Source organism: Mytilus californianus, unplaced genomic scaffold (genome assembly GCF_021869535.1).
Source record: "Mytilus californianus isolate M0D057914Y unplaced genomic scaffold, xbMytCali1.0.p SCAF_2, whole genome shotgun sequence".
Classification (NCBI taxonomy): domain Eukaryota; kingdom Metazoa; phylum Mollusca; class Bivalvia; order Mytilida; family Mytilidae; genus Mytilus; species Mytilus californianus.
The window spans coordinates 19153407-19283817 of record NW_026262668.1 but is presented as its reverse complement, the minus strand read 5'-3'; the positions used below and the strand labels follow the sequence as shown (position 1 = coordinate 19283817).

General features: G+C 33.0%; 1 long non-coding RNA gene across 1 annotated transcript; it reads right to left on the bottom strand.

Moving 5' to 3' along the window:
- Positions 1-52617: 52617 nt before the first annotated feature.
- LOC127729419 (uncharacterized) lies at positions 52618-112106 on the bottom strand. Its single transcript, XR_007994613.1, has 3 exons — positions 111774-112106; positions 101985-102107; positions 52618-53008 (listed from the first exon to the last, which is right to left on the bottom strand). It is a non-coding gene; the product is annotated as an uncharacterized LOC127729419 (long non-coding RNA).
- Positions 112107-130411: the final 18305 nt, after the last annotated feature.

Below are 130411 nucleotides of genomic sequence, written 5' to 3'. Positions count from 1 at the left end.
TAAATATGTACATTATTTACAGTTGTACATTTAAACTTTATAAAATATCAATACCTGTATAGTAACACCCTAAACCAAGAAACTCCTACTTTCACTTGATAGACTGATATATTTCATATAGATAAATTTAGCTCTTGTTCAGCAGGGTTGTCCGTTTTGTATGTAGACCATAGCATAATGTTCGTGTGATATTCTCAATGTCTCTGATATTTTGATGTTTGATGTTAACTACTTGCTTGATCTTTTCAGATGATGAGTCCATAATAAACTGCACTATGAGTCCTTCATCCACAATTTTATCAAATATCTCGTTGCCTATGTTGTTGATCACGTATGATTTTAGTGTTGTTAAATGTTTATCTCTTTCGGTTTTCAGTGCATTGCATTCTAGCATAAAGTGTTCTGTATCTTCCGTAGCTGAATTGCACAATAGGCACATATCCTGCTCCACATTTCTGCTAAACTTGGCATGGTCTATTTGAAGTGTATAAGTCCTAGTTATGAGCTTTGCTTTTATTTCTGCTTTTTTTTACTTCTAAAGTATTATTTGAGGTGAATTTCCATATTTGGTGAGGATTTCCAATTGGCCTTATTTAAATATTAATGTATTTCATTGTAGATTTTTCAGATTTTTCTATCTCCCATTTCTCTGCCCAATATTGCTGAATGGCACTCTTGACAGTTGTTTATAAGTTGCCTTTCTATAATTCTGTATTCTATAGTGGTGTTGTCTTGATGAGTAGCAGTCGGTCCACAGTTGACTGTATTGCTTCTATACCTAGTAAACTATAGTTGGCAGCACTAGCAACTCTTTTTGGTAGTCCTTGTATCTGTCTGCATATTTGTAGTTGGAGTCTCTCCAATTTTGTGATGTCAGATTTTGTGTAGTTTAGGACCTCAATGCTATACAGACTCCTTGGCAAGGCATAAGTTTGCCAGAGTTTTGCTGAGACAATTGGCGACATTCCCTTTCTGGCACTCAGTCCAGGACCAAGCATAGCATATATAGTACGTCGGGCAACTTTTAACCGGTCTTCTATATTTACTTTATTCTTTATAGTTCTTATAAGACCAAGATGTTTAACCTCTCTCTTTTCGTCAATTTTATTGTTTCCTAGATAAACATTTAGTTCTTGTTGAACTTTTGTTAACGGCACAATTTCAGATTTTGTAGGATTGATTGACACAAAGTCTTTGTTTGTCATATCATGGACTATATCTAGTAGAGCCTGAACCTAATGCTCCTTGCTGGCCAGTATGGCAATGTCATCCGCACGTTGGAGCGACAACATTAATGTTGCCTATTCGTGCACCTATGTTTGACCTTTCTAATGCCTCTAAGATGTTGTTGTTATAGCGTTTATATAGAACAGTTGATAACTTTGCACCTTGTCTAACACCTATTTCTTGTGTAAATTTATCTGAAATGCTATTGTTCCACTTAACTTTAACTGTTACATTCCTGTACATATTTCTTAGCAATAACCACATATTTCCCACAATTCCATCATGGTACATTTTGTATAAGAGGATTTCGTGATGTAGTTTATCGAAAGCCTTTTGAGCATCTAATATAATTAATATGAGTTCTTCTAGGATCTCTTTGTAAAAATCTGCAGCAGCAGTTACAATAAAGGCAGTATTTAATGACGATGTTTTTTCAGTGAAGCCTCTTTGTAGCTTACATTGAATTTTCAGTAGTTTGGGTTCTAACCTGTCTTTTAAAATACCTTCTATTAGGGTAGAAAAGGTATTGGTTACTGTAATACCTGTATAATTCTCTGGATGTAATTTATCTTTCCCACTCTTGTGTACCGGAGAAACTACTCCTTCTTTTGTTTCTTGTGGCAGATCTTTATCCTTAAATATAAGGTTCACTATATGCACTATGTACGTTAAAAGTTCTTCCGGCATTAGTTTGAAATGCTCTGCTGATAGTCCATCAGGACCAGGACTTTTTTCCAGTTTTAAGTGCCTTAACCACTTCCTGCACTTCTAAGACATTAGTATTGTCAATTTCTATATTTCTTTCTGTTTCCAGTTCTTTTATTATTTTGTTTTGTACCTCTATCACTCTAAGTTTTTCTGTACTAAAGTTTTGATGACTGTTTAGATTGTCAAGTTTGTATAGATTTTCGAAATAGTCTAACTCTTTCCATCCACTCATCATTAGCTCTGGATCTGATTCCTCAATACCATTAAAAACCATAGTATCAGTTAAAATGTTGTTACATTTTCTTTGGCCCTTTACAAGTTTGTGGAACAGCTTAGAGTCATTTTGAGATGCCTGCATAATTTTCTCAGTTAGCGTATTTCTTTTCGAAGCATGTGCACGCCTTTGTGCACTTCTCAGTACTTTACGTGCCTTATTCATTCCTTTGCACTTGCTATCATCCAACTTATCATTTTTCCATTAAAAAAAAGCCAACTTTGACAGTTTTGATGCATTGCTTATTTCTTTATTCCAGATCCCCCTTCCAACTGTCTTTACTGTGATTGTTTCCCTGTAGTTATAAGGTATATATTTTCTACCAGCACTATGAAGTAAGTCTACTAGTTTTGAGATTTCACTTGACGCATTATCTAGCTATAGGTTGACAGTGTCTATATTTGTCACAGATTCTCTGATTGCTTCCTGATATTTCTCCTTATCACATCTTGCCCAGTTTGGCCTTTTAATAATTTGTTTTTTACCAAGACTACTCTGCGAGCCCTTTATTATTCCAGGTATTATTGCTATTAGAAGCGTACGATCTGACACATTCAGAGGATTTCTATCTTCTTTCTTAACCGTATATATAAAGTTGACATCACAATCTTTGTGTATTATATAATCGATCTGTGAAGACATCACTCCATTATGATGAAAACATGTTGGTGCCTTTGGATAATTATCTGTTAAACACAAGCCATTGTTTTCAATAAAGCATTTAAAGCGTTTATCTCTTGGTCTATCATCCCTAAATAGAGAAGCATTCATGTCTCCACATAACATAACTTGGTACCCAATATGATGGTACTTTTCTATTATCTCTTCTATTTGTGAGAGAATGTCAATATAAAGTTCATCTCCATGTTTATTATGAGACGGCATGTAAACACCAATTAGACATACTGGGTTATTTGAAATGTTAAAAGTTAAAACAACTATACGGTAATTACCATCAGATGTAAATCTCACAATTCTATCAATATCTTTTCTCCAAAAGACAGCAGTGCCACCAAATCCTCTATTTCTTACAAATATCTCTGTATCTAAATCTTCATCTATGGATTTAGCTTCACATATATGTGTATCATTTACTCCTTGTAGTTTATGTTTATCACATGAATATAGCCAATGTTCTTGTACAAATAGTATGTCACATTTTTTTAACACATTTACAAGGTAGAGTTGATTTGATAGAGCATTCTGCTCATTAAGAGTTCTGATGATAAACAGGTGGTGCTGTTGTTAACGGCTGATGATAATCAGGTGTTTTCGATGTATTTGATTGTTGTTGTGGTACAAATGATACTGTGCTGATTCCCTGTTGTGTCATGCGATCCAACTTTGCCTTCAGTTCACCTACTTCTAGGTGATGTTTCATATTTAGTTCGTGGATAGTGAGTTTATGTTGCATTTCTATCTTCAGTATGTCAGGTTGGGATTTGATTGTAGCTTCAAATTGTCTCAGTCTGTTATTCAGAGTATTTGTTAGTTCGTTCTGTTCATACCCTTTACTCTCACTGGCAGTGTTGTTACTATTGAGTTTTCTTTGGAGTAGTGTGATCGTATTTTCATAATCTCGGTTTTGCTCCTCCAGCATAATGGGCTGATAACTGCTCATCTGTTTCAGTATAAACAATCTTCTTATTTCTCTTTGTTTTTGCTTTTGATAAGTTTTGGTCATAGCTTTGATTTACCTCTGAGGCACTTGATTCTTTTTTGTCTCTAGTGAATATTATTTTTTCCAGTGTTTCTTCACTGTGTGATATTTCTTGGCTAGCTAGATTTTTCGAGCCTGTAGTAATTTTCCCCGTTTTGCTCGGATATTTTGTCCTATTCGCAGACTGTTCGTTAATCCTTTCTTGTGAAGACGGAGGTAAGCAGATTCCTTGTATGTCATTGACTTCTATAGTTGAAGATGTCCTTGAGGTGTATCTGTTTCTATCAGCCTCGCTTATATTTTCAGTGGGGTCTTCAAGTATATCATTTCTTATCGGCTGTGTTATAGATGGTGTCATGACACCTTCTCTGTCTGTTTCAAGATCAAAATATACCAAACTTCTATGACATTCATCTTATATTGCAATTGCACAGTCATCTTGATCAAGTAGGGTACAGAGATGGCATGTGTAAAGCATATCAATATCATTAGTATGTAAATCAAAAAGCTCATCAGATAAGACAGTACAGTATTTGTGTAGACACATGTCGCATGCGTTACATTCTATTGAATCGCTATCAGCTACTTCAAGTTCACAAATGGGACAAATATCATGATCTACACTGTCCTTTTTATTTCTAAATTCATTAGGATAAGCAATAGTTTTTGGTGGATTTTCAATTGACTTCAAGATGTTCCTTGGAGACATGTACATGTTTGAATGTTTATCTATAGTCTCGGGACTGTTTGTACACTTGTGTATTTCATCACTCTGATTTTTATTTGAATTATATTTTACCATGTTAGAGGTTTGGGTTGTTGATTTAGGCTGATTTGCTAGAACTGTCAGACAGATTTCTAATATTTTTTCATTCACCAATTTCACCTCCTTTTGATTCACAGTTTCCAAAATTTCTGGAAGATCATAACATATAAAGTTTTGATATAACCAGCCGTTAACGCCCATTTTACTTGTTGTGTTGAACATATTAATTCTAAAATGTTGACGCTTGTCACTATTAGCATTTCCTTTCTCTTTGATGGCAATAGCCTTTTCTACTAATTTGTTATTAGTTTTGCTAGTCTTAAAAGTTTTACTATATGTTTTTGTTGCTGTTATCATAGAATTTATAGATGGCCTGCTTGTATAGCTCATAAGCCCCTGGTGTGAAAGTCATAACTAACGTACCTCTTTTCAGTTGAATATCCACATTGTGTTCTCTTTCAGCAGCTTCGATCTTTTTTTACCAAAGCATTTTTCTCATTTAGTTTATATTTCATTTGAATTTCAGATTTGCTAGGAGTATAAAGCTCTCTCGGAGTTATTTTTCTACTTGGCCTTGATTGAACTATGGAGGTCGCCATCTTGAATAGATCACTTCCGGTAAAAGTTCAAACTAAATGATAACACTTTTAAAAGTTTCTAAAACACTAAAATCAGGTTTTCTATATTACGTCTATGTAGGAGGATCTTTCGGTATTTAATGTTAATAAAATACGCTAAAAAACCAATAACTTTAAAAGTCCAATGTCTATGTGCTGCTATATACATGTGCTGTAAAAATCACTCATGCCCGGCGGAATAAAAACTGACTCAAGTTCATCTTAAAATGTTTGTTTAAGAATAAAAAGTCTGTAAAACACTAATCTTGGTAAAAATGGTGCCACTATACAGTAAACTACCTAAATAAAACGTGATTTTTGGTGCTAAAACTTAAAAATATTGGGAGTGCTCTGTGCCTTGCTTGCTTCAGTCCGCCATCTTGAATCCAGGTCGATCCTTATTACAGGACCTAACCATTGTATGTATTGTTTTCGTCGTAAACTTGCCCAAAATAATTGCCACTGTACGTACAGCAAACAACAATTAATCAATCTATCATCCTGGCATATGAATAAAAGGAGAACATTCACACAGCAACAAGACAACAACGTAATCACAAAAACAATTAAATTATCGAAACAAAGAATTAAAATTAGGCATGTATCATCTACTTATTAGGCACATAATTTGTTGTAATATTAGCTTTTGAAATTTTGCCATTACAGCAGAGCCATGCACAACATTATAGCTGTATAGCTGTCACAACTAACATTTATGAAGCTTTGTCTTTCTTTAAATGTGCAACTTAATCATTGAAAGATCGTCATCATTACATTAAAAAAAATCATCTATGGTTAATGATATTTGAATATTATATATCTCATCAATTCTGTTTTGATCATTAAATAAAACAAAGCAACCCGAAACTGTAAATTGAAAGATTCAAACATTTATTTTATAGTGTTACTAACTTGCTGATTCTGTATTGGCCCATGTATTGATTCAAGGTCTGCTGTATTGGTCCCGAGGGCCGAGGGCCAATACAGCCGTGACCGAGAATCAATACAGGGCCAATACAGAATCAGCAAGTTCGTAACACTTTTATTAAATAATCAAGACAGTCCATATGGCCAGTCCGTATGACAGAAAGTAGCTACAGCTGGTGCGTATGGCCAGTCCGTATGACAAGTCCGTATGACAGAAAGTAGCTACAGCTAGTGCGTATGACCAGTCCGTATGCCAGGAAGTAGATACAGCTGGTCCGTATGACCAGTCCGTATGGCAGGAAGTTAGTAGATACAGCTGGTCTGTATGACAGGAAGTAGATACAGCTGGTCCGTATGGCCAGTCCCTGTGACAGGAAGTAGATACAGCTGGTCCGTATGGCCAGTCCCTGTGACAGGAAGTAGATACAGCTAGTCCGTATGGCAAAACTTACTAACCATGCCAAAAAGATGTATTAAACTTATGGTTAATATGAGTTGATCTTTTGAACTCCATATTAGTCATGCTGATTTTAGCATGTTAGGGCCATTAAAAACATATTATTTAATGATTTGAAATAATAATAATTAATACATGCATCAAGGACATATAACTAACACACTATTATACGGCATCCTTGTAATATGCGTCCTTGATGCAATGTTCTCATTCGATATCCAACATTTTGAATTATCTAAAATCTTGTCCATATTAATTTTTTGTTCAAAGAAAGGTATCCGAATTAAAACCATAATTACAAAATTTCCCAATGAAAAAACGTGAGGATGGACACGAAAAAAAGAAGCACGTACATCTTAGTATACCAACACATACTTTATTTGCCAATCACGGCGCCCAGAATGCACAGATTAATTACAATAATACTTTTCAGTTTATCTCTTATTTCGAACAACAACATATACCACTCAACATTCAAAATTCACAAAACAATTAATTTATCTTACCGGGACTTTAATGCGCATAGTATTAAAATACAGTAAGCAAATATTACAATTAAATGATTTCTTTAAAAATGAAATAAGTCAGTAGTGAAATATTTACTTAAAAAAATAGTATAACTGTCAATATAATATTCCCAGAATAAACCATAAAAATAAATCTTAAATAAAAATTTATATATACATTAATTTTGTATGTGTACAGCATTAAAAATAAACGTAATAAGGTTATTTTAATAGTTCACATAGTGTAACATAGTTCTTTAAAAAAAATTGAACAACTTGGGACAAATCGGAGTTGGAACGAATCATCCAGATATAGTTGAGACGCATATTTATCGTATCGGTCAACCAATTCGTGATGGTGACTGTAAAAGAGAGGCAAAAGATGCCAAAGGGACATTCAAACTAATATAACCAGGATGATTTCGACAATTGGGAATTAGAAATAAAGCAAATTCAGACAATATATTTTAAGTGCTATAGTGACAATTTGTTAATCCGTTTATCTAACCTTTTACATTTCTTTGTGTTTCATTAATTCTATTGTTAAAAAGATGTTTGTCGTAATGGAAACCACCTTGACGATAAGAAGTTAATCCTTTGGAAACTAATCCTTTTCTATAGATACTGTTTTTTATATATACTAGCTTTTGTATGTTATTTTGAAGGCAGTTTATGTCTTAGACCTGGTACTGTTCGCACCTTGCTAATAAAGTTTAGAGTATTGGTATTCCGTCTTTGAGTTAATTATAACCGGAAAACCCCCGGTTATATATTGGTCGAGGTTACCCGCGGCACGACCCTGAGCTAGTTCCCCCAAACTGGCATATGAATACCTTCAGAAGCAACAAAATGGAAGGACCTTGGAATTATCAGCCTTGCAGAAATGGACATCCGTTTCCGATGAGAAAAGCAGATACCTGTTTGGACTTTCTATGCAAATACTGCGGTAAGACATTGAATATTTTCACATACCATCGGTGTAATGCATTAAACGCTTATTGTTACAAGTGCAGACATCATGGACATTTTGCTCGCATGTGTAATTTTCACGTAAAGTCATGTGATAACCCAAGACAAAAGAAGAAGTCAAAATCCAAAATTCAGAGAGACAACGACAGAATGAGAAAGTTCATAGAGAAGAAACAAATGTCTCAATTCCCGTTTCAAGGACTTGAGGACAATGAACTTTCCACGTTAACGTGCTCCACACAGAGCGATTCAAAACAGCAACTTAACAAGTTAAAAGCGTCTATCAGAAACTTCCTCAAAGAAATCGCTGTTCTAAAATGTGAAAATTCAAGATTACATACCGTTATTAGGGACAATGTTATTTTAAGGAACAATTTGGACAAATTAAATTTGGAACGTTTGCAACATGGTCGGATAATCCAAAAGATCGAACATGAGTTAGCTGAGCATACAAGTAGAACTGAAAATTTTGAAAAAGAAATAGTGCAGTTGAGAGAGGAAAACCTTAATTTAACGAACACCAGATACCGTTTAACAGTGGATTTGAAAAATGCTGAGATCATTTTATTAAACAACTTAAAGACGAAATTCAGAAACTCAAAGTAGAAAATTCTAATTGTAAACATAAAATTCAAAATTTGCTAAGTGAACTTTCAATCGTCGAAAATCAAGGGGTGCGTACAAACTATTCACACAATTCGCATCAACGTCAACGTCAACGACGAGGAGGATACCCGAGAAGATAACCGATGTGAAATTGTTTCAATTCAACAAACTCGGAGACCGAGTTTAGGTGGAGTAGTGGCGAATATAACCAGGATGATTAGGACAATTAAAGACAATCAACAGAGTGCAAAACACAATATAGAAAACTAAAGATTGAGCAACACGAACCCAACCAAAAACCGGGGGTAAAATCAGTTGCTTCGGAAGGGTAAGGAGATCCTGTTCCACATGTAGCACCCGTCGTGTGGCTCATGTAAGTACAGACCAGGTGATAAGTCTAACACGGTAGGTCATATTCGGGAAATAGGGAACAAGATTGTGGTTACAAAAATTGGAACCTATAAGAACCCATAACTAACACCAGAGACAAGAAAAGAAAAGAAAGCATTATCTCATTAAGAAAAAAATATCACACCTAATTAAATGGGCATTTAAAAAGTCAGAATGCGAATTTATATGCTCAAACTTTAGGTCATTTTTTAGTAACAATAAACAAAAGAACTATGTCAACTGGATCTGCTCTGATTCGATAACTGCACTTGAATTTTTACTAAATAACATTTTTGTTCGATATGGAGATTCTGTAAATCGTCAAGTTATCGGAATTCCAATGGGGACTAACTGTGCACCACTAACTGCAGACCTATTTATGTATTGTTAAGAGTTACAATTTATGACAAAAATCAGCAAAGAAACTTCGAAACAACATCTGATACAAAAATTTAATAACACTTTTAGATATTTGGATGACATATTGGCTCTCAATAATTACGGACTTCAGTATGTACACTTAAGAGATTTATCCTGCTGAACTGACTTTAAATAAAGGTAATACTAACAAGGAACACTGCTTTTCCTGGATCTTGATATCTATATCTTTAACGGGAAGTTTAATACCAAAATTTACGAAAAAATAGATGATTTTTTATTTCCTATTTTTAGATGGCGACGTTCAATTGTCACCATCTTATGGTGTTTATATAGTTCAACTTGTTCGATTCGCTCGTGTATGTAACAACGTATTTGATTTTAACAAAAGTAATCTCTGTATTACTGAAAAATTATTACACCAGGGTATTCGATATCACAAACTAGACAAAACATTTACTAAATTTTATCATCGGTACAAGGACATCATTCGTAAACATAAATCAACATGCAGATATCTTATACGTTCACTACAGGTATTTCACATCCAATCTTTCATGTAATATTCTATACAAAGCACACAAATGTCGTCATTTCACCTCAAAAGCTAACCAAACCTTTACACAAACTTAGTCAGAAAGGATATAGTTACCATTCTGTTGTCAGATCGTTAAAGATGGCATTTATGTATGTGAAGTTAGCAGCCGGTTCGTTATTCGTTATTCGATATTCAATATCCAACCGGCTGCTATATATAGCAGTCGGTTCGATATTCAAATGTTCTAAGTTGAATATAATAAAAGATTAAACATTCGATAACATTCAAAGCATGATAGTTATTAGTTAATAGTTGTAAAAATTAAGAGATATATATATATAGGAAATCTTTTTTGTGACCAATTCAAGTTATCGTAAATTCTCGTTGTCCAAATATAAACCCTTATGTAAACCGAATATTTCTCTTTATGACCTACAGATGTTTATCAATATAATATGATCAAGAATGAACATTTAAAAGATGATATATCAAGGAACAAAAAGAAACGGCCTCTCTATTTAAATCTAAAATAGAAATAGAAACAACTATGGAAAGCCAAAAAAAAAAAAGATATTTTCGATTGACTAAATATTCGGCTATATATCCAGGAACGACGACCACGGGGTTGGCTAGATCTTCCTGATCTCTCAATCTTCATAATATTATGCGAAAAGTTAGTTAATATATATATATAAATGACATCAAAAGGAATTTGGGTAAACTTTTCGTCTTCTAAGTTTACGGAGGGCTCAAAGTGCCAGTTCGATATTCATAATTTATAGTGAAACCTACCGGAGACCGCTGAAAAAACAGTGACCCCTGGTCTTTCAATATCCACAAAATTGAATACTATTGTAGACTTTGTATATATACAGATGCTGTTTAAAGGATTTCCCAGAAAAATGTCATCTTGGATATGTACGGAGGGTTTAAAGTGTTACTTTTCAAATAAAAATCGTCAAAAATTCAGATGAAAGGGCACAGGGCGTTGGTTAGATCTTTCTAATCTCTGAATCTTCATAATATTATGCATATAGTTAGTTAATATATATATATCAATAACAGCAAAATAAAATTTGGTAAACTTTTCGTCTTCTAAGTTTATGGAGGGCTCAAAGTGCCAGTTTCATATTCAAAATTTATAGTGAAAACCTATAGGAGACCGCTGAAAAAACAGTGAGACCCCCCTGGTCTTTCAATATCCACAAAATTGAATACTATTGTAGACTTTGTATATATACAGATGCTGTTAAAAGGATATCCCAGAAAAAGGTCACCTTCGATATGTACGGTGGGCTTAAAGTGTCACTTTTCAAATAAAAATCGACAAAAATTCAGATGAAAGGGCACAGGGCGTTGGCTAGATCTTCCTGATCTCTCAATCTTCATAATATTATGCATATAGTTAGTTAATATATAGATATAAATGACATCAAACAAAAATTGGGCAAACTTTTCATCTTATAAGTTTATGGAGGGCTCAAAGTGCCAGTTTGATATTCAAAATTTATGGTGAAAACCTACCGGAGACCGCTGAAAAAACAGTGAGACCCCCCTGGTCTTTCAATATCCAGAAAATTGAATACTATTGTAGACCTTGTATATATACAGATGCGGTTAAAATGATTTCTCAGAAAATGTCATCTTCGATATGTATGGAAGGCTTACAGTAGTTTGCTGTTCGGTGTGAGCCAAGGCTCCGTGTTGAAGGGTGTACTTTGACAGATAATGGTTTACTTTTACAAATTATGACTTGGATGGAGAGTTGTCTCGTTGGCACTCATACCACATCTTCTTATATCTAATTAAAGTGTCACTTTTCAAATAAAAATCGTCAAAAATTTAGGTGAAAGGGCACAGGGCGTTGGTTAGATCTTCCTGATCTCTCAATCTATCTTCATAATATTATGCAGATAGTAAGTTAATATATAGATATAAATGACATCAAAAGGAATTTGGGTAAACTTTTCGTCTTCTAAGTTTATGGAGAGTTCAAAGTGCCAGTTTGATATTCAAAATTTATAGTGAAAACTTACCGAAGACCGCTGAAAAAACAGTGAACCCCCTGGTCTTTCAATATCCACAAAATTGAATACTATTGTAGACTTTGTATATATACAGATGCTGTTAATAGGATTTCCCCGAAAAAAAAGTCACCTTCGAAATGTACGGTAGGCTTAAAGTGTCACTTTTCAAATAAAAATCGTCAAAAATTCAGATGAAAGGGCACAGGGCGTTGGTAAGATCTTCCTGATCTCTCAATCTTCATAATATTATGCATATAGTTAGTTAATATATAGATATAAATAACATCAAAAGGAATTTGGGTAAACTTTTCGTCTTCTAAGTTTATGGAGGACTCAAAGTGCCAGTTTGATATTCAAAATTTACAGTGAAAACCTACCGGAGACCGCTGAAAAAAACAGTGAGACCCCCCTGGTCTTTCAATATCCACAAAATTCAATACTATTGTAGACTTTGTATATATAAAGATGTTGTAAAAAGGATTTCCCAGCAAAAATTTCATTTTCGATATGTACGGAGGGCTAAAAGTGTCACTTTACAAATAAAAATCGTCAAAAATTCAGATGAAAGGGCACACGGCGTTGGCTAGATCTTTCTGATCTCTCAGTTTTTATAATATTATGCATATAGTTAGTTAATATATAGATATAAATGACTCCAAAATGAATTTGGGTAAACTTTTCGTCTTCTAAGTTTATGGAGGGCTCAAAGTGCCAGTTTAATATTCAAAATTTATAGTGAAAACCTACAGGAGACCGATGAAAAAATAGTGAGACCCCCCTGGTCTTTCAATATCCACAAAATCATTACCTTTGTAGACTTTGTATATATACAGATGCTGTTAAAAGGATTTCCCAGAAAAATGTCATCTTCGATATGTACGGAGGGCTTGAAGTGTCACTTTTCAAATAAAAATCGTCAAAAATTCAGTTCAAAGGGCACAGGGCGTTGGCTAGATCTTCCTGATCTCTCAATCTTCATAATATTATGCATATAGTTAGTTAATACATAGATGAATTTGGTTAAACTTTTCGTCTTCTAAGTTTATGGAGAGCTCAAAGTGCCATTTTGATATTCAAAATTTATAGTGAAAACATACCGGAGACCGCTGAAAAAACAGTGAGACCCCCCTGGTCTTTCAATATCCACAAAATTAAATAGTATTGTAGACTTTGTATATATACAGATGTTGTAAAAAGAATTTCCCAGAAAAATGTCATCTTCGATATGTACGGAGGACTAAAAGTGTCACTTTACAAATAAAAATCGTCAAAAATTCAGATCAAAGGGCACAGGGCGTTGGTTAGATCTTCCTGATCTCTCAATCTTTATAATATTATGCATAAAGTTAGTTAATATATAGATATAAATGACTCCAAAAGGAATTTGGGTAAACTTTTCGTCTTCTAAGTTTATGGAGGGCTCAAAGTGCCAGTTTAATATTCAAAATTTATAGTGAAAACCTACCGGAGACCGCTGAAAAAAACAGTGAGACCCCCCCTGGTCTTTCAATATTCACAAAATTGAATACTATTGTAGACTTTGTATATATAAAGATGTTGTAAAAAGGATTTCCCAGCAAAAATTTCATCTTCGATATGTACGGAGGGCTATAAGTGTCACTTTACAAATAAAAATCGTCAAAAATTCAGATGAAAGGGCACACGGCGTTGGCTAGATCTTCCTGATCTCTCAGTTTTTATAATATTATGCATATAGTTAGTTAATATATAGATATAAATGACTCCAAAAGGAATTTGGGTAAACTTTTCGTCTTCTAAGTTTATGGAGGGCTCAAAGTGCCAGTTTAATATTCAAAATTTATAGTGAAAACCTACAGGAGACCGATGAAAAAATAGTGAGACCCCCCTGGTCTTTCAATATCCACAAAATCATTACCTTTGTAGACTTTGTATATATACAGATACTGTTAAAAGGATTTCCCAGAAAAATGTCATCTTCGATATGTACGGAGGGCTTGAAGTGTCACTTTTCAAATAAAAATCGTCAAAAATTCAGTTCAAAGGGCACAGGGCGTTGGCTAGATCTTCCTGATCTCTCAATCTTCATAATATTATGCATATAGTTAGTTAATACATAGATGAATTTGGTTAAACTTTTCGTCTTCTAAGTTTATGGAGAGCTCAAAGTGCCATTTTGATATTCAAAATTTATAGTGAAAACATACCGGAGACCGCTGAAAAAACAGTGAGACCCCCCTGGTCTTTCAATATCCACAAAATTGAATAGTATTGTAGACTTTGTATATATACAGATGTTGTAAAAAGAATTTCCCAGAAAAATGTCATCTTCGATATGTACGGAGGACTAAAAGTGTCACTTTACAAATAAAAATCGTCAAAAATTCAGATCAAAGGGCACAGGGCGTTGGTTAGATCTTCCTGATCTCTCAATCTTTATAATATTATGCATAAAGTTAGTTAATATATAGATATAAATGACTCCAAAAGGAATTTGGGTAAACTTTTCGTCTTCTAAGTTTATGGAGGGCTCAAAGTGCCAGTTTAATATTCAAAATTTATAGTGAAAACCTACCGGAGACCGCTGAAAAAAACAGTGAGACCCCCCTGGTCTTTCAATATTCACAAAATTGAATACTATTGTAGACTTTGTATATATAAAGATGTTGTAAAAAGGATTTCCCAGCAAAAATTTCATCTTCGATATGTACGGAGGGCTATAAGTGTCACTTTACAAATAAAAATCGTCAAAAATTCAGATGAAAGGGCACACGGCGTTGGCTAGATCTTCCTGATCTCTCAGTTTTTATAATATTATGCATATAGTTAGTTAATATATAGATATAAATGACTCCAAAAGGAATTTGGGTAAACTTTTCGTCTTCTAAGTTTATGGAGGGCTCAAAGTGCCAGTTTAATATTCAAAATTTATAGTGAAAACCTACAGGAGACCGCTGAAAAAATAATGAGACCCCCCTGGTCTTTCAATATCCACAAAATCATTACCTTTGTAGACTTTGTATATATACAGATGCTGTTAAAAGGATTTCCCAGAAAAATGTCATCTTCGATATGTACGGAGGGCATGAAGTGTCACTTTTCAAATAAAAATCGTCAAAAATTCAGATCAAAGGGCACAGGGCATTGGCTAGATCTTCCTGATCTCTCAATCTTCATAATATTATGCATATAGTTAGTTAATACATAGATGAATTTGGTTAAACTTTTTGTCTTCTAAGTTTATGGAGAGCTCAAAGTGGCATTTTGATATTCAAAATTTATAGTGAAAACCTACCGGAGACCGCTGAAAAAACAGTGAGACCCCCCTGGTCTTTCAATATCCACAAAATTGAATAATATTGTAAAGTTTGTATATATACAGATGTTGTAAAAAGAATTTCCCAGAAAAATGTCATCTTCGATATGTACGGAGGGCTAAAAGTGTCACTTTACAAATAAAAATCGTCAAAAATTCAGATCAAAGGGCACAGGGCGTTGGCTAGATCTTCCTGATCTCTCAATCTTTATAATATTATGCATATAGTTAGTTAATATATAGATATAAATGACTTCAAAAGGAATTTGGGTAAACTTTTCGTCTTCTAAGTTTATGGAGGGCTCAAAGTGCCAGTTTAATATTCAAAATTTAAAGTGAAAACCTACCGGAGACCGCTGAAAAAACAGTGAACCCCCTGGTCTTTCAATATCCACAAAATTGAATACTATTGTAGACTTTGTATATATACAGATGCTGTTAATAGGATTTCCCAGAAAATAAAAGTCACCTTCGAAATGTACGGTAGGCTTAAAGTGTCACTTTTCAAATAAAAATCGTCAAAAATTCAGATCAAAGGGCACAGGGCGTTGGTTAGATCTTCCTGATCTCTCAATCTTCATAATATTATGCATATAGTTAGTAAATATATAGATATAAATAACATCAAAAGGAATTTGGGTAAACTTTTCGTCTTCTAAGTTTATGGAGGACTCAAAGTGCCAGTTTGATATTCTAAATTTACAGTGAAAACCTACCGGAGACCGCTGAAAAAAACAGTGAGACCCCCCTGGTCTTTCAATATCCACAAAATTCAATACTATTGTAGACTTTGTATATATAAAGATGTTGTAAAAAGGATTTCCCAGCAAAAATTTCATCTTCGATATGTACGGAGGGCTAAAAGTGTCACTTTACAAATAAAAATCGTCAAAAATTCAGATGAAAGGGCACACGGCGTTGGCTAGATCTTCCTGATCTCTCAATTTTTATAATATTATACATATAGTTAGTTAATATATAGATATAAATGACTCCAAAAGGAATTTGGGTAAACTTTTCGTCTTCTAAGTTTATGGAGGGCTCAAAGTGCCAGTTTAATATTCAAAATTTATAGTGAAAACCTACAGGAGACCGCTGAAAAAATAGTGAGACCCCCCTGGTCTTTCAATATCCACAAAATCATTAACTTTGTAGACTTTGTATATATACAGATGCTGTTAAAAGGATTTCCCAGAAAAATGTCATCTTCGATATGTACGGAGGGCTTGAAGTGTCACTTTTCAAATAAAAATCGTCAAAAATTCAGATGAAAGGGCACACGGCGTTGGCTAGATCTTCCTGATCTCTCAGTTTTTATAATATTATGCATATAGTTAGTTAATATATAGATATAAATGACATCAAAAGGAATTTGGGTAAACTTTTCGTCTTCTAAGTTTATGGAGAGCTCAAAATGCCAGTTTGATATTCAAAATTTATAGTGAAAACTTACCGGAGACCGCTGAAAAAACAGTGAACCCCCTGGTCTTTCAAAATCCACAAAATCATTATCTTTGTAGACTTTGTATATATACAGATGCTGTTAAAAGGATTTCCCAGAAAAATGTCACCTTCGATATGTACGGAGGGCTTGAAGTGTCACTTTACAAATAAAAATCGTCAAAAATTCAGTTCAAAGGGCACAGGGCGTTGGCTAGATCTTCCTGATCTCTCAATCTTCAAAATATTATGCATATAGTTAGTTAATACATAGATGAATTTGGTTAAACTTTTCGTCTTCGTAGTTTATGGAGAGCTCTAAGTGCCAGTTTGATATTCAAAATTTATAGTGAAAACCTACCGGAGACCGCTGAAAAAACAGTGAGACCCCCCCCCCCCCCCCCTGGTCTTTCAATATCCACAAAATTGAATAGTATTGTAGACTTTGTATATATACAGATGTTGTAAAAAGAATTTCCCAGAAAAATGTCATCTTCGATATGTACGGAGGACTAAAAGTGTCACTTTACAAATAAAAATCGTCAAAAATTCAGATCAAAGGGCACAGGGCGTTGGCTAGATGTTCCTGATCTCTCAATCTTTATAATATTATGCATATAGTTAGTTAATATATAGATATAAATGACTCCAAAAGGAATTTGGGTAAACTTTCCGTCTTCTAAGTTTATGGAGGGCTCAAAGTGCCAGTTTAATATTCAAAATTTATAGTGAAAACCTACCGGAGACCGCTGAAAAAACAGTGAGACCCCCCTGGTCTTTCAATATTCACAAAATTCAATACTATTGTAGACTTTGTATATATAAAGATGTTATAAAAAGGATTTCCCAGCAAAAATTTCATCTTCGATATGTACGGAGGGCTATAAGTGTCACTTTACAAATAAAAATCGTCAAAAATTCAGATGAAAGGGCACACGGCGTTGGCCAAATCTTCCTGATCTCTCAGTTTTTATAATATTATGCATATAGTTAGTTAATATATAGATATAAATGACTCCAAAAGGAATTTGGGTAAACTTTTCGTCTTCTAAGTTTATGGAGGGCTCAAAGTGCCAGTTTAATATTCAAAATTTATAGTGAAAACCTACAGGAGACCGATGAAAAAACAGTGAGACCCCCCTGGTCTTTCAATATCCACAAAATTGAATACTATTGTAGACTTTGTATATATACAGATGCTGTTAAAAGGATATCCCAGAAAAAGGTCACCTTCGATATGTACGGTGGGCTTAAAGTGTCACTTTTCAAATAAAAATCGACAAAAATTCAGATGAAAGGGCACAGGGCGTTGGCTAGATCTTCCTGATCTCTCAATCTTCATAATATTATGCATATAGTTAGTTAATATATAGATATAAATGACATCAAACAAAAATTGGGCAAACTTTTCATCTTATAAGTTTATGGAGGGCTCAAAGTGCCAGTTTGATATTCAAAATTTATGGTGAAAACCTACCGGAGACCGCTGAAAAAACAGTGAGACCCCCCTGGTCTTTCAATATCCAGAAAATTGAATACTATTGTAGACCTTGTATATATACAGATGCGGTTAAAATGATTTCTCAGAAAATGTCATCTTCGATATGTATGGAAGGCTTACAGTAGTTTGCTGTTCGGTGTGAGCCAAGGCTCCGTGTTGAAGGGTGTACTTTGACAGATAATGGTTTACTTTTACAAATTATGACTTGGATGGAGAGTTGTCTCGTTGGCACTCATACCACATCTTCTTATATCTAATTAAAGTGTCACTTTTCAAATAAAAATCGTCAAAAATTTAGGTGAAAGGGCACAGGGCGTTGGTTAGATCTTCCTGATCTCTCAATCTATCTTCATAATATTATGCAGATAGTAAGTTAATATATAGATATAAATGACATCAAAAGGAATTTGGGTAAACTTTTCGTCTTCTAAGTTTATGGAGAGTTCAAAGTGCCAGTTTGATATTCAAAATTTATAGTGAAAACTTACCGAAGACCGCTGAAAAAACAGTGAACCCCCTGGTCTTTCAATATCCACAAAATTGAATACTATTGTAGACTTTGTATATATACAGATGCTGTTAATAGGATTTCCCCGAAAAAAAAGTCACCTTCGAAATGTACGGTAGGCTTAAAGTGTCACTTTTCAAATAAAAATCGTCAAAAATTCAGATGAAAGGGCACAGGGCGTTGGTAAGATCTTCCTGATCTCTCAATCTTCATAATATTATGCATATAGTTAGTTAATATATAGATATAAATAACATCAAAAGGAATTTGGGTAAACTTTTCGTCTTCTAAGTTTATGGAGGACTCAAAGTGCCAGTTTGATATTCAAAATTTACAGTGAAAACCTACCGGAGACCGCTGAAAAAAACAGTGAGACCCCCCTGGTCTTTCAATATCCACAAAATTCAATACTATTGTAGACTTTGTATATATAAAGATGTTGTAAAAAGGATTTCCCAGCAAAAATTTCATTTTCGATATGTACGGAGGGCTAAAAGTGTCACTTTACAAATAAAAATCGTCAAAAATTCAGATGAAAGGGCACACGGCGTTGGCTAGATCTTTCTGATCTCTCAGTTTTTATAATATTATGCATATAGTTAGTTAATATATAGATATAAATGACTCCAAAATGAATTTGGGTAAACTTTTCGTCTTCTAAGTTTATGGAGGGCTCAAAGTGCCAGTTTAATATTCAAAATTTATAGTGAAAACCTACAGGAGACCGATGAAAAAATAGTGAGACCCCCCTGGTCTTTCAATATCCACAAAATCATTACCTTTGTAGACTTTGTATATATACAGATGCTGTTAAAAGGATTTCCCAGAAAAATGTCATCTTCGATATGTACGGAGGGCTTGAAGTGTCACTTTTCAAATAAAAATCGTCAAAAATTCAGTTCAAAGGGCACAGGGCGTTGGCTAGATCTTCCTGATCTCTCAATCTTCATAATATTATGCATATAGTTAGTTAATACATAGATGAATTTGGTTAAACTTTTCGTCTTCTAAGTTTATGGAGAGCTCAAAGTGCCATTTTGATATTCAAAATTTATAGTGAAAACATACCGGAGACCGCTGAAAAAACAGTGAGACCCCCCTGGTCTTTCAATATCCACAAAATTGAATAGTATTGTAGACTTTGTATATATACAGATGTTGTAAAAAGAATTTCCCAGAAAAATGTCATCTTCGATATGTACGGAGGACTAAAAGTGTCACTTTACAAATAAAAATCGTCAAAAATTCAGATCAAAGGGCACAGGGCGTTGGTTAGATCTTCCTGATCTCTCAATCTTTATAATATTATGCATAAAGTTAGTTAATATATAGATATAAATGACTCCAAAAGGAATTTGGGTAAACTTTTCGTCTTCTAAGTTTATGGAGGGCTCAAAGTGCCAGTTTAATATTCAAAATTTATAGTGAAAACCTACCGGAGACCGCTGAAAAAAACAGTGAGACCCCCCCTGGTCTTTCAATATTCACAAAATTGAATACTATTGTAGACTTTGTATATATAAAGATGTTGTAAAAAGGATTTCCCAGCAAAAATTTCATCTTCGATATGTACGGAGGGCTATAAGTGTCACTTTACAAATAAAAATCGTCAAAAATTCAGATGAAAGGGCACACGGCGTTGGCTAGATCTTCCTGATCTCTCAGTTTTTATAATATTATGCATATAGTTAGTTAATATATAGATATAAATGACTCCAAAAGGAATTTGGGTAAACTTTTCGTCTTCTAAGTTTATGGAGGGCTCAAAGTGCCAGTTTAATATTCAAAATTTATAGTGAAAACCTACAGGAGACCGATGAAAAAATAGTGAGACCCCCCTGGTCTTTCAATATCCACAAAATCATTACCTTTGTAGACTTTGTATATATACAGATACTGTTAAAAGGATTTCCCAGAAAAATGTCATCTTCGATATGTACGGAGGGCTTGAAGTGTCACTTTTCAAATAAAAATCGTCAAAAATTCAGTTCAAAGGGCACAGGGCGTTGGCTAGATCTTCCTGATCTCTCAATCTTCATAATATTATGCATATAGTTAGTTAATACATAGATGAATTTGGTTAAACTTTTCGTCTTCTAAGTTTATGGAGAGCTCAAAGTGCCATTTTGATATTCAAAATTTATAGTGAAAACATACCGGAGACCGCTGAAAAAACAGTGAGACCCCCCTGGTCTTTCAATATCCACAAAATTGAATAGTATTGTAGACTTTGTATATATACAGATGTTGTAAAAAGAATTTCCCAGAAAAATGTCATCTTCGATATGTACGGAGGACTAAAAGTGTCACTTTACAAATAAAAATCGTCAAAAATTCAGATCAAAGGGCACAGGGCGTTGGTTAGATCTTCCTGATCTCTCAATCTTTATAATATTATGCATAAAGTTAGTTAATATATAGATATAAATGACTCCAAAAGGAATTTGGGTAAACTTTTCGTCTTCTAAGTTTATGGAGGGCTCAAAGTGCCAGTTTAATATTCAAAATTTATAGTGAAAACCTACCGGAGACCGCTGAAAAAAACAGTGAGACCCCCCTGGTCTTTCAATATTCACAAAATTGAATACTATTGTAGACTTTGTATATATAAAGATGTTGTAAAAAGGATTTCCCAGCAAAAATTTCATCTTCGATATGTACGGAGGGCTATAAGTGTCACTTTACAAATAAAAATCGTCAAAAATTCAGATGAAAGGGCACACGGCGTTGGCTAGATCTTCCTGATCTCTCAGTTTTTATAATATTATGCATATAGTTAGTTAATATATAGATATAAATGACTCCAAAAGGAATTTGGGTAAACTTTTCGTCTTCTAAGTTTATGGAGGGCTCAAAGTGCCAGTTTAATATTCAAAATTTATAGTGAAAACCTACAGGAGACCGCTGAAAAAATAATGAGACCCCCCTGGTCTTTCAATATCCACAAAATCATTACCTTTGTAGACTTTGTATATATACAGATGCTGTTAAAAGGATTTCCCAGAAAAATGTCATCTTCGATATGTACGGAGGGCATGAAGTGTCACTTTTCAAATAAAAATCGTCAAAAATTCAGATCAAAGGGCACAGGGCATTGGCTAGATCTTCCTGATCTCTCAATCTTCATAATATTATGCATATAGTTAGTTAATACATAGATGAATTTGGTTAAACTTTTTGTCTTCTAAGTTTATGGAGAGCTCAAAGTGGCATTTTGATATTCAAAATTTATAGTGAAAACCTACCGGAGACCGCTGAAAAAACAGTGAGACCCCCCTGGTCTTTCAATATCCACAAAATTGAATAATATTGTAAAGTTTGTATATATACAGATGTTGTAAAAAGAATTTCCCAGAAAAATGTCATCTTCGATATGTACGGAGGGCTAAAAGTGTCACTTTACAAATAAAAATCGTCAAAAATTCAGATCAAAGGGCACAGGGCGTTGGCTAGATCTTCCTGATCTCTCAATCTTTATAATATTATGCATATAGTTAGTTAATATATAGATATAAATGACTTCAAAAGGAATTTGGGTAAACTTTTCGTCTTCTAAGTTTATGGAGGGCTCAAAGTGCCAGTTTAATATTCAAAATTTAAAGTGAAAACCTACCGGAGACCGCTGAAAAAACAGTGAACCCCCTGGTCTTTCAATATCCACAAAATTGAATACTATTGTAGACTTTGTATATATACAGATGCTGTTAATAGGATTTCCCAGAAAATAAAAGTCACCTTCGAAATGTACGGTAGGCTTAAAGTGTCACTTTTCAAATAAAAATCGTCAAAAATTCAGATCAAAGGGCACAGGGCGTTGGTTAGATCTTCCTGATCTCTCAATCTTCATAATATTATGCATATAGTTAGTAAATATATAGATATAAATAACATCAAAAGGAATTTGGGTAAACTTTTCGTCTTCTAAGTTTATGGAGGACTCAAAGTGCCAGTTTGATATTCTAAATTTACAGTGAAAACCTACCGGAGACCGCTGAAAAAAACAGTGAGACCCCCCTGGTCTTTCAATATCCACAAAATTCAATACTATTGTAGACTTTGTATATATAAAGATGTTGTAAAAAGGATTTCCCAGCAAAAATTTCATCTTCGATATGTACGGAGGGCTAAAAGTGTCACTTTACAAATAAAAATCGTCAAAAATTCAGATGAAAGGGCACACGGCGTTGGCTAGATCTTCCTGATCTCTCAATTTTTATAATATTATACATATAGTTAGTTAATATATAGATATAAATGACTCCAAAAGGAATTTGGGTAAACTTTTCGTCTTCTAAGTTTATGGAGGGCTCAAAGTGCCAGTTTAATATTCAAAATTTATAGTGAAAACCTACAGGAGACCGCTGAAAAAATAGTGAGACCCCCCTGGTCTTTCAATATCCACAAAATCATTAACTTTGTAGACTTTGTATATATACAGATGCTGTTAAAAGGATTTCCCAGAAAAATGTCATCTTCGATATGTACGGAGGGCTTGAAGTGTCACTTTTCAAATAAAAATCGTCAAAAATTCAGATGAAAGGGCACACGGCGTTGGCTAGATCTTCCTGATCTCTCAGTTTTTATAATATTATGCATATAGTTAGTTAATATATAGATATAAATGACATCAAAAGGAATTTGGGTAAACTTTTCGTCTTCTAAGTTTATGGAGAGCTCAAAATGCCAGTTTGATATTCAAAATTTATAGTGAAAACTTACCGGAGACCGCTGAAAAAACAGTGAACCCCCTGGTCTTTCAAAATCCACAAAATCATTATCTTTGTAGACTTTGTATATATACAGATGCTGTTAAAAGGATTTCCCAGAAAAATGTCACCTTCGATATGTACGGAGGGCTTGAAGTGTCACTTTACAAATAAAAATCGTCAAAAATTCAGTTCAAAGGGCACAGGGCGTTGGCTAGATCTTCCTGATCTCTCAATCTTCAAAATATTATGCATATAGTTAGTTAATACATAGATGAATTTGGTTAAACTTTTCGTCTTCGTAGTTTATGGAGAGCTCTAAGTGCCAGTTTGATATTCAAAATTTATAGTGAAAACCTACCGGAGACCGCTGAAAAAACAGTGAGACCCCCCCCCCCCCCCCCCCTGGTCTTTCAATATCCACAAAATTGAATAGTATTGTAGACTTTGTATATATACAGATGTTGTAAAAAGAATTTCCCAGAAAAATGTCATCTTCGATATGTACGGAGGACTAAAAGTGTCACTTTACAAATAAAAATCGTCAAAAATTCAGATCAAAGGGCACAGGGCGTTGGCTAGATGTTCCTGATCTCTCAATCTTTATAATATTATGCATATAGTTAGTTAATATATAGATATAAATGACTCCAAAAGGAATTTGGGTAAACTTTCCGTCTTCTAAGTTTATGGAGGGCTCAAAGTGCCAGTTTAATATTCAAAATTTATAGTGAAAACCTACCGGAGACCGCTGAAAAAACAGTGAGACCCCCCTGGTCTTTCAATATTCACAAAATTCAATACTATTGTAGACTTTGTATATATAAAGATGTTATAAAAAGGATTTCCCAGCAAAAATTTCATCTTCGATATGTACGGAGGGCTATAAGTGTCACTTTACAAATAAAAATCGTCAAAAATTCAGATGAAAGGGCACACGGCGTTGGCCAAATCTTCCTGATCTCTCAGTTTTTATAATATTATGCATATAGTTAGTTAATATATAGATATAAATGACTCCAAAAGGAATTTGGGTAAACTTTTCGTCTTCTAAGTTTATGGAGGGCTCAAAGTGCCAGTTTAATATTCAAAATTTATAGTGAAAACCTACAGGAGACCGATGAAAAAATAGTGAGATCCCCCTGGTCTTTCAATATCCACAAAATCATTACCTTTGGAGACTTTGTATATATACAGATGCTGTTAAAAGGATTTCCCAGAAAATTGTCATCTTCGATATGTACGGAGGGCTTGAAGTGTCACTTTTCAAATAAAAATCGTCAAAAATTCAGATCAAAGGGCACAGGGCGTTGGCTAGATCTTCCTGATCTCTCAATCTTCATAATATTATGCATATAGTTAGTTAATACATAGATGAATTTGGCTAAACTTTTCGTCTTCTAAGTTTATGGAGAGCTGAAAGTGGCATTTTGATATTCAAAATTTATAGTGAAAACCTATAGGAGACCGCTGAAAAAACAGTGAGACCCCCTTGGTCTTTCAATATCCACAAAATTGAATAGTATTGTAAAGTTTGTATATATACAGATGTTGTAAAAAGAATTTCCCAGAAAAATGTCATCTTCGATATGTAAGGAGGGCTAAAAGTGTCACTTTACAAATAAAAATCGTCAAAAATTCAGATCAAAGGGCACAGGGCGTTGGCTAGATCTTCCTGATCTCTCAATCTTTATAATATTATGCATATAGTTAGTTAATATATAGATATAAATGACTTCAAAAGGAATTTGGGTAAACTTTTCGTCTTCTAAGTTGATGGAGGGCTCAAAGTGCCAGTTTAATATTCAAAATTTATAGTGAAAACCTACCGGAGACCGCTGAAAAAACAGTGAACCCCCCCTGGTCTTTCAATATCCACAAAATTGAATACTATTGTAGACTTTGTATATATACAGATGCTGTTAATAGGATTTCCCAGAAAATAAAAGTCACCTTCGAAATGTACGGTAGGCTTAAAGTGTCACTTTTCAAATAAAAATCGTCAAAAATTCAGATCAAAGGGCACAGGGCGTTGGTTAGATCTTCCTGATCTCTCAATCTTCATAATATTATGCATATAGTTAGTTAATATATAGATATAAATAACATCAAAAGGAATTTGGGTAAACTTTTCGTCTTCTAAGTTTATGGAGGACTCAAAGTGCCAGTTTGATATTCTAAATTTACAGTGAAAACCTACCGGAGACCGCTGAAAAAACAGTGAGACCCCCTTGGTCTTTCAATATTCACAAAATTCAATACTATTGTAGACTTTGTATATATAAAGATGTTGTAAAAAGGATTTCTCAGCAAAAATTTCATCTTCGATATGTACGGAGGGCTAAAAGTGTCACTTTACAAATAAAAATCGTCAAAAATTCAGATGAAAGGGCACACGGCGTTGGCTAGATCTTCCTGATCTCTCAGTTTTTATAATATTATGCATATAGTTAGTTAATATATAGATATAAATGACTCCAAAAGGAATTTGGGTAAACTTTTCGTCTTCTAAGTTTATAGAGGGCTCAAAGTGCCAGTTTAATATTCAAAATTTATAGTGAAAAACTACAGGAGACCGCTGAAAAATAGTGAGACCCCCCTGGTCTTTCAATATCCACAAAATCTTTATCTTTGTAGACTTTGTATATATACAGATGCTGTTTAAAGGATTTCCCAGAAAAATGTCATCTTCGATATGTACGGAGGGCTTCAAGTGTCACTTTTCAAATAAAAATCGTCAAAAATTCAGATCAAAGGGCACAGGGCGTTGGCTAGATCTTCCTGATCTCTCAATCTTTATAATATTATGCATATAGTTAGTTAATATATAGATATAAATGACTTCAAAAGGAATTTGGGTAAACTTTTCGTCTTCTAAGTTGATGGAGGGCTCAAAGTGCCAGTTTAATATTCAAAATTTATAGTGAAAACCTACCGGAGACCGCTGAAAAAACAGTGAACCCCCCCTGGTCTTTCAATATCCACAAAATTGAATACTATTGTAGACTTTGTATATATACAGATGCTGTTAATAGGATTTCCCAGAAAATAAAAGTCACCTTCGAAATGTACGGTAGGCTTAAAGTGTCAATTTTCAAATAAAAATCGTCAAAAATTCAGATCAAAGGGCACAGGGCGTTGGTTAGATCTTCCTGATCTCTCAATCTTCATAATATTATGCATATAGTTAGTTAATATATAGATATAAATAACATCAAAAGGAATTTGGGTAAACTTTTCGTCTTCTAAGTTTATGGAGGACTCAAAGTGCCAGTTTGATATTCTAAATTTACAGTGAAAACCTACCGGAGACCGCTGAAAAAACAGTGAGACCCCCCTGGTCTTTCAATATTCACAAAATTCATTACTTTTGTAGACTTTGTATATATAAAGATGTTGTAAAAAGGATTTCTCAGCAAAAATTTCATCTTCGATATGTACGGAGGGCTAAAAGTGTCACTTTACAAATAAAAATCGTCAAAAATTCAGATGAAAGGGCACACGGCGTTGGCTAGATCTTCCTGATCTCTCAGTTTTTATAATATTATGCATATAGTTAGTTAATATATAGATATAAATGACTCCAAAAGGAATTTGGGTAAACTTTTCGTCTTCTAAGTTTATAGAGGGCTCAAAGTGCCAGTTTAATATTCAAAATTTATAGTGAAAAACTACAGGAGACCGCTGAAAAATAGTGAGACCCCCCTGGTCTTTCAATATCCACAAAATCTTTATCTTTGTAGACTTTGTATATATACAGATGCTGTTTAAAGGATTTCCCAGAAAAATGTCATCTTCGATATGTACGGAGGGCTTCAAGTGTCACTTTTCAAATAAAAATCGTCAAAAATTCAGATCAAAGGGCACAGGGCGTTGGCTAGATCTTCCTGATCTCTCAATCTTCATAATATTATGCATATAGTTAGTTAATACATAGATGAATTTGGTTAAACTTTTCGTCTTCTTAGTTTATGGAGAGCTCAAAGTGCCAGTTTGATATTCAAAATTTATAGTGAAAACCTACCGGAGACCGTTGAAAAAACAGTGAGACCCCCCTGGTCTTTCAATATCCACAAAATTCAATACTATTGTAGACTTTGTATATATAAAGATGTTGTAAAAAGGATTTCCCAGCAAAAATTTCATCTTCGATATGTACGGAGGGCTAAAAGTGTCACTTTACAAATAAAAATCGTCAAAAATTAAGATGAAAGGGCACACGGCGTTGGCTAGATCTTCCTGATCTCTCAATTTTTATAATATTATGCATATAGTTAGTTAATATATAGATATAAATGACTTCAAAAGGAATTTGGGTAAACTTTTCGTCTTCTAAGTTTATGGAGGGCTCAAAGTGCCAGTTTAATATTCAAAATTTATAGTGAAAACCTACCGGAGACCGCTGAAAAAACAGTAAACCCCCTGGTCTTTCAATATCCACAAAATTGAATACTATTGTAGACTTTGTATATATACAGATGCTGTTAATAGGATTTCCCAGAAAATAAAAGTCACCTTCGAAATGTACGGTAGGCTTAAAGTGTCAATTTTCAAATAAAAATCGTCAAAAATTCAGATCAAAGGGCACAGGGCGTTGGTTAGATCTTCCTGATCTCTCAATCTTCATAATATTATGCATATAGTTAGTTAATACATAGATGAATTTGGTTAAACTTTTCGTCTTCTTAGTTTATGGAGAGCTCAAAGTGCCAGTTTGATATTCAAAATTTATAGTGAAAACCTACCGGAGACCGTTGAAAAAACAGTGAGACCCCCCTGGTCTTTCAATATCCACAAAATTCAATACTATTGTAGACTTTGTATATATAAAGATGTTGTAAAAAGGATTTCCCAGCAAAAATTTCATCTTCGATATGTACGGAGGGCTAAAAGTGTCACTTTACAAATAAAAATCGTCAAAAATTAAGATGAAAGGGCACACGGCGTTGGCTAGATCTTCCTGATCTCTCAATTTTTATAATATTATGCATATAGTTAGTTAATATATAGATATAAATGACTTCAAAAGGAATTTGGGTAAACTTTTCGTCTTCTAAGTTTATGGAGGGCTCAAAGTGCCAGTTTAATATTCAAAATTTATAGTGAAAACCTACCGGAGACCGCTGAAAAAACAGTAAACCCCCTGGTCTTTCAATATCCACAAAATTGAATACTATTGTAGACTTTGTATATATACAGATGCTGTTAATAGGATTTCCCAGAAAATAAAAGTCACCTTCGAAATGTACGGTAGGCTTAAAGTGTCAATTTTCAAATAAAAATCGTCAAAAATTCAGATCAAAGGGCACAGGGCGTTGGTTAGATCTTCCTGATCTCTCAATCTTCATAATATTATGCATATAGTTAGTTAATATATAGATATAAATAACATCAAAAGGAATTTGGGTAAACTTTTCGTCTTCTAAGTTTATGGAGGACTCAAAGTGCCAGTTTGATATTCTAAATTTACAGTGAAAACCTACCGGAGACCGCTGAAAAAACAGTGAGACCCCCCTGGTCTTTCAATATTCACAAAATTCAATACTATTGTAGACTTTGTATATATAAAGATGTTGTAAAAAGGATTTCTCAGCAAAAATTTCATCTTCGATATGTACGGAGGGCTAAAAGTGTCACTTTACAAATAAAAATCGTCAAAAATTCAGATGAAAGGGCACACGGCGTTGGCTAGATTTTCCTGATCTCTCAGTTTTTATAATATTATGCATATAGTTAGTTAATATATAGATATAAATGACTCCAAAAGGAATTTGGGTAAACTTTTCGTCTTCTAAGTATATAGAGGGCTCAAAGTGTCAGTTTAATATTCAAAATTTATAGTGAAAAACTACAGGAGACCGCTGAAAAAATAGTGTGACCCCCCTGGTCTTTCAATATCCACAAAAGCTTTATCTTTGTAGACTTTGTATATATACAGATGCTGTTTAAAGGATTTCCCAGAAAAATGTCATCTTCGATATGTACGGAGGGCTTCAAATGTCACTTTTCAAATAAAAATCGTCAAAAATTCAGATCAAAGGGCACAGGGCGTTGGCTAGATCTTCCTGATCTCTCAATCTTCATAATATTATGCATATAGTTAGTTAATACATAGATGAATTTGGTTAAACTTTTCGTCTTCTAAGTTTATGGAGAGCTCAAAGTGCCAGTTTGATATTCAAAATTTATAGTGAAAACCTACCGGAGACCGCTGAAAAAACAGTGAGACCCCCTGGTCTTTCAATATCCACAAAATTGAATATTATTGTAGACTTTGAACATATACAGATGTTGTAAAAAGAATTTCCCAGAAAAATGTCAACTTCGGTATGTACGGAGGGCTAAAAGTGTCACTTTACAAATAAAAATCGTCAAAAATTTAGATGAAAGGGCACAGGGCGTTGGCTAGATCTTTTAGATCTCTCAATCTTTATAATATTATGCATATAGTTAGTTAATATATAGATATTAATGACTCCAAAAGGAATTTGGGTAAAGTTTTCGTCTTCTAAGTTTATGGAGATCTCAAAGTGCCAGTTCAATATTCAAAATTTATAGTGAAAACCTACAGGAGACCGCTAAAAAAACAATGAGACCCCCCTGGTCTTTCAATATCCACAAAATTAAAAACTGTTGTAGACTTTGTATATATACAAATGCTGTTTAAAGGATTTCCCAGAAAAATGTCATCTTCGATATGTACGGAGGGGTTGAAGTGACACTTTTCAAATAAAAATCGTCAAAAATTCAGATGAAAGGGCACAGGGCGTTGGTTAGATCTTCCTGATCTCTCAATTATCATAATATTATGCATACAGTTAGTTAATATATAGATATAAATAGCAACAAAAGGAATTTGGGTAAACTTTTCGTCTTCTAAGTATATAGAGGGCTCAAAGTGTCAGTTTAATATTCAAAATTTACAGTGAAAACCTACCGGAGACCGCTGAAAAAACAGTGAGACCCCCCTGGTCTTTCAATATTCACAAAATTCATTACTTTTGTAGACTTTGTATATATAAAGATGTTGTAAAAAGGATTTCTCAGCAAAAATTTCATCTTCGATATGTACGGAGGGCTAAAAGTGTCACTTTACAAATAAAAATCGTCAAAAATTCAGATGAAAGGGCACACGGCGTTGGCTAGATCTTCCTGATCTCTCAGTTTTTATAATATTATGCATATAGTTAGTTAATATATAGATATAAATGACTCCAAAAGGAATTTGGGTAAACTTTTCGTCTTCTAAGTTTATAGAGGGCTCAAAGTGCCAGTTTAATATTCAAAATTTATAGTGAAAAACTACAGGAGACCGCTGAAAAATAGTGAGACCCCCCTGGTCTTTCAATATCCACAAAATCTTTATCTTTGTAGACTTTGTATATATACAGATGCTGTTTAAAGGATTTCCCAGAAAAATGTCATCTTCGATATGTACGGAGGGCTTCAAGTGTCACTTTTCAAATAAAAATCGTCAAAAATTCAGATCAAAGGGCACAGGGCGTTGGCTAGATCTTCCTGATCTCTCAATCTTCATAATATTATGCATATAGTTAGTTAATACATAGATGAATTTGGTTAAACTTTTCGTCTTCTTAGTTTATGGAGAGCTCAAAGTGCCAGTTTGATATTCAAAATTTATAGTGAAAACCTACCGGAGACCGTTGAAAAAACAGTGAGACCCCCCTGGTCTTTCAATATCCACAAAATTCAATACTATTGTAGACTTTGTATATATAAAGATGTTGTAAAAAGGATTTCCCAGCAAAAATTTCATCTTCGATATGTACGGAGGGCTAAAAGTGTCACTTTACAAATAAAAATCGTCAAAAATTAAGATGAAAGGGCACACGGCGTTGGCTAGATCTTCCTGATCTCTCAATTTTTATAATATTATGCATATAGTTAGTTAATATATAGATATAAATGACTTCAAAAGGAATTTGGGTAAACTTTTCGTCTTCTAAGTTTATGGAGGGCTCAAAGTGCCAGTTTAATATTCAAAATTTATAGTGAAAACCTACCGGAGACCGCTGAAAAAACAGTAAACCCCCTGGTCTTTCAATATCCACAAAATTGAATACTATTGTAGACTTTGTATATATACAGATGCTGTTAATAGGATTTCCCAGAAAATAAAAGTCACCTTCGAAATGTACGGTAGGCTTAAAGTGTCAATTTTCAAATAAAAATCGTCAAAAATTCAGATCAAAGGGCACAGGGCGTTGGTTAGATCTTCCTGATCTCTCAATCTTCATAATATTATGCATATAGTTAGTTAATACATAGATGAATTTGGTTAAACTTTTCGTCTTCTTAGTTTATGGAGAGCTCAAAGTGCCAGTTTGATATTCAAAATTTATAGTGAAAACCTACCGGAGACCGTTGAAAAAACAGTGAGACCCCCCTGGTCTTTCAATATCCACAAAATTCAATACTATTGTAGACTTTGTATATATAAAGATGTTGTAAAAAGGATTTCCCAGCAAAAATTTCATCTTCGATATGTACGGAGGGCTAAAAGTGTCACTTTACAAATAAAAATCGTCAAAAATTAAGATGAAAGGGCACACGGCGTTGGCTAGATCTTCCTGATCTCTCAATTTTTATAATATTATGCATATAGTTAGTTAATATATAGATATAAATGACTTCAAAAGGAATTTGGGTAAACTTTTCGTCTTCTAAGTTTATGGAGGGCTCAAAGTGCCAGTTTAATATTCAAAATTTATAGTGAAAACCTACCGGAGACCGCTGAAAAAACAGTAAACCCCCTGGTCTTTCAATATCCACAAAATTGAATACTATTGTAGACTTTGTATATATACAGATGCTGTTAATAGGATTTCCCAGAAAATAAAAGTCACCTTCGAAATGTACGGTAGGCTTAAAGTGTCAATTTTCAAATAAAAATCGTCAAAAATTCAGATCAAAGGGCACAGGGCGTTGGTTAGATCTTCCTGATCTCTCAATCTTCATAATATTATGCATATAGTTAGTTAATATATAGATATAAATAACATCAAAAGGAATTTGGGTAAACTTTTCGTCTTCTAAGTTTATGGAGGACTCAAAGTGCCAGTTTGATATTCTAAATTTACAGTGAAAACCTACCGGAGACCGCTGAAAAAACAGTGAGACCCCCCTGGTCTTTCAATATTCACAAAATTCAATACTATTGTAGACTTTGTATATATAAAGATGTTGTAAAAAGGATTTCTCAGCAAAAATTTCATCTTCGATATGTACGGAGGGCTAAAAGTGTCACTTTACAAATAAAAATCGTCAAAAATTCAGATGAAAGGGCACACGGCGTTGGCTAGATTTTCCTGATCTCTCAGTTTTTATAATATTATGCATATAGTTAGTTAATATATAGATATAAATGACTCCAAAAGGAATTTGGGTAAACTTTTCGTCTTCTAAGTATATAGAGGGCTCAAAGTGTCAGTTTAATATTCAAAATTTATAGTGAAAAACTACAGGAGACCGCTGAAAAAATAGTGTGACCCCCCTGGTCTTTCAATATCCACAAAAGCTTTATCTTTGTAGACTTTGTATATATACAGATGCTGTTTAAAGGATTTCCCAGAAAAATGTCATCTTCGATATGTACGGAGGGCTTCAAATGTCACTTTTCAAATAAAAATCGTCAAAAATTCAGATCAAAGGGCACAGGGCGTTGGCTAGATCTTCCTGATCTCTCAATCTTCATAATATTATGCATATAGTTAGTTAATACATAGATGAATTTGGTTAAACTTTTCGTCTTCTAAGTTTATGGAGAGCTCAAAGTGCCAGTTTGATATTCAAAATTTATAGTGAAAACCTACCGGAGACCGCTGAAAAAACAGTGAGACCCCCTGGTCTTTCAATATCCACAAAATTGAATATTATTGTAGACTTTGAACATATACAGATGTTGTAAAAAGAATTTCCCAGAAAAATGTCAACTTCGGTATGTACGGAGGGCTAAAAGTGTCACTTTACAAATAAAAATCGTCAAAAATTTAGATGAAAGGGCACAGGGCGTTGGCTAGATCTTTTAGATCTCTCAATCTTTATAATATTATGCATATAGTTAGTTAATATATAGATATTAATGACTCCAAAAGGAATTTGGGTAAAGTTTTCGTCTTCTAAGTTTATGGAGATCTCAAAGTGCCAGTTCAATATTCAAAATTTATAGTGAAAACCTACAGGAGACCGCTAAAAAAACAATGAGACCCCCCTGGTCTTTCAATATCCACAAAATTAAAAACTGTTGTAGACTTTGTATATATACAAATGCTGTTTAAAGGATTTCCCAGAAAAATGTCATCTTCGATATGTACGGAGGGGTTGAAGTGACACTTTTCAAATAAAAATCGTCAAAAATTCAGATGAAAGGGCACAGGGCGTTGGTTAGATCTTCCTGATCTCTCAATTATCATAATATTATGCATACAGTTAGTTAATATATAGATATAAATAGCAACAAAAGGAATTTGGGTAAACTTTTCGTCTTCAAAGTTTATGGAGAGCTCAAAATGCCAGTTTTATATTCATAATTTATACTAAAAACTTACCGGAGACCGCTGAAAAAATAGTGAGACCCCCCTGGTCTTTCAATATCCACAACATTGAATACTACTGTAGATTTTGTATATATAAAGATGCTGTTAAAAGGATTTCTAGAAAAAGGTCACCTTCGATATGTACGGTGGGATTAAAGTGTCACTTTTCAAATAAAAATCGTCAAAAATTCAGATAAAAGGGCACAGGGCGTCGGATAGAACTTCCTGATCTCTCAATCTTCATAATATTATGCATATAGTTAATAGTTAATATATAGATATAAATGACATCAAACAAAAAATGGGTAAACTTTTCGTCTTCTAAGTTTATGGAGGGCTCAAAGCGCCAGTTTGATATTCAAAATTTATAGTGAAAACCTACCGGAGACCGCTGAAAAAACAGTGAGACCCCCTGGTCTTTCAATATCCACAAAATTGAATACTGCTGTAGACCTTGTATATATACAGATGCTGTTAAAAGGATTTCCTAGGAAAATGTCATCTTCGATATGTATGGAAGGCTAACAGTAGTTTGCCGTTCGGTGTGAGCCAAAGCTCCGTGTTTGAGGGTGTACTTTGACAGATAATGGTTTACTTTTTACAAATTATGACTTGGATGGAGAGTTGTCGCATTGACACTCATACCACATCTTCTTATATCTAATTAAAGTGTCACTTTTCAAATAAAAATTGTCAAAAATTCAGGTGAAAGAGCACAGGGCGTTGGTTAGATCTTCCTGATCTCTCAATCTTCATAATATTATGCATATAGTTAGTTAATATATAGATATAAATAACATCAAAAGTAATTTGGGTAAAATTTTCGTCTTCTAAGTTTATGGAGAGCTCAAAGTGTCAGTTTGATATTCAAATTTGTAGTGAAAACCTACCGGAGACCGCTGAAAAAACAGTGAGACCCCCTGGTCTTTCAATATCCACAAAATTGAATACTATTGTAGACCTTGTATATATACAGATGCTGTTTAAAGGATTTCCCAGAAAAATGTCATCTTCGATATGTATGGAAGGCTTACAGTAGTTTGCTGTTCGGTGTGAGCCAAGGCTCCGTGTTGAAGGGTGTACTTTGACAGATAATGGTTTACTTTTTACAAATTATGACTTGGATGGAGAGTTGTCTCATTGGCACTCATACCACATCTTCTTATATCTAATTAAAGTGTCACTTTTCAAAAAAAAATCGTCAAAAATTCAGGTGAAAGAGCACATGGCGTTGGTTAGATCTTCCTGATCTCTCAATCTTCATAATATTATGCATATAGTTAGTTTATATATAGATATAAATAACATCAAAAGTAATTTGGGTAAACTTTTCGTCTTCTAAGTTTATGGAGAGCTCAAAGTGCCAGTTTGATATTCAAAATTTATAGTGAAAACCTACCGGACACCGCTGAAAAAACAGTGATCCCCCTGGTCTTTCAATATCCACAAAATTGAATACTATTGTAGACCTTGTATATATACAGATGCTGTTAAAAGGATTTCCCAGAAAAATGTCATGTTCGATATGTATAGAAGGCTTACAGTAGTTTGCTGTTCGGTGTGAGCCAAGGCTCCGTTTTGAAGGGTGTACTTTGAAGGATAATGGTTTACTTTTTACAAATTATGACTTGGATGTAGAGTTGTCTCATTGGCACTCATACCACATCTTCTTATATCTAATTAAAGTCACTTTTGAAATAAAAATCGTCAAAAATTCAGGTGAAAGGGCAAAGGGCGTTGGTTAGATCTTCCCGATCTTTCAATCTTCATAGTATTATGCATATAGTTAGTTAATATATAGATATAAATGACATCAAAAGGAATTTGGGTAAACTTTTCGTCTTTTAAGTTTATGGAGAGCTCAAAGTGCCAGTTTGATATTCAAAATTTATAGTGAAAACTTACCTAAGACCTCTGAAAAAACAGTGAGACCCCCTGGTATTTCAATATCCACAAAATTGAATACTATTGTAGACTTTGTACATATACAGATGTTGTAAAAAGAATTTTCCAGAAAAATGTCAACTTCGGTATGTACGGAGGGCTAAAAGTGTCACTTTACAAATAAAAATCGTCAAAAATTCATATGAAAGGGCACAGGTCGTTGGCTAGATCTTCCAGATCTCTCAATCTTCATAATATTATGCATATAGTTAGTTAATATATAGATATAAATAACATCAAAAGTAATTTGGGTAAACTTTTCGTCTTCTTAGTTTATGGAGAGCTCAAAGTGCCAGTTTGATATTCAAAATTTACAGTGAAAACCTACTAGAGACCGCTGAAAAAACAGTGAGACCCCCTGGTCTTTCAATATCCACAAAATTGAATACTATTGTAGACCTTGTATATATACAGATGCTGTTAAAAGGATTTCCCAGAAAAATGTCATCTTCGATATGTATGTTTGCTGTTCGCTGTGAGCCAAGGCTCCGTGTTGAAGGGTGTACTTTGACAGATAATGGTTTTCTTTTTACAAATTATGACTTGGATGGAGAGTTGTCTCATTGGCACTCATACCACATCTTCTTATATCTAATTAAAGTCACTTTTGAAATAAAAATCGTCAAAAAATTCAGGTGAAAGGGCAAAGGGCGTTGGTTAGATCTTCCCGATCTTTCAATCTTCATAGTATTATGCATATAGTTAGTTAATATATAGATATAAATGACATCAAAAGGAATTTGGGTAAACTTTTCGTCTTTTAAGTTTATGGAGAGCTCAAAGTGCCAGTTTGATATTCAAAATTTATAGTGAAAACTTACCTAAGACCTCTGAAAAAACAGTGAGACCCCCTGGTATTTCAATATCCACAAAATTGAATACTATTGTAGACTTTGTACATATACAGATGTTGTAAAAAGAATTTTCCAGAAAAATGTCAACTTCGGTATGTACGGAGGGCTAAAAGTGTCACTTTACAAATAAAAATCGTCAAAAATTCATATGAAAGGGCACAGGTCGTTGGCTAGATCTTCCAGATCTCTCAATCTTCATAATATTATGCATATAGTTAGTTAATATATAGATATAAATAACATCAAAAGTAATTTGGGTAAACTTTTCGTCTTCTTAGTTTATGGAGAGCTCAAAGTGCCAGTTTGATATTCAAAATTTACAGTGAAAACCTACTAGAGACCGCTGAAAAAACAGTGAGACCCCCTGGTCTTTCAATATCCACAAAATTGAATACTATTGTAGACCTTGTATATATACAGATGCTGTTAAAAGGATTTCCCAGAAAAATGTCATCTTCGATATGTATGTTTGCTGTTCGCTGTGAGCCAAGGCTCCGTGTTGAAGGGTGTACTTTGACAGATAATGGTTTTCTTTTTACAAATTATGACTTGGATGGAGAGTTGTCTCATTGGCACTCATACCACATCTTCTTATATCTAATTAAAGTCACTTTTGAAATAAAAATCGTCAAAAAATTCAGGTGAAAGGGCAAAGGGCGTTGGTTAGATTTTCCCGATCTCTCAATCTTCATAATATTATGCATATAGTTAGTTAATATATAGATATAAATGACATCAAAAGGAATTTGGGTAAACTTTTCGTCTTTTAAGTTTATGGAGAGCTCAAAGTGCCAGTTTGATATTCCAAATTTATAGTGAAAACTTACCGAAGACCGCTGAAAAAACAGTGAGACCCCCGGGTATTTCAATATCCACAAAATTGAATACTATTGTAGACTTTGTACATATACAGATGTTGTAAAAAGAATTTCCAGAAAAATGTCAACTTCGGTATGTACGGAGGGCTAAAAGTGTCACTTTACAAATAAAAATCGTCAAAAATTCAGATCAAAGGGCACAGGGCGTTGGCTAGATCTTCCTGATCTCTTAATCTTCATAATATTATGCATATCGTTAGTTAATATATAGATATAAATGACTCCAAAAGGAATTTGGGTAAACTTTTCGTCTTCTAAGTTTATGGAGATCTCAAAGTGCCAGTTCAATGTTCCAAATTTATAGTGAAAACCTACAGGAGACCGCTAAAAAAACAGTGAGACCACCCTGATCTTTCAATATCCGCAAAATTGAAAACTATTGTAGATTTTGTATATATACAGCTGCTGTTTAAAGGATTTCCCAGAAAAATGTCATCTTCGATATGTACGGAGGGCTTGAAGTGCCACTTTTCAAATAAAAATCGTCAAAAATTCAGATGAAAGGGCACAGGGCGTTGGTTAGATCTTCCTGATCTCTCAATCATCATAATATTATGCAAATAGTTAGTTAATATATAGATATAAATAACAACAAAAGGAATTTGGGTAAACTTTTCGTCTTCTAAATTTATGGAGAGCTCAAAGTGCCAGTTTGATATTCAAAATTTATAGTGAAACCCTACCGAAGATCGCTGAAAAAACAGTGACACCCCTGGTGTTTCAATATCCACAAAATTGAATACTTTTGTAGACTATTTATATATACAGATGCTGTTAAAAGGATTTCCCGATATGTACGGAGTGCTTAAAGTGTCACTTTTCAAATAAAAATCGTCAAAAATTCAGGTGAAAGGGCACAGGTCGTTGGCTAGATCTTCCTGATCTATCAGTCTTCATAATATTATGCATATAGTTAGTTTATACATTGTAATAACTGGAACAAATAACATTTAATAATTTTTACAACCTGAAATTTACCATGTTAACAGAAGAAAGAAATCAACTACATATGGATATAAACTTTATTTGGTGATAACCTGCAACAGAAAATATTATTGACTTTATGAACATTAATTTGAACTGCACATATTGTAACATTTGTATCTTTTGACTTTATCCATTTTGTTTTGCAAGTGCCCCCTTCCACTTGTTTACCAAACTCGATTTACTTGATAACATATTTTTCAGAAATTGTAAGGTGTCTAGCACAAATATGCATATACCTGAAATTATACTTCAACCCATTATAAGTCCTGAAAGTGTCTAAGTAAGGAAATATTTAAGTTTTTACTATCGGTCAAAACCATGTTTGTCGTTTCTCTGTGAAGAGCCATTTTACTGATCATGTGACCGCAGTAAGAAATATTTTGTCGTTGTCATTATATACCTAAAATCTCTAAAGTAGTCTTTAAGAGTAAGAAATAAGTCATTGTATTAATGATTTTGTTAATGCTTCATTGTTTAGACCTGTAAAAGAATAGTTTATAGGAATTATATTGTTAACCAGTTTAACGCTGGAATTTAATATAAGTACTCCCGGCGTCTGCTAGTACTACGCACTGCTAGAACTTGGAAACAAGTCTAGTTACGAAGATTTAAGCTTCTATCTATAAAGTTTAATTAATGAAAAGTTAGGACTATGGCCCTTTCATATAATAATTAAAGAACAGGCATTTTCCTGTCCATTTTATATTTGATTTCTTAATGTGCAGGTTTTCCTGTCAAGCTCCTAATTTGTCGGACATTTTCCTGTCAGTCCTGACAGGGTTCTCATTGGCCCTCAGGGATCCTTGGCTAGATCCCTTATTTTCGATTGGCTTTCAGGGATCTCCAAAGAGTATAAATAAGGCTCTGCTCAGTGAAATGGCGGATAACTTGTTTGTTCAAGCCTAACTAGTAAGCTTAACCATATTCTTGAAAGTTTATCATTACCAGACCAATTCCAAACTGAAAAGCAAAGCAGGTTAATATACTTAAATTTATTATGATAAGATGAAGTATTTTTAAGGAAAAGTAAATGTAGCGGCAGTTATCCCCCACCACACTGAGTGACCTAAATGTCCCGAAAATGATTACTAACTAAGACGTGTGCATTTGTGTATATATATATGAAAATAAATATAATATACGTTAGAACTTGTATTTTACAACTCAACTATAGTGTATAATGAGTCCATTGCCTGGCATCCATTCGTCTTCGGAGGTAGAAAATCCAAGATGCAGTATATTCCTGACGAGAGCATAATGGGCCATAAAATTGTCAACAGACCCTTCCACAATTACTCAGCCTGTGGCGGCGGTTTGTTAATATATAGATATAAATGACTCCAAAAGGAATTTGGGTAAACTTTTCGTCTTCTAAATTTATGGAGGGCTCAAAGTGCTAGTTTGATATTCAAAATTTATAGTGAAAACCTACCGGAGACCGCTGAAAAAACAGTTAGACCCCCCCCCCCCCCCCCCCGCTGCTCTTTCAATATCCACAAAATTGAAAACTATTGTAGACTGTATATATACAGATGCTTTTAAAAGGATTTCCCAGAAAAATGTCATCTTCGATATGTACAGAGGGCTTGAAGTGTCACTTTTCAAATTGAAATCGTCAAAAATTCAGGTCAAAGACCACAGGGCGTTGGCTAGATCTTCCTGATCTCTCAATCTTCATAATATTATACATATATTTAGTTCAAATATAGATATAAATGACATCAAAAGAAATTTGGGTAAACATTTCGTCTTCTAAGGTTATGGAGGGCTCAAAGTGCCAGTTTGATATTCAAAATTTATAGTGAAAACCTACCGGAGACCGCTGAAAAAACAGTGAGACCCCCCTGGTCTTTCAATATCCACAAAATTGAATACTATTGTAGACTTTGTATATACAGATGCAGTTAAAAGGATTACCCAGGAAAATTTCATCTTCGATATGTACGGAAGGCTTAAAGTAGCTTGCTGTTCGGTGTGAGCCAAGGCTCCGTGTTGAAGGCCGTACGTACTTTGACCTATAATTGTTTACTTTTACAAATTATGACTTGGATGGAGAGTTGTCTCAATGGCACTCATACCACATCTTCTTATATCTAATTCAAGTGTCATTTTTCAAATGAAAATCGTCAAAAATTCAGGTGAAAGGGCACAGGGCGTTGGTTAGATCTTCCTGATCTCTCAATCTTCATAATATTATGCATATAGTTAGTTGATATATAGATATAAATGTCATCAAAAGAAATTTGGGCAAACTTTTCGTCTTCTAAGTTTATGGAGGGCTCAAAGTGCCAGTTTGATATTCAAAATTTATACTGAAAACCTATCGGAGACCGCTGAAAAAACAGTGAGACCCCCTGGTCTTTCAATATCCACAAAATTAAATACTATTGTAGACTTTGTATATATACAGATGCTGGTAAAAGGATTTCCCAAAAAATGCCACCTTCGATATGTACGGAGGGCTTAAAGTGTCACTTTTCAAATAAGAATCATCAAAAATTCAGGTGAAAGGGCACAGGGCGTTGGCTAGATCTTTCTGATCCATCAATCTTCATAATATTATGCATACAGTTAGTTCATATATAGATATAAATGACATCAAAAGGAATTGGGTAAACTTTTCGTCTTCTAAGTTTATGGAGGGCTCAAAGTGTCAGTTTGATATTCAAATTTTATAGTGAAAACCTACCGTAGACCGCTGAAAAAACAGTGAGACCCCCTGGTCTTTCAATATCAACAAAATTGGAAACTATTGTAGACTTTGTATATATACAGATGCTGTTAAAAGGATTTCCCAGAAAAATGTCATCTTCGATATGTACGGAGGGCTTAAAGTGTCACTTTTCAAATAAAAATCGTAAAAAATTCAGGTGAAAGGCACAGGGTGTTGACTAGATCTTCCTAATCTCTCAATCTTCATAATATTATGCATATTGTTAATCAATATATAGATATAAATGACATCAAATGGAATTTGGGCAAACTTTTCGTCTTTTAAGTTTATTGAGGGCTCAAAGTGATATTCAAAATTTATAGTGAAAACCTACCGGAGACCGCTGAAAAAACAGTAATATCCCCTGGTCTTTCAATATCCACAAAATTGAGTCCTATTGTAGACTTTGTATATATACAGATGCTGTTAAAAGGATTTCCCAGAAAAATGTCATCTTCGATATGTACGGAGGGCTAAAAGTGGCACTTTACAAATAAAAATCGTCAAAAATTCAGATGATGAAAGGGCACAGGGCGTTGGCTAGATCTTCCTGATCTCTCAATCTTCATAATATTATGCATATAGTTAGTTAATAAACAGATCAAACTGAAATCAAAAGGAATTTGGGTAAACTTTTCGTCTTCTAAGTTTATGGAGGGCTCAAAGTGCCAGTTTGATATTCAAAATTTATAGTGAAAACCTACCGGAGACCGCTGAAAAAAAACAGTGAGACCCCCTGCTCTTTCAATATCCACAAAATTGAATACTATTGTATAATTTATATATATACAGATGCTGGTAAAAGGATTTCACAGAAAAAATGTCATCTTCGATATGTACGGTGGGCTTAAAGTGTCACTTTTCAAATAAAAATCGTCAAAAATACAGGTGAAAGGGCACAGGGCGTTGGCTACATCTTCCTGATCTCTCAATCTTCATAATATTATGCATATAGTCAGTTAATATATAAATATAAATGACGTCAAAAGGAATTTGGTAAACCTTTCGTCTTCTAAGTTTATGGAGGGCTCAAAGTGCCAGTTTGATATTTAAAATTTATAGTGAAAACCTACCGGAGACAACTGAAAAAATAGTGAGACCCCCTGGTCTTTCAATATCCACTAAATTAAACACTGTTGTAGACTTTGTATATATATATATATATATATATATATATATATATACAGAAGCTGTTAAAAGGATTTCCCAGGAAAATGTCATCTTCGATATGTACGGAGGGCTTAAAGTGTCACTTTTCAAATACAAATCGTCAAAAATTCAGGTGAAAGGGCACAGGGTGTTGGCTAGATCTTCCTGATCTCTCAACCTTCATAATATTGTGCATATAGTTAGTTAATATATAGATATAAATGACATCAAAAGAAATTTGGGCAAACTTTTCGTCTTCTAAGTTTATGGAGGGCTCAAAGTGCCAGTTTGATATTCAAAATTTATACTGAAAACCTATCGGAGACCGCTGAAAAAACAGTGAGACCCCCTGGTCTTTCAATATCCACAAAATTAAATATTATTGTAGACTTTGTATATATACAGATGCTGGTAAAAGGATTTCCCAAAAAATGCCACCTTCGATATGTACGGAGGGCTTAAAGTGTCACTTTTCAAATAAAAATCGTCAAAAATTCAGGTGAAAGGGCACAGGGCGTTGGCTAGATCTTTCTGATCCTTCAATCTTCATAATATTATGCATACAGTTAGTTCATATATAGATATAAATGACATCAAAAGGAATTGGGTAAACTTTTCGTCTTCTAAGTTTATGGAGGGCTCAAAGTGTCAGTTTGATATTCAAAATTTATAGTGAAAACCTACCGTAGACCGCTGAAAAAACAGTGAGACCCCCTGGTCTTTCAATATCCACAAAATTGTATAGTAGTGTAGACTTTGTATATATACAGATGCTGTTAAAAGGATTTCCCAGAAAAATGTCATCTCCGATATGTACGGAGGGCTTAAAGTGTCACTTTTCAAATAAAAATCGTCAAAAATTCAGGTGAAAGGGCACAGGGTGTTGACTAGATCTTCCTCATCTCTCAATCTTCATAATAATATGCATATTGTTAATTAATATATAGATATAAATGACATCAAATGGAATTTGGGCAAACTTTTCGTCTTTTAAGTTTATGGAGGGCTCAAAGTGATATTCAAAATTTATAGTGAAAACCTACCGGAGACCGCTGAAAAAACAGTAATATCCCCTGGTCTTTCAATATCCACAAAATTGAGTCCTATTGTAGACTTTGTATATATACAGATGCTGGTAAAAGGATTCACAGAAAAAATGTCATCTTCGATATGTACGATGGGCTTAAAGTGTCACTTTTCAAATACAAATCGTCAAAAATACAGGTGAAAGGGCACAGGGCGTTGGCTAGATCTTCCTGATCTCTCAATCTTCATAATATTATGCATATAGTCAGTTAATATATAAATATAAATGACATCAAAAGGAATTTGGTAAACTTTTCGTCTTCTAAGTTTATGGAGGGCTCAAAGTGCCAGTTTGATATTCAAAATTTATACTGAAAACCTATCGGAGACCGCTGAAAAAACAGTGAGACCCCCTGGTCTTTCAATATCCACAAAATTAAATACTATTGTAGACTTTGTATATATACAGATGCTGGTAAAAGGATTTCCCAAAAAATGCCACCTTCGATATGTACGGAGGGCTTAAAGTGTCACTTTTCAAATAAGAATCGTCAAAAATTCAGGTGAAAGGGCACAGGGCGTTGGCTAGATCTTTCTGATCCATCAATCTTCATAATATTATGCATACAGTTAGTTCATTTATAGATATAAATGACATCAAAAGGAATTGGGTAAACTTTTCGTCTTCTAAGTTTATGGAGGGCTCAAAGTGTCAGTTTGATATTCAAAATTTATAGTGAAAACCTACCGTAGACCGCTGAAAAAACAGTGAGACCCCCTGGTCTTTCAATATCAACAAAATTAGAAACTATTGTAGACTTTGTATATATACAGATGCTGTTAAAAGGATTTCCCAGAAAAATGTCATCTTCGATATGTACGGAGGGCTTAAAGTGTCACTTTTCAAATAAAAATCGTAAAAAATTCAGGTGAAAGGCACAGGGTGTTGACTAGATCTTCCTAATCTCTCAATCTTCATAATATTATGCATATTGTTAATCAATATATAGATATAAATGACATCAAATGGAATTTGGGCAAACTTTTCGTCTTTTAAGTTTATGGAGGGCTCAAAGTGATATTCAAAATTTATAGTGAAAACCTACCGGAGACCGCTGAAAAAACAGTAATATCCCCTGGTCTTTCAATATCCACAAAATTGAGTCCTATTGTAGACTTTGTATATATACAGATGCTGTTAAAAGGATTTCCCAGAAAAATGTCATCTTCGATATGTACGGAGGGCTAAAAGTGGCACTTTACAAATAAAAATCGTCAAAAATTCAGATGATGAAAGGGCACAGGGCGTTGGCTAGATCTTCCTGATCTCTCAATCTTCATAATATTATGCATATAGTTAGTTAATAAACAGATCAAACTGAAATCAAAAGGAATTTGGGTAAACTTTTCGTCTTCTAAGTTTATGGAGGGCTCAAAGTGCCAGTTTGATATTCAAAATGTATAGTGAAAACCTACCGGAGACCGCTGAAAAAAAACAGTCAGACCCCATGCTCTTTCAATATCCACAAAATTGAATACTATTGTATAATTTATATATATACAGATGCTGGTAAAAGGATTTCACAGAAAAAATGTCATCTTCGATATGTACGATGGGCTTAAAGTGTCACTTTTCAAATACAAATCGTCAAAAATACAGGTGAAAGGGCACAGGGCGTTGGCTAGATCTTCCTGATCTCTCCATCTTCATAATATTATGCATATAGTCAGTTAATATATAAATATAAATGACATCAAAAGGAATTTGGTAAACTTTTCGTCTTCTAAGTTTATGGAGGGCTCAAAGTGCCAGTTTGATATTTAAAATTTATAGTGAAAACCTACCGGAGACAACTGAAAAAATAGTGAGCCCCCCAGGTCTTTCAATATCCACTAAATTAAACACTGTTGTAGACTTTGTATATATATATATATATATATATACAGAAGCTGTTAAAAGGATTTCCCAGGAAAATGTCATCTTCGATATGTACGGAGGGCTTAAAGTGTCACTTTTCAAATACAAATCGTCAAAAATTCAGGTGAAAGGGCACAGGGTGTTGGCTAGATCTTCCTGATCTCTCAACCTTCATAATATTGTGCATATAGTTAGTTAATATATAGATATAAATGACATCAAAAGAAATTTGGGTAAACTTTTCGTCTTCTAAGTTTATGGAGGGCTCAAAGTGCCAGTTTGATATTCAAAATTTATAGTGAAAACCTACCGGAGACCGCTGAAGAATCAGTGAGACTCCCCTGGTCTTTCAATATCCACAAAATTGTATACTAGTGTAGACTTTGTATATATACAGATGCTGTTAAAAGGATTTTCCAGAAAAATGTCATTTTCGATATGTACGGAGGGCTTAAAGTAGCTTGCTATTCGGAGTGTGCCAAAGCTCCGTGTTGAAGGCCGTACTTTGACCTATAATGGTTCACTATTACAAATTGTGACTTGGATGGAGAGTTGTCTCATTTGCACTCATACCACATCTTCTTATATCTAATTAAAGTGTCAATTTTCAAATAAAAATCGTCAAAAATTCAGGTTAAAGGGCACAGGGCGTTGGCTAGTTCTTCCTGATCTCTCAATCTTCATAATATTATGCATATAGTTAGTTTATATAGATATAAATGACATCAAAACGAATTTGGGTAAACTTTTCGTCTTCCAAGTTTATGGAGGGCGCAAAGTGCCAGTTTGATATTCAAAATTTATAGTGAAAACCTACTGGAGACCACTGAAAAAACATATATAATAGGCAACACAAAACAAATTAGGCCAACTAAAGAAATATAATAGTTACAATATCGTAACAACCCCCTCCTTAAAAAAAGGATTATGATCAGTATAAACAAGAATAGGATGCACAGTGGGATTTAAATATACATCAAAATGTTGAACTGAGACAACAGTGCAAAACACTCTTTTTCAATAGTCGAATAATTTTTCTGATGTTTATCTAATTTCTTAGAATAATATGATATAGGTTTCTCAACATTATAATCTGTCTATTGATTAAAACAGCTCCAATTCCTACATCGCTTGCACCAACGGCAAGTTTAAATTGTTTTTTCAAAGTCTGTAGTGATCAGAACTGGACTATTAATTAAAAGTGATCAAATGTATCAAATGAATGCGTCAGATATCTTTTTGTAAAGATAGTACTTTTTTCTGGCAAAGTTTGAAAAATAAATGTGTTTGCTGAACTTGATAGAATTTTTGACGTTATTCAATAATTATAAACCATTTATTTACATTCAGGCTACACATATTACTATGAAATTTTTGATCTTCTTTAAAATATGTTTCTACTACACATTTTTACAGTTATGGATGATGAGAACATGTGCAAAAACACACAATAATATATGCCTACTAGTGTTTTCAGCCGGGTTTTTTTAGTGTACCCCCAAATTGGTCATATTTAATATACCCTAAATACAAGATATAAGATACAAGATACAAGATATTTTATTGTGCCAATCTCGACGCCGTTTACTGAGCAGAATAATCATCGTAATTACAAAACAATATACAATACAATATAATATTTGAACTAGATAAAATAACAAAATGATTGGCTATTTATGATTAGTATGATTGTTATGAAATAAGGTTTAATACAAATTGAATGTAGAAAAAATAAAATATAATAATGTAATGATAAAATTTTGTAAGGAACACACCGCAACCTTCACCAAATTAGTCATTAATCCATGTGTTATTATTATTATTATTATTATTATTATTATTATTATTATTATTATTATTATTATACACCCATACCATGAATCGTTTTTTTTTTTTAACAATGCCGTATTTTTTGATGAATCATATATGAATAGAGTCAATTGGATTTATATTTTTAACCATGTGACACCAATATTTAACAAGATTTAATAATACTGAATAAATAATAGGGAAACTGACAAGTTCTCCTCTGCATGCGTCATTTGAAGATTTATCGCTGACTCCTAGAATATATTTACAAAATCTAGTATGAAGTTTATCTAAAACTAAGTTTTTAATTTCTTTATCAACATAATTTTCTATATTTTTTTGTGTTTACTAGGAGAAAAAATAACCCATATTTCAGATCCATATAGTACGACAGATCTAATGGTATGACTGAAAATATATATGTAATAATGTTTTTGCATTAGGAGAGGCATGTGTAAAAATGTTTCTCAACTTAAAAATAAGCTTTCCTTTCTTTGTTTAGTAACTCTTGTTTTGCTGCAGAAAAGTTACCAGAAGCTGTAAATATTACACCTAAATATTTGTACTGTTGTACATTTTCAATATATTCATTTTCATTTTTTATTTTAACATCCTTTTTTCTACCAGATTTGTTAATAAACTGTTGAGACGCAGAGATATATCTTGCCTATCGGTATGAAATTCAGAAAAAGACAATCTGATGGACAGCAAAACTGTTTATTTATTCAGTCATTGGACCATGATCTAGTCGGCAGGGCCTGAAAATGGTCGACAAATTGAGATGTACAGACAGTAATGAAACTTTATAGAAATATTGTTGTTTATTGTAAGTAGTTCCTATCAATATAACTTAAGCATAAAAACTTAACATTGAACATTGCTAATTAATTCAAAGTCATTGGACCATGTCCTTGGGGTAAGGGCCTCAAAATAATCGTCAAACTGATATGTACTGATAGTAATGCAACTTCATACAAAGTCGCCGGAAAAGCAATCCTTATGTATCGCTTTCCGCGACTTTCGCCGCAGGCGAGACAAAAACTAAATCTTTCATTTTCTTTAAATTAACTGTCATTTTCCATTTATTTGAAAAGGCAGCCAACTATTTACACAGTTTTGCAGTCCTTGCTCTGATGTGGACAGTAGTAATACATCATCTGCATATAACATTGTACTTTATTGATTTAGATATTAGTTCGACCGGATCACAGGACTGATCAAAATAGGTAGGGAGATCATTTACAAAAATATTAAATTGGGGCTTAGGTTATCTCCCTGTCTTACACCCAAGCCACATCTAAAAAAAATGTTCTTAATTTATCTACTTTAACACAGAAATATGAAGTCATGCTTTTGATTATACCGTAAAATTATACTGAAAACTTACTCAAATAAGTTTTAGCTTATAAAACATATGTAAATGAGATACAGAATCAAAAGCTCGCTTAAAATCAACAAAGTAGACATATCGTGATTAAGAATTTTTTTCACATATTTTATAAAATGCAACGGTGAATTTCAACAAGATTGTGGCAGATGACATCAAGGGAAATATGTAAGATAAAATTCAAAAATATAAATACTGATGTTTGAAAGACTAATGCATAATGACCATACGCATTCCGACGACTACAGTGAGAAGAACTATGTATGCAAATGTTCAAAAAGAAAATGCCTACAAAATGGTTAAACATAATATTATAATAATATAACGTATACTATTGTATGTTTTTGATTTCCGTGGGTGAAGTTGAATTGAAAGATAAGATATGATAAGATATTTTTTTTACAAATCATGGTGCCAAATATGAGCAGTTATTACACGAAAAAGCAAAGTAAATGATTGGAATGATTAGAGTGATTGAAATACAATAGAAAAATGTTAACAAATTTAAACAAAGTAACATATTAACAATGTCATTGACAAAACATTAAGTCTTTTGGAAGACACTGTGACCTAGAGAAAACACTTTTTCTTATTCAATTTATAGACCTAGGCCTATTTTTTTCAAACTTCATTGATATTTTCTAGAAGATGATTCTTTCGTTCTTCAAATAGGAAGTGCAATAATTAAGATAAGTTTGATAGTTTTTTTTTACTTTTAATATATGGTTTTGTTAAAAAAAAAAACACTTTACAATAGATAGTCTAAATCCAGGAATCTAGATATATGTCTAATGATTCCTATCCAAGATTCCTGGTTAGATTGGTTCATAGACTGAAAAATTTATTGCCTCCCATAAGATAATACTTGAAGGTTCAATTTCTTTTGTAAGATGTGCCATATTTTATCATATTCATTATTACACTAAAAAAGTGTCGGCAGCGAAATTGGTTCCCCTCTACATGCCATATTTGATGTTTTGTGTACTCAAAGTGAAAATTTACATAGTTTATAATGGATTTTCTATAGTACAAGATAATCAGTTTCTTTTGAAATAAAGTTATTCACATGTTGTTGTTTCTTATAAGGTATTTAATCCAAATTTAAGACCCATACAACAATATGGGTCGGAATGCATTGTTATAAACATGTAATAAAGTACTAGGTTTTAGGCTTTCTAGCGAAAAGGTCTTCCTTAATTTGAAAAAAGCTTTCATTCCTTTATTATACAGTTTTTTTTTCCTTTTGGAAGCTCCCAGATAATGAAAAATTTATTCCTAAGTATAAGTTACTCTGTACACATTATAAAGTCTGGTTTCCTATGGATATTTTAATATTTTTATGCCTAGTTTTACTGTGCGTATTGCTGTGTGTTTGTTAATTTCACATTAGCTAGAGGTATAGGAGGAGGGTTTAGATCTCACAAAACATGTTTAATCCAGAAACATGTTTGTGCCTGTCCCAAGTCAGGAGCCTCTGGCCTTTGGTAGTCTTGTATGTTTTTTTTTAAATTTTGGTTCAATTATATGTTTCAGAGTTTAGTGTGACGTCCATTATCGCTGAACAAGTATACATTTATATAGTTTAGGGGCCAGCTGAAGCCCGCCTCCGGTTGTGGGATTTTCTCGCTGTGTTGAAGACCCATTGGTGGCGATGGGCTGTTTTCTGCTTTTTGGTTGGGTTGTTGTCTCTATGACACATTCCCCGTTACCATTCTCAATTTTATCCAACAACTTGTTAAATCCCTTACCGATATAGCCATTGATATTCCACGTTGAAATTTTCTAATTTTTTTTGTATAAATCATTTGTGCTTACAATGAATAATAAAATGTAACTAACAATTTTGAAAAAATAGTTTGTCGATATCTTATACGGTTTCTGATGAGACCCTATTATAAGTCAAAATCAAAGATCAAAACATGACCTTGACCTTATTTTCTTTTTGCTGGACCCTGGACATGGAAAAGTATTCGGTTAAGCGGTGTCAGTTTCAAAAGCGTATAAACTGTTCGATATCATATACCAAATATCTAAGCGACATCTTGCGAAACAATCAAACAGCAGAGGAAAAAAATTAGGCAAAAGAAAAAAAAATAATTAAAAACCAATTGTTCAGAGAACAATTGAAGGTCTTTCCACCCCTAACGATATATTTGGATATGAAAATATTAAAATTCGGTTTAGAATGGCAGTTATACTGTCAAAGGATAGCTCATTGTTTGCTGATTCCAAAAATATATGGTTTCTATACAATTTTATTTGAAATAAGGGAGATAAATTGCTACTTCCGGTCTGAAAAATGGCATTTCCGATATTATTTAATAGTTAATTTGACACTGCTTTCAAAAATATATTATTCTATACACTCTTACATGACATAAGTACAAAAAAAGCCTCTTCCGGTTAACACAAGGTCACTTCCGGTTTGATTTTTCAAGGTTATATGGCTTGTAACCTAATGCTCAAAGTCCTATGGCTTATGATGTATAAACATGAATTTAAAGCAAAGGTCAAAATCTAGGATGTCAAATTTACCTATGGCCTTGACCTCAATTTCAAGGTCATAAACCAAGGACATCAAATCAGAAGATCCTAGGTCTTTATTATATATGGTTAATGAGTTATATTACTATACGCATAATTCTATATATAAGAGGGGCTAAAACTCCCATATAATGTCTACGCACCCTTTCAACCAAAATTTATGTGTTACGACATGTCGCTACTAACAATTTAGTTAAAATTATTTGTCGATATCTTATACGCTTTTTGAAAAGTAGTGAAAATAAGCCAAAATCAAAAATTTAGAATATGACCTTGACCTTTGACCTTGACCTTATTTTCTTTTCTTTTTTTTGGACCAAGGACCTCAAATCAAGGTCATAAAGTAAACACCTCAAATCAAAAGACCCTAGGTCTGTAAAATATATGGTTAATGAGTTATATCACCATACAACTAGTTTAAAATATGAGAGGGGAGAAAATCACATTTAATGTCAACGTACCCGTTCAACCAAAATTTTTGTGTTATGACATGTAGCATATAACAATTTAGTAAATATAAATGGTCGATATCTTATACGGCTATTGATAAAAAGTAATAACAAACCAAAGTCAAAAATTTTGAACATGTCCTTGACCTTTGACCTTGACCTCATTTTTCTTTAGTGGACCAAGGACCTCACATCAAAACACCTTATAAACACGCTTAAAGTTTACCAGTTACAAACACATAACACTTATTTCAAAATCATAAGGGGGGAATAACTCGCATATGAAGTCATCTTGCGCTTCGATCAAAATTAAACGTAACATTTTGAAGATATAACGAGCAATTTGGAAAACTAGATTTGTCGCTTTCTCTTACAATTGCGAACAAGAAAAACAGTGTTTGGGGAGATAACTCTTACAAAGAAAAGTGTTTCGTTAAACAGGGTCAGTTTCAAAAGCGTATTCGATATCATATACCAAACATCTTTTGAAACAAAATATAGAGCAAGAAAAAAATTAGGCGGAAGAATAAAAAAAATAATAATCAGAACAAAAACAAAAGGTCTTGCCACGGTTACGTAGAAAGACCTAATAATAATCAGAACAAAATCAATAGATCATTCCACGGAAAAGTGGAAAGACCTAATAAGCATACACTGGAACCAGTAAATATAAATTTTAGAATTATTAGTTGCATGTAACTGTGTGCCATAGTAAACCATGATGCATGACATCAACTACATATTATACATTTGTTAATGTTCATAAAATTATAAACTTTGTTTGGAAATCTATATAAATGTATATGATTTTATGCCTATATTTCTTATCATTTATAGATTAAAACAACACTATGTGTTTAGATATTATGAACTCCAAAAAACTGGTACTTCTGACATTTTTTTATTTTTTTTTTTCTAAATTTAGCTCTCAGTCATGTACCTTTAAACATGTTTAACAGATGATTAAAAGCTGTGTCAATGTGGTCTTTTAACTATCTTTCTCTGTCCTGATTTAAAATAATTTAAACTTTTGTAATGCAACATATTATTTGCACCAGTGTTTTGAGGCTCAATTTCACATAAAATAGAAAATATTGATCAATATACAGATCATACAAACAGTGAAAGTGGTACTAAAACTCTTAACTAGAGAAGTACGTGCATGTACATGTAGGAAACTACTAGTATATGTACTAGTAAGTTGTCTCGCAACTCTATGATGGACACTTACTACATACAGTTTACTCTTCATAAGCTAGATTTTTGAATCCGCAATTTTCCTCCGTCTTTTTCTCTGGAAAGTATAAAAAAGTAAATTAATTTTACATTCAAATACCAGATCAGCACAGGTGCTCATATAATCAACTCAATGTGTCCGTCTAATGTCGTGTTAACCGTGAGCTAAAACACTGCAAATTGAACAAAGGAACTATTGAAGTGGGCGGTACAGCCAGCTATAAAACAAGGGTTAACCCACTAATATTTTCTGAAGAAAATACCAGGGGCCTCGGTGGCCAAGTGGTCTAAGTAGTCGAACAAGCCAGTCAACACTGAGGTTGTGAGGTTGCGACTCAAATCTTAATTGACTAGGATTGTCAGTTTTCCTACCGAAAGTCGGTGTTTCTCTCCGGGCACTCCAGCTTCCTCCATAAAAAAAAACTGACCGCGGCACGAAATAGCAAAAAAAGTGCTGAAAGTGGCGTGAAACGCCAATCAATAAATTAATCAGAATATGTCTGTACAAAGTCAGGAATGTGACAGCTGTTTTTCACTCGTTGGTTGGTTACGTTTGATTTTGTCAGTTTTTATGGACTTCCCCTTTATTGAATTAGTCTTGGAGTTCGGTATTTTTTTTAATCTTTTTTTTCAGACAAGTTGTTCATATACAGGATAACATCACGTGTTTAAGGCTAAATGTTTCAGATTACGAACTTTCGACAAAGTTTAATTATTGTATATCAACAAGGAATTGTATATTTAAATTTGAATATAAAATTCCGTGATATCAAGTACACGAACATTGTTTTTATCTTCTTCGTATAATTAGTAGTAAATCAATGAGTATAATTGCTTTCGCCTTGTACATTTAGTTATAAACAAAAAATTAGAAAATTATACCTTTTATTGTTAATTGACAAACAAAAGAAATTTTAATGTATTTAAATAATTTTTAACCACTTGGTAGTGATTCCTGTCTTTAAAACCAATTATTGTGACCAAATGAAATTTCACGTTCTGGCATATTGAACATCAGGAATTTTTTAACAGGTGAACTGTTAAAGGCGAAGCCATGATAACCTCATCTGATCGATGCTTCAGTGGTGTTTTCAACCGATGCCAACATTTGAAAAAATTATATTAAACCTATGCCAATTATCTGTTAGTCAATTATACTTAGTCATGTTCATAAAACATGATGACCAAATATTGTCTGACCAAGAAAGAACATATCCACACCTTCGAGTGACACTACAAATTTATCCTTTCCCATTGTTATTAATCTTACAATCCTTAAAACTTTAAAAACTTTACAGTGTTAATATAGTGATACACACAATACATATTATATATTAAATAATATGTATATAAGCAGATATACGAAAGTTATACGAAAGCAAGTCAGACCACCCATTCAAAATCCCTATCTATTCAACTTGGCCTTTTTTTTCAATTTCCAAAGCTTTCTAAATATTTTACCGTAAGGTTAACTTGAAAGAAACCAGGTATATCCTGAATGGTACATCATGTATTACCTTTCTGCATGCCAATTTTCAATTTGAAATGAAACACGAAAGTTCGGAAGGCAACTACTACTAAAAATAACCCTGGTTTTCTGGAATTCTTAAATAAGTATACTATGGATAGATATAGGAAGATGTGGTATGAGTGCCAATGAGACAACTCTCCATCCAAGTAACAACTTATAAAAGTAAACCATTATAGGTCAAGGTACGGCCTTCAACACGGAGCATTGGCTCACACCGAACAGCAAGCTATAAAGGGCCCCAAAAATTAGTAGTGTAAAACCATTCAAACGGAAAAACCAACGGTCTAATCTATATAAAAACGAGAAACGAGAAACACGTATGAACTACATAAACAGACGACAACTACTGTACATCAGATTCCTGACTTAGGACAGGTGCAAACATTTGCAGCGGGATTAAACGTTTTAATGGTATCAAACCTTCTCCCTTTTTCTGAAACAATAGTATAACATCACAACATAGAAAGACACACTATAAAATATCAATTGGAAGGCTTAACTCAATCAAAAAACGTATATTAACACACAATGAACGAATAAATTTGATCTGTGATACCTGAATGCAAATACATAGTTAATAAAAATTATAAGGGATAAATAATTAAGGTCAAAAGTAAATAAACAGGTTGAAACAAAGTTAAAGTATGATACCACTGTGAAATGTTAAACAATATTTAGAAAAATCATCACTTTTGAAAAAACCTGCGTCATATTATACACAGGTAAATGAAATTAATTTTGTATGGAGCCCATTAATCCTAAATTTTTAATGAAAAACTATCGGATAAGTAAATTTGAGCTCAAATGGTCTCAATATATTTTTCTTTCACCAAAAGTTTCATGTCTGTAAATTTGTTGGTTAGTTTATCTAATCAATGACACCAAAAGCACTATTTATTTGTCAGTGAAGAGCTACATTTAAATTGGAGTTGGTGAATTGGTGATCTGACACCTAAAGAGGAAAATTAGTGTACTATTAATCATGTGATTAGTCAAGTTTCTTAACGGTATTTATATATATCGTTTCTTTTTGAGTTTCTTCATGTTATATCCAGAGCTCGTTCTTTATTACGTTTTTATGATATTTGTACATGTATTTTCTTATGTATGAACTATACGCTGTTTGGTGATTGTACTGATGCACATAATACAGGGTTTATCACGTTTCCCTTTTATCAGATTTTTTCATTTATCATATCTCAAAGTATACTACCCAAAGTATGACTCTAGAGACGGTCTTTCGAGCATAGGGTTTTGGATACAGGGTTTCGACATTTTGTAGGTTTTTCCTGGCCGTTGGGATTGTCAATGAAGGAAAAATTTTGGTATTTTATTATAATAACATTTACGGTATCAATTTTTCTGCACCAGATGCGCATTTCGACAATAAATGTATAACTTACACTACAGTTACTTGGTTTAGATGTTTATATCACACATACTATCTTGTTTTTGTTTCCTTATTCGTGATAAATACGGTGTCCCCTGGTTTAGGTTGGGCAATCGGCAAATTTATATTTGTTTATTATATTATTCATTTTATTGAGATGTATATATGGGATAAATGGCAATGAGGTTATATTATGCCACAGAGGGTGGCTTCCCGGGCGCATTACATTTGCGCCAATTTTTACAAAATTCAATCTTTCATTTGCGCCACAAGGTTATATTTAAATTGCGCCAAAAAATAAAAACTACATTTGCGCCATTTTACAGGTAACATATAACGGAACAGTTTAAAATATTCATTGCTACATCGTGAATGACATTTTTTTAGAGTATATTCACCCTGGGTAACTAAGTAAGTTCATACTCATTTCTAATATAAAACTGAGAGTCACTTAGGTTTTAAACTACATAGTGTTCACATGTATGAGGTGTCAAGATGGACATTGTCAGTTCTGAGACAAACAGGCCGTTAGTTTTCTCAATTGGATTGTTTCACATTTTTCATGTCGGGGTTGTTTATAGCCGACTATACGGTATGGGGTTTTCTCATTTTTGAAGACCGTACAGTTGCCTATAATTGCTTTCATCTACTTCATTTGAACTTTGGTGGATAGCTGTTTCATTTGCAATCATACCACATCTTCTTATCTTTATATGGAGGAAACAAGTCTGTATTTTTTTTTATAACCACACATATAGGTTATCCAGTGTACATGAGTACATCCGAGTCGTTGCTTAAAAGTCTTGTGTCAAAACAAACGTTTGGTTTTATTCCAGTGTATAGTGCTTTCTTTTAGGTTTCATGATCTCGTTGATTTATAACAGAACTGTGTTTTAACATTATTATGAAAAGTCTCTTATTAAGAACTATCAGTGTATAGTGCTTTCATTATGGTTACGATGACTGATATCGGAGGAATATGTTTTATTATGCAATCAAAAACTGCGTTTTATAGTTATTATTAAAAGTCTCTTTTGAATAAAACTATTTTTTTTATACTATTTACCTGTATTTAACAAATGAAATGTTCTATGGCGCAAATGAAAGATTATTTTGGTGCAAATGAAATGCCAATTGGCGCAAAAGCAAAGCACCGGTCTTCCCAATTGTACCACTTTTGAAATTACAGGTAAAAAAGAAATGAAATTTTGTGGGACAATCTGGAAGATGATTGTGGGACAATCCCATAGTACATGAATTACCCCGGAGAGCCAACATGCATATTGATTAGTCTTGTAAATTTACACAAGTTGTTAAAGGGAAATTAGCTGTCAAAATCATGTTCACCGATTTGACTCAAATTCTCACAATTGACTTATAACATACTAAAACGTATATCCAAATCATAAAAAGTCTAAAATAAATAAAACAATTCATGACGCATGAACACGATAATATGTTTCCGCATTTCGTGTGTATTTTAGTCTAGACGTCATCTAATTAAACCATCGAGGTGACATCCGAAGACTGCCGACGGTCATACATAGATATAAGAAGATGTGGTATGAGTGCCAATGAGACAACTCTCCATCCAAGTCACAATTTATAAAAGTAAACCATTATAGGTCAAAGTACGGTCTTCAACACGGAGCCTTGGCTCACACCGCACAGCAAGCTATAAAGGGCCCCAAAAATAACTAGTGTAAAACCATTCAAACGGGAAAACCAACGGTCTAATCTATATAAAAAACGAGAAACGAGAAACACGTATGAACCACATCAACAAACAACAACTACTGAACATCAGATTCCTGATCCAACCCGTTATAAACATAAGCATAGATATAAATAGATAGCGACCTCGTGCAATTGGATTTTTCCAGGTCTGTTTGATTTCATATTATAGGTTAAATAAATATGTTAATCATCGTTTTTACCTGTATAAGAACGAGTTTTTGTGGATCGAATCAGTCAACCAAATGGTTTACCCTTGTTTCACTTCCAATGTTGACATTCTTTTCCTTTTGATAGCTGAACACGTCTAGATCATGCGTAACCCATCTCTAGCTAAGGTGTTAAATTGAAGGTCACATAAATACGAATTCAATGAGGTAGAATTATTCACTTGCAAGTGAATAATCTATCAGTTATGTTTCTTTGCTTATTTTAACAAAATTGAACCAAACTGGCTTCTAAAAGTGAATTATTATTTTACTAGTTCACTTTCATTAATGATTAAACAAAAAAAAAGTCATATTTTTTTTATATTTCGGAGCTAATGCCCTTTTAAGAGTCGGAATAGTCAGCCGACTGAATATCTAAATGTTTTTAAATAACGTATGTTCTGTCATTTTTAGACTGTTTTTTTTCATTAAGTTTATGAAACAAGTAAACATATAGGGGAATTAGTTTAGAGCGATTCATTTTATGGATTCTATAAAGTTTAAAGTCACAATTAACTAGCGGTGTTCCGTGTTCAATTGTTCGCAAAAATCTTATTTGTTCATAAAACTCTTTTATCTAAATCGGTCCTTCCCTTATTTGAACATTAGCACGGTTAAAGGAATCATTCCCAGAGGTATTGTGAGGTGACACGTCCAGGTATTCAAGCGATTTTTTTTGTCTTGAGTCCGCCAGTGATATATAAACTTGTTAAACGCAACACACATTTTAGTGATTTGTTTTACATAACCATGATTAATCTTTATATAATTGCTATGCATGCGTACCATACTTCTTTCTGTTTAGAAAAAAAATCACTTATTGACGTCGAACGAATTCCGATAAATGCTAGATTTGAAACACATGCATGATTTTTGTTAAGGTTTTTTCCTTTGTGAATCATTTCCTTGAATCCATAATCACACTTAAATCAGTTAAAAAATATTGCATTTCCATTTTGCCGAGAAACAGCAATGAAAATCTAAATCATGCCATTAGAATGTTGCGGGCAGGAATATGTCAACTTGCTGTTGCTAGACAATCTCACGTCAGAAACTCCTCTTTCAGTCCTTACTACAACGGGACAGACAGACAGAAAGATTTTTGCATTGAATTTTAAGAAATTTAGTTGATTTGTATATTTTTCCCAATATCTGTTTACGATCATATTTATTATAGATTATAACATGCCCTTTTCCATATTAGCCCTGGTATCATCCCGAGATTCCCATATTATTAAAACATGTCCTTTTCCATATTGGCCCTGGTATCATCCCGAGAATCCCATATCAGCCCGATGCTTTTGCGGTTATTACATATGCAAAACCCAATGTTTTCGTAACAATTCTGTTTACGATCATATTTATTATAGATTATAACATGCCCTTTTCCATATTATCCCTGGTATCATCCCGAGATTCCCATATTATTAAAACATGTCCTTTTCCATATTGGCCCTGGTATCATCCCGAGAATCCCATATCAGCCCGATGCTTTAGCCGAGGGCCGATATGGGTCGAGGGATGATACCAGGGCCAATATGGAAAAGACATGTTATAATCAATTTATCACATATTTCAGTTCTGCAGAAAAGAGAAAAACGTTCAATTATAACTATTAAATTAACCACAACTGGTAAAATCTAAAAAGATTTATCACATTTTTCATTAATTTTTATCTATCATTTACTGCATACAAATTTATTGTAACATTTCCCCTTATTTTTGAACATGGCAATACACAAAAGCGAGAATTTGGCATAACTGGGGCTGAATCGATAATAGTTGGTTGGACATTGTTACTAGTGGCCATTGTAGCAGAATTCTCATTATTTTCAAATAACCAATAACTACTTTTTTGCCCCGGACAGCAATATGAGTAAGACAATTTTGCGGTTATTACATATGCAAAACCCAATGTTTTCGTAACAAATATGTGATTTGCGTAAAGTAATAACATTTCTTTCATCTTGCATGATTTGGCATTCAACAGAAAGATTGTGCAATCTTCATTTTCTATAACTTCGTGCATAGCACATATTGCTTTGTTTGCTTGTGCTTTTAAGACTTTGAAATTCTACCTGTTCTACTGAACAAGACACCTAGATATTTAACTCGTTAACAATTTCTAGTACAATAACGTTATAATCAATCGCAGTCTACCTTAATAGAAAATTACAATTTTACTTTTTTGTACATTCACTTTCAATTTCGACAATTCACAGTATTCAGCTAAAGTATCCGGTTACTTTTATGAGTCAGCTTGCGAATCTAATAACAAAACTGTATCATCTGCATACAATATTACAAAAAGTTTAAGATAATAATCAAGGTCAGTTTCTCATTCATCTGATTAAGTTTGCAAGCCATCTATGTTTTTGTCTCTTAGAAAATCTTCTAAATAATTTATTACTATATATATAATAAAATATTAATTTTCGCGAACCATTTAGGTCACAGAAATTCCAAAAAATGGCATCAGTAAGGAGAGTTGTACAAATGATGTGAATACACAGAACCCGGATCCAAATTATCTTTTACTAAAAGTATTCATCATTTTCTGTTTTGCATGTACTAACAACATTTCATTTTTCTACAATTTCGATTAAAATATTATAAAACCTGCAGTTCAATAGGTCACATGCCCATAATAAACATTCCCCGATTGGTCGAACTACTGTGGCCTCGGTGTAAAGCAACGCAAGCCTCGATGTAAAGATCACGCTTCCAAAAATAGAGGTATGTCCCAACTTAACATTCCCCGATTGGTTGAATTGCTGCTCGATGTAAAGCAACGGAAGCCTTGATGCAATGAAGAAAAGGGGTTAACAGGATAAACGTAATCGTTATAAATTTTAACTTCATGGTTCTTATGCAAGCAAATTTAATAAACAATGATTTTATACAGTTGTGTTATTGTTTTCACCTTACATAGGGCTTTATTTCTGATCTTATTTCTGTGTACACAATTCTGAATCTACATATTTCACCTATATCAATATTAGGTAATCCGTTTGGACGATTCCATATACTATTATGTTTTAGGGTTTTATAGCTTTAGTGTCGAGTTGGTGTATAGTATTGAGGGCTATCTGCGAGAAATAAATCCTTTTTTCTGATAGATTAACTAAATTCAAAACCAATATAAAAATAGTTAACACATATATTTTATTTAACTGAGTAAATTTATCGGAATGTGAATGATACATAAACCTAAAATTCGTTTTGGTCTATCCCAGTGATGACATTTGCGCGGGAATTTAGTCCATTGACATCGTAATATACATGTACTTTGGATTGTAATTATCTTTAGATGTAATGTTACAGGATTTAATGTGAAATTATTTGTCTCTTCTTTTATAGTACACGAGTTTGACGTCAGGTTTGTACACATGAAGTCTCTAGTCTAAAAAAAGCCAGTGACAGAACGATAAACAGATAAGCAACTGTCTAGGGCCAAGTAAGGGAGGTGAAAAAGCCAGTATTACGCAGAACGATAAACAGTTACATAGACGGATCCAGGGGGTGTGGAAAATTTGGTTGATTTTATAGGGAAGCAGGGGCGGATCCAGCCATTTTATAAAAGGGGGGTTCCCAACTCGGGACAAAGGGTTGGGGGGGGGGGGGGGGGGGGGGGGGGTGTTCCAACTATGTGTCCCCATTCAAATGCATTGATCGTCCAAAAAAAAGGGGGGGGTTCCAACCCTCGGAACCGTCCCCCCGGATCCGCCACTGGGGAAGCATGACGGGAGTGGGCAACCCTTAGGTCAGTCAGCGGCCACCCCCCTTTTATGAAAAGTTGTGGATCCGCCACTAAGATTTATATAAGCAGGTTTTCTTTGTGTATATACCTTTAAATATCACCAACTGTGACTGAGTACACAATTTGATTCATTTTAGCTCATTAGCTGGGCTCACTCGCTAAAAAGGTTCATTGCGGGCCTGCTCACTGGCTAACATTTTACGATATTCATGACTCGTGTAGAAAAGCCGATAATCTATACATGTGTGTGAGGAGTAGTTATCAAGCTTGCTTTCGTCTGTAAAAACTGTCTTAGGCCAAGTTAGGGAGGTGAAAAAGCCAGTAATAGAACGATAAACAGATGATCAGGTTTTCTTCATATAGATCCCTTAAAATATCCCCCACTGAGGACACAATTTGATTCATTTTAGCTCATTAGCTGCGCTCACTCGCCATAATAGGTTCATTGCGGCTTACTGGCTAATATGTGTAGAAAAGCTGATAACCTATACATATATGTACATGTATATGGTCAGATCATATGTTTTCGTTCGTCATATGAATTTGTACTATGCATGCCTTTTCAATGGAAATTGTGACGACAGTATGCATTCTTAATAGCACGAAAAACGATGAGAAGAGGATACATATGTCAACCAAAATTTTTCAGCAACGTCAAAATATGTGAGGACACACTATCAAGATCTATTAAGCTTGCGTTCATGTTGCGTTAAAACTGTTTCAGGAAGGTGAAAAATACCAACAATATAACAATAAATAGATAATCGATATTGTAAAATATCAATGTGTTGAAAAGCCAATGGTCTACATATATACTTAAATATGTCAACCATAAAATAAAACTGATTTAATTTACACCACAACTGTTGAAAAAACCTTTATGTTTATATAACTTATCTCATTCTAGTCCATTCAACTGACAGAATCAGTGTACATTTCATGAACTCTTTAATAACAATAATCATCATGGACTATTCTTTATAGCAATATCTGTTAGCCATTTAGGGGTCTTTTGCATTCAAAGTTTAGTTTTAGTGGGTTTATTTTGCGAAAAAGAACTCAATTTCCAGATCAAAGTTAACATTTTCTATATATTTTGTTGTGTCAAAATGACCTAATGAATATAAAGGACAGTACCCATATAGACCCAAAAATGGTATATCACATTCTACACATGACATTTTAGCAGGAAAGACTGCCATTGGAGTATATAACTTTTAACCTGTGTATGTATAATTAAAATATGATAATAAAATTCATATCTTTTTCAGGACTTCTGATCGAACCATGTACATGTAGTATGGCATGTTTGTGAGATATGGTTTTGGTGGATAGGATGTTCATGAAGGACCTGTAGTACAAAGTATATCACTGGATTGAGCTCTTTGTCTAAGTGTATTATTAAAGTGCTTTGCTTTGAGCTCAGTTCATTGTTATGCAATTCATTCTTTGTGAAATAAAGATTTGACAGACAACTCTCATGTACAAGGATTTGTCAGGGTAGTATTAATTCTATGTACAATGTAAGTAATAAGGAGATAAAAGCATTTTATTATGATTTGAACCAAACATTTTTTGTCCTTTAACCAAATTTTAAAAAAAGAACAAATTTACCCGACAATGCTACACTCGCTACTAGCAATATGATGCTAGGTTGTTTTAATACATCTGTACTGCCTACTGATGACTCGGTCCTGAGTGTAAATGGTCATTCAGTATGTTAAAAAAAAAAAAAAAAATTTATAAGGCCGATCTGGCCTAATTGATTTCTAAAACTAAATTTCATTGTACATGTTGAACATTTTTCATTCATTTGTTTATTTCTTAATTTGTGTGAATTAACATTGTTACAGTAAATGTTAATTACTACACTTTCATACCACAACAAATACTGTATTGGTATCACTTATATTTGTATCCATATAACAAAAAAAAATTGAAAAGAGAATAATTTTGCAATACCTTTTTCATATTGAATACTATAACTTTTTTGATATTTAGACATATTATGTAGATTTTCATAATACCCACTTGACATGCTTGAAATTCTATCAGATTACTTTTGGATCAGTTATGAGTCTTTGAAGCATGCTCACAAAGGTTTTTTTGTTGATATCGTTTTCATATTGGTCAAAACTTTTTTTTGCTTCGGCCAGCTTTGGAGGAGATGTTATCAAAGAATTGATAAAAAACAACACAGAAGTTTACTTTCTAGCTCATCTAGCCTCAAGCATCATGTCAGGCATTTTCATTACTAAAAACCAATAAATGTCTTCTAATCTGAGAAACAATTTCGACATTTTAACAAAATATTTTACTAATGATACTGACAATCCACCACAAAGTAATATAAATAGAACCATACAAATAGTGAGCAAATACATATAAAAAAGATGTGGTATGATTGCCAATGAGACAATTCTCCACGACAGACCAAAATGACACAGAAATTAACAACTACGGGTCACCGTACAGCCTTCAACACTGAGCAAAGCCCATAACGCATAGTCATTTATGTTATTTATGTACACAAAATAAACGAAAAACAAATATTATGTAACACATAGACAAACGACAACCACTGAATTACAGCCTCCTGATATCATGTTCTCAGATATCATCTCCCATTTAAAAAAAAATCACATGAAAAAATGAACCTATTATGTGTTGCTCTCCTAGCTACAAAATTTATCCAAAATCAAAGATGTGGAAAATATTCTATCATAATCATTTGGTCATTAATGCAATTAGTGTCTCTTCCATGCCCTCTTGAACATAAAATCTAAATATTAAATAAACAACACTCCTCATGCTGAGGTTGGTTGTCATCGTGCAACACAGTTAATAACACCATATAGGAAAAACATAGAACTTCTTTTGTCATATAAAACACCAGGGGCGTAGCTGCCGTTAGGCACTTTAGGCACGTGCCTACACATAACTTTTTCACAAATATTTTTTTCTAATTAAAATTAAAAAAACAATATACAATGTTATCTGTAGATGCACGTGAACTCGTCAAAACTCTGTATCTAATTATCAAATGTAATTTGTAAACTAGTCTATCACCCTTAGTGAATGGAGTATTGGATATTATTGAATATAGGTATAAGAAGATGTGGTAGGAGTGTCAATGAGTCAACTCTCAATCCAAGTCAAAATTTGTTAAAAGTGAACCATTATTGTCGAAGTATGGCCTTTCCACCATAAGCCTTGGCTCACACCGAACAACAGTATGTCAATATATTCCACCTTATACAGAAACTAAAAACAAGAAATTTGGTTCAGATTATTTCACTTCTATCAACAAATACTTGAATGAACCTCAACATGCTCAAAACCCTAACATTTTATTCTTAGATACACGATTTTTTTTTATTAATTAGTTATTTTTCAACTAGCCTTCCATGTTGTCTTCATCCGACCCTTGCCTAATTTGGGCGTCTGGATGTATAAATATGCAGTCACGTCTGTCAGATGCCTAGTGTAGAGAGAATTCCACGCTCTCTACACGTTAAGAAACTTGCAACAACTCTTTGAGGAATTCGTATAGGTGGTCTACTAGAATTTCTGTTCCTATCCTTTAACCCTCATTTTCCAATGCATGGCATTTCGAAATTTCAAGACCTTCATCCTGGACGACCCTGGCTTTAATTACAGGACTTAGGTACCTGTTGTATTTATTGTAAATTTGTTTTTTTTTCTTTAGCATGTATGAACTATTTGTCACTGGAAGTTTAGCAATCACTCAATCAACTAGCTTTCAGTAACTTCGAGTACTCTCAGATCTACGTGTAATGACTATTATTATTCTAATCCCTAAGCAGGCAGAGATTTTACAGTACACGGTATATATCAGAAAATATAAATCTATTGAATTTTCTAAGATTGTATGAACAGAACAGAACTTCTGCATGAGGCATGATGCCATTGAGTTTGAGTTGGTATGTGTTTATGTGGCTGGGGGATGGTGAAGATTTAAGTATCAAAAGATGAATGGTCGATGCGTAGTCCAAAGGATAGTATGATCATATAGTAGTCTCAGCCTATTTTTTTAATGTAGGATCGTCAATATGTACTATCAATTGATGTATGATATCAATTATCCTCAATCAGAGGGGAATAGATATGAAACTATTTATTATAAACAGGGTTTCGGCTTAATAATAAAGGGCTACGCTGATTCACGCTGGACAATGCATATTCCAAATATTGTTTTTATATTTCCGATTGTGCTACCGGTTAATTCATCAGTCAGACAGTTTATTGTAAAATTGTGTATATTATGCAATTTTTTTCATGTTTATTATATATCATGATACAATTTCCAGTAAATTTTATGTGTTTTTTGTACACAAAATTTTGCAACTAAAATGCTGAAAACCGTTTTCCGTCGGGGGGCTTTGCCCCCCTGAACCCCCTACCAGGGCTCTGCCCTGGACCTGCTGGGTGCCTTAAGCGCCCCCCCCCCAGACCCCTGCCGATTTGTGCCTACAGTTTATTTGATACCTAGCTACGCCCCTGAACACTGTCAAACATCCAAACATACTATCCACATTCATCTGTGTCCACACTTGTATATAACAAAAAAGTATAGGAGATAAATTTTCCCCATGTCTAACACCAACATAACGTGGGAAAAATCTGAAAATTCATTACTTTAAAACATTCTAGATTTTATACTACTTTATTTTTTAATTATAGTATTATACATTTTACCATTCTCCGAGTATCTCATCATTTTTGACCAAAGTCCTGCATGCCAAACAGTGCCAAAGGCCTTTGTTAAATCAATACAGGCAAAGTATAGTTTTTAATTTTTATTTTTCAACAGTTCAAATAATATATGAATTACAAAAATGCTATCAGTAGTAGAACATCTTTTATTCAATTCTAATTGGTTTTCTTTCAACAATAGAAACTTCTCTGAAAATGCACTTACTCAAAGATTGAGCACAGTAGTAAAAAGTTTAAAATAGTATTAAAATGTATAATATTTCCAACAAGCTACGATTCTGGCACACTTCCTGAAATACATACAATATTAAAAAGTTTCAAAAGATGAAATGAAAAAGCACTGAGATAGTTTTGTTCTGACAAAAAGGATAAATTGTTTAAAAGTGAGTTTTAAGCTTCTATCTATAAAGTTTAATAAAGGAAAAGTTAAGACTATATCCCATCTACTTGATAACTAATGGACAGGCATTTTGATGGCCATTTTATATTTAATTTCTAAATGTGCCGTTTTTTCTGTCAGGTTCCTATTTTGTCGGACATTTTTCCTGTCAGTCCTGATAGGGTTCTAATTGGCCCTCAATGATCCCAGGCTAGCTCCCTTATTTTTGATTGGATTTCAGGAATCTCCAAATAGTATAAATGAGGCTCTGCTCATTGAATGACGGATAACTTGTCGGCTCAAGTCAAACTGCTGACTAGTAAACTTAACCACATTGGCCGTATTGTATTATAGTATTTTCATTTCCAGACCAATTCAAGAAGAGAATAGCCAAGCAGGCTAATATAATTAAATTTATGATAAGATGAAGTATTTTAAGGAAAAGTAAATGAAGTGGCAGTTATTCCCCACCACACTGAGTGACATAAAATGTCCCGAATATGATGTTTACAACGACGTCTGCATTTTGGTTTATTTATTTATCTTACCTTCTATACATTTCTAGGAATATGATTGGTTAAAAACAACCGTGTGGCGACCGTGTATATTTCTTATTAGGTTAGTAGGTGGGGCTTAATTCAATATACAGTTAGTAGTGGTGTTACGTCCCTTTATAAAAACAACACGGTGTTGATGAAAAATCTGAAAGGTTTCCACAGACGTAGAAATTGATGATGAACGATTGAAATAAATTCATAAAATACATTTAAAGCTAACAAGTTGTATAGACAAATGGAAGTTTGTTCTTAATACTAAGTATTGAAGACTTAATCACTTTGATAGGCCACTAGTCTAAATACCACATGTTAAGATAGTCGGTAAGATAAATTGGTTACACAGTGTGCTAGTGACATAATACGATATATATATACGATATACATGGGGTCAGTAAATTCCATATATTAGGTCACTAGCATACTATTTAACTAATAATATGTAAATAATTATTATATACGTTAGAACTTGTATTTTACAACTCAACTATCATGGATTACAATGAGTGCATTTCCTGGCATCCATTCGTCTTCGGAGTTAGAAAACCCAAAATGCAGCATATCCCTGACGCGAGTACAATGGGCCCTAAGATTGTCAACAGACAATCCCACAATTACTCGGCCTGTGACGGCGGTTTGTTACAATATCAACAATCACTTTTTCTTAAAACAATAGATTTTAACATTAATCCTAAGGTCTGATATAATAATAGGATCAAATATCATTTTTTTTGTTTCTCCCTTCCATAAATGTACCGTCATATAACGTTTCTAATATTCCAACGCAACTTTAATTGTTTTTATAATTCTTTTCTCTTGTATTTCACTTATTATGATTAGACAAACAACAATTCTCATAATTTTTGTTTCTTTTGCTCTTTTTAAAGGAAATTGCCTCAGGGGATTGTATACTTTGTATATGTTAAAATACATTAGTAATCACTTCATGATTAAGTACGAGCCTAAGCGAGTACTCATCGTGAGGAGAAGGATTCTCATTCTCTTACAAATTCAGAATATTGTAAAGTATTCAAGTCAGTGAAATGTTTATAATTTTGCATGATATTTCATTTATGGATTAGTTTTAGTGATGCAAGGACTTCTTATATTTTGGAAATTATAATGAATTGTGTTTTAAACAATTATAGATGAAACTACAGTACGATGAAATGGTAGGAATTGTACAAGTTTCCTAAATATGAGTGTACAAATCTAAATCATGTAATACTTTAGTGAGCAATTATCTATTTGTTTATTTACAGTTCAAATCGATATATTCAACATTTGAGTTACAACTAAAGTCTTTTTCACCGCCTCTATTGTAGTCCAGCTCTTTACATCAAATACTACGTCACTATGTGAGGTAATTAACTAAAACTGAATTTTCAAACAAAATGCCTTTTTTTTTTCGAGAGTTAAATAAAATTTCTACATTTTTCTTAATTTTATCGGAATATTGAAAATTACAGTTCTAACCAACAGCGGATCCAGAAATCTGAGTTTTGTTAAAAAAATGGATAGATAAATAATCAGAGAAGTCTTTATTCGTTTATATAAACACTGAAAAGCACTACATGCATGTCAAAAAATAGTCTTGAATAAAACAAAGTGTGTTTATCTCGAAAAGCAGAGGTGGGTCCAGGTGAGGGCGTAATGGGCGTACACCTCCCCCCTTTTCAAAAAAAATAAAATAAATAAAAACTATCGTAATCTGCTAATATTGTATTGAATATGGCAATTTCATGTTTTTCAGCAAAAAAAAGTCCAAAAAAAGATTTGATTCTACGCCCCCTCTTTCAAATATCCTAGAAACGCCCCTGAAAAGGAACATTCTTAATATTTAAAACACAGTACATGTATGTTGTTAATAGAAAGTCAGGCCGTTCTTGGTTCTTGTACCCAAGCAATTTAAGATAACGTTGGCATAAAAGATGTATGAATACGCAGAATTGGTGTAGAGAGTGGCTTGCTCACTGCACGTTCAGAACCCCTAGCATCAATTACACAGGTGTCATTCGGTATATCGAGAAAAATGATCGTGAAAGAATAACTTACGGTGGTCAAGCATTGCGATCGGATCGTGAAAGATCTGGTATCAGAACGTTAATGCAATTAAGTTAAATTCTACTTCAAAATCTGTGAAAAATTTATTGTATTTTCAAAGGTGAAACAAATCAGAAAAAAAAAGTTATGTCTGTCAAAATGATTCAATTTCCTTAATAATACTGTTGGCTTAGTTAATAAAAAAAAGTGCAGTACTTTTTAAGAAAACACATTAGGCGACACACAATCCTATAAGAATCATTACGAAAAAAATCACGTTTTGTATCTATAATGGTCACATTCTAATAAATCATGACATATTTGAAACTTAATCTTTATTGTGTTAGATAGTCCAGTAAAGTAAAAGCATGTTATTACCTAAAAAAGTTCGTATTATGTTTGAAAAAAGTATAATTTTATTGATTTTAATTAAATTGATCGTAAAAGATCATTCAACGCATTATTTTGATCGTGAAAGACAAGGCGTTACCAGACTTAATGATTAGAAAACAACATTTCTTTTACCAATTGAGATACTTGTAATCGGTTAAAACGTGTAATTACTTATTAAGAACGTGAATTCATGCTTTCATTTTTCTTTTAGTAATATATATATATATATATATACCCATATTTAGACATGTTTTGATTAAAGAGGCAATGCTACATGTAACTTGGCATCCAAGATATGAAGACCTCTAGGAGCGTTAATTGTCTAAATGTAAACATTTTTGTGTATAAAATGCCTAATGCATCCACGAATGAGTGAAGCGAGAGGGGGTCTCGTGGTCTTTACTGGAAATATCTTAATGTGTACGTTTTTGCTTTCGTAAGTGTTAGATCAAAGAAGCTTTATCATTTAATTTTACATATGTATTGAAGATATCCTTTTCATTAACAATACAAACTTTTCTGATTGGGTCCCATTAATAGTCATGAACTAGAGATTATAGAAAAAACATATACAGCTTCCTTGGCCTCATTTTGAGATATATACCCCGAGTTTGACTACAGCGGTCATCTCAATACCAGAGTCTTTGACAAACGAGATAATTTTAATTCTGCTACTCTGAGCTTGTAAGACGTTATCAGTGCCTGAGCAAAACATAAAGGAGTCAGGGTTTTAAGAAAGAACGTCTCGTCCTTTTTCTCAAAACGTTAATTCGAAAGTACCAAGACCTAATAGATAAATATTCAGTGTCTAATTAACAAATAATACGTGATGGTCTTGAGTTATAGATTGTAAGTATAAATAATAAGAGTGTTACCAAAGATTCTAGCAAGAAGTCTAATTCTAGGCACATCACGATTTTCTCGCATAGGGTTTAGCGAATAAACATGTGTAAAGATATGTGTAAAACAGATGAAATCATACTATATTCATAATACAAAAATGAACAAATTGAATGTAATGTTTTTCGTTTCAAATATGTGAAATAGCTAATAATCATCCAAAAATAAACGGGAAACCCCGCTTTTATTACAAAAATATCCACTATAACATACAAAATAAGAAAAACGGAAAAACTAAAGAATAGGGACAACAAAGAGAATACAGGAATTTGAACATAAACCGACAAGTCTCTACCTTTAACTTGACTCTTTAACTCATTGATCTTAACCATATTAACCTCGCGGCTACCAACTTATACTTTTCCATTTATAGATATATATATATATATAAAGGTACAAGCCCTGTGTGTCCGTTGTACCGATGTGTATCACATGTTCATTTATATATATATAATAGACTTCGAAATTGTATCCCATTGGTAGCCGAGAGGTTTCGGCGGTGTGTTGATGTCAGTCAAACATAACAGATTCCCAGTGAAGGCATATAAGGATTACAAAAATTAAAGGTAAATTTTTAAATTAATTCCATTAGTGAACATAAATCAGTAAATTAGCCAATTCTGCTCTTTGGTCGGGTTGTTGTCTCTTTGACACATTCCCCATTTCCATTCTCAATTTTATTAATGGAATTAGGCACACAAACGAAACAATTGAATATAATTTGATGAGTCCATTTCATTGACAGATTTAGGAAGCGTTGATTCTGTAATAGTTATCCCATGAGGACGCGGTGTGTCAGTGTAAGATCACCCCGATGGACGGAGGCCAGAGGGTTATCTTATACTGACACACCAAGTCCGAGTGGGATAAGTAATAGTTATACACTGAGGGATAGGTGTGTCTGGATAAGAAACCCCGACGGCCGTAGGACGGAGGGGTTTCTTATCCAGACACGCCGTATCCCGAAGTGTATTGTAACGTGTAACGGGCGATCAATGGATCCGTATCTGAATAAATCAGGATTTCAAGTGTTAAACACAAATTTGCACCACAGCCAGTTGTCCTATTCAAAACAATTAACACATCCTTAAATGGATTCACAACGCAAAATATACACACAGCACAATGTACATAAATCAAAATGCAAGGTGAAGTACCTCATTCACAATGCATAAACACAATGTTTCATAACTGAATAAATATACACAATGTCACTATGCAATCACTATGCAACATGTATAAGACCGATTTATTCACAATGTCACTAACAGATCACTATGCAACATGCAAAACAGGCCCTTTATTACACAATGTCACCAACAGATTACTATGCAACATGCATCAGGTAAGTATTACACAAAACATATGAACACAAAACAAACATATATATATATATATATATAATTTCTATTTACAACGTCCACCAATATGTAGTATCACCTTGTGAGTATGCAACTAACCACAACAACACAATGACACATTTACACTTGCACAAATCCTTCCATGCACAAGGAATATATATATAAACACAGCTGAACTCGCGCACTAACTATCCCTATGAGTTCCCGCACAATGAATATTATCCAAACTGGTAAGGTTAAACGAAGTGCACTTTCACTTATACACTTCCACAATATAACAACTTGCAACACCAGCAAGTATACACCATGTATTCTCACTAATATACATCTATGAAGTATTCACACTTCCACAATAGTACAACTTGCATTCTCACTAATACAATAACTTATTATATAAGTTTCACTTTATATCACAATCACTATTGCAATATCCACATATAAATCCGAACACTATTTATATATCCTTTGGAATCACTAAATTCACTCTACTTACCAGTTGGAATATAATCCGTGATGTTATCACTTCAACGGTCCACATAAAACTGACAGAGTTTCTCTGTCTTGGGCTGGTTTATATACTACCATCTGGATCAGTCCATTATACTTGAAGGGGTGAAAATCAAGACTATACCAACTTATGGGGTGTTTTAATTAATAGATGGTGCTCCAACTATGGAGAAACTTATATACATATAGAAACACAATAGATAGGAAAAGACAACTGGTATTTCACATCAAAATAAATGAACTATGACCTATTTCCGTTACAGTATAACTAACTTATACCCGATGCTAAACCCTATTTTTGTTTACATTGAATATTAAATGAAAAAGAACGGAAAGCAATTTTATTGACAATATCAAACCATGATTAATAAGAATTACAAACCTGTTCTTGCATTTTTCATTGTTATTCAATGCAAAATAATTATCTAAGATACCTGGGACGATCTCATTTCATAAAGAATCTTTTTTGTTTACTTATTTTACCTAACTAACTGGAAGTGTTTAACGACCTTGACTGGATGTACATCCCTCGCACGGTCGGTCTACGTATTTTACCTCAAACTTATTAACCCGGTGTAGGTATTTAAGTTGAGGTTCAATTTACTAAAAGTTAATCGGGCATGACTAATTAGACACGCCCTCTTAGAATCAGGGGGTCCAAAATAGGATCGGGAAAAACAGCCAGCGAAATACCATAATTTACAATAATTTACAATTTCAGAGAATCCAAGTGCTTTTGGTTGATTATCTCCGATCAATAACCAGACAGTATTTGAGTGGAAATACAAAAGTTTATTTATTTATTTAATTTTCTATATCAAATTATTGTTTATTTTACTTTTTATTCATGCTATGTTTTTTTGGTTTTTTTTGTCACTCAATCAGATCAATTGCCTTAAGGTAAAAATAAATTATTAAATGCCCAAAAAGGCGCAAGCCAGGGCCGATCGTGCAAGACCCTTATGGGTAGTCAAGGTCGTTAAAAACCACCCTCATCATCATCTTATAGTGGCCGTTATTGATTGAAAATTATGTCGATTTGTTTTGGCATTCGTCTAACGTGGAGAAAAAAGAGGGGGTGGGGGTAGGGGGGGAGGAGTAGGAGCTTAACTTACGATTTTGATCATTGTTAATTTTTATTCTAGTACGTTTTACCTCTAGCCAACGCTCAATCTTATTAAAGTGTCGCTCTTAAATTGTTATCATTTGCTTCAGGTCGATCCTCTTTGCATCTCGTCGTGAACATGCATGATATATTTTCCACTGGACATTAAGGTAGCAAACAATTAATCAGCTTCATTTAGTAATGTATAATCATTATTTTTAAGTTGATAATTGTCTCGAATTGTTTTCCAATTTTTATATATTTGATTTTTATATATTTTTGAATTCAAGTGTAAATTTTATCATTTCTCTCCTCATTTTTCTCTTTGCTTTTTTTTTTCTAACTTAAATAACATAATTGATAATGTCCACATCAGGGGTTACATTGTATCCTATCCAGCCAAACTATGAGGAAAGGAGTAGAACAGAAACAAGAGGCTCTCAAGAGCCTGAATCGCTCATCTGTAATTTTTTGCTTAAATCTTTCATCAATGATTATTTTTGCTTTTCAATATATATTAATGAGTGGCTTAAAAATGCCGTTTAAATGTTCTTTGTATCTGTCATATTTTTTCAAAAGCAAAAAAATGCATTTTACCCCTATGTTCCATTTTAGCCATAGTGGCTATGTTTCTTGACATACAAGGAAATAAAATACAAAATTTATACAAGATACTCTGGAACTCATTCAGCCCAAGTTTGGCTGAAATTGATTCAGCAGTTTCAAAGGAGAATATTTTTTAAAGTAAGCAAACTAGATTAGATGAACAAATTGTGAAAAATTGTCTTTAAAGGACAATAACTCCTTAAGGGGTCAATTGACAAATTTGGTCATATAAAAACTTATTTCTAGATCTTACTTTGCTGAACATTTTTGCTGTTTACAGTTTATCTTTATCTATAATGATATTCAAGATAATAACCGAAAACTGCAAAATTTCCTTAAAATCATCAATTCAGGGGCAATAATCTAAAAATCAGATACCCGATTTGGCTGATAGTTTCAGGGCAGGTAGACCTTGACCTAATGAATACTTTAACTTCTTGTTTGATTTGCTCTAAATGCTTTAGTTTTTGAGATATAAGTCAAAAACTGCATTTTACCCATGTTCTATTTTTAGCCATGGTGGCCATGTTTTCTGAGGAAACAGAAAATAAAACACAAACTTTATTCTAGATACCCTAAGATTCATTCAGCTTAAGTTTGGTTTAATTTAGTTCAGTAGTTTCAGAGGAGAAGATTTTTTAAAGTTAGAAAACATGATAAACAAATTGTGTAAAATTGTCCTTAAAGGGCAATAACTCCTTAAGGGGTCAATTGACAATTTTGGTCATAGAAAACTTATTTGTAGATCTTACTTTGCTGAACATTTTTGCTGTTTACAGTTTATCTTTTTCTATAATAATATTCAAGATAATAACCAAAAACTGCAAAATTTCCTTAAAATTACCAATTTAGTGGCAGCAACCCAATAATGGGTTGTTAGATTCATCTGAAAATTTCAGGGCTGATAGAACTTGACATAATGAACACTTTTACCCCATGTCAGATTTGCTCTAAATGCTTTAGTTTTTGAGATATAAGCCAAAAACTGCATTTTACCCCTATGTTCTATTTTTAGCCATGGCAGGCATGTTTTTTGACGAAACAAAAAATAAAAAATAATCTTTATTCTAGATACCCTAAGGATCATTCAGCTTAAGTTTGGTTTGAATTGGTTTTGTAGTATAAGAGGAGAATATTTTTTAAAGTTAGAAATCATGATAAACAAATTGTGTAAAATTGTCCTTAAAGGGCAATAACTCCTTAAGGGGTCAATTGACAATTTTGGTCATTAAACTTATTTGTAGATCTTACTTTGCTGAACATTTTTGCTGTTTACAGTTTATCTTTATCTATAATAATATTCAAGATAATAACCAAAAATTGCAAAATTTCCTTATAATTACCAATTTAGTGGCAGCAACCCAACAATGGGTTGTTAGATTCATCTGAAAATTTCAGAGCTGATAGAACTTGACCTAATGAATATTTTAACTACTTGTTTGATTTGCTCTAAATGCTTTGGTTTTTGAGATATAAGCCAAAAACTGCATTTTACCCCTATGTTCTATTTTTAGCCATGGCGGCCATGTTTTTTGACGAAACAGAAAATAAAACACAATCTTTATTCTAGATACCCCAAGTATCATTCAGCTTAAGTTTGGTTTGAATTGGTTTAGTAGTATAAGAGGAGAAGATTTTTTAAAGTTAGAAATCATGATAAACAGATTGTGTAAAATTGTCCTTAAAGGGCAATAACTCCTTAAGGGGTCATTTGACAATTTTGGTCATAGAAAACTTATTTGTAGATCTTACTTTGCTGAACATTTTTGATGTTTACAGTTTATCTTTTTCTATAATAATATTCAAGACAATAACCAAAAACTGCAAAATTTCCTTAAAATTACCAATTTAGTGGCAGCAACCCAACAATGGGTTGTTAGATTCATCTGAAAATTTCAGGGCTGATAGAACTTGACATAATGAACACTTTTACACTTTTTTAGTGTCAGGTCAGAAATATTGATACCATACCATGAATAAGTGGGTTTATGGTCTTTTTATAAAACAAAGCAATAAAAAGTACGTAGTGTAAGGTCAGAAATATTGATACCATACCATGAATAAGTGGGTTTATGGTCTTTTTATAAAACAAAAAATCTTTAATTTATCGCTATATCATGTCAAACCTCACAAGGTAGCATGGAAACTAACTACAAATTAATATGATTGTCAATGAACTATGGAAGTTATACTATTATACTAGCAAACAACCTTATGTCATCAATATATCATATTCCTTAACATACATGAAATATTTGCCACTGGATGCTAAGCAACCAAAAATCGTTAATTTATCGCTGTATCATGTCAAACCTTAGAAGGTAGCATGGAAACTAACTACAACTAATATGATTGTCAACGAACTATGGAAGTTATACTATTATACTAGCAAACAACCTTATGTCATCACTATATCACAGTCCTAAACATACATGAAATATTGGCAACAGGACGTTAAGCAACTAATATCGATAATAATTACTATGTCAAGCCGTTGAAGGTTACATGGAAACTAATAACAAATAAATATGATTGTCAATGAACAACGAAAGTAATACTATTATACTAGCAACAGATCGTTGGCGTTTCAATGGGCAGAGTTGCCTCCCTGGAAATATCTGATATTGCTATATTTAACCATAATTATAGACATAAAACAGAGAAATACCCTACGAAAATAATATTAAATTCCACTAAAGAATGAGAATTGATGGATTTAATATATTTAATGAAGAAGGTGAACAAAGTGAACAACTATTTGAAATAGTACATTGTTTTCATTCCTTCTGAAGGTACGAGAATTCTTAGAATCAATAGCAACATGTACTTATAAGATAAACGTATAAATACGGTCTAAAGTGTAAATGTCTTGCGGATTCCTCCCTAACAAATACAGTTAGGCTGAGTTAGCATAGAAGCAGACAGCAACTTCGAAAGAAACCAAATATTAGAAAACAAGTGACAGAAATATCTTGAATATCTTAACACGGTAATAACAAAATTTGGTATATAATTCGGAAAGATCCGATTGCCAAAAAAAAACCAACAAAAAACAAAAAAACTAAAAAAAAAAAAAAAACAAACTATCTAAATCCAAACAAGATATTGGTTTAAAAAACAATAAGAATATTGGCAACATGATAATTAATCATTAAGCCGAAGACATTGATTCACAATACCCCACCACGGGAGGCTTTAGTATACAATCATTATACTGTGAAACAGATGTAAAAAGACGTGATGCCGATTTATTTCAAGAGATCACGTACAAGGGAAAACAGAATGGTTCCTGTTATATTCATGCATAGACCCGACATGGTATCTACACAAACCTCTTCAATTGTTAAACATGGAGACATTGGTATATTATCAAATAGGTGTTAAAACATACACGGCAGTCTAGTGTGAATTCAACAGTATAGCACTGATAACTACTAACTATTAGATATCGTGTAGATTTATGATAGATTAGATTACGAGAATAAAGACAATAAGTCTTTTCATTATATATATGAATAATTAACCAAAGGTGCTGATCTACTTGGTCAGTTTCTTTAGTCTGTAAAAAGACTAGCTACAACGTAGACCTATATGCACGTGAAGTTAATAAATTAAATAAAAAAAAAAACTGTTATGAAACAGACACACATCTATCTATGATACTAGATACGAAATATATAGCTAAAGGTCGGCCTCTGATGAGGGTTTACCTGGGAATACTCCCGAAAGAACCCGAAACATTGCATATTAAATTCTAAAGAATTAAGCAATAAAAAGTACGTAGTGTCAGGTCAGAAATATTGATACCATACCATGAATAAGTGGGTTTATGGTCTTTTTATAAAACAGTCAGATTTGCTCTAAATGCTTTAGTTTTTGAGATATAAGCCAAAAACTGCATTTTACCCCTATGTTCTATTTTTAGCCATGGCGGCCATGTTTTTTGACGAAACAGAAAATAAAACACAATCTTTATTCTAGATACCCTAAGGATCATTCAGCTTAAGTTTGGTCTGAATTGGTTTAGTAGTATAAGAGGAGAAAATGTTTTAAAGTTAGAAATCATGATAAACAAATTGTGTAAAATTGTCCTTAAAGGGCAATAATTCCTTAAGGGGTCAATTGACAATTTTGGTCATATAAAACTTATTTGTAGATCTTACTTTGCTGAACATTTTTGCTGTTTACAGTTTATCTTTATCTATAATAATATTCAAGATAATAACCAAAAAATGCAAAATTTCCTTATAATTACCAATTTAGTGGCAGCAACCCAACAATGGGTTGTTAGATTCATCTGCAAATTTCAGAGCTGATAGAACTTGACCTAATGAATATTTTTACCCTGTCAGATTTGCTCTAAATGCTTTGATTTTTGAGATATAAGCCAAAAACTGTATTTTACCCCTATGTTCTATTTTTAGCCAGGGCGCCCATGTTTTTTGACGAAACAGAAAATAAAACACAATCTTTATGCTAGATACCCCAAGTATCATTCAGCTTAAGTTTGGTTTGAATTGGTTTAGTAGTATAAGAGGAGAAGATTTTTTAAAGTTAGAAATCATGATAAACAAATTGTGTAAAATTGTCCTTAAAGGGCAATAACTCCTTAAGGGGTCATTTGACAATTTTGGTCATAGAAAACTTATTTGTAGATCTTACTTTGCTGAACATTTTTGCTGTTTACAGTTTATCTGTATCTATAATAATATTCAAGATAATAACCAAAAACTGAAAAATTTCCTTATAATTACCAATTTAGTGGCAGCAACCCAACAATGGGTTGTTAGATTCATCTGAAAATTTAAGGGCTGATAGAACTTGACATAATGAACACTTTTACCCAAGTCAGATTTGCTCTAAATGCTTTAGTTTTTGAGATTTAAGCCAAAAACTGCATTTTACCCCTATGTTCTATTTTTAGCCATGGCGGCCATGTTTTTTGACGAAACAAGAGTAAAACACAATCTTAATTCTAGATACCCTAAGGATCATTCAGCTTAAGTTTGGTTTGAATTGGTTTAGTAGTATAAGAGGAGAAGATTTTTTAATGTTAGAAATCATGATAAACAAATTATGTAAAATTGTCCTTAAAGGGCAATAACTCCTTAAGGGGTCAATTGACAATTTTGGTCATATAAAACTAATTTGTAGATCTTACTTTGCTGAACATTTTTGCTGTTTACAGTTTATTTTTATCTATAATAATATTCAAGATAATAACCAAAAAATGCAAAATTTCCTTAAAATTACCAATTTAGTGGCAGCAACCCAACAATGGGTTGTTAGATTCATCTGCAAATTTCAGAGCTGATAGAACTTGACCTAATGAATATTTTTACCCTGTCAGATTTGCTCTAAATGCTTTGATTTTTGAGATATAAGCCAAAAACTGCATTTTACCCCTATGTTCTATTTTTAGCCATGGCGGCCATGTTTTTTGACGAAACAGAAAATAAAACGTATTCTTTATTCTAGATACCCTAAGGACTATTCAGCTTAAGTTTGGTTTGAATTGGTTTAGTAGTATAAGAGGAGAAGATTTTTTAAAGTTAGAAATCATGATAAACAAATTGTGTAAAATTGTCCTTAAAGGGCAACAATTCCTTAAGGGGTCAATTGACAATTTTGGTCATATAAAACTTATTTGTAGATCTTACTTTGCTGAACATTTTTGCTGTTTACAGTTTATCTTTATCTATTATCATATTCAAGATAATAACCAAAAAATGCAAAATTTCCTTATAATTACCAACTTAGTGGCAGCAACCCAACAATGGGTTGTTAGATTCATCTGCAAATTTCAGAGCTGATAGAACTTGACCTAATGAATATTTTTACCCTGTCAGATTTGCTCTAAATGCTTTGATTTTTGAGATATAAGCCAAAAACTGCATTTTACCCCTATGTTCTATTTTTAGCCAGGGCGGCCATGTTTTTTGACGAAACAGAAAATAAAACACAATCTTTATTCTAGATACCCCAAGTATCATTCAGCTTAAGTTTGGTTTGAATTGGTTTAGTAGTATAAGAGGAGAAGATTTTTTAAAGTTAGAAATCATGATAAACAAATTGTGTAAAATTGTCCTTAAAGGGCAATAACTCCTTAAGGGGTCATTTGACAATTTTGGTCATAGAAAACTTATTTGTAGATCTTATTTTGCTGAACATTTTTGCTGTTTACAGTTTATCTGTATCTATAATAATATTCAAGATAATAACCAAAAACTGAAAAATTTCCTTATAATTACCAATTTAGTGGCAGCAACCCAACAATGGGTTGTTAGATTCATCTGAAAATTTCAGGGCTGATAGAACTTAACATAATGAACACTTTTACCCAATTCAGATTTGCTCTAAATGCTTTAGTTTTTGAGATATAAGCCAAAAACTGCATTTTACCCCTATGTTCTATTTTTAGCCATGGCGGCCATGTTTTTTGACGAAACAGAAAATAAAACACAATCTTTATTCTAGATACCCTAAGGATCATTCAGCTTAAGTTTGGTTTGAATTGGTTTAGTAGTATAAGAGGAGAAGATTTTTTAATGTTAGAAATCATGATAAACAAATTGTGTAAAATTGTCCTTAAAGGGCAATAACTCCTTAAGGGGTCAATTGACAATTTTGGTCATATAAAAACTAATTTGTAGATCTTACTTTGCTGAACATTTTTGCTGTTTACAGTTTATTTTTATCTATAATAATATTCAAGATAATAACCAAAAAATGCAAAATTTCCTTATAATTACCAATTTAGTGGCAGCAACCCAACAATGGGTTGTTAGATTCATCATCAAATTTCAGAGCTGATAGAACTTGACCTAATGAATATTTTTACCCTGTCAGATTTGCTCTAAATGATTTGGTTTTTGAGATATAAGCCAAAAACTGCATTTTACCCCTATGTTCTATTTTTAGCCATGGCGGCCATGTTTTTTGACGAAACAGAAAATAAAACATATTCTTTATTTTAGATACCCTAAGGTTTATACAGCTTAAGTTTGGTTTGAATTGGTTTAGTAGTATAAGAGGAGAAGATTTTTTAATGTTAGAAATCATGATAAACAAATTGTGTAAAATTGTCCTTAAAGGGCAATAACTCCTTAAGGGGTCAATTGACAATTTTGGTCATATAAAACTAATTTGTAGATCTTACTTTGCTGAACATTTTTGCTGTTTACAGTTTATCTTTATCTATAATAATATTCAAGATAACAAAAAAATGCAAAATTTCCTTATAATTACCAATTTAGTGGCAGCAACCCAACAATGGGTTGTTAGATTCATCTGCAAATTTCACAGCTGATAGAACTTGACCTAATGAATATTTGTATCCTGTCAGATTTGCTCTAAATGCTTTGATTTTTTTAGATATAAGCCAAAAACTGCATTTTACCCCTATGTTCTATTTTTAGCCAGGGCGGCCATGTTTTTTGACGAAACAGAAAATGAAACACAATCTTTATTCAAGATACCCTAAGAATCATTCAGCGTAAGTTTGGTCTGAATTGGTTTAGTAGTATAAGAGGAGAAGATTTTTTAAAGTTAGAAATCATGATAAACAAATTGTGTAAAATTGTCCTTAAAGGGCAATAACTCCTTAAGGGGTCAATTGACAATTTTGGTCATATAAACTTATTTGTAGATCTTACTTTGCTGAACATTTTTGCTGTTTACAGTTTATCTTTATCTATAATAATATTCAAGATAACAAAAAAATGCAAAATTTTCTTATAATTATCAATTTAGTGGCAGTAACCCAACAATGAGTTGTTAGATTCATCTGAAAATTTCAGGGCTGGTAGAACTTGACCTAATGAACACTTTAACCCCATGTCAGATTTGCTCTAAATGCTTTAGTTTTTGAGATATAAGCCAAAAACTGCATTTTACCCTATGTTCTATTTTTAGCCATGGCGGCCATGTTTTTTGACGAAACAGAAAATAAAACACATTCTTTATTCTAGATACCCTAAGGATCATTCAGCTTAAGTTTGGTCTGAATTGGTTTAGTAGTATAAGAGGAGAAGATTTTTTAAAGTTAGAAATCATGATAAACAAATTGTGTAAAATTGTCCTTAAAGGGCAATAACTCCTTAAGGGGTCAATTGACAATTTTGGTCATATTAAACTTATTTGTAGATCTTACTTTGCTGAACGTTTTTGCTGTTTACAGTTTATCTCTATCTATAATAATATTCAAGATAACCAAAAAATGCAAAATTTCCTTATAATTACCAATTTAGTGGCAGTAACCCAACAATGGGTTGTTAGATTCAACTGAAAATTTCAGGGCTGGTAGAACTTGACCTAAAGAACACTTTAACCTCATGTCAGATTTGCTCTAAATGCTTTAGTTTTTGAGATAAAAGCCAAAAAATGCATTTTACCCCTATGTTTTATTTTTAGCCATGGCGGCCATATTTTTTGACGAAACAGAAAATAAAACACATTCTTTATTCTAGATTCCCTAAGGATCATTCAGCTCATGTTTGGTTTGAATTGGTTTAGTAGTATAAGAGGAGAAGATTTTTCAAAGTTAGAAATCATGATAAACAAATTGTGTAAAATTGTCCTTAAAGGGCAATAACTCCTTAAGGGGTCAATTGACAATTTTGGTCATTAAACTTATTTGTAGATCTTACTTTGCTGAACATTTTTGCTGTTTACAGTTTATCTTTATCTATAATAATATTCAAGATAATAACCAAAAATTGCAAAACTTCCTTATAATTACCAATTTAGTGGCAGCAACCCAACAATGGGTTGTTAGATTCATCATCAAATTTCAGAGCTGATAGAACTTGACCTAATGAATATTTTTACCCTGTCAGATTTGCTCTAAATGCTCTGGTTTTTTTTAGATATAAACCAAAAACTGCATTTTACCCCTATGTTCTATTTTTAGCCATGGCGGCCATGTTTTTTGACGAAACAGAAAATAAAGCACAAACTTTATTCTAGATACCCTAAGGATCATTCAGCCTAATTTTGGTTGGAATTGGTTCAGTAGCTTCAGAGGAGAAGATGTTTGAAATAGTTTAAACCGGACGGACGACGCCGGACGACGACAGACGACGACGGACTCCAAGTGATGGCAAAAGCTCACAGTTCCTTGAAGAGTCGACGGCAGTCTCGTCTAGGTGACAAAATTTGCTGTGTCGAGTTTTTTTTATATCTGGTATAATTGTCATAAAAGCAAAAATGGATAAATAAATGTTGGCAACAATTCATAGAAGGATTCAACTTATTATTTTGGCCGTTTTATTTATTTTTAGATATGTCTAACTGGTCGGTTTTGTTATTTTTAAGTTTTTTCATCTACAATTGTCCTTGCAAAAGGCGCAAACAATGTGTTAAATTCAGCCATGCGAATTATTTGAAGATTTAGCTGACCTTTGTTGTTGTTTACATATTTCAATCATATAACTTGTACGTAGATCGTATTTCCCCCTCAAAGAGTTATTAAAATGGTTCTTTAACGTATAGATAGCGTGAAACTCTCATTCCGACCGGACAAAGCTGCGTATGTATACATCCGAACAGCCAAACGGACGCACCCCTGTAGCAAGGGTGAATATTTCTATACCCAAGTCAATCCTTTGGTTTTGAATAAAAGGAGATAAAGGTATACATTAATGCGACAGCAACCCAACGAAACAGACAAATCAAAATATTAAGAGTCAATATACAGTCTTTTGTAATAGAAAGATGCCTATACAGAATAATAAGCCCAAAACCTCCCCATGACTAGAAAATACGGAGTTAATTTAATAATATTTACCGTCAAAGATATCCCAACAGACACAAGTGTTTGGTTGAAAAATATCACCTGCCCTTTTTTAATTTCGATCGGTTGAAATTAAAGAAGGTGTAATATAAACCAGTAGAAGAAAAACATGTCACTGTTTAGTAACGGTAAAATAAATGATGATAATAGATGACGTCCAGCGGCAAATCAAATGCATATTCAGGACGAAAACATGTAAATGTAATATAATTATTAATCATGCTTTGTACAAGACGACACGCTGAGCCGGACTTTTAACGTGTAAGTTCATAAGCTAACAGTTCACAGGAAGAAAAGTCACCCTACCCGAACTTCCCTTAATTACTTGTCTGGGTCGATATAAGATGGTCCGAGTTGACTTAACATAGTCGGTTCAAAATTTCTCCGGACCGACTTGTCCAATAATCATCATTAAAGCGTTTGACAGATGAATGATTGGTTTGCCTTATATTAAACGCTAAGGTAACATTGATGTTGATTTTTTAATATTAAAAAATCAGCGTATTATTTAATATTAAAAATTCATTTATTAATATTAAAATATCAGACTGAATTTTTAATATTAAAAAATGATTTTTTAATATTAAATATTCAATTATTAATATTAAAAAATGACAGTATTTTTTAATATTAAAAAATCGATTTATTAATATTAAAAAATGATTTTGTAATATTAAAAACATCAAATATATATAACAAGAAGTTTTTGTACAGAACATTCATTGGTCAGTTACAAATGAGGTTTGTGTAGGGTTTTGATTTACTCATTTATAAAATAAAAATCGTTATTTTAAAAAGTTGGAATTAAAAAAATATAAATTAACCCCTTAATTTCATAAAACTACCCTATGGTAGTATTTTGTTACTAAAAAATGATAATAAATAAATAACTATATGATGTACTGCCATTTAATCGGTCCGTTTCCAATGCAATTTGATAACTGTTACTTGTATATATCAGTCTGAGTACTGTTTAACAGGTCGGGAACACTACCTTATATGGATATGCATGAATTAGCATACTGATGTCCTCGCACATGTAATTGTTTATTTACGTTTGACGCAATTTATGTTTACATGGGTTTTTGACCAATCCACTAAATAAGTAACAATGCATGATGGACTACTACGTGTTTACAATCAACCGAGAACACGTGTTATTTACTGAAATACAACACATTTTTTCATGCATTGCGGGATTAACAATTTCACTTAGTTTTTCACTTTTTATATCCACATTTATAGTTCGTGATATAAAGTATTCGTTCCATGCTCAGATTAACGAAGAGTTGTTTCTCTGCGAAGAAAAGAGTGTTTGAATTACCTGATATATAGCCATTAATATGATTGATGATGACACGGAGAATTCAGGTATTCGTCCACAAGACAGCAACGAAACAACAGTGAAAAACACAATTACCCATAAGAAAACTTACTACTGTAAAGCTAGCCGTCGATAACAGCCGGTGCTAATATTCATGAGGGCAGCAACTTTCATATAGATAGTTAAAAAAAATAAGGGATCCTTGAATTTTGTGTTCGTAAAAAAGGAGAAGACTTAGAGTGTGTCAAATATCTGTTGGGGTCACTAAAATTTCAGTTTTTCACAAAATTGATTTTATGATATTGTACCTTCTTTAAAGATTAAAAAGTAATTTAAATCGAGGAAAAGTATGTCTTTATTAATTTGTCTTTAAGAAACAACAACATATAATCATCAATCAGGGCCATTTATAGCCGATTATACGGTTTGGGTTTTTCTCATTGTTGAAGGCATTACGGTTGCCTATCATTACTTAGATCCACTTCATTTGAACTTAAGTGGATAGTTGTCCCATTGGCAATCCTACCACATCTCCTTATTTTTGTATACAAACAATTTTTAGAAAGATCGGTTTTCCATTATGAGGTAATATTTTCATATTTAGAATTTAGAATTTTCCACAGAAAAGTGGAAAGACCTAATAATACACCTATAGTATACATTGTGGTTTAACTTAATATACATTTCACACTGTTCAAAATATAATGACTTGTAAGAGTATTTGAAGGCAGATACAGTTTTTGTTTTTTTTTAATTTCACTGGAAAGTGAGTTTCACACTTTTGGACCACTAAAAGAAAAACTTGATTTGTATAATTCTGTATTTGATTTAGGGACAATAAAACTATCGATGATGAAAGTCGAGTATTGTACGATTGTTTACTATTTGTAGGCACAATAAGATTTGATAAATATTTTGGTGCCAGTTCATGTTTTGATTTATACATTAATAATGACTTGTGGTAAAGTATTCTCTTAGTAACGGGAATAATTCCAGAATCGTTAAATAGTTCAATAGATTAATTTATGTTTACCTGGGTTTTTGACCAATCCACAGTTTAATTGACAGTTTACTAAAATTGCAAAAAAGGGCAGCTAGAATTATTTTAAACGGAATCCCAAAGCATTCATGATTGCTACCAAAAAATGAAACACTTTATAAATTTCATGCGTCCAAATCGCTTTTCTGGATTTTCCTTCTTCAGGAATGCTCAAGAGTGAAAGCCGAATATTTGAATTTTGACAATGTATACATTTATGTCATTAGACAAACATAAAGATTAAACATTGAATGAGAATATCAACGCGGACCTCGAAGAAGACACTTTGATTTTCCGAAAATTAACGATTCCACCTTGACCTTATTACAGTACAACCTAATTGTTAACTTTTAATTTTTAATAATACATACCTTTGTAGGTTTTGCTAGCTCTTCCAGAAAAGGCAATGTAATGTCCATTTTGATCTTTTCCAATTTTAAACTGATCTGTTGACAAGTTCCTGTGTTCGTCTACAACAGGTCTTACTAATATCAGTGCCAAGTTTTTAAAATGTCACATTTTTAATTAAGCATCAGAAATCAATATACCCATCGTTATTCAAACTGGCTAAAGTTATACCAGTGATATACTTAGTAACTTGTTGTCTACCAGCAATGGCATCGACCAAGTGATTGTTACACAGAGTGGCTAGTGATATACTTGGTAACTTGTTGTTCACCAGCAATGGCATCGACCAAGTGATTGTTATACAGAGTGGCTAGTGATATACTTGGTAACTTGTTGTCTACCAGCAATGGCATCGACCAAGTGATTGTTTTACAGAGTGGCTAGTGATATACTTGGTAACTTGTTGTTCACCAGCAATGGCATCGACCAAGTGATTGTTATACAGAGCGGCTAGTGATATATTTGGTAACTTGTTGTCTACCAGCAATGGCAGCGGCCAAGTGATTGTTATACAGAGTGGCTAGTGATATTCTTGGTAACTTGTTGTCCACCAGCTAGGCATCGACCAAGTTATTGTTATACAGAGTGGCAAGTGATATATTTGGTAACTTGTTGTCTACCAGCAATGGCATCGACCAAGTGATTGTTATACAGAGTGGCTAGTGATATACTTGGTAACTTGTTGTCTACCAGCAATGGCATCGACCAAGTGATTGTTACACAGAGCGGCAAGTGATATACTTGGTAACTTGTTGTCCACTAGCAATGGCATCGACCAAGTGATTGTTTTGCAGAGTGGCTAGTGATATACTTTGTAACTTGTTGTCCACCAGCAATGGCATCGACCAAGTGATTGTTATACAGAGTGGCAAGTGATATACTTGGTAACTTGTTGTCTACCAGCAATGGCATCGACCAAGTGATTGTTATACAGAGTGGCAAGTGATATACTTCGTAACTTGTTGTCTACCAGCAATGGCATCGACCAAGTGATTGTTATACAGTGTGGCTAGTGATATACTTGGTAACTTGTTGTCCACAAGCAATGGCATCGACCAAGTGATTGTTATACAGAGTGGCTAGTGATATACTTGGTTACTTGTTGTCTACCAGCAATGGCATCAACCAAGTGATTGTTTTACAGAGTGGCTAGTGATATACTTGTTAACTTGTTGTCTACCAGCAATGGCATCGACCAAGTGATTGTTATACAGAGTGGCTAGTGATATACTTGGTAACTTGTTGTCTACCAGCAATGGCACCGACCAAGTGATTGTTATACAGAGTGGCTAGATCCTGAATCAATCCTATTACACCAGAAAAATAATCACCCATGTGTTACATATATGTAGTGAACTTTCTCATAAAAAAATACCGAATTCAACAGAGGCATAACTATTAAAGTTATTTCTATAAAAATTGAACACAGACACTTCCATATCTACACACCTCTGTCTGAATTATTTACAAAATTTCAATCAACCAAGCCTGCCATAGTAGTTACCTTCCTAAGCTGTCTACAGGACCATCAAAATGTTAAAATACCACCTGGAAAAATCATGATTGCATTCAAATTTCAATTACAAAATATGATTAAACAACAATCAGTGAGATGTACTTTAAATACAAGGTGTGAAGAGGTAGGGTAAAATTTTTATATGGCATTATAATATTAAGGTGAAAATACTGTGGAAATCAGATACCCTTACTTCTCTTTGAACAAAAATAAAGACAATATGTAGAAGAAAAAAAGATAACTATTTGAGCCAAACTAACACCCATATATCTACCATGAACGTAGTTGCTCAAGTAAGGTGAGACGTTTTAATATCTGTTTATCTATGGCCCCTGGGAAGCAAGTTGGCAAAACTATGATAATTAAAGAACCTTGTGTGGTCATGACCCTCAATTCTGTGGCCCTTTGTCCAGCCTAAAATTTGTGTCCTTTCTTCAGATCTGTGTCCAATGACATCATGAAACTGAAATATGTGGCCCTTTTTTTTATTCAAATCCATGTCCTATTTATAAAGCAGACTTTCAGCAATGTGACGTGACATGGGACATGCACATATAATATGCAGAGGGTTAAAGCATTCAACTCTCCCCCTTTAACCTGTAACAACACAACATAAATAACAAGTAAAACTGTGAGCTACTGCTCACTGATGATACCCCCGCCGAAATATTTCGGTAAACCGGAAGTTGTTCAGTGATGAATCTGAAAACGCATCACACGGTATAGCTGACTTATATAAACCCTGAAACCATATTTCAGAAATCCTTGTCAAGTAGTTCCTGAGAAAAATGTGACGAAAATTTTCAACTTGGCTATCATGTGTAAAATAAAACAAGTGTTCGGTAAACAGGAAGTTGTTGAGTGATGAATCTGAAAACGCATCACACGGTATAGCTGACTTATATAAACCCTGAAACCAAATTTCAGAAATCCTTGTCAAGTAGTTCCTGAGAAAAATGCGACGAAAATATTCATGGGACGGACGGACTGACGGATGGATGGACTGACGGAAGGACAGACAGAGGTAAAACAGTTGAGACGTTAAATCGTTGAACATTGAGTGTTAAGAACTCTAACATCAAGTGTTCAAAAATAAAACACAAAGGCATTAAAAACTGAACACCACACATTCAATTGATGAACACTAGTGTAAACATTTAGAACACCATTACACATTCAAAAAGTGTTACAAAAAGCGTTCAAGCAGTGTTCTGTTTATTAACACTTAGATTTACAGTGCATTTAACGTCACTTGTGATTTATTCAAGTTTAAATCCCTTTATGGCACAATCAATATATATCTGTTGTATGATGTGATTAACAGTGAGTGGTTTGTTTCTCAAAATAGACTGTTTTGTTGAACAATAACATAAGGGGGTTATACGAAGGATAGTTGAATTTCAAAAGTAATTCCTCGGAAGCACCCGAGTATATAGACAATCCCAGGGTCTCTGTGTTATGGATATAACAGAAATTGGTTACGCCAAGGAGATGTTAAATATTCACAGAATTTGTTCTGAAGAGACCTTCGACTACAATAAATTTTTTTATGGTGTAAGAAAACAAAGATTGTGCTTATATTTTATTTGTATTTGTTGTCCGTCTGGCGTCTCAGCTTTGTCTTTTAACGACAGAACCAAATGTTTTGACAAATTGGATTCCTACCATCGATTTCACTATAAAATATTCTAAGCTTCACCAGATGTCTTGGAAATCAGATTAAGGAGAAAGAACAAAACTGCAGAGAATTTAGTTTTGATCTGGATTATTTAAGATTAAATTTTGCTTTTCTATGCAAAGCAAGTCTAGATTCGTTACCACACTGTTCTTCCAAAAAATCAATACACTTTTGGATAATAAAGGACTTCTAAGATCTCTATGCATGTATTTGCCTAGTTCTGCATAGATCACCTATACTGATCTTTGGCAGTAACTGGCGACTTAATTTTAACATGTTACAATCCTTCCATAGCTTTTTAATCTAATTAAGGTAGATCGGATGTCTTTTTCTGAGCATCCCTTCTTTTTACTTTTTTTGGTTTAAATAGTTTATAGATATAAGAAGATGCCAATGAGACAACTCTCCATTCAAGTCACAATTTGTACAAATAAACCATTATAGGTCAAAGTACGGTCTCAACACGGAACCTTGGCTCACACCGAACAGCAAGCTATAAAGAGCCCCAAAATGATTAGTGTAAAACCATTCAAACGGGAAAACCAACGGTCTAATCTATATAAAAAACGAGAAATGAGAAACCCGTATGAACCACATCAACAAACGACAACCAATGAAACATCAGGTTCCTGACTTAGGACAGGTGCAAACAAATGCAGCGGGTTTAAACGTTTTACTAGGTACCAACCTTCACCCTTACCTGATACAATAGACTACATCACAGCATAGAAAGACACACTATAAAATATCAATTGAAAAGGTTTAACTCAATCAAAAGACATATTGACACAAACAAGTGAATATACACTGAACGAATAAATTTGTTTATCATGTATCATTCAATATACAACAGAAACATCTTAAACTTTGAATTTTAAGATTAAACAATAAAAAAAAATAAGTGTCGTTAAGTTTATTCTAACTGTTTAGAAAAAAATCCTTTTAAAATCAAGGGCAAACTATTATATATCTATAGAATTTGATAGGACAATTTGTCTTCTTTTTTATTTTTCAAGAATGTGGCCCTTACTTTTCATTAAGATTTCTTAAGTATCTATGAAAAGCAATTCTATCCTGGAATTATGACCTATTCTATCTCTAAATTTTCCTCAATCAAGAAAAAATAAGTTTCCCCAAAATAACCATATAGAATAGCCAGGATTTCGTTAATTTCAAGGTATTTTGACGGGAAAAAAACAAGATCCGTGATCCCCAGTTTTTAGATTGAAATTTGAATGAACATTGACCCAGAAATCCTGTTTTTTTATAATTTTGACAGTCTATGAAAAAGTTCTGAGGTCAAAACGTAGAACTTGACCAGTGTAACATTCGATTCATTATCATTTAACCTTTAAATTGTCGATGTTTGATTGGTCTGCACGAGAGAATGACATTCAAGAAATAGTCTCCCGCTGAGCCAAGGGATAGAGTAAATTATCTCCCTCGTATTAGCCAATCAAAATCTTGCATTTTAACGTGAAGTATAATAATTTCATTTGTCGACGTCAAAAGGTGAAAGGACCTTTTTATCCTGTATTTTTTGTCATTCAAAAGGCCAACATCTTAAAGTTGTCCAATCCTACTGGAAATTAAATATCAAAGAGTTTAGTTTTGACTAACTTCGGGCAATTGTAGTTTGGGGATCTGTTTAGAAATAAAAGAGAGACGTAAGATACCAGAAGGACATTCAAACTCATAAGTCGAAAATAAACTGACAACGCCATGACGAAAAAGGAAGAAGACAAATAGACAAACAATATTACACAAAACACATAGAAAACCGTGATTATATTCCATAACGGTCAAACAAAAATAAGCAATCATATTGTTAGAACCTTAAGGTCACAAATAATATGCATTCAAGTAAAGATTGAAAGACTTTTTGAAAATAGCCCTGCTGTTATACAAATTCAAGGGTTGACAAGTTACCCGAGTCCTCTTTGCCACGTGTAGAACCGGTAAAATAACTGAAGTCGTAGCTTTCTTAGGGTCGCCCCGCTATTCAGATTGTTCCGACACCCCATTAGTCCAACACCCCATTAGTCGTACACATGTGCAGACCATAACTAAAAATCGTACTTTATAGAATCGGTAAATGCGAACTAATGTCTACTTCCAATCGGTAAACGCGAACTAATGTCTACTTCCCGTCTGGTATGTAAAAAATACCACCATCGTATGAAACGGTTTGCTTTACTACTATAACTTGTGAGCTATTTCATAAAAAAAAAGCCTTGGCGTGCACATGATCCTCAGTTTTAAGATTGAAATTTTAATGAAATCCTGTGAATAAAATTGAGAATGGAAATGTTGAATATGTCGAAGAGACAACAACCCGACCAAACAGCAGACAACTTTTAGAAAAATCTATCGCCGAACATTACGACACATTAAGACACCCCAGCTACCTCCATTTCATTTGTCGACGTCAAAAAGCGAAAGGACCCATTTACCCTGTATTTGTTTTCATTCAACATGTCAACATTTTAAAGTTGTCCAATCCTACTGGAAATTAAATATCAAAGAGTTTAGTTTTGGTTAACGATTATCTTCTTATACATTTTTATGATAAATATTCAAAATTTGCCAAATTTGTCAAAACTGCTGTTATGAGATATCTTCAGGCAATAAATATAATTTGGGGATCTGTTAAGAAATAAAAGAGAGGCAAAAGATAGCAAAGGGACATTCAAACTCATAAGTCAAAAATAAACTGACAGCGACATGGCAAAAAAAGGAAAAAGACAATTAGACTAATAATATTATACAAAAAGCAAGACGGAAAACGTAAGACTTTTTGAAAATGGCCCTGCTGTGAAACAAATTCAAGGGAAGTTGACACTACCTCTTTGCCACGTTGGAACGGTAAAATAACTGAAGTCGTGGCTTTCTTAGGGTCGCCCCGCTATTCCAACACCTCAATTATCCGTCACACCCCATTAATTAGACACCCCAGTAGTCCGACACATGTGCAGACCGTAATTAATCAAAGTACTGAAGTACTGAACATCGGATGACCGCAAGATGTGGTATGATTGCCAATGAGACAACTCTTCACAAGAGACCAAATGACACAGAATTTTGGTTTCGAGTTGAAATGATACCAATTTCTAATTTGACAAAAACGTTAGTTTGACAAGTAAAATTAATTTACCATTATATATTGGTTTTTTTTTTTTACTTTTTATACTTTTTCTCTTGATTGCTTTTGCATTTTATTCAATTCAATATTTGTATTGCTAATAACCACTACACTTACTAAGTATGTGACAAGAAATTCAAATAAGGACAGTAAAACTGAAATAACATTTATGTGCAAAATGTGAACAACTAGTAAAACATAATAACTAAACCAATCTCAATCTTCCATTACCAGAATAATCACTTTAGATGACCGTTAAAAACACACATGTGTGTGTGTCAGATTACCACGAATATAAGTTAAGCTAGTAGATGTTACAAATGGACAGTCGTACATGTATACATATATGTATCACTGAACTTATCATTGTATTAAGCGTGATACATAACGACTACAGAAATTGAGTATTATTGGGGTTTTTCCGCTACTCAATATTGATTTTTCTGTACACCTTGTATATTTTTATGACTATTTTTCAGTTTTCATCGAAATAATTTCGTATTCGATTTCGTATTGCATATAAGATTTATATTGTAAAATCCCAATTCATATACAATGCACTCTATAAAAGTGCCCGTTTAACGGATACGTTACCATACCCGTTAATTATCGGGTTTAACGAAACACTTAACGGAGACGTTAACGGGTGCGTTAATTAACGCAAGCTTTATGATTACGAATTAGAATTAGCGGAAACTTAACGGAGATATTAACGGGTCCGTTAGCTAACAGATGCTTTGTGAATAAGCTCCCAGGACAAGCGAAATTTGTTGAATCAATTAAAAAAAAACCAAGTAATATACAGAAGGGCTGATTATATACAATATACATATACTTTGTACATAAATAGTAAACAAATTTGGTAGCTAATTCTTTTACACAAACTGACTGTTTATTACTGACGGCTAATTTCGACATCGATAATCATTGAACTCTCATATTTGGATTTATTCAGTCGGTTTTAATTTTTTAATCGTGACAAAGTTTTTTAAAATATCTAATTTTAACTATTGCATTATTTCGTCATTTGTCAGTAAACAAAATAGAGATAACACTAGAAAGAAGGCAATTAAATCCAATACACAAATAATGCACGATTCAATTATGGAAAAAACAATTATTTCATCATGGTTATTCATAAGATATAATTGTCATTTTGTTTTCAAAATAATTAAATACATAAGAGTGTATATGCCTTTAACCTTAAAGCGCCAGTTATAAATTGTAGGATATAAACAATAAATGTACATTGTCGGAAATACCAAATGTATGTGTACTCGCTAAGAAACAGGAGAAAACCTCTTCGTTCTGTTTCTAAATCTTGAACTTAATTTTTACAGGTTAATGTAATTACAGGTGACATGTTTGTCAAAGCTTTACCTGTAATATTGCTAATATATAATAACTGCCCCCAATAAATATTGACATAGCAGGAAAAACGTAATAAAAGTTTTTTTTAAGACTGTTCAAAACAATAAATTAATTCATGCACGAAAAAGAAATTTTAAGAGATTTATATTCCTACGGTTTCTGTTTTATCTTTTTCTCTAATCTTTTATTCTAATAATCACTTTTGACTCGAAAACTCTCATATTTTAACACAAGACATAAAATCACAATCCAGTGATAAGAAACTGTTTCTTTGATTAGATCCTGCTCACAGGAAATAAGCCTTCTACAATAATTAATTCAGAGCTCTTCAAAATTGACGAAGAACATTAAGAAAAGAAAGAAAAGAAATTTAAAATATGTTCGTCAATCCATGTACAGAGAAAGAAGGGATCTTCATCCAGTTCAACCAAAAAATCAATCTGAATTTCACAAACTTCTTGATGATATTTGTGTTATAACAAACAAAGATGATTCAGCATATTTTTTTGTATTAAAATAACTCTACCAAGTTGTAAATTGCTGGTTCTAAGCATGGATAAAGGAGAAGGGAAGTCAATTATTTAGTTGATATATATAAGTAAAAATAAATAAATTCATAAAATTGGCAAGACAAGACAAGACAAGACAATTTATTACAACTTAGAGACACGTATGGCGCTACAAGAGGATAACGATTAAACATTAACAATTACATAAATGGCGCAGTTAGCTGTTGTTTTTTTTTGGCCCAAATGATACCTATAATTTTTAAATTGAAGTGGCACAAAAGTAGCTTTGATCCAAATAAGTTGTGACGCAACTGAGTTTGTTTTTGGCGCAAAAAAGATATGGCCCCTAATTTGGTAGTTAAAAAGTCACAGGAAAAAAGTCACACATTTGATAAATGTAGGAATAAAAGTCACAAATCGGAGAGGAAATAATCTCCATGTTTGTACAAAATCTAAAGTTTGATCATATTTCATTTTGTTTCTCTTTTAAGGTAAATAAATGACATTTTATTTAAAAAAAATATTCATTCTTCAAGTTTTAATTGTTAATCTGTCCAGACAGTGGACATTGACAGGAAAATAGTAAATTAAGGAAGTTAATAACCGTCTGTTTGATTGTATTTAAAACATGACATTTTCAAAATTTCGGTGTTAAAAAAATGCAGTCTGTAAAAACAAGTAAACTTGATCAAATTCAATAATATATATTTAATAAATATTTACACAAGCGACGACCAAAGACATCGTTCATCGTTTGTTGATGTAAAAAAGGGAGAAAAAGAAACCGTTTTATCAAAATTTTTATTAGAAGGTATAAAGTTTAGAGAGTTTTTTCATAAATACATTCTTCAAGGCCATACATTTCACGGCATGATGATGAATCAACAACAATCAATGCAATGTTTAATTTTGACTTCCACTGATAAAACACAGATCAAGTTGAATTTGGGTAGTGTCACTTTAAGCAATTTTTGAGTTATGCCCCTTTATAAATGGAAAGATTGCAAAATTTATAGTTTCCATTCTGTAACTTAAGTTTGCCCCAACCAAACATTATGAAACCTATACACAATATTCATTACCACAAAACTAGGATCAAGTACAAATTTTTTGTTTCCGTTTTCTAACTTTAGTTTGCCTCAACCAAATGTTATGAAACTTATACACAATGCATATTACTACATAATACAGATTAAGTACGAAATAAGGTGCCGACACTTTTACCATTCTTGAGTTATGTTCCTTTATAAACATAAAAATTGCTGAATTTTTTAGTTTGTCTCAACCAAATGTTATAAAACTTATACACAACCGTTCTAGAATTATGCGTGTTTACAAACAGAAAAATTGCTGAATTTTTAGTTTCTGTTCTCAACTTAAATTTGCCTCAACTAAATGATAGAAACACAATGCTTACTACCACAAAACTCAGATCAAGTTCAAATTTGGGTAGCGACACTTTTACCGTTCTTCAGTTATGTCCCTTTATAACTATATGATATGCAAGCGGGGGCATCATCTGGACACTATCCACATTTTTTTCTTCTTTCATAACACAACATCCAATAAGGGTAAGCAATGATGACATCTGAATGGAATAAACGGCATATATATATATATATATATATAAACGAGTCTGAATTGAAAACAACGTTCAAACCTATGATTGCGTTGGATAAAAACCGCAATTTTTATACGTGTGCATGTAAAACAAATTTCTAAGTAGAGGGGTCTAAATACAGCACAAACAACATTTTCCAAAAGACAAAAAAAGTGAAAAGTATATTTTAACAAAACGCATTTGACTCAAGTAACAGGTCGAACAACTGGTGTTCTTTAACCCTGCTGACTGCCATTGACGATTGCCAAATAAATTGATCACCAGATGTAACACGGATCTTATATTTAATTTAATACCAGACAGAAAACAATAAACTTGCGGAGAAGATGATATACCGCAAACACGAGGTGCAAAAATTTGTACACCATATCCGGATTTCGACAATTAATGTCTCTTCAGTGATGTTAGGGATCGAAACGGTATTTGGAAGGCCATAAAATTTACCTCAATTTAGGATAGACTCTTGAATTTTAAAGAGTCGAAATAGGATGAACGGATCATATAAAACCGAAGGAAAATATAATACAAGCCCAAACGAAAAAATATAAACGAGTCTGAATTGAAAACAACGTTCAAACCTATGATTGCGTTGGATAAAAACCGCAATTTTTATACGTGTGCATGTAAAACAAATTTCTTGGTAGAGGGGTCTAAATACAGCACAAACAACATTTTCCAAAAGACCAAAAAAGTGAAAAGTATATTTTAACAAAACGCATTTGACTCAAGTAACAGGTCGAACAACTGATGTTCTTAAACCCTGCTGACTGCCATTGACGGTTGCCAAATAAATTGATCACCAGATGTAACACGGATCTTATATTCAATTTAATACCAGACAGAAAACAATAAACTTGCGGAGAAGATGGTATAACGCAAACACGAGGTGCAAAAATTGTACACCATATCCGGATTTCGACAATTAATGTCTCTTCAGTGATGTTAGGGATCGAAACGGTATTTGGAAGGCCATAAAATTTACCTCAATTTAGGATAGACTCTTGAATTTTAAAGAGTCGAAATAGGATGAACGGATCATATAAAACCGAACGAAAATATAATACAAGCCCAAACGAAAAAATATAAACGAGTCTGAATTGAAAACAACGTTCAAACCTATGATTGCGTTGGATAAAAACCGCAATTTTTATACGTGTGCATGTAAAACAAATTTCTTGGTAGAGGGGTCTAAATACAGCACAAACAACATTTTCCAAAAGACCAAAAAAGTGAAAAGTATATTTTAACAAAACGCATTTGACTCAAGTAACAGGTCGAACAACTGATGTTCTTAAACCCTGCTGACTACCATTGACGGTTGCCAAATAAATTGATCACCAGATGTAACACGGATCTTATATTTAATTTAATACCAGACAGAAAACAATAAACTTGCGTAGAAGATGGTATACCGCAAACACGAGGTGCAAAAATTTGTACACCATATCCGGATTTCGACAATTAATGTCTCTTCAGTGATGTTAGGGATATATATATATATATATATAAACAAGTCTAAATTGAAAAACAACGTTCAAACCTATGATTGCGTTGGATAAAAACCGCAATTTTTATACGTGTGCATGCAAAACAAATTTCTTTGTAGAGGGGTCTAAATACAGCACAAACAACATTTTCCAAAAGACCAAAAAAGTGAAAAAGTATATTTTAACAAAACGCATTTGACTAGCAGGTCGAACAACGGATGTTCTTAAACCCTGCTGACTGCCATGGCGATTGCCAAATAAACAGATGACAGATGTAACACAATGGATCTTAATTATTAATTTAATACCAAACAGAAAACAATAAACTTGCGGAAAAGATGGTATACCGCAAACATGAGGTGCAAAAATTTGTACACCATATCCGGATTTCGACAATAAATGTCTCTTCAGTGATGGTAGGAATCGAAACGGTATTTGGAAGGCCATATAATTTACCTCAATTTGGGATTGACTCTTGAATTTTGAAGAGTCGAAATAGGATGAACGGATCATATAAACCCGAAGGCAAATATAATACAAGCCCAAACGAAAAATACATGTACACCATATCACCCTTGTTATTATCTATATAGTTATTAATGTCATCTTTACATTTCAGTATATCGCAAGACGCCGTACAGAAAAACAAGTTATTATTTTGCAATTCGCCGTACAACGCCCTTCAATTCTCCGTATAGTAACTTGAAAATTACAGGTGCAATAGCAAATTTCAGTAAATATACTAAATATGATGTCACATTATCATAATCTAAAAATTTGTCTGGAAAAAGAATGAATATTTGGCCAGTGGGACGTCGGAGAGCGATTGACCTCGAAATTTTCTGGTACCAAGCGCACAGTTTTGAAGTATTACACAAAACTTGTCTTTGTTTGCTACTTGTTGGCATAAAAATTAAGCACTATATATATCAGAAAATCGTTTCATAAGCGGTAACCTCGTCAAAACGGTAGAAATGGTTTAAATCAAATGATTTCTAACCTTTTTTTTTGTCTCTTTTCTCTCCGCTTCGTTGGTACCCAATTTCCGTTGGCTTTTATACTTTATATTTTGTTGATGTTTATCATTTGAATTTGTCACAAGTTTCATGTTTTACTTATATATATGACAATACAGAATTATATACTGAATAATTTAAATTCGTATCCTTTGACATGGCATTTTCGTATAAAAAACACTGCGATTTGCCCATGTCTGATGATGACGACTACCAGCTCAAACGAGTGTCTTCCGAATCACTACCCCATCCCCACCCCCTCTTCTGCGCCTTTTATCCAGGAAAAAATACCCAGGTGTGCTTCTTGTTTAAGTTAAATAGTAAAATTCAAATATACATTTTTCATAACTATCGATTAATTCCAGTACGTGTAAAATGTTTCATGCATATTAATTTTGACTCATCAAGTGTGATTAACTGATGGAGTACAAATACATTTGTTATTTGTGGTATGGTAAAAAAGACATTTTCTGGTATACGACATAAAATATAATTATCAAGTTTTCCAGAACAACTGGTGCTTGAGTTTGAAGTAAGATTAATATTTTCAGTAATATTTGTAAAATTGTTATTGATCCTCGAGTGAATCCGCTAGAACGGAATAGACCGAGTTAAGACGATTGATTACCACAAAGTTCAACAATCAGGACGTCTATTACCAAGCCAAAGATCGCTTATTGCTAATTATTTTAAAGTTCAACTCGTGTTTGGAGTGAAATTGGTTATTCAAACGGAGCTATTGGCAGTTATATGATTGTGACAAAAATGGCTAAAAATGACGATGATGAAGTTGATGATTACACAATATATAATTAGCATGGTTAGAGAGGTAAACTTTTCTTGAATGAGACAATTTATATAAAATCTTGAAGAACATGCGAGGGTTCTGCACCCTGGGGTATTTTTACAGAAATTATATTGGACAGAATATAACAAGAACCCTGTCTTGTGATGTAACTACAATTTGCTAAGGATGTATGTGTCGCGATTAAATTAAAGTAGTTGATATAAAATGTATGAACGGGAATATGTCAGTCCCCTTCTAAAATTTTCAGATGTGAAAAAGCCAGACATGTGCTTCCCAGAATAAATGATATTTGTATAAATAAAGTTTTTTTACATTTGTTTACAAGAATATTTCAGCAGCGTATATATGCAGTAGTTTTTATCTTATATACCAAATGTATGGTGGATGGTTAAGACCATTTTGCGTTTTCGCGATTTTTTCTTTTCGCCTTTCATATTCTATAATGCGAAAACGCAAAAAACGCGAAACCGCGAAGTCGAAAACTCGAAAACACGAAAATGCGAAGTGGAAAACACGAAAACGCGAAGTCAAAAACGTGAAATCGCGAGATGGTTTCACTACTCGATTTAAGTTTTCGACTTCGCGTTTTGGCGATTTCGCGTTTTCAAGTTTTCGCGTTTTTGCGATTGTGCGACTCTCTTGTCGCGTCCTGTGCAAGGGGGTGTTTTGGACTTAGAGAGGAAAAAAATAGAAGCGAGAGGCAGCGGGTGGGTTAACGGGCTCTCGTTTTGATATAAACCAAATGTTTACAAATTGTCCAATTGATGAAATATTATCTGCAGTGAGAATTGCCTACGATAATTTTGACAAATCACAATACAACTACATCTCCTTAGAACTGTTCTCGTATATAATATCTTTGAATTTAATGGACTTCTATATCAACAATGTCTTGGTGCTGCTATGCGGGCTTGCTGTTCCCCGGAATGTTTTGATAAATTATTAATTCAATTGGCCAAGAACAATTTTGTCAGCACTTGGCGTCGGGGTCTTCGTTTCCCATCATTTTCCATCATGCATCATCATGAACTCTTTTGAAGATCTTCTCTTAAGCTATAAGATGGATTGGATCAGACTTGAAAACAACTATCATTTCAGTTAAAAGTAGAAAGGTATAAAATGCATAATTATATCCCAATAGTTCATATTTTACTAGCCTAAAATGAATAAGAAAGGATTATTGTGGACCTTGATGCAATATAGAAAAACACACAAGACAAAAGTTACAGTCTTCATCTTGAAAATCTTCAAAAGGAGAAAAAAAAATCGCTTCAATAAAGTTAAAACAAATGTGAGCAGAATTCTTTGCTTAACGCTGATAATGATACACCTGTGCTATTAAAATTGTAAAGATGTGAAGCCAAATCAACAGATTAATTTAAAAAGATTGAAAGTGATGGTATATAATCTTATCACTAATTAAGGTTGGTCTATTTAGACTCAATGTTTTGAAAAGGACATTCAGATGAGAGAAAAAATACATTTGAACACATTCATGCTCATTCAAAACCACTAGATGATCCACGAAGTACACGAATGACATGTATAGGTATGCATTAGTAAACTATTTTTAAGCAGTTTTCATTTTTTTAACATAAAAAGTCAATTTGATAGTTTAAAGGCCGGTTATCATCTACCTATAGAAAACCTGAAGATTTATCCGTACAAAGGATATTACCAAAGGTTTAAGGATTCATAACGAGCGATGGCAGCTCACAAACAATGGCAATTAAATCGCCAATCGATAAATTGCGATTTCAATACAAACAATACTAGAACGCATCCCATCAATTTTGTATTTTATTGTTTTTTGTGAGAACGTAAACATTCAGACCAACGAAAAATGATGTACGCTACATGAAAAATAGAAAAAAATTATGGACGAAAATCGAACTTTCAAAAGATGTAAACATTCATATAAACATAATGAAGGTAGTTAAAAGGTCATTATTACCGATTATAAAAGAGAGGCGAAAGATACCAGAGGGACATTGTAACTCATAAGTCGAAAATAAACTGACAACGCCATGGCTAAAAAAGAAAAAGACAAACAGACAAACAATAGTACACAAAACACATGATACATGTTTACAATATAGATATTCATACTAACTTGATTTGTGTCTTTTTTTCATAAAATATGTCGATGCTGCAATAAGAGACACGCTGGCGATAACACAGAATATGATGAACAGAATTTTGTAATTTTGCTCATTTGCTCCAGTCTTTTCACAAGCTGTAATGTAAACCATATTCATAGTATGTTGTATAAATGTCAAAGACTGATCTTCAATACTACAAGTCTTTATATTGTTCATTTTGAAATTAAAACCAAAGTACCAATTAATACCTGCAGCTCCACGGGCTGACTGGGGTATAGAAATATGGTCATCCCTGGACTTTTCCTCCCATCCGGCAGTAAAACTCTTTCTAAATAGGGGTGTCCATTTAGCTGTGCGGGATGTTTAAATACGCACCCACAATAGGTAGGACAAGACGGTAACTCCAATGCCTCTTGTAGGGTTAGTGCTACGATTTCTGCACGTTAAGAACCCTTGCAACAACACTATGAGGGCTCAGTAGATGGCTTTTGAAAGCCAAAATTTCTGCTCATATCAAACATATCCTAAATTTCCAGTGGCAGCGAAATTTCACTTACTTCATCAATATTGATTTACCTTGCAGAACCTATTTATTTGTTCTCGTCCTGAATATGAATGAACTATTTGATACTGGATGTTAAGCACACAATAATCAATGAAAATTTGATTACATATATAAAATACTTACGGAACTTGATATTTAGAAAAGAGACTCATTAATTGTGAAAATCGTGAATTCAACAACAATTAAGATCCATACAAAACCCATTATTTAGAGAAAAAATCTTCAAAATTAAGATTAAATACGTTTCACCACTCAGCAAACCTGCCCCATATATGATAGAATGTAGTAAGTATTTAAAAAAAAATCAGAGAAAACACTAGACTATCTTTAATTACAACATGAACACAAAAACAAATTAACAAAAATCAACCTCAAAAACAGTTTAGTGAACAACAAAATTACCGCTGTTACCACGACCGGTAAATGGAGATATTGCCTATGGAAAATATTCAAAAAATTTAAAGACAACACAAGATATATCCATTAGCACTGTCTCTTATGATATATTCAAACCAAGTAAACCATTATTTTTATGCTTAGTTAATTATTCAGGGTATATTTATTTATAGAATAAGGTGATGTGCATGGGATAAATTACCTCAAACTTGACGAAAAGATATATTATACTGTTATTATTGAAGCAAAGAAGTTTTCCTGTTCATTTTAATTGTTAACTTAACATTTCAAAGCTATATTGTTATTCAACTAGATCCTATAGGTTGCAATTTGTAAATACAGCTGTTTCACAAACCACGCATACTTTGATATATCATATTCATAGATATTTTTTTGCGTGCCTACTGGTTCCCAGCAATCAGATCTATGTTTTATCTCATAGACACACAACTTGGGAATTTTACCAATATAAATACAAATGAATAGCGGCCAAATTGAATAATAATGAAGACCCAAATTGAAGGGGGAGGGATTTGGGGGAAGGGGAGCACATAATTGAAGTAGAAGTTTTAACTCTTAGAGGTTCGAGGCAAATAAATGTTAAAAATATGCCGCAAAGCCCTATGTTTTGACCTTTGAAAAAAATAGTAGTGCATATGAATTTTCCATTCTAGGATATAAATTTTTTACGAAACTTTATAGTAAAAATGGAAAGTTTTAGCCTCAAAAGGAGTTCCTATGGGAAGTTGCACTGTCTATATTTACAGAAGCGCAACCATAAACTAATGTATTGTTATTACCAGTGGGAAATCTAGTGAAAAAGAACAAAAGAAAATTACCTCTTCTTATGATAGAGTCGAGTAAATCAATAATAAAACAATACCGATGACGACACTGATCAAAAGTTATTTGTTAATAACAATTGTACATTTTAAAGAAATTATTTATTAAACTGTGTCATTAGAAATATTCATGCAAATATACGATGTTTTATGTTCAGTATTTATCGAGATAATTGCATTAGAAGCTTGTGAAACTGAAATCTAAAAATTGCCAATCTTTGCTGCATATTGATAAAAAAAAAAAATGAAAATATCATGAACATACAAAATCTAAAGATTTTTCGGGTAACTAATTTTTGGAGTTTTCCACAAAGTCCTTAGCATGTTACAGTTTCCCAAAATATACTTATTCTTCACATTCTAAGTCTTCGAGTAAACCGGTCTCCTCTTGTCATTTGAAAATTCAATATATAAATATTGTTTTTTTATGAATATAACAATTTAAAAGTCTGTCTGTGCAGGTTAAAAAATTAAAGATAAATATTCTTATAAAGTGGGCATCTTTTTACTATTTTTATTGTACCAAGTCAGGAATATGGCAGTTGTTATCAAATAGTCCGTTTCTATGTATGTTGGCGTTTGTTTTTGTTGCACTTCAGTGTTTCTGTTGTTTCGTTGTTTTACTCTTATAGTTGATGTGTTTTCCTCGGTTTTAGTTTGTAACCCAGATTTGTTTTCTCTCAATCGATTTATGGCTATTGAACAGCGATATACCACTGTTGCCTTTATTTTGTACAATTTTAGAAAAGGTCGTCTCGATTTTTATACATGTATTTGCGGTCTTCTCGATCTATTCACATTCAATGTTTACATCGGGATAAGGTCCGTTTGAATTTGCTAAGTAACTTAATTTCAAAAGTGCCAATCTTTGCTGCATATTAACCGATTCCTTTGGAATTTTTTCCCTGACATTCTCTGATCTAGCTGCATATATATGCGGATAATTAGCATGTTCCAGAGAGGTATACAGTCAGTACAAAAATAAATTGAAGTTGATACTCCTAGAATTTATTCGCATAGCAACATTTTAAACCAATTTTACACCAAGCTCCTTTAGCCTGCTGTACTCGTCGTTTTCTATTTAAGTAGGGTGATGATAACATTGAATGGAAGTTTTGTTTTTATTTCAACTTATTTTTTTTTTCATTACTTATCAGAACATTTTACCGTGAATTTATAATTGATAGCGTCCTTACTAAAATGAGACAAACATTGAAAAGATCTAGTTTTCAGTGTTTACAGGAGAGGTAATATCTAGTCACTAGATTTCCCACTGTATTACAGGGTATTTTGATTTATGTTAAACGATCACCTGAGCTAATTCATTGTTTATTTATTGCCCGAAACAAGACTACAGTAAGATTTTGCGTACAATATAAATTTGTATGAAAAATTTTACTAGAAATTTCCAGACTGATTATAAAAATAAGAATATGTGGTATGTTTGCCAATGAGAAAACTCTCCAGCAGAGACCAAAAGACAAGAAGTTTGTCTTAAATAAGTAGATTGTATTTAAATACGTCTTAATTTGAACAAAAATATCTATAAAATTTTGACATTGATTGTTGAAAATCTTAATAGATATTTCTTGTAATATATCAATTTTTTCATCTCTCATTGTTGTTTATGTCTTCGCGTACTAAACTAATGCAACACATCTTGTACTATTCGTTATTGATAATTCTTGCAACAAGTTCAACAACTCTAATACCTTTATGTTCGATTTTTTAGTTTTGCTAAGTTCGGTTATGTCGACATAGTCTCATGTACGAATATCCGATAGTTTTCATAAAGAAAGTATTAACAAAAATACCGTACTCACGGTGGGTAAGGTTGTCCTGCGAGAGAACGTTTTGTGCTGGTGATTCGGTCCTGACTGGTGCTGGTGGGTCCTGATTCTGTGCTGGTGGGTTTGTTTACATTGTACCAGAACGGCAATAAAACAACCGTTCTGTTGCTTAATTTTTCTCTGATACCGGTACTTCCTAAGTACCATGCGAGGATTATAACAACGATTTTTTATTTGAAAAAGTCGTGCAAATTCGCCAAACGAAATTGTCCTGACGATGTGCTGGTGATTAGAAAAACGGTCCTGGTTCTGTGCACCTATGTCCTGGTTCTGTGCCTTTATATTTTAGTTAAAAGTGGCAAATATTCAAGATCATTGATGCAGAAAATTTGTATAATTAATAGAAAATATATCTAGCATATATTTGGTGGATATTTCATATGAGCCAAGTTGAGTCTGTTTTTTTTTATTTGATTTTTGAGAGGGGTGCAAGATCTTTCTGTTGAGGTGTTTTGGTATTTTAAAACTTTTGTTAACTGTTATTTTGAAGATATATGTGCTGTTAACTGTTATTGACTAATTAGCTGTTATCTGTTTTCTTAAAATTGACATTGTTGTGAACTGTTATTATGAAAAAAATACCCCTGTTTACTGTTTTTTGATTTTTTAATTCACTGTTTTCTCATTTAAGATGATTTAAAATGCTGTTATCGATTATCAATATTTTAAATTTACTGTAATCTGATTTGAGCAAAATAAAAAAAATATTGACCTGTTAATTGAACCCCTCTTTTGACCCTTTGAGATAAGAAAATATGCATACGATTTGCGGGATTACGATCCTTTTGCATGACCATCAAAATACGGTGTAAAATATCCAATACCTATATAAAAAAGATTATCTGGCATGTTTGCCAATGGAAAAAATTTCCATCAGAAATCAAATGACTTGGTGTTAACAACTATGCGTCACCGTACGACCTTCAACAATGACCCGAAAAATCAAAATGTAAAAGGTTTTGCATAAAAATGGAGAGCATAAATATAGAATAAAGGACTGTTTTTCTAATAAAATTGAGAATGGAAATGGAGAATGTGTCAGAGACAACAACCCGACCAAAGAGCAGAAAACAGCCGACGGACACCAATGGGTCTTCAACACAGCGAGAAAATTCCGCACCCGGAGGCGGGCTTCAGCTGGTCCCTAAATAAAATGTGTACCACTTCAATGAAAATGGACGTCACACTTAATTCCATAGCATATAAATGAACTAAAATTAAAAAACATTCAAGACTAACAAAGGCAAGAGGCTCCTGACTTGGGACAGGCGCAAAAATGCGGTGGGGTTAAACATGCTTTGTGAGATCTCAACCCTCCCCCTATACCTCTAGCCAATGTAGAATAAACAAAGACACAGCAATACGCACAGTAAAACTCAGTTTAAAAGAAGTCCGAGTCCGTATCAGAATAGGTAACTAAAGAAACTAAGCAAAATGACAATGATACATAAATTAACAAGGGACTACTAACAGTTACTCCCATGCCAGCTCCAGACCTCAATTCAACTGATTGAAAGATTATGTCTTCATCATATGAAAATCAAGCACAACCTAAGTTGATCACGGCAAACTATCAGGTGAGTATGAACATTTCTTAGGTGAGTTTAGATAATACATTCAGTGTAGCCTAAGCATCCTGGATACTGTTTCTCTGACAAATTTGTGCGATACTGTAGATACTTTTCTTTTTATTCAACCAAATGAATCTTAGCCTTGTTTCTGTGCGTAAGAATCATGTGTCCTCAGCAGCTAAAATCAGATTTCTTTGTAACAATTTAGTGTTTACTAAAAGTATGACAATAATATTGCGGGTTTTTTTTTTTGGAATAAGGAAGAGTGAGGTCACGATGAAAGTTATTAAGCTTGGAATAGTTTTAAAATTCTAAAATTGTTGATAAAAAATAATTTGATGCAGATGATCAAGAACGATTTTATTACTGCAGTTGATAATTTTACCATAAAAACATTTTCTAAGAGGGGAAGGGGGGTTCCCGTAAGATTTAAAAGTTGTACTTTAAGAGAAAAATGTATCTATTAGCTATTAAGCATCATTTGCTGTACCTTTAAGCCTCTGGTCAACATAAAATTATTGTCTGATCGGTTGTTAGGGGGAATTTTCGAAAGTTCAATAAAACATTAAAAAAAATATTTAAATATTTCATGGAAGGGCAGACTAGAATTTGTCAGAAAATGAAGACTAGATAACCTAGATAACACACACAAAAATAAGATTTGTTTAAGTTATGCATTTTAAAGATCCAAAAGTAAAGTCTGTTGTCAAGGATTTTTGATAAAGAATTAAGGGGGAGTAAGTGAACGATGTGTCCTAATTTTCTAATTTTAAATATATTTTCTGAATAAAAATAAAATATGCCTAAATTTTGATTGAAAATGAGTGAAAAATGAGTGAACGAAAAAATAAAATACCAGACTAAGATATACACTTTTAGTTAAATATTTGTAATAGCACGAAGGTTTCAAACACACCTTCTCTGTAGTAATGACTCATTACAAAGGTATTTCACTTCATCCATTTATTTCATTTTTTGATAAGTACTGTGAATTCTCAGTATTATTATATTAACATGTAGCCTAAATATAAAGAAAAAATCGAATCTAAAGCCAGATATATCAAATATTTTATTTTTATTTTATACGTTTTCAGGAAAAAAACAATCAACTCAAACAAGCCTTGAACGTAAAATGTGTACTCGTCTGTCTCTTTACGATAAGATAGTTTTAGACCCCCCCCCCCCCCCCCCCAAAAAAAAAAAATACTGTTGCCGGGGGCAGAGATGCAAATTAATGCTTTTTAAGATCAATATTTTATCTTTTCGTGCATGTTTTTTTTCAGTTGAATTTAATGTTAAAAAATTACAATATCTCGTAGCTTCATACTACCAGTTGAGTATAAAAAAGTATATAAGATGCAAAAAATCTTAAATTATACACCTACATTTAACTTTTAAAAGCCATAAAAAACAGTTTTATACAATCCAAATATACAAACTTTACAAAACTTGGTTTAATTTCAACTGGTTATCAACCCGTTTCGCTCTTAGGTCACCTGTATCAAGGCCAATGTCTATCTACCTTGCACTTTTCAGAAAATTCAGAAAATTCAGATCAGATGCCGAAACTTGGTCCAGCAACATGTATCAGCAATACAAGATTTTGACCCACACAGTTTCCATTCAATACAAATATTCTTGTTGCAATGAATCGTTTTACATGCAAAAAAAAAATCAGTTGCAGCCTTTAGTTTGTTTATTTATATATGTGTATAGATTATCGGGTTTTCTACACATTGATATCGTAAAATATCAACCGCGAGCCACAATGTGAACCTTTTCGGCGAGTGAGCGCAGTGAACGAGAGAAAAAGCTTCACATTGTGTCGAGCGGCAGATATTTTATGATATCTATACGAAGAAAACCCGATTATCTGTTTATCGTTCTATAACTGGTCTTTTCCCCCTCCTTAAGACAGTTTTACGCTTGACGAAAGCAAACTTGATAACGTCTCCTCTCACATTGTGACGTCGCTGATAACTTCTCCTCAGACATTGTGACGTCGCTGATAATGCCTGCTCTCGTCTCAAAGCCGTGATACGAGAATTACGGAGCGACTGAGCAGGGTGATATAGGCGTAGGGAGGGACGATAAATATGAATATATGAAGGGAAGCAGGGTCACCAGGGTGTGAAATCCATGTCATCTGAAATAAATACTATGCATAGATCTAGAAATCGACAGATAATAATGACATTTAAAAAAAATATACTCTCTTGTATTCGAAGTTTTTGCAGTTTTGTTTTGTCTAAACAAATTGACACACAAAATGAATATAGTATTGTGGAATTTTTTTAACTTAAAATGTTCGATACATTGGTAACACCGTTACTAGGATAATAATCCTGTCACGTATGAATTGGGTAAAAAGATGGAAATGTGAAAGTTTACGGGCGTAGATGCAACAGGATACCGACAGCTCACATGGCTCGTCAGGGTGGGAGCTAAAAAGTGGATCAAAGTCCATGAAAATTTGATTTAAAACCTTTATTCATTCCAACAAATTATTGAGATTTTGTTGAGGGTTTTACCATTTACGGCAACAAGAAAACTTTCAGAATTTAATGCAAAGAAGGTTTAAAGTCTTTCGCCAAAAATACTATCAATTTCTTCTTATCCTATGTGAAGCTCCATGCAATCTCCATCCCTTTATGATCAATAAATTGAACTGTAAAATACTACTTAGTATCTTCCACATGCTTTTACAATGTCTGACGTATACATATTTATGACAATAACTGTTGTGAGCACAAGATTCACTACACAGTTTTAAAGTTTTGCTAAAACAAATATTAAAATGTAAACTTAAGTTTTGCGAAATTTGTTTGATGTGTACCGATTGAGATTTTAATCGAAGAGAACATGGTTTCCAATGCTCCGTGTTGAAGGCCGTACCTTGACCTATAATGGTTTACTTTTATAAATTGTAACTTGGATGGAGAGTTGTCTCATTGGCACTCATACCACATCTTCCTATATCTATTTATCTATTACTTGAACTAGCTTTCAGTAGCTGCGAGTACTCGTGGTTCAATAATTTGTGTCTTTATGTTATTATTTTGTGTGCTAATTGTTGTGTTGTTACACCACTGTACCAATGAAGGAGGAAAGGAGGAGGGGTGGGGTGGGGTGTGGAGCGCAAACAAACATGTTAAGCCCTGTCACGAGTGCCCAAAACCAGTGGTTGTCGATGCTTGCTATCTGTCATGTTTGTTTTTTGTTCAAAGTTGTATTTTAAATCAGGCCGAAGGTCTTCATTTTTTAATCGTTTACCGTGATTTTTATAGCTAGTATTCGTTATGGTTTTTGCTCGTTGTTGAAGGTCATACTTTGACTTGCAATTGTTCACATCTTGTTTCATTCTAGTAAGTTTTTATCAGTCATGTATGAAAAGCAAGTCTATGTAGTTTTTTTATCCAGTCGAAATGTATTGGAGACAGTGTATATATTAAGGAAGAAATTAGAGGCACCAGTAGTAAGATCATCTAACCTCGTATATTTAACTGAAATAAACCAGTCAAACGTTTATTGTCGTTATAATATACATGTCGTTTAACCTTAAGCACCTTTTAAAACTGTTTTAGTTAGCATATTATGTAGAGAATCATCAATTTAAGGGCATTTAAGATCTTAAATAAAACTATTCTAATTAGATATATTTTCATCTGATATTGGACGGAAGATGTTGCCCTTTTATGTAATATAAGTTACGATTATTTGAAAACGCTTATTAAACAGCCAAATGGATGTACAAAAGTAAAAATAGGAGTCACAAATCCGATTGAATACAATTATCTGCCCAATTTTATTGATTCTGTAACGTTTGTTTCAAATATAAACAACTGTTTACCCAAAATCACCAGCACCGTATCAGGACCCACCAGCACAATGACAGGACCCACCAGCACAGAATCAGGACATGTCTAAACTGAGAAAATGCACAATTTTAATAAATTGCACAGGTTTTTCACAAAATAATTTTGTCGTGTGGATTTGGGTATAGAAAGCGGACTCCAGGAGCTTTTTTTTTTATTTTTTCAGTTCTAGATTTTCTAAAAATGAGCACTTTTGTGTTACGCTTACTGAAACAGTTTAGAGGGTCATATTTGTAATTGTTTTCCTATGAACCCATAAGAAACAAAATTAAAACATCTCAACTGTTTCCTTCCATTTTTTATGCGAGAAAACGTCAAAATTCGTCATTTTCGTCTTTGTTTACATATTTTTAATGATCACCAGCACCAGTCAGGACCGAATCACCAGCACAGAACGTTCTCTCGCAGGATAACCTTACCCACCGTGGTACTCCAAGGTGAATTAAAAAGTGGAATTCCGTAAAACCTGACATAATCAAACGCTCGACTATATCACCCTACAGAGTGAATGTAAGCCAATGGAACGAATGGAAACCAAAATTAAAAATTTGTTATATTTGTAGGACAAGACCATACAAATATATAGAGATCAAATAGTGTATATATATGTTTTCTTCTTTTGACAATTGTCTATGATATATCAATATTAATGCAATTATCATAAGCCTCATCTTTTTAAAATAGCCACAAGGAAAACTTACCCCCGAAAGAGTTTTTTTCTGCATTGATGTCTTCAACAATAAAAGTATCTTTTGATGCATTACTACCATGAATACATATCCACGTACCACCAATATAATTATCGCTAAAAATATTTATTGTCATTATTGTTCGGTTGGAATCTAAGAACTGTGTCATCCTATTTGTACATACACCAAATGATCGAGTATGAATAGGTGGCAAGCAGCTACCAACAACTGATCCGTTTGGATTGATGATTTTTATATACGATTCAAGCATATCGACTTTACACATTAGTGTTAGTATTTCGCCATCTATAGTTCCTTTTAAAATGGTACCACTGTTATTTATATGCACACCTGGAAAATATTGATTTTATACATTTTGCGAATATATATACTTATATATTTTACATATGAAATATTTTATTTTGTCTTGAAGATAGTTCATGTTGTTTTTTGGAATAGACACACATGAATTCCGGATCAATAGAACTATTTATTCACGATTTCTGTTTTGTTTCCAGTCACTATCAATCTCTGAACCACAAAGTGGTCGAGTTCATATAGTTTAACCCTTACCCGTCATTCCGTCATTCCGCAACGAACAGTAATACGAACATTTTTTTCAAAACGCCATCACATATTGAGCTGATTTTTACTATGCTGAATTATAGATCGAGTTTATGTTTGATTTCGCTCCGCTAATGTTTGCCGAAATTACGGCTTTGGACTTTGAAAAATGTCGAGAAAATAACAGTTATACGGACTTTTTTTTTCTAAACGCCTTCACTTATTGAGCTGACTTTAGTGTAAGTCTACTATGATGAGTTACAGATCGATTTAGGTTTGATTTTCGCTCCATTGATTTTTGTCGAAATTATGGGCTAAGGTCTTTGGAAATTTCGTGTTATACGGACTTTTATTCTCAAATTTCACTTCAAAACTTCCAGCAATTTTTGCAAGCGGGGCCACATGCATGCGTGTCATTCTGGCACATCTAGCTTATTTTTTAATTCACCAACGTCTTACTTATTATAAAAGAACTTACAGTATTATGATTTGCAATTCAAAATATAACCATTAGATATGTTTTTGTAACATCTTACAAAATCAAATCTATTGCGCTGATAATTTTTTCTACTGAATAGATGAAACAATGCTGAAAATGCACGCTTTTTGTAAAATTAATAAACAATTATGATAAAAATCACGAGAATAAAATCCATATCTGAAGAAAGACACATAACCTTAAAAAAATCGCATTGGAAGAGACATGAAAGGAGAAAAGATCCTTTTCTTAAACTTTCTTTCGCCGACAAATAAAGGTCTCGATGCCATCGACTTGGGTAATATCATTCATCATAAATCAGTTCACTCGAGAAAATACCCCCCTTTTTTAAAGATCAGTCTGTACCTATGATAGGTTAGACAACACTTGATTATGTTTTATGAATATTTAAAGCCCAAGACGTAGCCGAGGGTTTTAAATGTTCATGAAACATGACCAAGTATTGCCTGACCAATTTAGAACATATTCCCACTTCAAGTGACATTACAAAATTATCCTTTCCCATTGTAATATTCAAACCTTAATAAGAATTCACTTTTAATAATTAAGTGTTAACTTGGTTAATAAAAGGACTGTATATCATATGTAATGGTCATTTCAATGGATGGAATGAAATAGCACTGAGATAGTTTTGTGAGGACAAAAAGGAAAAATTGTTTAGAAATTGAGTATTGTTCTGCTACACGTAAAATTTGATACTTATGTTAAAATCACATAATGTTATATAAATCAGGTCTTTGAAATTTGTATATTATTTGATTATTATAAAACTCACTCAATAAATATTAAAATTACGATCATTCAACATCAGATGCTTACTTTTTATTGTAGAATGTAATTCGATTTTTTTTTTATAATGAAAATGTTCCTTTGCATTATATATCAGCAGTCATTGTTTTCTTTGAAAAAAAACATTGACTCTAAGGTCTGGTATACAAAAATAGATTAAATGTTATTTTACAATAATTTTGCCCCATTTTATTTTGTTTTTGTTTTGTTCAATATATGTTCCATTATAAACATTTGCAATATTCAAAATATTTTTTATAATTCTATTCTCTTTCATCTTTAATCAGTAGGCTTTTTTCATATGGAAATTGCATCAAAGGATTGTACACTTCGTTAGAGTTGTTGTAAGACTTTGCCCCCAGCAGAGCTATAGAAAAACAGTACATTAACGGGTGTTACACGGACACTTTTTAGATGATACACGGACACTTTTTAATTGTTACACGGACACTTTTTATGAATAGAATCACTCGTGCATGATCAGTGAGTTCATAGGCACTTTAAATTTCAATTAGATTTGAACTTTTTGTTTCACCGACATATTTCCTGTCTTTTTAATTAAAATATTTACGTTAGCATCAATAACTATATTTTTCTTCAAACAATTCCAGTAACTATTCATATTAGTACACTAAGGGATTGACCATTTAACTTCAAAAGGTGGGTTACGGTTTTTTCCTTAAAAAATATTTTGATCCCCAATTTTATGAGAAAAAATATATAATATATTATATAGTTGAAAAACTAAATAATTTTCTTACTTAGAAAAGAACACACCCCCTTTTGAAGCTAAATGGTCGGTCCGTAAATTTTTTTTTTTTTTTCAATATATGGACATGAATAGTATTCTGGACAATGCTGAAAGAAATACTGGTGCCAACGTTTATATTTCAATAAATAAGACAGCATATATTTATATAAAAGAAATCAAATCTAATCGAAAGATAAAATCCCTATCAACTCACCAATGCACGATTGATCCTATAAATAAAAAGTGTCCGTGTAATACACGTTCACATAGGCAGCAAATCTTGAAGAAAATCATTCAACTTATGTCATCAATTTTGGACGGTAAGGTCTGATTGGATCATATAATGACACGTGTTTAATCCTGATCAACACTATCAGAGACATATAAAAACCTATAAGCATGAACATTTTTTTTAATCCAAAATATATGCCTATATATATCTAATAACAAGACAAAATCCATTTTTTCATAACATTTCATTCACTAATGAGATAGGAAATTCATTCTTTTGATACACTTATATTGTTATTGAATTCATATATTTGGCGGCGTACGATTTTTACGAATTTTTTAGGGGGAATGAGGGGGGGGGGGGGGGGGGGGGGCAGGGGCTGGAATGGCACAGCCTGCATTCTTTCAACAAAAAAAGGATGAAGCCTATTTATTTTAAATTTATTTTAACTCCCCTTTTTCCCCCAATAAAAATCAAATGGTAGCTTGCTTACCTCTGAAATCTTTTTTTATACATTACTTACTTGCGAAGTTGCATTTCAAAAAGTCTCAAATGTGTATAACATTCACCTTTAACTTGAAATGGTTCTTTTTATAAAGTTAATAGATTATTGATTTTTTTAAGAAAAAACTCTCGGCTGAAGGGAATTGAGAAAAAAAAATTGAGTTTAAACTGTAACTTACATTAACTGGTATATGGCCATTTAAGTTTCTAATATCTTTAGTTTTGCTACCTCTTCTAAATGCAAAATGTACTTCTTCCTTCTTGAAACGTCGTACAAGTCAGATACAAAACAAAGGTAACAAAAAACAGGCCGGAAACAACCTGCCGTATACTTTGTCTGCACTTGTAGTCAGGTCAAGATCCTCGGCTATCGCCTCGGACCTTGACCTGACTACTCGTGCAGAAAAACAATCTGGCAACGGTTGTTACCGGCCTGTTTCTTTGTTACCTTTGTATTGTATCTAATACTTGTTTTAAAAGAGTTCACTTTCAGTAATAGATATCCCATGAGGACGCGGTGTGTCAGTGTAAGATCACCCCGATGGCCGGAGGCCGGAGGGTGATCTTACACTGACAAACCAAGTCCGCGTGGGATAACTTTTTTTTACATCCGAGACTATATGAAAAAAAAACATTTACGCTTCATAACATCTAGTTCAGAATGCCATACAATAATTATAATATACATAATATATTACTTTATAGTATATACCCTTTAAGAGCCCCGGATACAATGTTTAAATGTGTTAAATTAAAAGTGAGTTTGTATCCAGTCGTCCTGGTGTAGGGGTATGAATGGTGGCTTCATATGCTTGAGGTCTTCCGAGTTCGATTCCCCGCAAAAACACTGGGAACTTAGTGGATTTTTTTCTACTTACATTTTGAAAGTTAGTCTTTATTCCGCTTAAATATTTCTAAGTTTTATAGTGCGTTCGCCATTCCCGCCAAAATGTTACAGAACAAAATAAAGCATGCAGAACAAAGAAACTCAAGGAAGGGTGATCTGGTAGGGGTGATCCGACTCAGAACAACCCTGTAAGAACAAATGAGTTGGGATATAATAATTAATCTACAATGAAAATCATTCAAGTATAGCAGTTTATAGTGCATGGAAAGCCATGTACTATGAAAATAAGAAGGAAAAAAACTAATTTTCCATTGGACGAGAAGGGGTGAATATGTTCTAATATTTCTTATACCTATACAAAACCAATTGCAACTATAATTTTCAAGTAAACACGTGTTGCACGATCTCAACATTGACGACTTCAAATGTAAATATCCTGTGCTAGTTCCCCATTGATATACAATCCGACTGGCCACGTTATTACTGGTGACCTAATCACGGTCAATTACACGTACACACTATACTTATATATGGCAAAAATATCTCAAACACAATTTTACAATTGCCGATCGCCCACAAGACTAGAAGGACACCGGATTTTATTATAATCTATCATTAATACACATACTAATTTTATGCAAATAATATCTATATACATATAAACAATATTCAAGCTTTCAATACGAATTGAAAAAAAATACTCTGTCATAAACGAACCCGCCGGCCAGGAAAAACCAACAACCAAGTTACCTTAGTCGATATGGAAACCTGTGTCCAAACCCTAATGCTCGGAAGATCGTCTCGAGAGGTGTACATTAGACAGTACTGAAAATTGGCTTATGTTAACATAAACAAAATACAACAAAATGTATACTGTTAAGCAATATACCTATATATAGTACAAAATAAGAAAGAATCAAACAATAATGAGCCAACATTATATCTGAACTTGACCAGTTCGAAGTTGGCGAGAGAATGGTCTAATTGGGAAATTAACCCGCGAAAAATGACCACTCACGTGATACTACAATTAATATCACGTGTCCATACATATATATGAAAGAACCGTTAGTACAATAATTTTCTTCTATACTTCGAAACGCAGAAAATTATAATTCTCTGCGAAATGTGTTATCCAAAGGCCCGAAATATCGTGGGCCTAAATCCATCAATTTGAAACACAACTTTAAAATACTGCTTGAAGAAGTCGCGGATTAAGTCAGGCTATTTTCGACTTATGGGTTGAGTGTCCCTCTGGTAACTTTTGCCTCTCTTTTTGAAACATACAATATACTACAAAGAAAACTAATCAAAGAACAACAAGATCCCCTAAAACAAACTTGGATGGGCTTGGGTTTTCTTGAAGTGTTATTAGTTTTTGCTCGACTATTAACTCCTGCCGCGTAACTTGTTTTAAATTGCAAACGGTTCCATATCGAATCGGTAGTTGTTTTATTTACAATCCTAAGACATGACCTCATTTATAAACCATCGGTACCTATACCCTTGGTATATACATTTTTGTATTACTGTAAATTCAGAAATTATTGCGTGCCTTTTTTATTGCGAATTTTGTAGAATGGACTAAAATGCGAGATTAATTATTAGGTTTTCATGAAAATCTGCATACAGGTATATGTATCAGATACAAGAATGCTAGTTCTTATTATTGCGATACTCATCCAGTCGCATTATTCGCATTAATGAAAATCTCGCAATAATTTCTGAATTTTATCATTCAATATGTGATCTACAAGGATCAACCGTCCTTCACCTTTCTCCATTATACCTTAATTACTAAAATATATTCTACATAGTTTGAAATTAATACCTATATAACATGTACTACTTTCCAGTATGTTCTTTTCTGACCGGGCCTGATTTGGTGTTGTTACATGTAACTAAGTCTATCTGAATAATTATTCAAAGAATACCGCTCAAACCGGTGCTAGGGACCTTTTCAAAATTGCTGTGAGGTGAGAGTTTTTTGGCTCCGTGTTGTAGACCTCACTGTGACTTTGAGATGAAGAACAGCAATAAAAGCGCTGTCCTTTTGCTTTTTGTGTGTATTTTGCTGTGCATGTACAGATTTCGTGTCATGAATGGAAACCCCATATTCTTTGTTTTTCTATTATTGAAGACTTGAATATTAGATATAAAGCTGATTAGTGGATTTTTTTCTACTTACATTTTGAAAGTTAGTCTTTATTCCGCTTAAATATTTCTAAGTTTTATAGTGCGTTCGCCATTCCCGCCAAAATGTTACAGAACAAAATAAAGCATGCAGAACAAAGAAACTCAAGGAAGGGTGATCTGGTAGGGGTGATCCGACTCAGAACAACCCTGTAAGAACAAATGAGTTGGGATATAATAATTAATCTACAATGAAAATCATTCAAGTATAGCAGTTTATAGTGCATGGAAAGCCATGTACTATGAAAATAAGAAGGAAAAAAACTAATTTTCCATTGGACGAGAAGGGGTGAATATGTTCTAATATTTCTTATACCTATACAAAACCAATTGCAACTATAATTTTCAAGTAAACACGTGTTGCACGATCTCAACATTGACGACTTCAAATGTAAATATCCTGTGCTAGTTCCCCATTGATATACAATCCGACTGGCCACGTTATTACTGGTGACCTAATCACGGTCAATTACACGTACACACTATACTTATATATGGCAAAAATATCTCAAACACAATTTTACAATTGCCGATCGCCCACAAGACTAGAAGGACACCGGATTTTATTATAATCTATCATTAATACACATACTAATTTTATGCAAATAATATCTATATACATATAAACAATATTCAAGCTTTCAATACGAATTGAAAAAAATTACTCTGTCATAAACGAACCCGCCGGCCAGGAAAAACCAACAACCAAGTTACCTTAGTCGATATGGAAACCTGTGTCCAAACCCTAATGCTCGGAAGATCGTCTCGAGAGGTGTACATTAGACAGTACTGAAAATTGGCTTATGTTAACATAAACAAAATACAACAAAATGTATACTGTTAAGCAATATACCTATATATAGTACAAAATAAGAAAGAATCAAACAATAATGAGCCAACATTATATCTGAACTTGACCAGTTCGAAGTTGGCGAGAGAATGGTCTAATTGGGAAATTAACCCGCGAAAAATGACCACTCACGTGATACTACAATTAATATCACGTGTCCATACATATATATGAAAGAACCGTTAGTACAATAATTTTCTTCTATACTTCGAAACGCAGAAAATTATAATTCTCTGCGAAATGTGTTATCCAAAGGCCCGAAATATCGTGGGCCTAAATCCATCAATTTGAAACACAACTTTAAAATACTGCTTGAAGAAGTCGCGGATTAAGTCAGGCTATTTTCGACTTATGGGTTTGAGTGTCCCTCTGGTAACTTTTGCCTCTCTTTTTGAAACATACAATATACTACAAAGAAAACTAATCAAAGAACAACAAGATCCCCTAAAACAAACTTGGATGGGCTTGGGTTTTCTTGAAGTGTTATTAGTTTTTGCTCGACTATTAACTCCTGCCGCGTAACTTGTTTTAAATTGCAAACGGTTCCATATCGTATCGGTAGTTGTTTTATTTACAATCCTAAGACATGACCTCATTTATAAACCATCGGTACCTATACCCTTGGTATATACATTTTTGTATTACTGTAAATTCAGAAATTATTGCGTGCCTTTTTTATTGCGAATTTTGTAGAATGGACTAAAATGCGAGATTAATTATTAGGTTTTCAGGAAAATCTGCATACAGTTATATGTATCAGATACAAGAATGCTAGTTCTTATTATTGCGATACTCATCCAGTCGCATTATTCGCATTAATGAAAATCTCGCAATAATTTCTGAATTTTATCATTCAATATGTGATCTACAAGGATCAACCGTCCTTCACCTTTCTCCATTATACCTTAATTACTAAAATATATTCTACATAGTTTGAAATTAATACCTATATAACATGTACTACTTTCCAGTATGTTCTTTTCTGACCGGGCCTGATTTGGTGTTGTTACATGTAACTAAGTCTATCTGAATAATTATTCAAAGAATACCGCTCAAACCGGTGCTAGGGACCTTTTCAAAATTGCTGTGAGGTGAGAGTTTTTTGGCTCCGTGTTGTCGACCTCACTGTGACTTTGAGATGAAGAACAGCAATAAAAGCGCTGTCCTTTTGCTTTTTGTGTGTATTTTGCTGTGCATGTACAGATTTCGTGTCATGAATGGAAACCCCATATTCTTTGTGTTTCTATTATTGAAGACTTGAATATTAGATATAAAGCAGCGTTTTTAGGTATTTGCAACAAGAACCTTTAAAACATTTTGGACATTTGCAAGTGCTCCTGAATACCAACTGATTCCTGCTACACTAATCAAGTTATGAAATACGGAGAAAAACAAATACAATTGAACTTACCAACATCATAGGCTGTTTCCATTTTCACACTTACATTTACTACGATGGATCCATAGGAACAAATCCAAACACCGTTTAATATTTTCACTTGAGAACTTTTTATTGTCAGTATTGTTTGATTTTTTGTAGTATCCTGTTGTATAAAGCTATTATTGTGTTTAGAAACACATTTTGGTGTAGGAAATGGAAGAACGCAAAATCCATACTCATCATTCGATGTTTTGTTAAATATAACATTTAGATGCATGTTTGAGACTTCACAGATCAAAATTAATTGCTGATGATAACTACTCTGATACCATGAAAGACACACGCCTTGGTTACAGGAAGTATTTTCATAACCTATAATTATCAAGAAAAATACTTGTCAAAACATATGAGAAAAAAGTTATGTTACATGAACGATTTTCCACCGGATGTTTTGTAAAACGTTTTAGTACTTTGTTTTAGCCCACTCTGCTTCACAATAGGTTGATAATACGTATGGTAGTGCATGTTTTACCCAATCCCGTCCTCTTTTCCCCGAATGTGACTAACCGAACTAGACTTATTACCGTATTTGTTCTTTCATGAGAAACACTACGGTTGCGGCATGTGGATCAGGATCTGCTTACCCTTCTAGAGTACATGAAATAACCACCGTTTTTTTTGTTGGGGTTCGTGTTACTCGGTCTTGTTTTTGATGTTGTGTTTTGTATACTGATTTTTTGCCTTGTGGTCCTTTTCTTTTGTTTTTTACCATGGTGTTGTCGGTCTATTTTCGACTTATGAGTTTGAATCAGGCATGGGGCCAATTACATTGCAATGTCATGCATAAAATTACAATTACTTTGACAAAACCATGCATTAAATTACAATTACAATTACATGCAGTTATCAAAGTAATGCATTAAATTACAATTACTTTTGCAAAGTAATGCATTGAATTACACATTACATTTGTAAATTTTATTATCAAGTGAAAAGAAAATCAAACATTTTGAAAAACAACATGAAGTCACAAAAAATTCTACCATAATTGCAGTGACTGTTCCATCTATCTTTGGTTTTAATGTTTGAAGGTATGCATCTCTGTGTTTTTTTTACCAAAAATAAATTACAGAGATGAAGTTTAATACTTATTTTCACTTAATGTTAACTTTACTTTTATAAATATACATTTGTTTTTTTAATTTCAATCAAAATATTTACTGAGAATTTCTTTCCTAATTATATAATAAACATAGAGCTCAATTTATGACCAAGTGTCAAAATGGTGAAACGATTGATTGTAAAACAAACTAATTAGTGTTTTATGACAGTGTTCAATTATCTGTTATTTAATAATGACAAGAAATTCATTGATCTTTCAACAACAATTGAACACTTTTATAGTAATGCTATTCAAATATCAATTTCTTTATGCAGGAAAATGTATAAAATAAAATTAAATTAAAAAAAAAAAAAAAAACTCCCCTAATCTGTTATACATCGTTGTGTTATTCTTTTAGAATTGTAATTTGGTCATTCAAGTATTTATACCACTTTATTTTTATTTTTTAAATATATATATATGTGTGCGATATTTCAAGGAAAGTCAAAATGATCTAAAGAATTCGACAAGTCTCTTCATTATAACAAATTCTACTGCAAAATGATCACTTTTCGCTACATTAGATTAACCATTTTTTTTCAAGTTCTACCTAGGGCAAGGCTTAATCTTCAAATTCCCTATTGTGACTGATGTAAAGTGTGAAAAATAAATAGAAAATAGAAAATAAATATTCAAATGATTATGTTCTTGGTTAATCAAGAAATCTAAAATTCTGCTTTAGTTAAATCTCCATCAATCTGTTAAAGATATATAGTATGTGAAAAAAGTAATGTCATGTAATGCAATGTAATGCATGAAATTACACAACTTTTTGCTAAAGTAATGCATTAAATTACAATTACATGCAATGCAAAAATTGCTGCATTACATATTACATGCAATTACTTGGAAAAATGTAATGCATTGCATTACCATGCATTACAATTACAAATTTGCATTACCCCATGCCTGGTTTGAATATCCCTTTGATAAGAAAGAGGCACCACGTTTATAAGATTAACAATTTTAAAGGAAATGCGATTTTACTGTAATGTAATTATATATGTTTCGAAATGAAGGTTAAGGAGTAGTTTACTGATGTTCAAATCTCATGAACCCATTTAGAAAACACATCATGGTAACAAAACAAAACCAGAAACGAGGGATTTGCATGGACTCCAAAACAAGAAGTAAATATAAAAGGAGTTGATACTCCAAAAGTAGAAACAATGTTATTTTCTTTGATAAAAGGTATGTATAAACTCCGATAAAAATTTTAGGCGCGTCAACATAAAACTCACCCCTGACGCTTTTTAAACGAAAATTCCAAAAAGTGGTGCCAAATAAGGCTAAGGTAATATATATCTGAGTGCAGAATACCTTAGCGTTTCTAATAACTCAGCATTTCATCAACAGAAAATTCACAGAAAAATGATCCTATCAATGATATTTCAATTCAAAAGTTCTGACTACTGTGCTTGTGAAACCCTCGGGGAAGAAACGTCCACCAGCATTGGCATCGACCTAGTGGTTGTATTAACTCATCAAAGAGATGCAAAAGTTTCTTATCTTCATCCGATTTCACCTGGATAGATGCACGCTCGATGTGGTACATGTGCATACATTCATAAATGAAGCGAACTTAAGACAGAATCCGGACTTACAATATATGCCAACATGACGTGTAAAAGTGAAAATTTGATATAATGTATTGAATTCTGTGGCTTCTAAGAAATATATATCGGACAACCCGAAAGAAAACGCGGATTCATCGACAACATAGGAAGATCCCTCTAAACGAACATTTAGATCGTCGCGATAGAGGGCTTTTTAAAATTTTTCCCGTTCTATAAAGTAAATGTAGTATGTGACTTCAAGAGGTTCATTTGGGAAAATCCTTTCTAACCAAATTCGAGCCTTTCACCTGAAGATTGTTGTAAAATCATGAATGTACTTGTGCATTTTACATAATATATGCATGATACGGCAATATTGAACTTTTTTATTGATATATATTATATATTATTAATTGAAAACAGTTATTAAATTACATTATACAAATGTCTTATAATGTAACTTTAACACGCTAATGATTGCTATAAAAAGTTATATTTAAAGATTTATACAACATTTGCCTAGACAAATCAGCTTCAACAGGCACGTGCAGCCATCAAGGTGAAATCGGATTCACAACTTTCTACCTTGTATGTCCAAATTTTGATTATCCACTATTATTTGATAGGTGATATTTTGAAATGAATATCCTGTTCGTAAGAGGTGTCTCATAATTGAGCAGTTTCTTCATATGATATAAAATGACCGGTGATTATAAGTCTGATGTTAAATTTGATTTCTGTTTCTCCAACTTATTGCAGCTGGCTTACAAGTTCCACAGGAGTAACACAAACACTATTTTCCGTTTTACAGTTAGATGTTGCTTAGATGTTGTATTGCTGCTTTGTTATCGTGCGGGGAAAATGGAGGTTTTGGTTGAGATTCGAAGATTTTTGGATAACATATTAATTTTCGATGTTTTTAGGGTAAATTATTTATTTTTGCCATAGACTGATTTAAACCTTCTGCAACAAATATTTACATGTACTTTCAACAACATTATGGAAAAATATAAATTTTTAAACATTTTCCAACCCCCCCTTCCTAACCCTCCCAACCAACAAACCAAAAATCTAACAACCATCCCCTAAAATGTCTTTAAGAAAAAGACTTAAATGTTTTGTGGTGTGTCTGAAATATTTTGTATTTTTTAGAGGGGGAAATTCATTATCTCTATTAAACGAACCTTCAAACCTAACGTTTTGATGTCATTTCATTACAGAACGATTGAGACAAAGCAATTAAGTACTGCATAAATGACAGAAAATGTAAATGTGTTGTCATTTTAGCGGTATTTTATCATTGCCATATAAGCGGGAGGTTTGGTTAGCCATAAAACAAGGTTCAACCCACCATTTTTTTTTTAAATGTCCTGTACCAAGTCAAGAATATGTCAGTTGTTATCTACAGTCCGTTTCTATGTATTTTTGAGTTTTCTTTTGTTGTTGTTCAGTGTTTCTGTTGTTACGTTGTTTTCCTCTTATATTTGATGTGTTTCCCTCGGTTTTAGTTTGTCACCCGGATTTGTTTTTTCTTCGTCGAATTATGACTATTGGACAGCGGTATATTACTGTTGCCTTTATTTACTCTTTTCTAGGACGATTCCTATTTCTTGACAATATTTCTGTATATTTAAGAAATCCCACCCCTTTGAATTTCTTGACAAGTATTCTCTGTCAAAATATCTGTTTTGACTTTTTTTTTTAATTAATACAAACATTTTATATGCATATGAATCTGTATTTTATGTCAGTAAAATTCTAGTATGTTTGAGACAACAATATGTCTCGTCATTTTTTTAGGGGAAAACTTTGTACAGATCTAAAACACTATTTAGTTAGCATTTTCTAAATGTTTGCCTACGTTATGCTTAATCAATTCCATATATCATGATAATATGGTTCTGTTTATTTTGTAGATACAAATACCATTTATCAAGAAGAAATCATATATTGACAACAATGTGTGAACAAAACAAACAGACATAATAGGTAAAAATTTCAAAAAATAGGGGTACAGCAGTCAACATTGTGTTATAATCTTAATCACTACAAAAACAAACGAATATCTCAACAAAGAAAAACAAAAGGGCATATAGACAAAGCACATAAGCAAAAATGAAAGACAAGAATACAAAAAATAACCACAGCACAACAACACATTGGTGGGATGCATAAGTACGGAGTCACGCCAAAAGGATATTACAAAATAAAGGCAACAGTAGTATACCGCTGTTCGAAAGTCATAAATCGATTGAGACAAAAACAAATCCGGGTTACAAACTAAAACCGAGGGAAACACATCAACTATAGGAGGAAAACAACGAAATAACAGAAACACTGAAGTGAACAAAAAACAAACGACAATGCAACACACACAGAAATGAACTATAAGATAACAACTGCCATTTTCCTGACTTGGTACAGAACATTTTAAGAAATGGTGGGTTGAACCTGGTTTTGTGGCTAGTCCAAAAATGGACTAAACAGTAAATGTTAACAATTTACAAAGACAGATAAAAGAACACTATAACACGTAATTAAAATGACAACAACGTCAGTACCTAGAATCTATACTTCTAGACCATCATGTATTATTTGTGAATATTTATCAACAACGTCTTGGTATCTTCCGATGAACTTTTCTTTAGAAAAAAGGACGAGATGCTCTTTGAGATAACCCTGCTTCATCAACGTTTTGCTCAGACACTGGTGACGTTTTATAAAGTCTGAGTAGCAGCTGTAAGCTCTTGAATACATAATGAGTTTGGGAATGTATATCCCATATGCATTTGACGTTGCTATATTGCTACTTAGGTGGGGAAAATTGATAATTTCAAAATTAAAACCGTCTCGTTTGTCATTGATTCTGGTACTGAGATGACCGCTTATGCAAATTCGAGGTATAAGTCTAAAAATGAGGCGGAGGAAGCCATGTCTGTTGCTTCTTTAATTTCTAGTTCTGGATCTAAAAATGAGGCGGAGGAAGCCATGTCTGTTGTTTCTTTAATTTCTAGTTCTGGAGGATATATTAATGGAACCCAATCAGAAAAGTTGGGATTGTTAATGAAATCTCCCAGAGGGTGATCTAGATTTGGAAGACTTTTTGACATTGGGCCGATGGTAATGTTTTTGCCCATGACTACGCTTGTGTCTAAAAGTAGTATTAAATAAGCTCATTACTTTCCCATTCCTCTGAGGTTATCATTGCAACCATTTGGCATTGCAGTACCTAGTTCCCTTATCCAGAAATTTTTTCTATCTTTTCAGAAAGGAGTACTTAGTATAGGGCTATTGGTGTGGTGATAAAATTTCTCGATGATGCGTACTATCATAGATAAAGAAGGATCATGGTCCGGTTGATTAAAATGGTTATAAAGAACCCTAAATTGCGAATCTTTATTATCAGACCGGTGTTGATTCTTCCTTTTACGCAAAGTTTGTCGAGTTTCACCAACATAAAGTTGTCCACACAAAGAATATTCGATGTTTGTTTTATCTATTGAGGTTTTGTGGGGGAGACTTTGAACCAAAAAGGAGAAAATCAGTAGTGGTGTAGTGTAACTACCTGCGGTTCGCAACTCCTCTACTACCACTAGAGGGTTTAATGTGTAAGTTGTATGATATATTTATTAAATATTTTAGTTTGGCATCATATCTTTTTTTCTACAAGGTGGGGCCCCAGAGGATGATTATTGACGGGTCCAAATAAGAGAAATATTATTAATGTAGGACAACACCTGCTAAATCACAATTCCTTCCAAACTAATAATTTTGCATTGAGTACTATGATCATTTGCCGAATTTGGATTTTTTATATTTTGTAAACATATGATTAGTGTTTAAGAAAAAAAAAACAAATGGCATTCATTTATTTTTGCCACTTTAGAAAAAATACACTTCTAAATATTAGCAAATTTCACCATTTTGGCAGTTTCGTAAAAGTTCCAATATTTAGACCAGAATGAGCAAATATAAGAAAACAATTTTACCTTGGGTATAAACATATTTTGACAGTTAAAATACAGTATTACAACATATTCTGACCAATGAAACAGTAACATGTTGAAAAACACTGGTATTTGTTAGCTTAAAACTGAAGAAAATGACAAATGTTTTAGCTTATTTTCACCATAAATGGCTAAATATAGATGACGCTCCGAAGAAAGACTACCATTGAATATTTAAAAAACATATTTTGCACAGATAGTAGTTGCCATGAAACTACCACGTATGCAAAATTTCTGGCCAATATGATAACATTGCATTTGGAGCATATTGTATGGTTTTCTGTCAGACTGGTTCTTAGTATATATGATTGAATCTATCCCGATCACGAAATGTTTGGGTAAACATTTTTACCATTATTCGTATGCCAGTCTGTTTGTCCGTCATGCTTGAGTGACTGGTAATATTTTAAATTTACGAAAGTGCATTTGCAATAAAAGAAGTATGTTAAATAGAACATGTAGAATGCTAACGTAGATTCACAAATAATTAACCTATTAACTGTATTGAACTGAATCTGTTAACTGACAGTTACAGGAGTATAAAAATAAGGAGATTTGGTATGATTACCAATGAGAAAACTATCCACCTAGAGAGTTAAATTCTATTGATCATATTTTTTTTACTCTGCTGTCGGTTATGGTTTTCTTCAAATAATACAGTACTTCTTCTGATAATCGATTAAATAAACTTGAAATAATATTGATTATTAATAAATTAGGCCTTGTGTTAATCTGCTGTAATAATAAAAGGTCTTTTATTAGTTCTAAACAATATATAAATCACTAACCCGAATTCAGTCGTTATATTCCGCTGATTTACGATTACTTCATTAACGCCTGAATGTTTTGACAATGAAAAATCTTCAATCAATCAAAAAAACTATGCAGGAAGTGATTCTCTCTAGATGTTTCATACATTTAACATGGGCACCTTTTTTTCTTTTAAAAACAATGAAAAAATAAAAAGGATTTTATAAGATGGCTTTTGAAAATTTATCTAAGAAAGTTATGAAAACAAAAGTTTGCGGGCAAAATTTTTCATGGCACTACATGGATAAAACTAGAGGATTCCGAATATCTGGCCAAAATAAAAAAAAAAAAGAGGAGCGAACATCCTTAAACGGTTATAATCACTCCTTCTATTATTGTAATGTCCTTCGTGAAACTGAAACACTAAAATATGTATATTTAACAGGGAAACATTTGTTACATCTTCCAAAAGCAGGATCTACAGGCGTAATATTCTCACTTATTCACTCAAAAGGATTATGATTTTTATAGTTTGTTCTTGTGTTGTGCTGTTACACCACTGTCCCAGGTTAGGGGGAGGGTTGAGCGCTCACACACGTGTTTAACCTTGCAACATTCTTTATGTGCCTGTTCAAAGTCAGGAGCCTATAGTTTAGTGGTTATCGTCGGTTCCTGTCTGCAATATATTATAAATTAGGCAGATAGTTTTCTCAATTGAATTGTTTCATATTTTTCATGTCGGGGCCTCTTATAGCCGACTATTCGGTATGGGTTTTTCATATTGTTTAAGGCCGCACGGTTGCCTATAATTGCTTACATCTACTTCAATTGAACTTTGGTGGATAGTTTTCTCATTGGCAATCATACCACATCTCTTTATTTTTATACTAATGTAACTGTTTGTTAAGAGCTGAGAACGAGCACATACTGATCCTGCTTTTCAAATGTGTGCTGTTAATGACTACATTGTTTAAGTAAGTGGTAAGCCTGTTAAATCAGTACATGTTTTATTTTAGTGTATGTTTTAGTTTTAAGACAATTGGTCTACAGAGATTAAGATTGAGGTCTCTGCTCACAGTTTCGATATCTTACACTAAATATAATACAATTTTCATTACATCACTCGTTAAAAAAAAGGAAGGTCTTGAAAATATTGTATTTAGCTATACTTAAGTAGCGCCGTCAATAATACACATGTATATGGATTCTTGAAATGCCAAAGACAAATTCAACAATCTTCTAAGAATATATAAAAGCAATATTTCAATCAAATGATTTTTTTAATTACTCTACGTCTAACAATTTTGATAATGCCTAATTGAATGATCAACAACGTCTTCTCATATGCATAAGACAATGATTTTGCTAGTAAAAAGAAAAGCGATGATTTTTAGTTTTACGGTCAAGAAAATCTTTGTTTGGTAAGTGTCATACTGATTCTAACAGCAATTACAAAGATTATATCTAAATTCTGAACATTATGATCTACAACATATACATCACCTTTAGGGTTTTGTTGTAATAACAACAGTCTTTGTTTCTATGGATACCATTTTTATTCCCCTATAGGCAGATACGTTTTGGGATTTTTATCATGAAAATCGTATGAAAAAGACTAAATTCAACACAACAGACGTTTTATAGTCATCATTTACATGGAGGATGATACATTCATTATGGAGATGCGTTCTTTACCCACGCACCTGGTTTCAGCATATTCAGAGTTCCTGAGGTTTCCCTGATTATTTCATCTTGGTTTGTATATTCAAAATAGATTTCAAGAAATAGCTATCTAACGACGAACTACTGTTGATTTTTAATAATACTTATGACATTTAAGCTTCGTAAGAGGTTTAATTTGAAAAAATGAAACTTGTTTCTTATGACCAACTGTTTTGTCGACTTCTCTCGTACAAAATAAACTCTAAAATTTTTTCTTGTATACTAATTGTCTGTAGAAGTAACCGATGCATTTTGCACTTTGTTTAATTGAGCAGGACAAAAATATCCTGAATACTAAAAGTGATGAATTCCTTTGTACTCCGTAAAAATCACAAAAATAACTGAAATATACGAATACATGTTGTATGTTTACAACTTACCCGTACCAACAATAAAAGTTAGCGTTAAAGGAAACTGTAACATCATAGTAAAATCCATTCTTACGTGCCAAATGTTCAATTCGTCTGACTACAACAAAGTGAATACGATTTAGTGACTATTGCTTAATTAATAATGGAGACAATGTAAAATAAAAAAATATCAGGGTGCATGTATTTCAATCTGAATCTGCCTTTCGTGAGCTAAAATCTTAAAAGATGGTTTAAAACATAAACCGGAAGAACCTCCAGCTCAAACCTTGTTTTACATTTGTCATTTCGGGACATGTTATAAGTTACTATGCTGTATGGGTTTTGCTTATCGTTGAAGGCAGTACTATAAACTATAGTAGCGAACCTCTTTCGTCATTTGGTGTCTGGTGAAGAGTTGACTCATTTTCAATCATACTACATCTTCTAATTTTTATAACACCATAGGGATTAGCGAAACAAGTTAATAAGGAAA